Source organism: Lissotriton vulgaris, chromosome 5 (genome assembly GCF_964263255.1).
Source record: "Lissotriton vulgaris chromosome 5, aLisVul1.2, whole genome shotgun sequence".
Lineage (NCBI taxonomy): Eukaryota > Metazoa > Chordata > Amphibia > Caudata > Salamandridae > Lissotriton > Lissotriton vulgaris.
Genome location: NC_141693.1, coordinates 1,579,198,501 through 1,579,342,679, shown reverse-complemented (window position 1 = coordinate 1,579,342,679; position 144,179 = coordinate 1,579,198,501).

Below are 144,179 nucleotides of genomic sequence, written 5' to 3'. Positions count from 1 at the left end.
AACGGGACAGCTTCTGACTGTCCCTAAACATCTACCTGGACTTTTCTGGGGTGAGGCCATACTTACTGACAAGGGTGTCCTTGTTGAGGGGATACCTTATCCTTTCCTCCTTCCCTGCCTTTGCTAGATATGTGTCTCCAGAGACTAGCCCCCTAATCCTTATCAAGGGACCGTATTCATCTCCAGAGCAACCTCATAGGATTCAAACCACTTGTCAATGTCATCTCTCACAACAAAGTTAGATCCTTTGGAATGTGCACCATCTTGTCTTCATATGGTACTGAGGGCATGCTGTCACCAATATTGCTAAACTCAGCTTGCCTAGCTCTCATGTCCAGCTCCCTGAGACATAGCTCATGGGCCATTCTCGTCTCATCAATGGCTAGTCTCTTTTTCTCCAAAGCACTCTCTGCTTCCATGGCCAGTTTCTTTTCCTCCATGTTAATCCTGGCTATCTGCAGCCTAAACTCCTACTCATTCTTCCTGTCCTCAAGCTCCTCTGGGTACTGTCTTTGGGAAGATATACTGCTCTGTGCTCTGGCAGGGAGCTCCAATGCAGGCAACAAGTTATCCAGATTCAGCTGAATCCTGCATTTTAGGATTGGTATCCAGATCCTCTCCCTGACTTTCCCCAGCATCATCTCCTTCTGTTGTGTTAAGTTACTTATTTGGCTTAACTCTACAAGGGATGCGTTCTTACCCACAGGTAACAAGGATGAACTTGGTTCAATGCACAAGCAATGAATGTGAAAGACCAGTTATTGTAGCCACGCAAACACTATTCAATGTGTAATTGTTATATATGTATTTCTTTTTGTTTCTATCAATCCTATTAAGGGACCAGGGGCACTGTGGAAACCGCAACAAACCTTATTTCATTTTTCACTGTATGATACTTTACTAAGAACAATGAACACTTTAAAGTTCAAATTATTTATTACTACAGGAATAACATGTTTCTTAGTACATCTAAAACGACTACACGTAATATTATAAAAACAGTAGTTGGACATGTTATAAATAACAACAACAAGATGAACATTTCCAGCATTGTTAAAATGGCATTTAAATTGTTATCTAGATTCTAACACCCTAATGCTTCTATGCGCTATACTATGAGAAATAAATTAATAAATATAACAGATTGGAATTTCTGACTTTAGTTTAGGAATGCCTAAGGAGAGGTATGCATTTCAGACCTCTGCTTATGGACACATAAGCTAAATGGACATCAATTCAGACGTGTTCTTTTGGTTACATGTCTGTATGTGCTCTTAGTATAACTTGATATGATGTGGTATATCAGCTTAGATGTTTTATCTATGTCATTAATTAAAAAACTTGACAATATCACAGAGATAAGGTCTGGTAACATCTGAGTTGAAAGGCAGATATGACAATGATTCTACATTAATCAGGGAAAATGGCGATGTCCATTGTCTAAGTTGAGGAAGAGGGTGACTTCTATGGCATAACATGGAGTCGGGCCTACATAAGATGGAGTTACACCCCAGGGACTTTTCATAACTTCTGTTGCTGTGACCAGTGAGTGGTGGGCCTCTGCCCAGGCCCTCAGCAACGTTTGGAACTCCAACCTTCTAGTATTGCTCTTGGCTGGAAGTTCCCTCTCCTTGTAGAACTTCTTGCACTCAGCCAGAGTGTAGGCATCTATGTTGGCAAGCTCAAACTGCTTAATTGCAGGTAGACTGAGAGGGACTTTTGAAAAAGAAAAAGGAACATTCAAGGAAAATTTAAAAGAAACTCCAAACGGTATCAAATAATTTATATGTGATTTTAGTGTAACACAATATCACTGAATGGCACTGCACAAACACGAGCCCAAATCTCACTGCCGAACACCAATGTTGGAAATTGGGTTGTAGGTTTAGGGGTTTGAAGCCCTACTCAAGCAGGAATCACAATCTCTGTCACAGTGACATATAGGCAAATCCCAACCTGTGTTTAACCCTCTGGTAGCATGGCACAAAAGTAGCCAGACCAATTTAGAAAAATAGAGTAAAATGTAATAAATTATTTGACACCAAAATGACAATAATTCAATAGGTATAACCTCAGGTATGTAATTTTAAAGATTTAATTGAAAAATAGTGCCTAGAAGCATAAATCGCCAACTGTGGTTATCTGGTCGCCGGACTAGGACAAATGCACAAGTTCAGGCTGATGCGATGAAACCTGAACTTGTGGATCCTGGCAGCTGAGCGTTACAAGATTCTGCGTTGAGGATGCGTCATGCAACAGTGGTTCTGAGCGTCTACTTGGCTGCGTTGCAAGGTCCTGTGTCATTGACAAGGATGCCGTGGATGGGGCGGACTTGCTATGCTAAATTATGCATCGAAGATGCATCGTGTACTGGCTGGTTCCGAGTAAGTTGCAGGGCTTGCAATGCGGAGTCCTGCATCCTCGACGAGGATGTCATCGACGAGGGGCTTGCTATGCAAAGGCCTGCGTCGAAGATACATTGCGCTGCGGCAATTCCAAGGTGACTGAGTACTGTGATGCAAGGTTCGGTGTCGGGGATAGATCATGCTGCAGCAGGTACTGAAGCTGCTACTCAGAGATGCAATGCACTGAGTCGGTTCTGCTCACAGGACCACAGCTGGGCTGGCAGAGCACCTCCAGGTACCCTTCCAAAGGTCCATGACTGGGGTGGCATCACTTGGGGGACAAGACTCACAGCGGACTGGGTCCAGGTGCTAGTTTCAAGGTGGTTGGTGCCTGTTCTGTCCCTGAGGTCAGCCAAATGGCACGTGTGGTCACTCTGGTGGTCCTGGGATAAAGATGCAGGTTCAGTCCTTCACTCAGGCAGCAGGGCAACAGAGTAGCAGTCCTTCTGGTAGATCAGCACAGCAGTCTTTCTGAGTCTTTCACAGGTCCAGAAGTGTACTTAAGAATAGGGTCATGCCCTTACTCTACTTCCTGGCTATACTATTTCTAGGCAAGATAGACCGGGATTACATGCAGGTGACCTGGCTACCCTCTTACAAGATTCCTTCCTATGTGAAACTTTTGATTTGGGCTCCCTAAAGGTGGCTGAAAGTTTGGGGTTTAGTTTCAAGATTGGCCCCTTCCAGTCCGTCGCAGGTGGTTTAACATACCGCCACCAGGCTCAGGTTCTACCTACCTGGCCTCTCTGGGTGAAACCTCATTTTCTTTTTCACTTCGATATGCAAACTTCACTATTATGGGATATTTTAGGTTCCATCTAGAGTGCACTAATGATCCTGAAGTAGTTAGATTTTTTGATACCCTAAGCATTATTGGGTTGCATGAACTTGTCACAGCTCCCACATATGCTGCAGGTCACGCCCTTGACGATGTCTGCTCAGAGAACTTTAATTTGATAGTTGAAGCTCTCATTCAGCAGATCTGGTATGACCATATGCTAATTCCTTTTAAAACCAGGCTAGAGGAAGGTCAGCCCAGAGTGTCCCCCTCAGTCTTGGGTCCTCCCACCACAATTAGCTGGGGCAGGCTGTTATCTGTTTCCATACTTCCTATATCCTTATCTAATTCTATCCATACTCTGGTGGGAAAAATAGCAGATGACAGTGGGTCCATTAAATAACTGGATTGCCCACGCAGCTACTAAATTAGCACCAGTATTTTTCTTTTTTAAGAGAAAGCTCAAATCTCCGCCTTCAGCTCCATGGTTCAATCAATCAGGCCTTAGCTTAACAACAAATGTGTTGCAAGCAACTAGAATGAAAATGGCAGAAGGCCTATAACCCAGAGGACTTAATTCACTTTGCATTAAAAGCCTATCATAGGCAGATTAAGGCTGCTAAAAAAGCCTAATTGTCCACTCAAATTGCATAAGGTTAAATCGATTAGAAGATGATCTTTACGATTTCTAAATCTTCTATTAAAACGAAGGCACTGGCTAGGGAGATCCCGCCCTCTCAAATGTTAGGTAATCAGATTTACTCATTTATGAAGAGAAAATATGAGCAATTCAAAGAGATTTCACAACTCCTACACCCTTGATAAATCACATGATGACAAATGTTCCCTCGAAGGTAGGGATTGAAACCATGTCAGCTTTTCAGGAAATCATACCAGCCCAGTCTCACCAGGCTATCCTGTCCTGTAAACTGTGATCGCCAAACAACCCCTGCCCCGCCCTATGCTTCTCCATAGGGTCGTCGACAGAGTCAACTCTGTGATTAATTTTGAATACTTCATCAGTCACAGCAGTGGTGCTGGCAGAGTGGAAGCTAGCAGTGGTTAAATCCCTGCAAAAAAAACCTGCAAAAAAGAACCAACAATATTGTCAAATTTGAGCCCCATCTCTTTGCTTCCGGCAATGAGCAAAATGATTAAAAAATTAGTTAATGGCCAATTCATTGAGTTCTTGGAAAACATAAATTCACTTCACCCACGGCAATCGGGTTTTCACCCAAAACACTCCATCGAATCTGCTCTGTTGGAAGTAGCCGACACTCTAAAACGTACTCTGGATGCAGATAATAATGCAGTATTGATTTTGTTAGACTTATCCACTGCAATTGACACCATCTCCCATGACATTCTGCTCCATCGGATCAAGGAATGCTGGATTTCTGGACCTGCATTCTCCTGGATAAAACTGTTTCCTACAGTTCGCAGACAAACGAACGTGCTGAGGTCTTTCTCATCTGTAGTAACAGTAGTAATCTCAGTGTTCCTCAAGGCTCATCAATGAGCCTGGTTTTATTCAACATCTGTATGACCCACCCCCGATCTCTCGGTTTACCTCCTTCGGAATAGATATCACTTCTTATGTGGATGATACAAAGTTGCTCCTATCGCTGGATATAGCATTCTTTGGGTTGGAGCTGAATTTCAAAAACTGTCTCATGGTGGTCATGCAGTGGATGCAAGCTAACCCTCTAAAATGTGATACAGAGAAAAGAGTGATCATGCCGGTTGGCAGGTCCAATCTTTTTGCCCCAGCTAAATGGTACCGGAGTCAGCCCCACCCGTCAATGTGGAGGTCGTCTGAAATCTGGGAGTTAATTTTAATGCCTCCCTGTCTTTCCATCCACAGGCCATTGCAGTTGCTGGCATGTGTTTCAATTTATTAAAATCTCTGAGAAAATGTTTTTTATTTTCTTCCACTGGCAGCCAGAAAGACAGTGGCCTGTGCACTTATAATCTCCAGGCTGGACCTCTGTAACAATCTGCATGCTTGATCCTCTAAACAAAATCTCCAAAACTCCAAGTTGTTCAACATGCGGCTGCCAGACTGGTTTTAAAACTTCCCTGACAATCATCTGCCTCGGCAGTAAGCATGGGCGGAAAATCCGTTTCGCTCGCGGATTTTGCGGATTTTCGGGAAATTCGCAATCCGCGAGATTCGCGAATCTCCTGCAAAATCCGCAAATCCGCGAGCAGCGGATTTTGCTCGCACTGCTCGCACTGTTCGCGTGAGTTCGCGGCTTCCCAGTACAACTTCGCGCCCCGCGAATAAGTGCTAAATTGCAGAAATACGATCTTAGCAAAACTGAAACTACTTACCAGGTTCAAAAGTTCAGGCTCATCATTAGCAGCCATTTCCCGTAGTGCTTCCTGAGGGGCCCCTCCAGAGTTCAGTTGCCAGTTGCAACTATTATGTGACCCTGCTCTGAACCTCAGAATAGTTACACATATGCCACAAAGGTCCTGAATTACAGCTAAGGGAGACAAGCAGGAGCCAGGCTGGAAGTTAAAATCCATTAATCAGCCCCTAATTCATTATTGTCAGTTGGGGCAGGGCAGGTGTTGTAACTAATTTTGCAACAATGAAAGCACTTAGCAAGTGCAAAAGATCACTAATCAGGGCGCACTAAGGAAGCAGGTGCCAGCTAAAAAAATATTCTGTGACACATTAATCAGCCCCAAATTAATTCAGGTCACTTGAGGCAGGGAAGGTGTGCTTTGCTTTGCCGAAAATAATGTACACTGGACAACCAGAGGGTGTGGTGATGAAACAGAGGGTGGCATGGGTGGGCCAGAGGGTGGCATGAGTAGTCAGAGAGTGGCAGTGGTGACAGAGAGTGGCAGTGATGAAGAAGAGTGTCCCAAACAGGCTGGACACGTAGAAACAACAAGTTCGCAAAACTTGCGACCCGACAGGTAAGTTCGCAAATTGCGAAATTGTAAAAACCCTCGCGAACTGGCAGAAACACGGGCGAACACAAAAAAAAAATCCGCAAATTCGCGGGAATTCGCGGATTTTGCGGATTGCGAGTTCGCAAATCCGCAAAATTCGCGAACGCGAGATTCGCAAAATTCGCCCATGCTTACTCGCCAGCTTTGAAACATTTAAACTGGCTGCCAGTTCATAAGAGGATGATGTTCAAAATTCTCCTCTTGACTTTTTGAGCTTACAAAGCCACGGGATCTAAACATCTATTGGCTAGGTTCACTCATTATACCACGAATAGAACCCTGATAACTTTGCATGCAAACTTGCTTAAGCCGGTCCCCTTCAGACTTAGAACTAGAGGGGATAAATCCTTTATATCACTAGGCACCAAGGCCTGGAACCAACTTCTAAGTCCTTTAAGATTTATTGACGCTGAAGCAACTTTCAGAAAGCAATTAAAGATGTGGATCTTTGCAGCCCCCAATACACCATGTTGTTCTCTTTTCTTCTGAGGCAGTCACCTCCAAGGGTTTGATCTTACACATCTTGAGTAGCGTGTCCGTATAGAATCAAGATACTCCTTTTGGAGTGGTAGTGCACTCCACAAGTACTCAACTCAACTCAACTGCTACCTGCTCCCAATTGAACGTTATCACTTATCAAATCTAATAAGTTAACCCAGTATTATCCTATGCGACAGGTAGGCCTCACAGTAGTGAAAAATTTATTGAGATGTTTTTCACTAACAGGGCATGTAAAACTTAAAAGTACGTGTTCAACTTTTTAACACCATGGCTGCTAAGGCTTTTCCCCCCCTGTGCTGATTTATTGAGTTTCCCATTGTTCATGACGAGCTCAGCTCGTCATGAGTGTACGAGAGGTGTACCTCATGACGAGCTGAGCTCATCATGAGCGTCGAAGGTGTTAAATACACTGCCCTCTGGTCTGTTTAGGGGTGACTAATATGTAATAAAAAGGAAGGTTTGGGCCTAAAGAGAGGTTTATCTTGCCAGGTCGAAATAGTTGTTTACAAGTGCACACACAGGCTGCAGTGGCAGGCCTGAGACATTTATAAAGTGCTACTTCAGTGGGTAGCACAATGAGTGTTGTAGGCCCACTATCAGCATTTTGTTTGCAGGGCCTGGGTACATGTAGTATCACTGTACTGTACTAGGGACTTACACATAAATCATATGTGCCATTGCGATAGCCAATATTACCATGTTTAAAGGAGAGAGCACAAGCACTTTGGAACTAGTTAGCAGCGGTAAAGTGTGCAGAGTCCTAAAGCCATCAAATACAAAGTCAGCCCAAACAGAAGGCTGGAAGGCAAAAGGTTGGGGGGAAACCACACCAAGGATGTTAGGTCCAACATGTGTCCCCACCGTGTGAAAGCAGGGAGAACTATCCACCCTCACTGGAGTTCTCATTACTAATTTAAAAGAATCTGGAGATACCATCAGCATTGGCATGGTCAGGTCCATGGTGATGCTTCACCATAAATTCAATTCTCTGTAGGGAGATGGACCACCTCAACAGTTTGAGATTCTCACCCCTAACCTTTATTAGTCTGGGGGTCTGTGGTCTGTCTGAACCCAAAAGTGAGCTCCAAACAGGTATGGACTCAAAGTTTTCAGTTTTGCACTCCACCTCTGTTCCCTGGGAAGTGGCCTCTTACTAATGAAGGCTACTGGTTGATGTAGATTCTCTTTGTTTAGATGTGAGAGCATAGCCCCTACGGCATGCTCTGAGGCATCTGTGCGGGCATTGAACTCCTGTCAGGTTCAATACCACCTATTATTTCCTTGGGGAACAATGGATAAATAAGATGGGCATTATGTGTTTTGTATTTATATAGCGCCTTCTACCCAGAGGTCTCGTAGCGCTGTATTCATACCACTGTGGAACCCTTCCTGGCTTTCCTGTGAGATGTCCACCCTAAAGGGGAAGACAGGCATCCAAGCGCTGCTGGGCCCGTTGTGGAGATTAAGCAAGCTATTGCCCAGAGTCACAGAGTGTGACCCATGATTAGACTAGGCACCGAGGCGAGAATTATCAGGACCGGGGGGATTGAGTCCAAGTGCCGCCGAGGCGGGAATTCAACCCTGGTTCTGGGCCAGACCTCTGCATCATGGTCTGCCGCTCTAACCATTGAGCCACGCTTCTGGTATTGGTTATGGTTATGGTCTTGATTAAGTTCTTTGCCTAAGCATTTATCGCTCCAAATATCAACTCCATAAATTGACTTTTTCAGGTAGTCGCTGCTCCTCTTATTTCCCCATGTTGGTTTGGATGACTATTAGACAGACCCTCCTACATTTCACGATTTCGCGAATTACGAATAAATCGCGAAATCGGCTGGAAAGCGCGACGGGCGCGATATTTACCGAACTGCCCGTGATAAAACTTTCCCGGTAGGCATGAAAAAATGAGGCCATTTTATTGGCTGTGTGCCCATACGTCACCCTGTGAAACGGCGCTTTACAGCCGTATTAGCTGCCTGCTTCCTCGATTATTTGCAATAGTTATGAAAGAGGATCGAGAAAAGCAAAGTATCGCTTGGCTCGACTGGAAATAATGTCGAAAATTAGGAATCCAGCCCCGGGACGGGAGGGGCGCGCAGATAAGGAAAAGGACAGTCTTTTTCTTCTTGTGCACAGAATACACTGACTGTGTCTTCTCTGCTGCTTCAACTGCCCTCCCCCTGTCTTTCTTCTTCCATTTTCTTCCCTCTTTGTCTAGCAGCTTCTCTCTTACTGAAAACCCTGACTTCAGAAACAGTTCTCCCCTCTCTTTTCTTCGTTCGTTGATTTGTTCCCTTGTGAAATGGATCCAAAAAAGAAAAACATTGTAATTGACGTCTGTTTGTGATATTTTACAATTCCAAAGCAGTGCTTGAAATGGATAAATAGAAGTGCAGGTACTCTGTAACAGAGTACCTTCTTGTTTCTGAGAAGTAATGTCTCTCTCTCAATATAAACTTCGAACTGGACAGTACCGGCCCAATGAAAGCAATGTTCCAAAGTGTAGCTGTGGGATTAAAAGGCTCAAAACATGAAAGATAACTAAATAAAGCCAAACAGAGTGATAGCAAAGTGGGCAGATTGAATTTATTCATACCCAAACACATTTGCACCACTCTACAGAATTTGCCAGTGAAGCTCTACTTTTGTTTACTTGTCTTTCTTTGAATAGCGTTGTTTCCCCAAGGGCGGGGAAGTAGTGCACCAGTGCTGGAGGTACTGCATCTCGGTGTTCAGGGAATTGGTCTTTTTACTATACAGCTTACATTCTGTAAGGATATAAGCAATGGACATTGAAATGGGTCCATTCCGTGCCCTGTAGTCATGTCCTTAACTTTTCAGGCAAAAGCACTCACTGATTTCTGGATAGGAGTGTAAAAGCGTTAAAGTAACCACGTTTTTCCTGCTTACCTTTCACATGCTTTACTTAATTTTGTATTCCCTATGAGTATTTACTTTTTCCAGGATGATGTTACTTTTTTTTGTAGGCAGCATATTGCTCTTGTCTAGTGCGTAATTTAAATTGAGCCCCATCCAGGTGTTTATAGCGGGGCACAATTGGGTCATGGTTGAGGAAGTGCGAGTTTCTCTCAGTGGGCGGTATGTTGTTAAGTGGGTGAGAGGATGTGACACCATGGTCAGAGCTACTGATTTTTGAACTGGGGAACCTGGTCCTGAAGAATGATTATTGCGAGATGTCTGCCCTGTCAGCACTACCCATAAAAGGGAGTCGGTGCACGCAACACAAGAGGAGGCTGTACCTCTGCACCCAGGGAGCGATGGGGGTCTGTGTGACTGCACCCAGGAAGCAAATGGGGGCTGTGTGACTGCATCCATGGAGCAAAGGGGAGCTGTGCGATTGCACCCAGGGAGCGGTGAAAGTGGTGCCCCCGCAGGGGTGCACTCATGGGCGCTAGAAAATCCCAGGGAGAAATACACCCCCTCCCACAAGGTTAGTAGATTGGAGCTGTGCTTCTGTAGAGCTGCAGAAACTTTAAACATGCCTATTTCAAAGAGGAATACTATGCTAAAACAGGTTCCATTGATTTAGGGCTGAAAAGGAATGACTACGAGTAAAATAAATTGCCGCAATAATGCCGCTAAATGTACATTTTTGTGCCGCTAAATTTGCATTTTTGTGCCGCAAAATTTGCACTTTTATGCTGCTATATCCTGGCGGGTCTGATGAGCCTTGCTTTTACCTCACAGTGGACAAATTAACTGATTGGTTCTCTATGCTGTCTTTGAAGGAGTCTGCGAATAAGCCTTCTGCATATGTCCACAAAAAATGACTTTCGTTAAAGAGATTGCATTTTGTTAATCTCTTTACCTCTTTGTGCATTTGGCTTTCTCTGTTTAAGCCCCTATTTTTTCTTAACTTTCTGGGAGAACCCTTTACTCTATTTGACTTCCCGAGTACGGCTGTAGTAGTTAAGTTTGAGTTCAGTATGCCTTACTCTCTTATTAACCAACTCCTTCTGCAGATACAGGACTTTTATCTTTATACGTGAGCTCCTTTCACACCCACAAACCACACTAGGAATCACCACAAGGGACTACTTCTACTGGAACCTGAGTTCATTGCCTCGCAGCTTGGACTGTAATCCACAGACCCCGGCCTGAGCACTCTGTGGACCGGCATTAGGGAAGTGTTTGATGTTTCTCCAGTTTGAGCTGAAACCATTGTCTCCATCACCGGTCTCAGGCCTGTCGTTTCAGGCTTGGAGAGATACATTGTTGTAGACCATATTCCAAAACAGCTGAGGGTGTCACAGCCTATTGCTGTCCCGCCAATGCAAAGCTTCGACGTTCTCGTGACAGGGAGCGCCATTTTTGAACAAGGGGCATGTCAAGCTACTGAAGCAAGGAAGCTAGAGGAGGTGAGATTTTATTATGAAGTTTGACTGTGGTTCGGTGATCTGAGGTGATCTTATTTAGTTGGACTGAGAGCTTGTCATAAAGTTGCAATCCCCTTACACAATCGTTGCTGATCTAGACTGGGCTCATGTGAGAAGATGGCACCATATTTTGGGAAACCACATCTCTTTGGCTCAATGGCAGAGACCTTGATCCGATATACCCTCCTTGAGTAAGAGAAAGCAGAACAGGAAGCTGATGTGTAAACTTATTATGATAAGGCATTTACCTGAATGAGGTTAAAATTAATGAATGGAACACCAGATGGCCTATGTTGGAGGGAGTGTGAGCAGAAAGGAGATATAATTCATGCCTGAGATTAGCAATCTTTTGGAAAGAGATTCCTAGCCATATTAAGTGGGTGGTTGGTTATCTATTGTGGCCATACCCAGCAAGCATCATACTCAGTGGCGTAGCTAGGCCTTATGACCGCGGCAGTCGAATTTAAGAGCGGGGGAGGGGTGCTGAATGTAAGAGTGGGGGAGGGGTGCTGGCGGATACTGAGAAAGCAGGTAAAGGCGGGGGAGGCCGCCGCCCCCAAATCTTGAGCCTGACAGACAACTCAATCCCCCCTTGCTATGCCATTGATCATACTTGTCCTCAAATAAACTGAAATTATGAATTTTCCTAAAGCAGACTAGAGATTAATAACTAATATGATTTTAGAAGTGAAACAGCTACTGGAATTAAAATGCAAATCAACACCAATTTCAACAATGCACACATTGGCTGACAAGCTCTCAATGCGGCTGGCCATGGAAAAAACTGAAATAGAACCTCAAGGAAAAGGGTAATAAACATGATAATTTGTGGAACTCTCTGGTAGAATACCTGACGGGCAATGGCTTAGTGCACATTTGCCCTAAAGGGGTGAGATCTCTTGAGACTAGACGTTACAATTCTATTATCACACAAGCCACTCACTTGAAACTTCAGGACTTCAGCTGAGGCGATATCTGTCTTTCCACTCCCCGCTAGGTCAACTCTCAACCCTATGGGTCTACCACCGAGGGTTGGCAGATGTCCCAGAAGGGAAAGGGGTTAGGGTTTCAGAGAGAAAGTGAGATGATTGTAGCTCTCTGGATTGGTGTGTGGACTTCACCTCGACTGTTTCTTTTTATTGGGGTGCATCTCCTTCGGACCTCTCACTTTCTTTTCTAATTGCCAGAGGGGATTTGTCAGAAGTTTTGTGCGAATGGGTAAATACAGAGAAAGATTAAATGAGCATCAGTCATTCAGTGCTCTTAAATATTTCTTCCAAATAGCCTATTTTCCCATTAGGTTTAACGCACATATGCAAGTACGGGTTACACGCCTTCTTAACATATGGCCTTCAAGATTGGCTCTCTCTGTATGCAAAGACTTGTTCTTGATGGTAAGTCTTGTCCAATTGCGAGCTGGGCTTCTTGATTTTCTCTCAGGAAGCCTGGAATACTTCAAAAATAAAAGCTTCTTCAAGTACTCGGAAATTCTCAGAATTATTTCAGTCAGTTTGTAAAGAGTTATACAGATAGCCAAACTTATAAAACTTTTCAAGGGGATCCTTCAATCAATCAGGAGTTTGTTAAAGCGCGACTACTCACCCGTAAGGGTCTCAAGGCGCTAGGGGTGGGGGGGGTGCAGGTTCCTTCAATGCAAGGGGGAGCTTTCAATGCAAGTTTCTTAATTATACTCCTCTGGAAATAAATGTCTCTTGTTGCAAGTAAGCTAGTAGCATTGATGGTCCGCTGGTGTTGGTGCACAAACCTTGTTTGTCAATTCTTTGCCTTTAAGGATGCGCTGCATTTTCCTTGGAAGACATGTCTTTCAATGATATGTCTTGCAGGAATTCTCGATGTCCAGGATGAAGATCGTTGTTGAAAGAAGGGGGTCTTGAGCTGTGCGACGGAGAACTCTATCAGGTAAGTTCTAGAAGCGATGACAACCACCAGAAGAGCTGGGTAATGAGCGGGTGGATGTGCGAGATGATGACTCCTTATAAGAAGAAAGCCATGCCGGGCCTCATGGCTTAGGTGTGGTATTTATTGCAGAGCCAAAATGGCCACAGTCATGTGACTTGGCAAAATCTTGCATATTAGCGCGAGACTTCACTCACAGGTGAGTCGTTGGACTGGGAATCTGCCATTATTTCACCTGTTTTGATGGGCCGTGTGCCTCCGTGGAATTTCTCTGTGTCAAAGTTCTGCTGTGGCGCAGCATTCTTCGTGACTCAGCCAGAGTGGCAGTTGCTGCTGACTGGGGAGAAAGGGACCCTGTGAAGGGACGCTGAGACTTCTATTTGCTTCCGGTGAATAAACCACCTTACGCCGTTTCCCTGCCTACTTGTGATTAAGTTACAACATATTTCCGGTGATGAGCTTCAGTCAGCATTGCACATAGAGCAAAGTGGTTTGCCTACGCGTGTCATGGCTGTGCATGTAATGGTGGACGCAGCTGTTTGAACAGGAACAGACTTCTGTTGTATCCTATTGTTAATGGTCCTTGTCGTGGACCGTAGTTATCTGCTGATGAAATGTGCCCTATGTCATGCATTCCATTTTGGAATGCCAGTGTTCCTACTTATATGACGTCACCCCTGCCCCGGCGTTCTTCTCCCCTATCCTCTGTCCCCGCACCTGCTCTGTCCTTCCTGTCCCTGGTGGGCCTTTCCATACTATATAGTAAATAAACTATTATAACCTTCCTCCGTGGTCCGCTCCTACTTCACAACAATGGCGACGAGGGTCTAACGGAGGAGAGGCTCACGGGACTTTCAGTGCTGCGCGCATTGCCAGAAGCAAGAGAAGCAGCTGGACGTGCTGACCAGAAAACAAAGGTAGTCAACACGCAAGAGAAAAGAAGACTGACGTAAGTGAATCTGAGCGTAATTGGCGGCTTTTGAAACTGACTAGGGCTCGGCGAAATTGACGAGCGCGTGAAGCATCTTGGGAGTGCTCCAGCGTCACGCCGGTTGAGAAAGCCCATTGGTGCAAGGGGAATGACGTCATCGGGCGGCCATCTTAGAGAAACCCCGAAGGAATCCTGTCAGTTTCCCTGACTGAACGGGAATTAACTAACAAAATGATAAAAGGATAGCGATGTGCAGCGGAAGCCAGTACATGCACAAATAAGTTGAATGAAATAAAAAACAAAACGAATTACAGCTGAGTAAAAGGAATAAATCGGAAAAAGTATACGTGAATGGAGAGGGGAGGAAAACAAAAATAAAAATAAACGGAGCTAAAGCATTTTGAAGGAAAAGGCAATCTACTACTGATATTGAAAATAAAAACGTCATGGTATACAATTAACAATAGAGGAATAAAAATAAAAAGGGAGACATTTCTACTATAAGAAAAGTACTCCCTGACAAATCAACTAAAGAGTAAGGTGAACATGGCCCAGAGCAATAACATCTGTGTACCGCCACTATTCTTAGAGGAACCTGGGAGACCCACGATGAAATGGAAAAAATGGTTAAGGGCTTTTGAGAACTATATTGTGTCCATAGACGGAAAGAAATATGATGCAGAAAGGAAGTTAGCTCTCTTGTTCGGATTATTAGGTAAAACAGGTCAAGAAGTGTTCAATAGTTTGCCTGAGTACGAGAACCCACCAGGGGTATTTATGCCACTTAATGAATATGATGAAGCTATAAAGAGACTTGAGAAACAGTATGATGAGGAGAGCAACATAATGGTGGGAAGTCACAAGTTCGCGCTCAGGAAGCAAGAAGAGGGTGAAACTCTAGAAGAATACAAAGGATGTCTAGGAGTGCTAGCAAAAGAATGCGAGTTTAATGAAATGACGGATGTCTACATAAGAGATCAAATAGTATTTTATTGTCACTCAAAGAAGGTTCAAGAGAGATTGTTGACGTGCAGGAACCCCACGCTACAGGAGGTAACAGACATAGCAAAAGCCATTGAAAGATCATTGGTCACCACGAAGGTACTGTCAACCAGTAATAGTCATACCAGCGTGTGTTACATACAGGATAAAAAGAGAAGTGAGCATAAAGGACAAGAGAAAAGCTGGGGAGATAAGAGAACAGGAGGAAGGAATTTAAGTTGCTTCAGATGTGGTTTGCACGAACATCTTGCAGATCATAAGTCATGCCCAGCAATCAGCAAAAAATGTGCTAAATGCAAAAGATTTGGCCACTTTACGACCTTGTGTAAAACCAGGCTAAGAACAACTGAAAATGTGGTGGTGAATACAGTAGGAGACTTTAACGAGGAAATGTGTGAAAAAATAGTTCTGTATGTGGATATGGAAGGAGGAAGGATCAAAGGACCCATTGGCGAAGCAAAAATTGGAGACATTGAATTACAATTTTGTGCGGACTCTGGGTCGCCCATAACAATCATATCGGATCTGATGTTTGAGGAGAAATGGCCAGGAATATCGTTGAACGAAACAGACGTGAACCCCAAGGCTTTCGGGGAAAAAGACATCGAAATGAAGGGTTATTTCAATGACTCGGTCACATTCAGAGGAAGGACAATCCACACGAAGATTTAGGTGGCAGTAAAGGGCAAGATCTTAATAGGATGGAAAGACTTGGCAAAGCTGGGCGTGATACTCCAACCAGGTGCAAAGGAACCTATTATCCTAAGAGAAGAGCTAGTGAACAATATATACATGGTGGAAAGCCCAGGAACAGTTGAAGATGTAGTGGAAAAGTACGGCGAGGTTTTTAAAGACTCTATAGGCTGTGTGCGTGGTTTACACACGAAATTAAGTTGAAAGAGGGAGCAGAGCCAATCAAGCACAAGGTGAGAGCAATACCATTGTCCGTAAGAAGTGAACTAAAAGAAGTATTGGTCAAGCTATGCGATGAAGGCGTAATAGAGGAGGCGGATGCATCCAAATGGGTTTCGGCAATAGTAGTTTCGAAGAAAAGGAAGACGGGCGACATAAGGCTATGTGTGGACTTAAGGTCATTGAATAAAAACATACTAGTAACTGCCACCCTCTCCCATTGATACAGGACTTCTTACAATCAGTGGCAGGATCGAAATTCTTCACCCTTATCGACCTAAAAGCAGCGTACCACCAGGTCACGTTAGAAGAAGAATCCAAAAGCCTTACTACGTTCATAACGCCCTTCGGCGCATACAGATACATAAGATTACCCTTTGGGCTGGCATCCTCCTCAGGGGTGTTCCAGAAACTGATGGATATACTGTTTGGCGAAATCAAAGGAGTGAAAGCGTTCCAGGATGACATCCTGATTCACACTGAAACAGAGCAAGAACACCTACATGTGCTGAGCAGAGTACTAAACATTCTGAGGAAAAGAGGAATGACGGGGTCAAAAGAAAAATGTAAATTCATGAGACGGAAGATAGAATATTTAGGTCATGTACTTTCGTCAGAAGGAATCACCCCAAAAGACGACCTAGTCAAAGCGAGGCACCGGAACCAAAAGACAAGGAAACCCTGAAGTCCTTCCTGGGACTCAGCGAGTACTACACTAAATTTGTGAAGGGATACGCAGATAAAGTGGAACCACTGAGGAAGGTGTTAAGAAAGAACACGAGTTATGTTTGGATGCCGGAGCAGGAGCAAGCTTTCAATAAAATAAAGGAAGATATAGCAAAGGCATCAGCTCTGAAAGCGTACGATCCCAAGCTGGAGAAAGTAATCACAGTCGATGCCAGCGCCAAAGGCATAGGGGCAGTGTTTTGCCAGACGAAGGAAGGCAAAGAAAACACCATCACATTCATTTAAAGGAGACTAAACGACACAGAGAGGCACTATAGCACGATCGAGCGTGAGGCACTAGCATGCGTGTGGGCAGTGCAGAAACTGAAGAACTATCTGTGGGGAAAGAAGCTCGAAATTGTTACTGACCACAAGCCGCTAGTACACATGATGGATGGAGAAGGTCGAGGAAGTGGGAATGCAAGCTCCAGACTCATAAGGCTTTTATCTAAGCTCCAGGAATACACATTTGGAATAAAGCACATCAAAGGGGGCCTAAACAGCAGAGCAGACTGCCTGTCACGAATGCCTCTGGAAAACCATGAGTGTGAGTCCTTGGATGATGTAGAATGTGTAGTGGCCTGGGTTGATGCATTGGAAGATGAATATGGGTCCATAACTGAAGGTGAATGGAAAGAAGGAATGGAGAAAGACTGGATAATAAGCAAAGTAATGCAGTATGTGCAGTCCAAATGGCCTCCGATAAGGAATTTAAGAAACAAATTCAAAAGCTACCGGCAGATCAGTGAGGAACTAACTGTAGAAAACGGCATACTAAGAAGATGCGAACAGTTCATTCCCCCGGCGGCACTGAGGCAGAAAATAATAAAACTGGCCCACAAAGGACACCCAGGAAGTAATGCTACCAAAAACATCATCAAAAAACACTACTGGTGGCCAGGAATACATCAGGAGGTGAACAACTTCATCGACGAATGTGAGTCATGTCTCAAGGCAGACAGACACTGGAAGATAAGGAGAGGAGAACTGCAGAGGGTGGAGATACCGAGTGGACCGTGGCAAATAATTGCAGTGGATTTTGCCGGCCCGTTCCTAAGATTGCCAGAAAACAACAGGTACATTATAGTGGTAACGGACTACTACTCCAAATGGGTGCATTTCAAGTTCGCACACTCAATCATGACTGGAAAAGTGATCAAGTTCTTTAAGAAGATATTCGCTGTTGAGGGACAACCCAAAATCATAGTCTCCGACAACGGAACCCAACTAATATCTGCACAAATGGTGGAGTTTCTGAGGAAGGCGGGCATAAAACAACAAAAGACGCCGCTGTATAGCCCAAAGAGTAACGGCCAAGTTGAGAGAGTGAATACGTTTATCAAAGAAGGGATCCAATTGGCCCTCGCATCTCAACTAAATGTAAAGGACAGTATACGAGAAAAAATAAACACATATAACAACACCCCGAATGAAACAACCAAATTCACTCCGTTTTACCTTATGAGAGGGAGAGAGTGTAGGGACGTGCTAACGCCAAAATGTAATGATTGGTACAGGAGTGGGGGCGAAACCAAACAGATAAAAGACAATGAACTGCATGTCAGAGAGAGAATCGTATTCAAACAGGAAAAGACCAAGAAGCACGCTGACCAAGTCAATAAAGCCATGGTGAAGGAAATAGAACGCGGAGACTGGGTTATGGCAAAGAAACCCGGCTTGGTGACCAAAGGAGAATCAACCTACAGTGGTCCCGTGCAAGTACAAGAATCTACCAAAGGGGCAGTGTACCTAGGAAAAAAAGGCTGGCGAAGCAAAGACGATGTGGTCAAGTTAAAACATGGACAAGAGAAGATCATTCTCAATGGGAAAAGAGCGGAAGAGGAAGATGCTGATGATAGCATCCTAGAATGGGATGAGGTGTCCGGTAGCCCGTACTCCAGGATGGAAGAAGAATTGGGCAACCTGTCCAATGTCGGGAGTATGGCTGAAAGCAGCACCTTTGACAAGAATCACCACGAAGAAGAACCAGACATTGCCCCCGTCAGGGTCCCAACACCGGGGGGGGACAGGTGTAAAAACTAGAAGTGGAAGGCAAATCAGAATGCCAAAACGTTATGAAGATTTCATTCAAGACTGATTGTGCGTTGAAGGGTAATGGAGGGAGATGTTGTATCCTATTGTTAATGGTCCTTGTTGTGGACCGTAGTTATCTGTTGATGTAATGTGCCCTACGTCATGCATTCCATTTTGGAATGCCAGTGTTCCTACTTATGTGACGTCACCCCTGCCCCGGCGTTCTTCTCCCCTATCCTCTGTCCCTGCACCTGCTCTGTCCTTCCTGTCCCTGGTGGGCCTTTCCATACTATATAGTAAATAAACTAATATAACCTTCCTCCGTGGTCCGCTCCTACTTCACAACAACTTTATGGAGGCTCTTGTATAATCTACAGTGCTGCGTAGTGGTGCGGTGAGGCATCAAGGCTAATGTGGCAGAACTTCGGGGTAAGGTGGCGTCATACCTAACCCCAAGACATACATTGGTTGTCAAAAATGTACCGGATCCGGATCCTGTCATTGAGAGGTCAACTCTGTGTTGACGCCTGTGGATGAAGGAAGAGTTGCAGTAATATGCGCACCTGTCCTGTGATTCCGGAGCAGAGTGGTAGTTGACGATTTTGCTAACATTGTCCTGTCAGGCAGAATCACCGCCTGTGAGGGAAGGCGGTGTGGATGCAATGTATGCATTTGTCCTCGGAGTCCAAAGGAACACGGTGAGACACGATTGTGTGGGAGGAGCACCTTGTCTTAAAGGTGCCAGTTAATTTTTGTGTTAAAGGAACCGGGAATACTTTTTTGTGAGGCTGTAAGGCGAAGCGACTTGTTGAGTTAAATGGAAAGTTTATTTCTTGAGTACTCTCTCCCTGCAGGCTTCCTTGGGAATTGACATGAATATTTTATTTTATTTTTAATGTTCTAAAAAGCAAAGCAGCCAAACTTGGTCTGGTGGCAAGTACGCCTATTTTTATTTACCTCCTGTTTGTTCTTTCACCATCCCGGTTGATTTTCACATTCTCATTGTGAATATGGATGTGACAGCGTTGGATGTGACAGCTGTTTCTTCTCCACTAACTCACTCAACCAGGCAGCCCTTCTATTGAGTGGGATGAGTGGATTGACATTTTTGACAATTACTTAGTGGCGTTGGATGCTCAAGATTTCAGTTCTAACAGGAAAATGGTGATTTTACTTACTAATTTAGCTAAGGAAGGTCAGAACATTTTCAAGTACCTTCCTGTTGCCACAGATGATTGTGGTCAACCCTTTGAAGATGTCTATCATAAAGCCAAAAAAAAGGTTGGAGAAGAGGTTTGCGAAGGAGACTAATGTGGAGATGAGAAGGTTTAAATTCTACACTCAGCCAAAAAGAGTTGGGGAATCTATTGACAAATTTGTTACCAGACTACGATAACTCTCCCTGAAATGTAGATGTGGGCCTCTGACCGAAGAAATGATAGGTGATGAGCTGATCGTCCAATACAGAAGCAGAAAAATGCAAGAACGGTTGTGGGCTGCCAAAGATCCTACTCTGAAGGATGCCATTGACATTGCAAAGATAGTGGAAGAGTTTGAGTTCTGTATGAAGATGGATGGTAGAGACCCGAGGTTGAGCAATACTGGTAGAGCAGAAACCTCCGTAGTGGAGAGAAGTGACGGGGCAGTGGCTGTGTCCACCAAATCAAGTGTTAAAGGGGGAAGAGGTTTTTCTGGCAGCAGGTATTATCTGAACAAATTTGGAAGTAAGATGTGTGGCAAGTGTGGAAGCACCTATCACGCATCTGATTAAAAAAACTGCTGAGCAATTGGTAAAGAGTGTAGGAAGTGTGGCTATAAAGGGCACTTCGCAAGGATGTGTAGGGAAGTCAACAAGGGAAAAGTGGCATGTTGTCCGATGAGACACCTTGTGATGTGTACATGATTCGGCCTGACAGGATCCTTTGTGTCTAACCTACTCAAGGGGAGGTAGTCGACAATGAGGATGTGCTAGTGCCTGGTGGGTCGAATTTAGATGATCAGTGGAGAAGCAGGCCCAAGGCAGAATTTTTCATAGAGAACAAGAAAGTTGACCTCAAGGTAGATTCCAGGACATTGTACACTACGGTACAGAAGAGGATTTATCAGCAAGAATGGCTCAACGTGAGGTTGATGCCCAAGGATATAAACCCAGGTGGATATCAAGGAGAACAGATAGACATTCTGGGTTTCACACTGACAGATATTTCTTTTAAGAAAAGGTCAGTTAACAGCAAAGTTTACGTTGCTGAATCAGGACCCCCAATCTTAGGTTGGTACCACCAGTATGACCTTCATATTGAAACTGACCCCTATGGTGTTGAACAAGTGATGGTGATGGATGACTTCACTGTAGAAGACATTTTAGAGTGAGCTAAGGAGGTGTTCAGGGAGGAGCTCGGAAATTTGGGTGTTATGTTCCCCAAAAAAACTCAGGTCAGGTGCTGTGCCTGTTCAGCATAAGCTTAGGAACGTTCCCATTATGGTGAGGGGAGAAGTCAAGAAAATGTTGGATGACATGTTATCTAATGGGGTAATGGAACCTGGGGAAAGTTCTGCTTAGGTTTCTCCTGTTGTCATCACTGAGAAGGCGGATGGAAATTCGTGTTTCGGTGTTGACTTAAGGAGCTTAATCAGAACATCATTCCTGATACCTTTCCTTTGCCTAACATCAACGAGTTGATTTTATTATTGCAAGGGGGAAAATGTTTCTCAAAATTGGATCTTCATCATCCTTATCACCAAATACATTTAAAACGAATCCTCCAAACACCTAACAGTCTTTATCACTATGGAGGGTACTTTCCAATTTACCAGGATGCCTTTTCAGTTATCCTAGGTTGCTAGCGTTTTTCAGAGGATGGTGTCTGAGGTGTTTTAAGGTCTAAAAAATATCATCTTCTTTCAGAATGATGGCACTTCAGAAAGAACTGTGGCATTCGCTTCACGCACTTTGACAGCAATTTAACGTCATTATTCTTTAATTGAGAAAGAGACCTTAGCAGCCACCTGGGGTTTGGAATATTTTAGAGAATATTCTTCTCTGCACTGATCACAAGCCTTTATTAAAAATGTTGTTACCAGGTGGGGCAGGTAAAGGGTCAGCCAGACTAGCTCGCCTTGCACCCAGGATGCAGGAGTACATCTTTCAGGTTGAATTCATTCTGGTTGGTGTGATGTTCAAGCAGAATGTTTATCATTGTCATTGAAGTGGAAAAAAGTGGATAAGATTGGGGTGACCAAGAGTATGAGGGAAGGAGCCACTGCCAGTGTGGAAGATGTGGTTCAGTGGAGCAGTGGTGTGGTCAGCAAAGAAGAGTGGATGGATGCCATGCTGCAAGATAAGGTTTTGAAATATGTTTTTAACCTCATAATCAAAGGTGGGCGAAGGGGGAGCACTTTACTACACAATGTGAGACCTTTTAATGTTGTTATAGAGGAATTATCCAGGGTTGCAGACCAAATTGTTATGCAGGGTGATAAGATTGTTCCTCCATTTGGCATTCGTAAGAGGTTGTTTGACATTGCCCATGAAGGACACCTGGAGCAGGCCATAACAAAAAACAGATTAAAAAGCAAAGTTTGGTGGCTAGGAGTGGATGGTGACGTGGTTGAATGGTTGTAAGGTGCAGTGAATGCAGTGAATGCGAGAAGAGGTTGAAGGTTCGGCCACAGTCTGTCCCGAGTTCCATCCATGATCCTGGAGTGGTATGGCATAGTGTGTGCCTTGATTTTATTGTACCGATGCCTGGGGTTCATCTTAACATGAGATTTGGCATGGTTTTCATTGATGTTCACTCTAGATAGTTGATCGTGCACATCCTTCCTGAAATTACCACCAGGGTCACTATAAATGTATTGCGCAGTATATTTAAAGAAGATGGTTATCCTACTGTGCTGATAACTGAGAATGACACACAGTTACCTTCCGGTGAGATGCGTGAGGTTTTATGGAAGTTGTGGTTTTAAACATTCTCTCACTGCACTTTATAATCGTCAATCAAACGTTATCGTGGCAACAGCAAACCACATGGTTAAGGGAGAGATAGGTCACCCTCTTGCCAATAACTTGGCTGTTGACAAAACCTTGAACAAGTTAGAGTGGGCGTACCACAGAAAACACTACCACTGGTGTGGTTCCTTTTGGTGCCATGCGGGGAAAGAAACCTTCTGCTAGGTTAGTGCCCTCTTGGGTGAGAGAGTTGTTAGAAGGGAAGGGAGTGTGTGTAGACTGTGAGTGTTCACCCACTCCTGTACTCCTGCACTCACTCCTGTTCCTGCACAGAGGAAGTCCTCCACCAACATTCAGGAAGGAGACTGGGTCAAAGTCAAAGTCAGATCGGGTCATTGGCTTAAAGGTCTGAAAAAGTTCTGAGGTCCTTTCCAAGTTAAGGAGGTTCACAAGTGGCATGTTGTGCTGGCCAATGTGGAAAAGTGTAATTTACGCAGAGTGGCTAAGTACTGCTCGAGAGACAAACCACCTAGGTCGAATGGTGAAAGACATGCTTGTTCAGGTTATATGTTGGTACATAATCACCAGTTGTTGAACAGTTCTTGTGCGTGTTCAGGGATGCGAGCAACTGGTCCTATTGGTGATAACTTGGGTGATCATCAGAGTCTCAGTGATGGGACTCAGATCTACACCATTCTCAGGTTACACAACGGTATCTCAGACCCTTACGGGTGGGGGCCTCCTCACAATTGAAGGATTTCGTGGTTGGGTAGTTCCCCCTTAATTGTTCATAGTATTTCTTTTCAGGACTTAGTGCTAGCAACTTATGTTGTGCTTCATTTTCTCTGTGGAACGCAGTGTTTTTTTGCAACTTGTATGTTTTACCATGTTTAGTGCTATTGGCTTCCGCCTCACCTTTGTACTCCCTTTTAATGTCATATGTATCTTATCTTCCTGTGTGCATTTGCTTCTACTGTTTAATTCTTCACATGTTCTTACAGTTTATTATTGTTCGGTTCTACCTGTGTGTAGAAGAAAGGGTGGTATGTTATAATTTCACTTGTGTTGATGTGCCGCGTGCCTCCGTGGAATTTCTCTGTGTGAAAGTTCTACTGTGGCGCAGCCTTCCTCGCGACTCAAGCGTTGCAGTTACTGCTGGCTGAAGAGAAAGGAACGCTGCGACTTCTATGTGCTTCATGTAAATAAACCAATTTATGGCGTTTCCCTGCCTACTTGTGATTACAATAGACTCAGGCACCTGGAATGCAATGTTAAAATTCAGCCCATAAAATCAATTACCTAAAAGACATAAGATGTTGTGATAATGTAACTACAGTAAAAAGATCACTTGACATTTGGTTTTGTTTGCTTACCTACCTTGAGAGAGGGATCAAAGCGCGAGGGTAAGGGACATATAGGTTTTTGTCATTTAGAGCTAAGTATGTTTCTCTGATAATATAAAATTAAGCAGATTGTGAAAGTGTACTGTGACTTGAAAAAAAAATACATTTTCATTGGAAATAAAGTTGAAAATGCTCCTACATGGTATTTTTTACAAATTTCAATGGTTCTATACGATCTTGTTATGAAGTGAAAGCTTCGATGATTCTATAAGATCTTGTTTTACAGTGAATGCTTCAATGATTCTATAAGACCTTGTTTTACAGTGAATGCTTCAATGATTCTATAAGGTCTTGTTATGAAGTTGGGCAATACCTCAATGTTTCCACGAAAGCTTTTATAAATTTGCTGTGAACTTCAGTGATTAATGTTTTGTTAAAATGATTGGCTGGCATTCAGTGATCCTAAGAGATCTGCTGAAGAATTTAGAGGCATATTATCAAGCAGGGGCGATACATTATCGCCGCTTTAGCGGCAGCAAACTGAAGTTAAAGCTGCGATAATGGGCTTGATAATATGCCCTCGAGAATTCCAATAGAAGCCAGGTTCTGGTGTGAACCTGGGCTTCTATTGGAATTTTCCACTGCATATTATCAAGCCCATTATCGCCGCTTTAGCTTCAGTTTGCTGCCGCTAAAGCAGCGATCATTTTAACGCCGTTTCTTGATAATATACCCCTCAGTGTGCACTTCTGTGAGCTCTTTTAAAATGAGGATGCTGCTTTCATTTCTGAGGGTCATTTAAGAAAGCTGCAGATCGTGTTGTGAGTTGAGAGTGCACACCAACGATTCCGGAAGAACTTGTGATAAAGATGGGCTAAGGATCTGGGGTTTTGTGAGGTAATTTGTAAAAGGTATAAAAGAGGAATGCACTTCAGTGATGGACAGTTTTCTTCTTAAAGTTGCAGTGCTCTTTGTGATCTCAGGAGTGAGCTCCTGGAATTACACAAGATCCTTTATAAAGATGGAGTGAGGTTCAAAGATTCAGTTCTTCCTTCTGAAGTTTTGGCGAGGTGATTTCATAAACTTGGAAGGATTATCGTGTTCTAGGGAAGCTTTCTAAAGTGCGCCTCTGTGATCTAATGTGATCTTGCAATACATTTTGTATTGTTTCGTGCTGTCTGTGTTCCTGTTGGTTTCTCCCGTCTCTCTCCCCTTTGCCCTTCCCTCCTTTACGTTCCCATCTCCCTGGCTGTCTCCTTTCACTGGCCTCTCTCTCCTCCTCCCTGCCGGGCTCTCCTCCTCATCAGCGCAGATCCTCTCCCTCAGCACCAGGCTCTGGAGAGAGCTGGCCCCGGGCTGAGATATGGTCAGACCAGCTCCTGACCCTGTGTCAGCGCTGATGAATTACACGGGCTGTGCATGAATATTTCATGCCGTCTAAGAGATTGTTACAGCAAATCACAGATAAAGGAAACATCAGACAGCACGTACCCGCAAGCACACTTCAAGTGCACTTCGATCCCGGCCGTAGCAGCCAGATACCACTGCAGCACGTCACTCTCACGCCAGTCTGCAAGCAATGCTGCTGTATCAGATTAGCACCGCAGCTCCCACATGCACCTCAATCCTTACCCGTAGCCGCCAACCACCGCAGAAGCAGCACGTCACTCTCACGCCACTCTGCAAGCAATGCTGCTGTATCAGATTAGCACCGCAGCTCCTTCGATGTACCTCAATCCTTACCCGTAGCAGCCAACCAACGCAGAAGCAGCACGTCACTCTCACGCTTGTCTGCACCTCACGGCAGCCTGCAAGGAATGCGGGTGTATCAGATTAGTGCCGCTACTCATTCAATGTAAAGAGTGCTTTAAGTGGGCCAGGTCTCACCGGTGCTGGACACAGGCAGGTTTTTGAAGGGGGGTCTCTATTGGGCTCTGTTTTGTGCCCTGGCACAGGCAGGCAGTTTTTTTATGGACTGCAGTGACAGCAGGCACATCGATGTGTGCGTGCTCACACTGCTCACTTCTCACTTGTGGAGAAGTTACAGCATGATGTAATGCCAGGTGTGCCTTGTAGGGGAAGAGAAATCCTTTAAAGAGAATCATTTTCTCTCTGAATTTCCCTTCTGTTTTTGAAACTCAGGAACAGCAACATTGCCGTGGAGTCACCAGGGCTTTAATTGGAAACTTTTTCAATATTATATACACGCCATAGTTGCTATTTATTTATCTTATGCAACTAACAACCATTGACAAAGCCAATAGTCCTGACTTGGTGTAGGTATGATGGGGCATATTATCAAGCACGGCGTTAATATTATCGCCGCTTTAGCAGCAGAAAACTGCCGCTAAAGCGGCGATAATGGGCTTGATAATATGCTGTAGAGAATTCCAATAGAAGCCCATATTGACACCAGAACATGGGCTTCTATTGGAATTATCAAGGGCATATTATCAAGCCTATTATCGCCGCTTTGGCAGCAGTTTTCTGCCGCTAAAGCAGCGATAATTTTAACGCCGTTTCTTGATAATATGCCCAGATGTTACTTGTTGTATCATACATCTGGATGCAATGACAAAAACAGCAAAATACAAGACGGGCAGAACACTATGCTAAGCACAGATTTTTAGCTCAAAGTGTTTTTAAGCCACGACCTTAATTACATTGACCACACCCCTTTGAGAGAACCCCCATTATTTTATCCCACTTAAAGCCCTGAATGTACCTCAAACCCGAAACATAGCAGGCAAGCACCACTGTAGCAGCACGTCACTCTCACTCTGGTCTGCAACTGCAAGCAATGCTGCTGTATCAGATTAGCACCACTGCTCTTTCAATGTACCTCAATTCCAAGCCATAGCAACCACTGCTGCGCCGACACTGTGATAGCCACACAACTCTGCGTATGCTACTCACTGCTTGTCTGCAAGCATAACAGCAGTATCTGCCGCTTTTTTAATGTACATCAACCCTTTTTCTCAGCAGTCACTACTGAGCAGACACTGACACTTCTATTGCTCCTCTGCTTACAGTACCCACGTCTGCCTGGATGCAAACTTGCTGCTTCAAGATCAGCACCCATAGCTTTTCCTGTTTACCCAGGGTTTTAAGCGGGATGAAAAAACTCGAGGGTCTCTCAAAGCGGCAGGGCCAGTGTAATTAAGGGCGTGACTAAAAAACACGTAAGCTAAAAATCTAGGCTTAGCATAGTGTACCCCCGTACTTGTATTTTACTGTTTCTGTCATTACATCCAGATATATGATACAACAAGTAACATCATGCCTACGACAAGCCAGGACTGTTGGCTTTGTCAATGGTTGTTAGTTGCATAAGATAAATAAGCAGCAACTATGGCTTGTATATAATATTGAAAAAGCTTCCACTTAAGTTCCTGGTGACATCACGACAATGTTGCTGCTCCTGAGTTTCAAAAAGAGAAGGGAAATCCAGAGAGAAAATGCATAACCTCATGCTGTAACTTCTCCTCTAGTGAGAAGTGAGCAGTGTGAGCACGCGCACATGATGAGCCTGCTGTCACTACAGTCTGGAAAAAAAGAACAGCCTGTGCCTGGGCACAAAACAGAGTCCGATGGAGACCCGTTTCGAGCCCCCCTTTAAAAAACTGCCGGTGCTCAGCACTGGTGAAACCCGGCCCACTTAAAGCCCTGAGTGTACCGCAATCCATACCCGCAGTAGACACTGCGGTATTAAGGTGACCAGATTTTCCGAATGAAAAACCAGGACATGCACAGACATAGAAATGTTCCTATTAAGTCTCAGGCCTTCTTATATACAAATATATATAACATTACATTATATATATATATATATATATTTGTGTTCTTTTAAAGAAATGTATTTTCACATTACATCTCCTCCCTTTCTGCGAAGCGCTCCAGGGTCAGGCTGCTGGTGGGCCTGGCCGTGCCCTATGGCCTCTGCTACCCTGATTCACACCTCATTAAATCCTGCTGTGCTGCTTAAATGAGGGGAAGCAGCACAGCAGGAGCATTTAAAGAAGTGAACTTCTGTCTCCTTTCTAAGAGGGCAGGTTGAAATGTTAGCCTGCATAACACTGTGATTACTGTACAGGTTCACCCGATCAGCCCTTAAAACCCAGGACATTTCTTTAAATGACCCAGGCACAACCCAACAACCGGGACATTTCTTCAATTTGGAGAAAAGTGTCGGGACATCGGGACTCTTCTCCAAAAAATGTGACCGTATGGGGAAATCCAGGACGTCTGTTCACCCTATGCTGTATGGACACAACGACCCTTGTGGAAGCAAAGCCTACATAGACTGCTGCTCATTGCTCTGCCAATGTACCTCAGTCCTTACCAGCCGCAGACACTGATATGCCCACACTGCAGCACTGGCAGCAGTGGAGTCCTGACCTGCATAGTACTTACCTGCGCCACCTGAGGGCTGCTGGTCCCAGCACAGCTCTGACAGCGCGCCTCATTCCCGATCCTTACTGGCCTGGGACCTAACACAGAGCGGTGGTCTTCATCGCCCTTCATATTCCAGGGCTGGGATTCATACACAACCCTGCCCCTATATGTCAGATCCGCCCTGCTGCTGGATGTATGCAACATCCTGCCATTTCAACGAGAACACTTACAGCTCTCTCGGAGCAGCTCCTACCATGACTTTTATCATCCTCTTCTGTTCCACTACAGGAACCCACACAACTCAGGCGTTTCAGAATTGGGCCTATACCCGTCTCTGTTGGCGTGGTGCAGCAGGTGCACCACAGGTGCAAACAGGAGCTAGTAGGCCTATTTACTTCCTCGCACTAGGCCCCATGAGACAATGGTTATGACACTGCTGCCAATGCACTTCAATTCTAGTCCTTCAATTCCCAAACTAGGCTCTGGCACAATGCACATGGTGCACTTCCAACTGGCCCACAGCACCCTCTACTGTTCACATATGAGGTCAACATTGCTCTTCTGGCGCACCACAGTCTTGTAGGCTCCTGCTGGCCACAGGTGTATTACTTGGCCCGGCGCTCAGCTCTACCAATGCACCCCAATCCTGAGCTGCAACCACCCCTTGTATTCCATCACTGAGTTCAACTCACAGCTCTGCCAATGCACAGTGTTATTCCGTACGTCAGTGCTAGCAATGGAAAAGATTTACCCCGGCAACTCATACAAAGGGTGTGGCAGTAAGGGGGGGCGGAGTCAAGAGATGGGGGATGAGGAAGGGGCACAACGAGGAGCGGAGGCAATGACTTTTTTTATATCAAACTCTGCCCCCAAAGAATTTTTATTCAAAAACTACAGGGGCAGTCCAATAACCCTGAACCAGGGACAGACAATCGATACACCCAACAGAAGGTTCAGGAAAAAAAGTCACATGAATTGTGCAACTTTACCTATACAGTTAAAAAAGGAAAAGAGGGAAAGAGGAAAGAGAGAAAAGAAGCCTATAGGATCATAAATTCAAAGAAGATTTTTTTGTTCGAATTTCAAAAGACATTATAGTTTATTACATATTTTGAAAATACATTTTCTTTGCAAATACATTTTCTTTGCTTATATGTCACTTGGTGCTAATTTCTAGCCTTTTCCTTTGAAGAAGCCTACATCAATGTGTGTCATCATTCAATAATTATTTTAATATTTTTGTTGTACAGCTGTGTAACGATCAAGCGAACTCAAGTCCTGATGATGACTGTACAGTAATACAGAGGTCGAAATGCCGTCAACGCTTTTCGTGGCCATAATTTTTGAAGGGCACATTATTTTTGTTTGTGCTGTTTCTTTATATATGTAATGTCCTTTTGTTAAGCCACTGGTTTGGTTTATGATATGTTTGTTTTTTTGTATACCAACATTCTGTCTTGAGCGTAATTTTTCTTTTTAACTTTTCAAAATATGTAATAAACTATAATGTCTTTTGAAATTCGAACAACAAATCTTCTTTGAATTTATGATCCTATAAGCTTCTTTTCTCTCTTTCCTCTTTCCCTTTCCTTTTTTAACTGTATAGGTAAAGTTGCACAATTCATGTGACTTTTCTTCCTGAACCCAAAGAATGTTTAACAAGTTAAAATATGATAGTAAGGCTGTTATATTTTTTAATTGGTGACTAACAGACTGTGGTTTTAAGATAGTTTAGGTAACGCATTGCTTTACGTGGACTGAAAAAGATGGGAGGTTCCTATTGGAGCTCAGATCTAAGAAGAGGAACTAAGGGGTCCATTAGGTTGGCGGGCGGACTAACGTCTGCCCGCCACCCTAGCGGTGCTGGGACCGGCCTCCAGTGGTGCGTCGGTCCCGCACCGGCAATTAAGATGCAACTGCCACAACATTGCAACATTGTGGTGGGCGTTGCTGTGAGCAGCACCCGCCACAATGTAGTAAATGCATGTTGTGCATTGGCATGCACAACGTGACAGGCACCGCGCGGTGCCTGCCACCTTGTGTATGCCAATGTTGGGGGGTACCATAGGTACCCCCCCAAGGGCATCCCCCCAATCTCCCTCCCCCCGGTGGCCCACAAAGTAAACACTGCATACCTTTACATAGCGGAGTCTCCGCCATGGAAAGGCATTAAATCACCAACATCATAATATGGATGGCGGTGCCTGCAAGGCACCACCACCATATTGCAGGCCTTTTCCGCCCGGTAGGCAATCGTGATGATTGCCTATCGGCGTAAAAGTGGTGGACGGTCTTTCCATCTGCCGCGGTATCCCCGCCATGCTAATGTGGGGTTGTTAAAAGGCTGTCTGGCATGGTGTTTTGCTGTGCGGATCGCGGTGTTTTGGTGGGTGGATCCGCCCACCATGATAATGGGCCCCTAAATGTTGCGGTCTCTCTAACAAAGGCCATGTCCTTACATATGTAGCCTAGAATAACAAAAGCCCTCTCCTCCCGCCCTTCTACTGGCCCTCCTCCTCCTCACCCTCCTTCTCCTTCTCCTCCCCTGTCCTTCTCTTGGTTCTGTCCTTCTCTACATTCTCCTGCTCTTAGTCCTCCTCCTCTTAGTCCCCTTAGTTCTATTAGCATCCCTGCTGGTACCCCGCCTCATTCATGTCCTCTCCAGTTCCTGACCCTGTCTTAGTCCTCCTTGCCTTCCCCATACTGATCATCTGCATGCTCCTGGTCATCCTTAATGCTGTTCTATAAATTCAGGTCCTCTTCTTCAAGCTTCTAGTCCTGTTCCTTCATGTCCCCTTACCCCGGGTACAGGTGCTTTCCTCCTTCTCCAGGTCCAGGACACCCCCTCCCCCCCTTCCTCTTGGTCTGCCTCTTGTCACCACCTCCTTCCTGGCCCCCTCCTCTTTGTTCTGAAGAAGTCCTTTTTGTCCTCGTCCTTTATTCATGATCCTCTATGCCCTGGTCATCCTGGTCTTGGTCCATCTAGTCTACTTCATCCTAGTAATTCTGGTCTTCGTCCTCGTTAACATCCTGGTTCAGCTTCAGGTTCAGTTGGATATCCTGTTCACTAATGACTGGTCCCAGAAATCATGATGCGCTGCCTCTCAATCAGTTCCTCTGCTACTCCTAGTTTTCTCAGCTCTGGCATTCCTAATCTGGATTCTCCTGGTTCAACATCTATTTCTCCTCCTAGTCCTCTTAATCCCTTAACCTTGGGGGTAATTCCCCTCCTGTGCGGGGGAAGGGGGGCCGCACGCGGCGCGTCGGTGCTCATGACAAGCCCAGCTCATCATGAGGCACAGTGCAGCTGTGCTCATGCCGAGCGGGGCTCCTCATGACTCCACCTACTCCTATAGAACGTCCGCACAGGTGTGGAAGTCACCGTGCAGGGGAGTGGCGCGGCCTTTATGACGAACCCAGCTCGTCATGAGTTCTTGTGAGGAGGAAATCGAGTTTTCGGTAGCTGACGGGCAGGTGAACTCTCTGACTATGATGAAGAGTTCCTTGGTTTGGTTGGCACTGTTCTTGATCCGGTGAGTCGGGCCTCCTTTTTTTAGGCTTTTAGCTTGTGGTGGTAGTCATTGAGGGCTAATTTGTGGGTGGCTCGTTGATGTTGTTCCTGCTTGTGTGCTATTTTTTTCTTTTTTCCAGTTGTTTCCACCTACACTTTGACGTGCTGAGTTCTGGGGTGTACCAGCTGGCTCGTTTGGTGGGTCTGTGCATTTCGGATGGTTTCGTGGGGACGACTTGGTTGGCGGTGCTGGTGAGCCAAGCGTTGAAGTTCTCTATTGTCTGGTGCAGGTTGGTGGTGATGGGCTGTGTGGGGCTGAGGGTGGTACCCCATTGTTGCTGATTGACTTTGGCCCAACAGCAGTAGGGGGCACTGTGGTGGTTGGGCGCAGTACGGAGAAGTCCAGTGAGGAAGAAGTGTGCGATGTAGTGGTCCAACCAGGTGAGTTCCGAGGTGTGGTTGTATCAGATTCTGTTGCTGACATACAAATCGTGTCCAGCATGTGTCCTGCTTTGCATGTGGGATCGGTGACCACCTGCTTGAGGCCGATGTTGTAGAATCTTTCTATGAGGTGGGTCGAGTTGGTGTCAGTGGAGTTCCAAGTGGAACTCCTGGAGGTCCAAGTACTGTTTGTGATCCTGGTTTTACTGTGGTTTGCACTACTTCTCCTCTGAGGTCAGCTAGGTCCTCCCCCTAACCTTATTTACTATGATTTTTGTGTCCTCCTTCTTTTAGTGATTTCTGGATTTTATACCACAGTGGGGGATGTGGAGGGCAAATAATATTACCCACAAGGAACCCTTACGAAAACAACTTTCCTACAGGACATGCTCCTTGCATACCTGGGTACTGAGTCACCTATTGTAAAGCTAATTGTGCATCCAGCAAGTTTCAGGGTATGAAAGTGGTTTGTTAACTCTGCTGTTCTTTTTTAACTTGCTCAAGAGATATGTGCAGTCTCTGGTGGCAGGTCCGAAGCATCATAAAATAGCATAGATGATTGATGTGCCTGCTTCAGAGGATCGGATGTAAGTGTAGGTCAAATATTTGTGTTTTATGTAAACTAGATAAGTGGTTTAGTGAATTTGTTACATAGATCCTTGTTTACCTCTACCTCAATTAGGCTCTTTGGAATACACAGTTTGGTCTGGAGGGCTGGGGGAATTTATGCAGCCATTTTAGGCTCTTTGGCACCATTTTGAGTAAGGTGACTCAGCAGCCGGCCATTTTTTTTTTTATTGAATATCTTTATTCGGCAACTTGATCACCATAAAAGAATACATATAAAATACATTTCCAATACACAATAAAATATTAAAATACAGTAAAAGAATAAGGTGCAACACAATCACCAATTTGCTACCAGCAGATATGGCATCAGACCGTTGGGCCCCCCGACTGCAGTTTCAGTAAGCGGGATCGCGTCATCCATGCACTTCCCAAGAACTTTGCTACCCCACAAATCATAAAGGAAGATGATGAGTCCGTGGAGAGTACACGAAGAGCCTGTCTATGGCACCTCAACCCCAGTTCCCTGCAGACAGGTTTCAGCCAAAATTTCCGCGCCCCTTTATAAGCTGGGCGGGCAAAAAATAGATGGGCCACAGACTCTGTTGGTGCTACACAGCCAGGGCATGAACGCAGGAGGGCACCAGAGTTTGACCACCTCACCATAAAGTCATGCACCGGAAGCGTCCCATATCGCAGTTTTAGGTATAGTGCGCGATCAAAGGGTTTAGTTATCAGGTCGAGGAAGGGCTCCAATTTCCTCACACATTTAAATAACAAAAATTGGTCCGTGAGTGAGCCCCCATCCGTGGCCCTCAACACATTACTCTGAACCCAGTCCCAGTATAACTTTTTGATCACATCCTTTGGTGGCAGCGATTGTGACTCCCAAGCATCTCTTAGCCCTAACTTAAGAACCAAGTCTTTCAATTTATTCAACCATCCAATTTTTTTCCCATGTCCAGTAAAAGAAGATCGTCCAGCCCCTCAGCATATTTTACAAGCTCTTCCGTTCTTCTTAAACGGGTCCAAAAGAGCAACGGGCGTAGCCTTACCAAGTCCTTAAATGCTCTTCTGCCCAGATCTAATCTCAGGGGAATTAGTGGGATGGAAGCAGGAAGAGCCACCACCTTCCATAGAAAATTATTTTCCGCTGTCGATAGATCTGATACATTTTCGAACCCCCAAAGTTCAGAGCCATATAATGCAGCTGGGAGAATCTGACCCTCGTATATGGCCATGGCCGGGGAGACAGGTTTACTACATGATTCACGGACTTCCCTCAGAATCACCCCCGATACTCTTTGATGACTGAGTAACATTTTGGCCAAGTGATCCTTCCAGGTCATTCGGCTGTTTATCCGGACACCAAGGTAGTCAAAAGACTCAACCAGCTCCAAAGGGACACCATTAAGCAGGAAATTATTTTTGAATATTTTAGAGGGGGAGAGTGCCATCAATTTAGTTTTTGAGGTATTGATGGTTAAGCCTCGGGCGGTACAGAAGGAGCTAAACCGGTTCAAGAGTTTTTGTAGACCCACTGGGGATTTGGAGATTAATATGGTGTCATCGGCGAAGAGTAAAGTGGGGATTCTTTCCCCCGTCACAGATGGGGCATCCGTCTCCTCCCCCTTCAGATGGTCCACCACTCCATTCACGAATAGGGAGAAGAGGGTCGGAGCCATAACACATCCCTGACGTACTCCTCTCCGCACAGGGATCCTCTCTGTCAATTGTCCCTGGGGTCCCCATCTAACCTTCGCGTAATTCCCCTCGTGGAGCTTTACGATAAGGTTCAGGAGACCACTTGGGAAACCCATCTCTCCTAGAATCTCCCATAATTTTGCCCGGGGGACCTGGTCAAAAGCTGTCTTGAGATCTATGAAGGCCATATATAAAAAGCCTTTCTTGATGGTAACTGCCTTCCAATAGATAACAAAAAAACGAAAGACCTGGTCCATCGTGCCTACCTTTCTTCTGAACCCCGCCTGTAGGTGAGAGAGAATACTGGCCTCCTCCATCCAATCTCCTACTCTTGAGATGATGACCCTGCCGACCACTTTCTGAATTATGTCTATCAGACAATAGGTCTGTAGTTTGCAGGGTCGTCTCTTACCCCCTTCTTAAACACGGTTACTACCTCTGCCCCTTTCCAGGAGTCTGGCACCTGGTGACCCCTGGTGATCAAATTCATTATAGTAGCGATTAATTTAGCCCAAGCCTGCGGCTCCGCTATCAACAGGTCTCCAGGAATCCCGTCCTGTCCAGCTGCTTTCTTTGGGGTTAGGTGCCTGATCGCCATCACTACTTCCATGGTCGTAAATGGAGGATCGTCCACCCCAGAGAAAACTCCATCTCTCAAACTATCTGCCCCAGGGCTAGTTGTTTCCTCATTACCTCCATAAAGGGATGAGAAAGGATCAAACCATTGCTGGCTGGTTATATGTGCAGCCAATGGTTGCGATTTCCTCTGCCTAGTTCTATTGATCAGGTCCCAGAAAAGGTTCGGGTTCCTACTACTTACAGCATTGGATAAGTCCTGCCAATGCAGTTCCTCCCACTCCCGCTTGGCCAATAATAATACATTTAGGTATTCCTTCCTGGCCGCTCTAACCAGCAAAGGATCCCCAGAAATCAGGGCTTTTGTCAGATTTTTCCTTTTGCCCTTACACAGGACTGTATACCAAGGTTTATTAGAAGAGGGGGGATTGACAGTATCCCTATTGCTTTTCCCTTTCGAGATGAAAAATTTGCCAACATGATCAATTGTAGCTTTATAGGCTGAGTCAAGGGAGGGGTATGGGACCCTGCTGGTCTGATTTTCACCCACCCAATCTTCCAGATCAGAAGACAAGCCCTCAACCAATAATTTTATCGCCCCTAAATCTTCCTCCTTGAGTTTAGCCTTATCCCATTTTAATCTACGGTTGTTATTATAGGGGATAATCTCTTTAGATGTTTTTAAGGTGACATTCATCCTCCTATCTTTAAGGGTGCCCCAATAAAACTTGCAGCACAAGGGATTGTGATCGCTATCCTGGCTTGGGAGGACTTCCATGTCAATAAGCTCTGCCCAAAAATTAATATCCATTAGGATATAGTCAATTCGGGATGGCCCAGTAAGCCTATTAAAGGTCAATGCCCCTGCCTGGTCGGATATAGTCCTGCCATTGAGGGCTCTTAACTTGTGAACCCTGGTCAATGTATTGATTTGAATAGCCCTAGCCGACCACCTCCTAATGGGGGGCAAGGATAAACTTGGGATGGACCATTTTGAATCCTCCTCTTCAATGCCCAAGGGGTCATCTCCGAGGAGGGGTTCAAACGTGCAATTAAAATCACCCCCCACAATAATTTTTGCTGTTGAAGGGCAATTAGCTACGGCGGAGTCCAGGGCTGTTAAAGTCAGAGAGGTAGAGTCCCCAGGTGTCCCTCTAGCATAGACATTGAAAATGTCAAGCCTACTACCCTCTAACTTTCCTCTGGAGGAGAGATGGAGTATATCATTACACTCCAAATTGTGGCGTGTGACCACCCAATCCAGTTCTACTTTCATCCAGACCATGAGACCACCCGCTGGTCTACCCTTTCCCTTACTTACTGCTGACAGAAAATGGGTTGTATACCCTGATTTGTGTAATGGTGATAGGCTCCAAGTTTCCTGAAATAGGCAAACATCGAACCCCTCAATGAACGTATGCCACTCTGGAATGTCTAACTTCCTTTTTAGCCCCGCAATGTTCCAAGAAAGGAAATTTATTACCCGCCGTCCATTAGGCACTATGGTGGACCCCCCCCCCCATTCGCACCCTCCTTATCCACCCTGGTCTTACATCTCCCCCCCTCCTGTGCCGGGTGAATAGGTGTTACGAGGCAACCAACCATGCTAGTCATAGGCCCGTCAAAGGAAGGAACCTCTGTAATGTTATTAATACTAACAGTTTGAGCTGGAAAAGAACTACCTTCCCCTATACCTATGCTACCACATGGTCTTGTTGGGGCCCCCCCACCCAGAAGTTCACTTGCCTCCCCCCCCAGGCGCTGAACTTCAATCGCAATCTTCCAGCCCAGAAAGCTGGGAAAACCGATTGTAAGTGTCCAGTGGGGTAAAAGGCCTCAAATGATTCATCCTGGTGCCATGGTTCATCGTATGTCTATAAGGGACAGTAGACCAGGCAGAGATCTGTTCAGGTACCAAGGAAAAGTGTTGCCCAAAATGGGTATAATTGTTATTGTAGGGCAAAGTAAGGGGTGGTCTATAAGAATGAGGTTTATTTGGATATCTAAATGGGGTGTCCTCTGGCCTAGGATAGAAGTATGTTAGGGCCCGAGGAATGATGCAAGTTCCCCCGTTTCCTGGTGGCCAATTTAGGATATAATCAACGGCCCGAGGGTCTCTAAAATTGACCACCACTAGATCCCCCTCCATATTTTTAGTTCTACTCCCCAGCCAGTTAATCCGTCTAACATGGACTATATCTCCATCTATGTTGGGCGCTATCGGCCTATACGTCCTTAACCAATGAATAATTTTATTCTTAAGGTCAACATATCCCTCCTTCTTATTTTCTGCTAGCTGAGGGACCCTGTTATGACCACCACAAAGGGCACTGCTTCAGGGGGAATCTCCACTTGTGGCACCTTTTTGCGTGGTATTCTATTATTACTAGTTTCCCCTTGTACATCCTGGTTGTTGCTTGCCGGGACCTTAGGAATAGATTTATTTGAGGCACCACCCGATTCAACTACTGGTGTCTTTACATGTTTAGGAGGCAGTGGGTTTTCGGAGGGAAGGTCAGCTCTACCCTGGGGCTGAATAGTTTGCTTGGCCGACTGAGCTGGTGCAGGTGGGTTCTTTTGGACAGAGGTAGGGGGGGGCCTTATCGGGGGTGTAGGATGCACCACCCCACTCCCCTGGGTTTTTGACAGAGTGGCCATACTAGTTATAGCTGCTTCCAATATGGTAAGTCTGATTTCCACCTTTTTGATAGACTCATTGATTGGTACAAGGAGAGATCTCAACAAAAACTCCAAGTTTCCTATCAATGTGGGGGGAGGTAAAGTATCAGCTGCTGTATCTCTAACATTACTGTCAGAAGCCACCACCTGCATGGCTACTTCAGGTAAAGTACAAATCAATGATGGTACTACTGCTGGTGTAGAATCCTGAACCTCTGCTGGGGTAATCTCAATTGAAATGGGGGTTTTTGCCCTTTTACCAAACTCAGTATGCGGGGTTTTTGCTTTACCTGGGGCCTACCTAAGTTTTCTCCTTTTTTTACTAGGTGGTGGGCGATGAATCTGAGCCGCGGGTACAGGCTTAAGTTTCTGTTTCCTATGTTTAGGTGTGGCCCTAATGCGACTGGGACTAGGGGTAGGAGAAACTATTGTGATATTATCCACAGGCAGACAAGGTGTGGATACAAAATCACGGAACAATAGTGGGACGCCTTCTAGACTAGCATTGTCCTCACTCAAGTCTACTGAACCTCCTTCCCGGGTCATAACAAGCAAGGAGCTATCCGTGAGGGGTCTATGCTTCATGCTCTCAACAGAGCGACGGCGCTCTGCCCTACGCTCTGCTAGAATAGAGTCCTTTTCGCCCTCACTCTTCTTCTGAAAATAGTTCTCCAATGACCCATTGCGTAATCTACCTTTTTTTCCAGGGGTATCCTCCTCCGTCGTCATATCCGACGAAGCAGGTCAGGGGCCACTGGGCAGCAGATGTTAGGGAGGTGGCCCAGCCCGGCCTCCTCTGGCCTACGAGGGCCTTAGAGGGCCCGCCCTTGTCCCGGGCTTCTCCCGGCGAGCTCCCGCGCGCTCCCGCTCAGCGGTATTCACACGTTATTTTATGGCTGTTATGGTGATGGACGGGTTGTCGGGGGCGGGGCGGGGAGGGAGAGCAGCCCAGGTGGAACGGGCGGGGTTACTGGGACTCCTGGGAAATGTAGTCCCAGCCCTCTTGCTCGCAGCCCTCAGCCCCTGTTTTACCCCAGCAGCAGCTAACAGCCCACAAAGGAGAGCGCCCCTCTGCGAAGCGGGACCCGCGCAGCGGGTTCCGCGAGGCGTTGGTGGAGATGCAAGGAGATACAAGGAGTCCACGGGCAATCCAAACAGCAAGGCAGGTTTGTCAAGGTGTCCCACGAAGTGCAGGGCAGGCCGGTATTTGATCACCCGGTCGTTGGGGGCGGGGCGGGGAGGGAGAGCAGCCCAGGTGGAACGGGCGGGGTTACTGGGACTCCTGGGAAATGTAGTCCCAGCCCTCTTGCTCGCAGCCCTCAGCCCCTGTTTTACCCCAGCAGCAGCTAACAGCCCACAAAGGAGAGCGCCCCTCTGCGAAGCGGGACCCGCGCAGCGGGTTCCGCGAGGCGTTGGTAGTGATGCAAGGAGATGCAAGGAGTCCACGGGCAATCCAAACAGCAAGGCAGGTTTGTCAAGGTGTCCCACAAAGTGCAGGGCAGGCCGGTATTTGATCACCCGGTCGTTGGGGGCGGGGCGGGGAGGGAGAGCAGCCCAGGTGGAATGGGTGGGGTTACTGGGACTCCTGGGAAATGTAGTCCCAGCCCTCTTGCTCGCAGCCCTCAGCCCCTGTTTTACCCCAGCAGCAGCTAACAGCCCACAAAGGAGAGCGCCCCTCTGCGAAGCGGGACCCGCGCAGCGGGTTCCGCGAGGCGTTGGTGGAGATGCAAGAAGATACTAGGAGTCCACGGGCAATCCAAACATCAAGGCAGGTTTGTCAAGGTGGCCGGCCATTTAGGGAGAAGAAGTTTTTCTCCCACCCTTCCTCCCTCCCTTAATTTATTGGGGGATTGTCAGTAAGGATCCTCATGGTTAGGGCAATTTTGTTGAGCAGAGGTGCATTTGGTTGGGAAATTTGTATTTTGGTTGTTGCTTGAAGCAGGTGCAAGGCGTTTTGGTAGCTAGTTTTGATATGGTTACAGGTTACGTTTACGGTTGTGAACAAGTTACACCGAGAAGAAGCAATCAATGACAAGTTAAGACAGGCGATACTTAGATAAGCATATGTTTATAGAAGTAGGTAAGAGGTTTTAGGGGTTAAAGTTCAACCGTTAATGACCAAGTAGGGGTTTTAAACAGTTGCAAGTAAAGCATATAAAGGGGGAACCTTAGGGGTGGGGAGGAGGTAAGTAGGTGAACAAATGTATAGTGAAGTGTAGTTTTGTAAGGCAAAGGCCAAGGGTAACATTGTGAGGTGCACCTGTCTTCAATAAAGTGGCCTTTTTCACACAGAAAGAGGGAGTTTGTGGTCTGTGTTCTGCGCTCCTTTTGGCTGCATTAACAGTGAGCTTGTCCTACTCGCCCCTGATGGGCCAGACATTAGGGTCCCACTCTGATGGGCTGGAGTCCAAGTACTCACTGCCAGGAGCACCGTGCACAAAGGACACCAACTGTCCCTTAAGGGAGGCATCCTTGTCCCCTGCAGTAGGTGTGTTCAGGTGCCACTGTGTCCTTGTGCAGGACTCCATCAGGATGGTTTGTTGGGCCAGGCTCAGTTCCAGCTCCAGTTCCAGAATAGCTTCTGAGCCCGGAGTCCAGTTGTATCCCACTCTGTTGCAGCACTGCCCTACACCCCTGCTTCTTCAGTACTCATCCCTACCGAGAACTCTGCCAGTTGTCTTCTGGCATGCCTCTTTGGACCGCTGTTATTCCAGTACTGGGCAATGCTTTGTCAGTTACAGTAACAAGAGCCAAGCACTACCCTGCTCTTTCAGTACTGAGGACCACTGCACAGCTCACCAAAAGCATTGCAGGCCTGGCCTGCTCTCCAGTACTGGGCTCCCCCAAAGCACCTCCAACCTGAACTGCATTGTCTTCGCTATTCCGGTGCTGGACCACTTGCAGCACTGCCAAACCATCTCAACTCTGACTTGTATCTACCTCGATATTTTAGCTCTGGATCAACCTACAGCTCTTCTAACACTAGTCGACCTCACCCTCGCAATCCACCTATGCAGATTTGTTGATGCATTTCTATCATGCAGAATCCCAAATGTAGCAGTGATTGAGGTTCCTGCAGAAGCCCATTCTTGCCCTCCTGCACTATATATCAACGCTGCCCCCTTCATTCTGCTCGACAGCACCCCAACCTGGGCCTTTAGCACCCACTTCTTCTCCAGCAACACCTTGTTCTGGCCCTGAAGCTCTTCAAAACTTCCCTGCAGCATAGGCGCTGGAAGAAGGGGATGGAGGGGGCTGCAGCACCCCTAAAATAACCATGCTGGAGCTCTGAAGGCGAATCAACAATGAAGAAGCTTTTACATGTATTCTTGTCATAGAGGTCAAATGTCAGGCTCTGTCTTCTGACAAATTGCTGCTTATTCTTCTAATATGGAGAATGGTGTTAATTTATTTTTCTTTGCCTGTAAAGGGAGAGGATTTTGTAATGTGAACTTTGTGACAATCTATCTGAGTGTGGAAGGAAAAACTGTAGAATGTAAAAAATTATTATGAAACACAACAAAACTTGAACTGCACATATATTAAAAAAAATATCAGCAGTTAGGAAGACACAAATGAAACACTTTCTTTTGTATTTATAAAATGTGATGGAAACAAATATTTGAAAAGGATCAAAACAATCAATACACCTGGGGATGCAGAAAAGCAATATTCAGAAAAACCTGATTTCCACACATTATCATTTGGCGCTGTATAATGTTCACTTTAAAATTGCACGCCTGTGCGAATTTAGTGGCCATTTGAATGGATTAATATGTCTGTAAATGGCAGTACACCACAACACCATGCTTTTGTAATATATTTGGAACAATGTGCCCCAAAATGCACCACTGGTACATGTCACACGCTTCCCACTATCTTGCTGAATGAGCCTGGGTCATGTGCTACGCTGGTTCTATTTGCAATGCTTGGATTTACACTGATAGCAGCACACCCACTCTGAAAAGTGTTCCTGCACCACTGCTGCTGCACCCCGGTGCTGACCTCCTGTACTATGTTCCAGCACTGCAGCCATTCATTTCTGCCCTGTGCACCCCAACCAGGCTCTTCAGGTGTTAAATCCTTCCCTGTAGTTCCCCATTCTGGCCCTACATCTCTTCATTCCTGCAGCACCCCATTCCAGCTCTGCAGTACTCCACGCTCTCCTGCAGGTTTGCATGTATGCACACTTTTGTCCCTGAAACGCTCCATTTCAACCACGTGGCACCCCATTCCATAACTCATGGGCTACACTCCTGCCCTGCAGCATCTCATTGCAGACACTCTGCACTCCATTCCTGCCTTGACGTATCTCTTTCCAACCCTTCTGTACTACTTTTCAGCAGGTCTCAGAGTGACAGCTGTAGGACTTTATGATACTGATGTAGAATAAAACCAAAATTAGAGGGGTGTCCGAACTCTCATATTCACTTTCTCATCCTCCGATACATTCCTCTTAGTGCACTTAAGTGTGTGCTCCAGAGATCTGTCTGTATCATTGTAGAAAAGAATTCATCACATTCCTTGAAGTCCAAATAAAGATAAGGAAACAGGTACTGTGCGGAGCTGTTTATTATGCGTCTCTCTTCAGTCAGGTACAAAGCAAGAATGGTGGTAACTGCCACCCTACCATGCCTATATCTCCCGACATCCGTTCAAACATACACAACTCACGCGGCAATCAAACATACACAACTCATGCATGTTTGCCTTAACTGTACATGTTCTGTGAGCGATGAAAGCTTGCACTAGCCTCCTCTGTTGGATCTGTTATGTTGGGAATGGAAGATTACACTTGCTCCGGTCTGTGAGAGTGGGAAGCTTGCTTTGCTGCTGCCATGCTGTACCTGTCGCGCAATAAACAGACCATGCAGTCTGTTGAGCGTAAAAGGCCATTTATTAGAACAGGCTGCGTAATCTTACATAACAGTAAACATCAACAGATAATTAACATCAAACCCCCAACTCACACTTCACTTCTCATACACTTCACCCGCTCCACCTCATCACAAACCCCTACCTGCCCCATACCGTACCTCATTCATATCAACCAATCACCTGTCCTCCTGCCCAATCCTTGTGTCCTTCCAGTCATGCCTCTGTCCGCCATTCAAACTCCCCCCCCAAGGGATGGGTGTGCCCACTCTTGACCCCCTGTCCCTTCAAAGTAGCGCCTAGCGCAGCTCTGGCCTAAACTGGCACACCATAAGCCAACCCAAACCGCACCCCAAACTGCAGGGCGGGTGGGAGGCCTTTTGCAACCCTCCCGATGGTGCCAGGATAGGAAGAGGAAGTTCCCTCCCTCCCCTGCACCTTATACCCACCCCCTAGCTCCTCCATTTCCCCTGCCTGCACTATCATGCGCGAATGACCCCAGGGGAAGACTAGTCTGCAACTGTGCTTCCCCCGGGGCCCGGCATCACGCAATAAACAGACCACGCAGTGTGTTGAGCGTAAAAGGCCATTTATTAGACCAGGCTGCGTAATCTTACATAACAGTAAACATCAACAGATAATTAACATCAAACCCCCAACTCACACTTCACATCTCATGCACTTCACCCGCTCCACCTCATCACAAACCCCCACCTTCCCCATACCGTACCTCATTCATATCAACCAATCACCTGTCCTCCTGCCCGATCCTTGTGTCCCTACAGTCATGCCTCTGTCTGCCATTCAAACTCTCCCCCCCAAGGGATGGGTGTGCAAGCTCTTGACCCCCCTGTCCCTTCAAAGTACCGCCAACCAGGGAACCCCCTGTAGAGCGGTTCCCTGCCCCACCCCCCAACCCTAGGTTCTGCCGTCCCCACACTCCTGTCACACCGTCAGCACTCACTCCCTGCAACACCATACAGCCTCATTCCACAACTTGCTCACCACATCTCTCATTTCCATCATGTAATATGCATTTCCCAGACGTGACAGGTGCACTCCGTCGTCTCTAAAAACTAAAGGCTCCTCCAGTCGTAGTCCACTGTGCGAGATCACTTTGATGTCCGTATCCCCGCAAAAAAGTCTCATTGCCCTGTTGAATTTCCTTCGTACTTTCTCAATTGCCCCATGCTTCATCGCCCCCTTCCACACTTTCCTGGGGACCAGCTCCGTCCAGGCAATGCAGGTCCCTGCAAGCGTAGCCTTCAATACCTCCAGATCCCTCTGCATCAGCTGTAAAAGCGCCAAACCTGACAGCTGTACCAAGTCATTTTCTCCAAGATGGATAATCAACAAATCCGGGCAACCTTTTTGCGGGACCATCTTCGCGAGCCAGGGCAGTAGTGCCCCCCATCGCATGCCTCCTTTACCCCACCATTGTACCTCGTGCAAATGTCCTTTCAGTCCCAGGTTACAGCCGTACACCTGTTGTTCAGCATATTTAGACGCTCAGTGCACGAAGGAGTGCCCCACGATCCAGGTCACCGTATTAGTCCCCGGTCCACCCACGCAACCTATGAAGAGAAATATGTTAGCACAGAAAACAAACCCCACGTCCCATCCACTGACTACCTAGGCCGTCTCACTTTCTCACATAACGCTCACAACAACGTGACTTCCAACGTCCAATCCGCCTTATCCTGTCCCAGGACCACTCCAACCGGGCCGCAGCTGTCGCGGCCCCAATACGAAAGGAGTGTGTCCCAAAGCCAGATGCATCCAAACCCAGATGACTCATAGCCTTGCGCAACACCGCCAACAACTGGCCAGCCGTCATTCGCGCCCCCGATGCATGACAGCAAATCTCACCCGCCGGCAACCTCACTCTTCCCAGGAAGGTCCGCCACTCAGCTGCCGGGCAAACTGCACCATCATTCGTCTCATTTAACCACACCCATTTGCCCCTTCCCAACTGATCAGTCTTCGAGCACCGCAACCAAATACTCAGGCTCCCCCCATCCACCCGAATCTCTTCAAACAACCTGCCAGCCAACTTCCTTGTACCCAGCAATTCAGACACCCGAAACGCACCAAAAAGCATCCACACCATGCACAAGCTAAAAAGTCCTGCTTCCAAAAGATAGTAGCAACATTCCGGCAACACCCCAACCAGCCGGACCAACAGTTCAAACGTGACCGCCTCCCGCAGTCTACCCCCCCCCCCCCCATCTCTACATTCCCTCCCCCAACCCGGAGCATCCTGCTCACAGTCACATCCTTGGTCGGATCAAATCCCAGAAACAAAGAACAGTAAAAGGAGATCCATGCCAATTTACCAGAAATCGTAGCCGCAGACAACCCCTTATCAATGCATCACAGCACAAAACTCTTCACTCCCTGCTCCACCACAGAACTGTCACCCATACCAGCCTCCTGACTCCAACTCATGAATTCCCCAAATTCTGACCATGCCAGTCGATACGTTCTCCTTGTGGTCTCTGCTACTGAACGTTCAACAAGGCCAATCATCTCACTCCCCCAAGGCCCAGATGCCATCCGGCAGCTCGGTCTTGCACATGTCCGCTCCCCATGCCAGGTGTCGGAACCGCTGCCACTGCAAACGAGACAAAGTATCCGCATTGTCATTATTCGCCCCAGGGACATGCTTCGCCCGAAACACCACATTCAGCTGCAGACAAGCCAACATGAATCTCCGCAACAGCCACAGCACTCTCAGGTCCCTAGCTCTCTGACGATTCACCAGCTCCACCACCGTCATGTTGTCAATGTGGAAGAGCACTGACCTGTTCCGAAATTCCTCCCCCCATACCTCCAGCGCCACCAGTAAAGGGAAGAATTCCAAGAAAGCAATGCTCCTCCCCTGTTTGATTACAACAAGGGGTGGTGAGGGACAGAGTCTCTGAATTAAGCAGAAAGCTCTCACCCAGTCAAGAGATCAGGGCTAGATCCAACACCGTTTTTTAGCTCACTGCACCATCCCAGTTTCAGAACCTGGCTGTATGCAAATTAGTCTGTTCCTGTCCCAGTGCATGATGGGAACAGGGCAAACCAAACTACAAAAGCCAATTCTTACACTGGGAAGGAAACAAGCTCCCGGGGACCGGTTTCTGGCATTACAGCCGTCTTCGGCCCGGTTTGCTTGAATCCTGATGGTGCAATGAGCAAGGGTCTCACATCTGAGAATACCCTTCCACGCTTAGGGTGGACAAAAATATTTACACTCAGACATGAGTCCCTTTCTCACTGCTCCATCAGGATTCAAGCAAGCCGGGCCGAAGACGGCTGAAATGCCAGAAACCGGTCCCCGGTAGCTTGTCTCCTTTCTGGTAAAGAATTGGCTTGGTAGTTTAGTCTTCATTCATGCACCCACGCAACCTATGAAGAGAAATATGTTAGCACAGAAAACAAACCCCACGTCCCATCCACTGACTACCTAGGCCGTCTCACTTTCTCACATAACGCTCACAACAACGTGACTTCCAACGTCCAATCCGCCTTATCCTGTCCCAGGACCACTCCAACCGGGCCGCAGCTGTCGCGGCCCCAATACGAAAGGAGTGTGTCCCAAAGCCAGATGCATCCAAACCCAGATGACTCATAGCCTTGCGCAACACCGCCAACAACTGGCCAGCCGTCATTCGCGCCCCCGATGCATGACAGCAAATCTCACCCGCCGGCAACCTCACTCTTCCCAGGAAGGTCCGCCACTCAGCTGCCGGGCAAACTGCACCATCATTCGTCTCATTTAACCACACCCATTTGCCCCTTCCCAACTGATCAGTCTTCGAGCACCGCAACCAAATACTCAGGCTCCCCCCATCCACCCGAATCTCTTCAAACAACCTGCCAGCCAACTTCCTTGTACCCAGCAATTCAGACACCCGAAACGCACCAAAAAGCATCCACACCATGCACAAGCTAAAAAGTCCTGCTTCCAAAAGATAGTAGCAACATTCCGGCAACACCCCAACCAGCCGGACCAACAGTTCAAACGTGACCGCCTCCCGCAGTCTACCCCCCCACCCCCCCATCTCTACATTCCCTCCCCCAACCCCGGAGCATCCTGCTCACAGTCACATCCTTGGTCGGATCAAATCCCAGAAACAAAGAACAGTAAAAGGAGATCCATGCCAATTTACCAGAAATCGTAGCCGCAGACAACCCCTTATCAATGCATCACAGCACAAAACTCTTCACTCCCTGCTCCACCACAGAACTGTCACCCATACCAGCCTCCTGACTCCAACTCATGAATTCCCCAAATTCTGACCATGCCAGTCGATACGTTCTCCTTGTGGTCTCTGCTACTGAACGTTCAACAAGGCCAATCATCTCACTCCCCCAAGGCCCAGATGCCATCCGGCAGCTCGGTCTTGCACATGTCCGCTCCCCATGCCAGGTGTCGGAACCGCTGCCACTGCAAACGAGACAAAGTATCCGCATTGTCATTATTCGCCCCAGGGACATGCTTCGCCCGAAACACCACATTCAGCTGCAGACAAGCCAACATGAATCTCCGCAACAGCCACAGCACTCTCAGGTCCCTAGCTCTCTGACGATTCACCAGCTCCACCACCGTCATGTTGTCAATGTGGAAGAGCACTGACCTGTTCCGAAATTCCTCCCCCCATACCTCCAGCGCCACCAGTAAAGGGAAGAATTCCAAGAAAGCAATGCTCCTCCCCTGTTTGATTACAACAAGGGGTGGTGAGGGACAGAGTCTCTGAATTAAGCAGAAAGCTCTCACCCAGTCAAGAGATCAGGGGTAGATCCAACACCGTTTTTTAGCTCACTGCACCATCCCAGTTTCAGAACCTGGCTGTATGCAAATTAGTCTGTTCCTGTCCCAGTGCATGATGGGAACAGGGCAAACCAAACTACAAAAGCCAATTCTTACACTGGGAAGGAAACAAGCTCCCGGGGACCGGTTTCTGGCATTACAGCCGTCTTCGGCCCGGTTTGCTTGAATCCTGATGGTGCAATGAGCAAGGGTCTCACATCTGAGAATACCCTTCCACGCTTAGGGTGGACAAAAATAATTACAACAAGGGGTGGTGAGGGACAGAGTCTCTGAATTAAGCAGAAAGCTCTCACCCAGTCAAGAGATCAGGGCTAGATCCAACACCGTTTTTTAGCTCACTGCACCATCCCAGTTTCAGAACCTGGCTGTATGCAAATTAGTCTGTTCCTGTCCCAGTGCATGATGGGAACAGGGCAAACCAAACTACAAAAGCCAATTCTTACACTGGGAAGGAAACAAGCTCCCGGGGACCGGTTTCTGGCATTACAGCCGTCTTCGGCCCGGTTTGCTTGAATCCTGATGGTGCAATGAGCAAGGGTCTCACATCTGAGAATACCCTTCCACGCTTAGGGTGGACAAAAATATTTACACTCAGACATGAGTCCCTTTTTTCACTGCTCCATCAGGATTCAAGCAAGCCGGGCCGAAGACGGCTGAAATGCCAGAAACCGGTCCCCGGTAGCTTGTCTCCTTTCTGGTAAAGAATTGGCTTGGTAGTTTAGTCTGCCCTGTTCCCATGATGCACTGGGCCAGGGACAGACTGATTTGCATATAGCCAGGTTCTGAGCTGGGATGGGGCAGTGAGATAAATAACGGTGATGGATCAAGCCCTGATCTTTGGACTGGGTAAGAGTGGTCTGCTCAATTCAGACACTCTGTTCATCACCACCCCCTTTTGTAAATCGATTTTGGCCACTATAGGTGTGGCAGGGTATACTCAGACATGAGTCCCTTTCTCACTGCTCCATCAGGATTCAAGCAAGCCGGGCCGAAGAGGCTGAAATGCCAGAAACCGGTCCCCGGTAGCTTGTCTCCTTTCTGGTAAAGAATTGGCTTGGTAGTTTAGTCTGCCCTGTTCCCATGATGCACTGGGCCAGGGACAGACTGATTTGCATATAGCCAGGTTCTGAGCTGGGATGGGGCAGTGAGATAAATAACGGTGATGGATCAAGCCCTGATCTTTGGACTGGGTAAGAGTGGTCTGCTCAATTCAGACACTCTGTTCATCACCACCCCCTTTTGTAAACCTCCCCTGTTTGAGCCAGTGAGCAGGCCAGCTCTCAGCGCACCACCTTCCGTCCCAGAACACACCAAACCCCGCTGACCCGGCTGCATCAGAGAAAATTTGGCATTGCCAGACCGCCCTCTCCTCATCAAATTCCAGGGACACACCATTGAAATCGTTCAGGAATGCAATCCAGGTCCTCAAATCCACCCGCACCCCCATGGAAATCCTGACTCTGTGGTGTAGGAGTACCGCCCCCGACATGGCCATGCCGAGCCGCCTACAGAACGTCCGCCCTGCTCTCACCACTCTACACGCAAAATTCAGGAAGCCCAAGAGTTTCTGCACCGCTCTCAACGGGATTCGCTTTTCTTCAATCGACCACCTCAAGCGTGCCAGAATTTCTGCCACCTTAGCCGCAGGAAGGCGTGCCAGCCATTGTACCGAGTCCAGCTCAACCCCCAGAAATGTCAGGCAACAGCTGGGACCAGCTGTCTTCTCCGGCGCCAGAGGCACACCAAAATGGAAGGCCATTTTCTGGAATCGCGACAGGGCCCTGCTGCAATCCCCGGAATTCGCCCTCCCCAGGAAGAGGAAATCATCCAAGTAGTGGGTGACCTCTCAGCACCCACTGACTCTTATCATTGCCCACTGCAGGAAAGTGCTAAAGAGCTCAAACAGTGCACAAGAGATGGCGCACCCCATGGGCAAAACCTTGTCCATGTAGATGGCCCCCCCAAACTGCATTCCCAAGAGCGAGAAATCCGCCGGATGAATGGGCAGCAGAGGAAAGGCTGACTTGATGTCGCATTTTGCCAATTCAGCCCCCGACCCACACACCCTCACCAAACGGATCGCATTGCCCACCGAAGCATGGAGCACCCTAGAATCCTCCTCCGCAATGAAATCGTTCACTGACTGGCCCTCCGGCCACGAGAGATGGTGTATCATCCGAAACTCTCCCTCCTTCTTCGGCACCACCCCCAATGGAGAAATGATAAGATCTTCAAAAGGCCAATCAGTAAACGGGCCAGCTACCCTTCCTTCCTCAACCTCCTTCTTGAACTTGGAAGACACCACACTGGGCATCTCCTTAGCTGATCTCAAATTGTCTGCCCACCGATGCACCCTGGGGCCTTGATAGCCTACCCTAAAGCCCTTTGTGGAACCCCAGAAAAGCTGCGATGCCGCCTCCTGGTCTGGGTAGCACGAGAGCCACGGGGCCATCGCCTCCACCCTAACCGGTGTAGGCACCCTTCTGTCCAGGGTGGCCCCGACCTTTGGCGTTCCTCCATTGTTCTGAGGGAGTGGCAAGTGTGAGGCACTGGGTGAGAGCATGTTTCCCGCCGCATTTCGAGCATTCATGCTTAAACTTACAGGGGAATCAGGAGCAGTACCCCCTGTTGTAGCTCCAACAAGCCCCCGTTGAATATCCCCCTGACTTGTTCGGCTGACCTGAGACGATGGTGTTGGGCACCGCACTTTCCCCCGCCCCACCCTGGGCGGGACGCAGCTGAAAGGACCGATACACTACCGGCAGACCGCTGGCTGTGTGCGTAGATGCAGTGGAGTGAGTGGACGCCATCCACTGTACCCAGAGTTCCTGGTCTACTTTCCCCCAACTCTTCTTCGGATTTGCACTAACCCGTGCCCTGAACTCCTCGTCATAACTCAACCAGGCAAATCCCCCAAACTGCATCTGAGCCTTGCGAATGATGTCCATGTATTTAAAAAACGCAATTGCCAGATCCAGATACTTCTCACAGTATACACTGGCGTAAATCAAGAACGCAGAAGTCCAGTTCTCCATTGTCACTGGCACCCTGGGACGCCTAGTCAGCTCCCACTCTTCCTCCTTCGAGCCCTCCTTGGCCTGTACTTCCCTATGAATGTCTGACATAATATCGACAGACAGAATATCGAAATGCAAAAATATCGGAGCAAAAATATTGTTTTTTTAAATGTATTAATAATAATGTAAAAATAATTTTAAAATCCATATAATTTTACAAATATTAAATAAAAATATTCAAACAAAATTCAAACTAATACATATACATTTAAAATAAATAAAACACTTAATAATTTAATGTAAGTTTAATTTTTTCATGTAATTTATTTGATTTAATGTAATATTTTTTTGTTTTTACCCTGTACGCCTGTACCCCAAAAACCCAAAACTGACCCTGAACCCTAAAAATATCCCTGTACCCCAAAAACCCAAAACTGACCCTGAAACCTAAAAATACCCCTTTACCCAAAAACTGAAAACTGACCCTTATCCCTAAAAATACCCCTTTACCCAAAAACTGAAAACTGACCCTGAACCCTAAAAATACCCCTTTACCCAAAAACTGAAAACTGACCCTAAACCCTAAAAATACCCCTTTACCCAAAAACTGAAAACTGACCCTGAACCCTAAAAATACCCCTTTACCCATGAACTGAAAACTGACCCAGAACCCTAAAAATACCCCTTTACCCAAAAACTGAAAACTGACCCAGAACCCTAAAAATACCCCTTTACCCAAAAACTGAAAACTGACCCTGAACCCTAAAAATACCCCTTTACCCAAAAACTGAAACTGACCCTGAACCCCAAAAATACCCCTTTACCCATGAACTGAAAACTGACCCTGAACCCTAAAAATACCCCTTTACCCAAAAACTGAAAACTGACCCAGAACCCTAAAAATACCCCTTTACCCAAAAACTGAAAACTGACCCTGAACCCTAAAAATACTCCTTTACCCAAAATTAATTAATATTATTTAATTACCAATTAATTATTAATTAACAATAACAATAAAGTAAATATATTAGCACATTTGCTGTAATTAATTTAATTTAATAATTAATATTATTTTTCCCAATTAATTATTTAAGAATAACAATAAATTATATATTAAAAAATTACTATAATTAATGTAATTAAATAATTAATATTAATTAATTACCAACTAATTAATAATTATAATTATGTACAAAATTATATTAATTAATTAACTAATTAATAGAAATTAATTACCAATTAATTATTAATTAAAATATGTACAAACATATATCAATTAATTAATTATTATTAAATTACTTCCCACCCTATTCCCCTATAAACCCATAACCCGCTACAGAACATATTTCTCAATTAATCAATTAATTAAAAATAATTAAAAATTATTTCTCAATTAATTAATTAATAATTCCTACTAATTAATAATTAATTTAACATAATTAAATTACTTCCCACCCTATTCCCCTATAAACCCACAACCCGCTACAGTAGTAAAAGACAATATTTAATTAAATTACATTAAAAATAAATAATAAAACATAATAAATACAATATAATATACACTAAATTTATTTAAAAATTGATATTAGTAACATCGAAGTTATTTATTTCGATATTATTGACATCGATATTTACAACTTCGATATTACTGATATCATACTAATATCGATATTAAGACTGTCGATATTACTTACCTTCGATATTTTGTCCCATCGATATTTAAACTTCGATATTTTTGTATATCGATATTTAAAAATCGATATTTTGTCTGTGTACCCTTCCCTATGTAGCAACTTGAACACATCCACAAACTCGTGCCTCCAAATCCGCGCCCTGAGCTTCTCCGAAAGATGCGAACCCAAAGGCATCGCCAGACCCATATAGGGGAGTTTCTTCGGCACCTTCAACCCTTTCTCCTCCTTACCTTCCCCTTTGTCCGTCTGTACCCCCGTGGTCACCGACTTACAACCCACCTTCTCACCCTCCTCAGGTGGACTGCCCGTTGGCTCCTTCAACTCCCGGACAGAACCATCCCCCACACCCACTGACCTGCACGTCCTCTTCCTACCCCCTCGTGGACCGTCATCCCAAGCAGCCCACCAAGCACCCACACCTGTGACTTCCGCAATCCGCTCTCTGGGCCGTCCTCTGGGCGTCGCCACCGGGACCGCCACCACCTTGGCTTTGCTCTTCACCGCCGACGGGGCCGGCAAGACACCAAGTGTGCCGTTGTCCGCTGTGCCGCCTGCGTCATCTACGTCATCCCGCACCTCCCCGTCTTCCAGCTCCTCACTCTCGTCACCATAATCCAAGTCAAGCACCGGTTCCACTTCCACATGCGCACTCACCACCTCTTTCACTGCCCTCTTCACACCTTTCTGCACACCCACAGACGCACGCGTTCCAGACTCCACACGCGCCGCCGGAGCACGAGCCCTCGGAGGAGGGACAGCTGCCGCAGACTGCCCTGCTGCTTCAGTCCTGCGTTTTGGGGCCGTCTTGCACCCCGCCAGGCACCCCCGGGCTCTGCCGACCGCCGCCGACTTGGTTTCCTTCCCGCCCCTCAGGTCGCTCCAGCCTGAGCGGGCCCCAGCACCATCGGGCCCCAAAGCCCTCTTGGCTGTCCCTACGCCTGCCATCACTCTCATGGGGGGCCCTTCCACCACTTTCCTGGCCCTTACACGCCTTTGCGCCTCCTCTAGCTCAGCTTCCCGCTCCTCTTCAGAGGTGGGAGTAGGCGGCCCCTCTACCCGGTCCTCCACACTGCCCCTACTCTAGCCATGGTCTGCTCCGCCCACCTGACCTCACGGATCTGCTCCAGGATCTGCTGCTCCCTGGCCCTGTCCTCCCAAGACATGGAGCCCCAGATCTGCGGGCGGGGCGGGCAATAGCCAAGAAAATCAGCCCCGGGGGGGAAGAAACCCCCTTGAACAGTCCCCGGGACCCACCCCCGGCACCAGCACCGAGGGGGACAGGCACAGCTAACCCACCTAAACCTGTTGACCCCCCGGCCGCCTCCCGCCCCGACGGGGCAGGGGTGGGTGCCCTGGAGCTGGTGGACAAATCAATGAGTGCATCGTCCCATTGCCCCAGTTCCTCAGCCGCAGCCCCTTCTCCCAAGTCTTGCTCAGTGGGGGTGTCCTCCACCTACTTACCTTCCCCGGGGTCCACTGCCTCCCCACTAGCTCCCAAAGCGAACAGTGGGTTAACTGCAGGGCGGTCACCTTGCTCCACCCCGTCCTCCTCGCCCTCCGATTCCTGATCCTGCCGCAGTTGCTGCCCGGGGGTGCCGCGCCCTTCGCTACTGCCCCAGAGGCCCCTGGCAGGAAATGGAGCGGAGGGAAGACTCGCGGGGGCAGGCTCTTCACCTTCCCGCCCCTCGCCGAGTCTCTGGGCGCTGCGCCCCCCCCTCCGCTCCGTCGCCCATCCATGTGTGCCTGGCTCGTCGTCCTGGCACGCAACCACCGCTGCCTTGACCCCGGGCGAGGCCGCTCGTGTGCCCCTCGTGGCCCCCACCCACGCTTGCCCCAACACACCTGGTTGTAGCAGGTCCTCCCTGCCCGCGCGGGCCAGCAACAGCAAGGCCGCCCGGACCTCCTCAGACCAGACGCCCGACATGCCGCCAAACCGCACGCTTCTAGTGTATCCGAACCCGGCTACCATTGAACAGCCCCCGACGCCACAGACTAATACGACTCGCTAACTACACTCAGACTAACGCTATCACTACACTGAGCTCCCTATTGCAACCCTCCCGATGGTGCCAGGATAGGAAGAGGAAGTTCCCTTCCTCCCCTGCACCTTATACCCACCCCCTAGCTCCTCCCCTTCCCCTGCCTGTCCTATCATGTGCGAATGACCCCGGGGGAAGACTAGTCTGCGACTGTGCTTCCCCCGGGGACGGCATTCTGTGAGGCTGCAAAGCTTTCACTGTTGTGGCCCAATCTGTTATTTCTTTGTTCTGTGAAGGACTGTTTCTTCCCACAGTGTATCTATTCCATGAAGAAGCACTGCCACCCCTGCTGTTGTTCCATCTTATGAAAGCACAAAGGACATATTAAATGCACTTGCATTTCTGGCCCTGTGAAGCAGGGACTGTTTCGTACTATTTTATTCTGAAACATTAAACGGAAAAGAGAACTAGTCTGTTTTTTAATCTCCCTGTTTTTAATCTTGTGATATGGAGACACCAGTAAAAACATTTTAGCTCACCCATGCACAATTTTAATGTAAGTCTGATAGTTAAAGAGAGAACATGGATGCTGACACTAGCAACATAGCCTCATGCAATCTAGGAATCCATAACTAGGAGAGTCTACAAGAAGTGTTCACAATCCTGTATGAGTACATAAATACATGGAAATCCATAAGAGGTTTGGCTGTTGGTTCCAGGAGTGTTGCACTTCTTGCATACTTACGTCTGGTCTGTTTACAGAGAAAGTACAACTGTCTTGTCCCCCTCTCATCCCCTCTACAGTATTTAGCCACCTGTTTTGTACTTGACCTGTTTGTGTGAGAGAATCGGGTGATATTCCATTTGCTACTCCCTACTGCCACCTGTGGTTTACTTGTTCTTCTTATGAGTGGAGGTTGTGCTGCTGTGGTCAATGTTATACCTCTGACACGAAGAGTCGGAATACAATTTTCTAATACAGAAAAAAAAACAATTTGCATTGCCAATTCTTTTTATAGCATGATGTAAATGAAAGAGTGAACCCTCACAAAATATACGTGCAGAGTTTACTTTTTTATTTTACAGAGTTTTATATAGTGCAAACTTGACCTCAATCGGGTATCAGAGCGCTTTACATAGCACCAGGTGCATTACGTGAGGACACATTTATCTTTATTAGGCATGGGGAGATTAAGTAATTTGCCCAGAATCATAGGATGTTCAGCATCATTGCCGAGATTTGAACCCAGTTCCCCAGATTCAAGGTCGACCGCCCTAGCCGTTAAGCCAACTCCTCTCCCCTGTTGGTTTTACATTTAAAAACAAACAGTTTTTGAAAGGACTAGATGACTTTAATTTTTTTTTAAATATAGTTGACAAGTGGCTCTGAGTCACGTACAACATGTTTATCTAATTATGGCATTTTAGCCAGATGCACTTTCCATTTCTTTTAAGCCCATAATGAAAGCGTTGTACCACTACACAACACATTGTTGGCTGAAAAGCGAGAAGTGGCTAATGGTATCATACATAATAATACGACCTGAAAGACTCGTGAAATTCAATGTAATAATGTAGGTCTCGACTTTCTGCCTTTTTTTTCTCAAACAGAATCAAGGAGTAAAGAACCCAGTGGATGAGAGGGCAGAGATTGTCTTTCAAATGCAAATACAAGCATGCTACTGCTAATGGACTAAAATTAGCATTCCTTGAAAAAAGAACGTTATTATTCTGAAGAGCCACCACGAAACACAGTGCTTCCACCCTCTAAATTAACCCATTCTTGGACTAAAGGCTCGTGTTATTTAGGCAGGCGCCTGCAACACCATGAGGCTAAGCTCATGGTTCAAAAGTTCAGCTTTGTAGAAAGGGCGGCGTAAATACAAGTAGAACAGAGGAATAATGCCCGGCGCGTTTAGGGCTTTTTCTAGGTGAAAAGAATACCCGCAATCGAAGCAGCGGACGCTGCGAGCAAGTTTGAACTGCTGAACCCAGCAATACGGGGTAAGCATCCCTAATCGGTGTTAGTTAGTGAGTGAGTTGGCTGAATTGATGACGAGCTTGCATTAAACGGGACATTTATTTAACTCGCAGGCGTTGAGTACACTTTAACGTCTGCATGTGGAATAAACAGAAAGGCAGCAGCCAATTAACTTCATACGGCGAGTGATACAATTTACAGGAACAACATTGCACTACACGGTAAGCCTCTTTTACGGATTGAGAAGTAGAACGGATTAGTTGTATGGGTATATTTACGTTTATATCTGAGTGTCACCTACTCCCCTTTTCCAGTGATTTCTATGTGTGACGTATGGATTGTGGCATATATGGATCCCAACCATGTTCTGGAGAACTGAAGGTAGGGAAGCTACGTGAGGGATGTAGATTAGACCTATGGTCAAAGGTCTTGCTTAAGTGCAGTTAGTCTAAAACATGTTGTTTTGTTGTTTGTTTTTTGTAGAAAGTGGTTGGTCCTGAAGAGAACCCTTAAACAGTCGGGGTTCGAAACGCGTCGACCGACCTGGTCCCTGGTCACCCAGAAGTTAACATTATATATATAGGAAAATAATTTCCTTGAGAAAAGACTTGATTCATTTAAATTCTTTGATTCGTGTTGCTTCAATTGTTCAAATATGCATTTGAATGTGGCAAAGGGACCTTTTGTTTGTAGGATGGATGCTTGTGTGAATGTGATATGAATGTGAAATTGGCCAAGTGTATGGAATACATATTGATAAAAAGTTTTGTAAATATTTCATAGTGTGTTTAGATTTTGTCTCATTGTAGTGTTCGTGTTTGTTTTGTATTGAAATGCACAACAAATTATGCTGTCTTTTGAAAAAAATAGTTTGATTAAAGCAGTATTTCATGCTTTTTTCATGAAACTATTTAACAAATAAAGGAGTAGTCAGTCTCAGCATTGGCAATTGCTCTGTTCTACTCCCTCCTTCAAAGCGCCGTATACCCCGAGCCGTGGCCCCCGCTGCGGGCTGCCGACCCGGCGCGCAGCCTTCAATCAGCCTAAATTCCAAACACAGCATTACCTGCAGGGGTCCCGAGGCTGTAATCTCCCCCCCCCCCACTCGGCACTAGGAGTCGGAGCGCGGGGGGTGAGGGACCCGAGTGCGAGGCTGCCAGCGGAGGAGTGAGCCATGGTGCCCGCCGGCCTACATACATCATTGGCCTGAGCAGACTGAGGCCCCTGCACGAGCCAGAACCGCGACCTCGCAAGGGGCCCTCCTTTGAGTTTGACGCCCAGTGAGGAGAGGCAACAACCTGTAGATGGAGCCATCACCAGAGCCACACAAGCACTCCGGGGGCTCCCAGCCAACGCGACCATGCCCACAAATGATAACAAACACCCAGCAGACAGACATTGAACACCTACCCACCACCTTAGTCGCTTCCAGGACAGAGACACTATTCTCAGAGCAGCCAGAGAGAAAGGTCTACTTCAAGTAGAAGATAAGCGCATTATGCTATTCCCAGACTACTCACGCGCCGTCCAACAATAGAGAGCCACCTTCCTAGCAGTCAAGCGAACCCTACGACAAAAAAATATACAATACTCTCTTCTTTTTTCAGCCCGCTTGAAAATCCTCCAGAATGGACCTGCTCATTTTTTCACCAACCCTGCAGAGGCAAGCGATTGGGTAGACCAGCGGCTATCCGGTCCGGACGCCCACAAGAACATGCAGAGCCATCGGCCCACGAACCACCACAGGCATCAACAGAAGAAAATCACCCTCACACAACTAAGCTCACACTCGGAATCCTTCACACACCGCTCCCTCGATCTGGAGCAAATTATAGCGGAGCGCAGGAGAGCACTGCAGGCGGCAGCAGCAGGAAGACTGATCGAGAACAACTCGGATGTGGAAAGAGCTCCTCACATTTTCACCTCAGACGATGAAGCGAGTGATACACACATATCTCACGATGGCTCAGGCACACCACCAATAGTTACTCCACAAACGGCTATGGTAGGAAGGATGGACAATGCAATAGTGGGGTGCCTTAGCTGATGTCAACCCCCGAACCCAGAACACAATCGTGGAGGCATGGGATGGTGAACCCAATACCTAGAAGCGACCCATCAAGGCTTACTGTACAGCGATGCAACACCTGATCGGAGATACGAGAGACCAATTCCTAGGCAACATGATCTGGTCAGCATCCAGCGGGCAGCCAGGGCACCAAAGACGCCCGCAGTCGAGAAACCACCCCCCACCAAGAATGATTTAAAGACAGTACATGAAGTACAGTTTGGACATACCATCCTCGGCGCTATGTCCCCTAAGTTGGGAAGTTTCCCGGACATCCAAGTTTTACCATCCCTTATTTCGAGTTCTCCCTACGCCCCCTGCAGAGCAATCTAGTGGAATCACATGTCACCAATGGGCTGTGGACGGAAGGAGGGGAAGGGCACAGGAGGGAGGTGACAGGGTGATGCACAGGAGCGGATGGCCCATACCTACTGCATATCATGGCCCATAAGGTTCCTAACACAGATATAAACATCATCACTATGAATGTCAGAGGCATGCACACGGCTACCAAGCGATATGCCATTTACGCATATATAAAATGGCAACAGGCACAGATAGCACTCATACAGGCGACACATCTGTCAGCACAGGAAGTAGGCCGGCTACAGAAGAAATGGCGGGGTATCGTTTGTGCCACTACATACACAGCATTTGTCAGAGGCACTCTAATCTGGATCAGGCCAGGGATCCCGTTTAAAGAGCAGTCACGAATCACAGATAAAGAAGGGCGGTAAGCCCTGTTAGAGGGTATACTGGAGGGCCAAACTATCCTACTGGGAAGTATATACGCCCCTAACATGGACCAAAATCAATGCTGGAAGCTTCTCCCGGGAGTGCTCACACAGCACAACTCAGTCCCCTGGCTCCTAGGCGGTGACTAGAACTGTGTGCTGTACATCCAGCTTGATACATCCCATCCCCCACCAACACACTCCCCAGCACACAAACAGATAGCCCAATACCAAGCGTGGGTACAACATTGGAACCTAGTGGACCAGTGGTGGAAGCAAAACCCAGGCATTAAACTCGATTCCTTCCACTCTGTCCCACACGACTTACGTGTCCGCCTCAATAGATTCCTCTGCTCCACAACCGTGCCTCCATGTGTGCATATGCTCACACTCAGGTGGAGACCCCCGCACCCCTTTTCCCCACATGGAAACTACCGCGTGACTGTCTCACCGATCAGGTGTTTCGACAAGGACACAGAGACTATATCCAGGAACATTTTGCACTCAACTCGGGCACAGCAGGGTCTAGACTAATGGAATGGGATGCATTTAAAGTAGCGGCCAGGGGGCACTACATACAACAAATAGTGAGAGTCCAAAAAGACACTCGAAATAATACTTCAAAATGCTGAAGTGGCACTGGTGACACTAACAAAGCAAGCTGACACTGCTGAAGCTGCCACCGATCAAATAGCTTTACAAAAGGGGGTGGTGATGAACAGAGTGTCTGAATTGAGCAGACCACTCTTACCCAGTCCAAAGATCAGGGCTTGATCCATCACCGTTGTTTATCTCACTGCCCCATCCCAGATCAGAACCTGGCTATATGCAAATCAGTCTGTCCCTGGCCCAGTGCATCATGGGAACAGGGCAGACTAAACTACCAAGCCAATTCTTTACCAGAAAGGAGACAAGCTACCGGGGACCGGTTTCTGGCATTTCAGCCGTCTTCGGCCCGGCTTGCTTGAATCCTGATGGAGCAGTGAGAAAGGGACTCATGTCTGAGTTTACCCTGCCACACCTATAGTGGCCAAAATCGATTTACAAAAGGGGGTGGTGATGAACAGAGTGTCTGAATTGAGCAGACCACTCTTACCCAGTCCAAAGATCAGGGCTTGATCCATCACCGTTGTTTATCTCACTGCCCCATCCCAGCTCAGAACCTGGCTATATGCAAATCAGTCTGTCCCTGGCCCAGTGCATCATGGGAACAGGGCAGACTAAACTACCAAGCCAATTCTTTACCAGAAAGGAGACAAGCTACCGGGGACCGGTTTCTGGCATTTCAGCCGTCTTCGGCCCGGCTTGCTTGAATCCTGATGGAGCAGTGAGAAAGGGACTCATGTCTGAGTATACCCTGCCACACCTATAGTGGCCAAAATCGATTTACAAAAGGGGGTGGTGATGAACAGAGTGTCTGAATTGAGCAGACCACTCTTACCCAGTCCAAAGATCAGGGCTTGATCCATCACCGTTGTTTATCTCACTGCCCCATCCCAGCTCAGAACCTGGCTATATGCAAATCAGTCTGTCCCTGGCCCAGTGCATCATGGGAACAGCGCAGACTAAACTACCAAGCCAATTCTTTACCAGAAAGGAGACAAGCTACCGGGGACCGGTTTCTGGCATTTCAGCCGTCTTCGGCCCGGCTTGCTTGAATCCTGATGGAGCAGTGAGAAAGGGACTCATGTCTGAGTATACCCTGCCACACCTATAGTGGCCAAAATCGATTTACAAAAGGGGGTGGTGATGAACAGAGTGTCTGAATTGAGCAGACCACTCTTACCCAGTCCAAAGATCAGGGCTTGATCCATCACCGTTGTTTATCTCACTGCCCCATCCCAGCTCAGAACCTGGCTATATGCAAATCAGTCTGTCCCTGGCCCAGTGCATCATGGGAACAGGGCAGACTAAACTACCAAGCCAATTCTTTACCAGAAAGGAGACAAGCTACCGGGGACCGGTTTCTGGCATTTCAGCCGTCTTCGGCCCGGCTTGCTTGAATCCTAATGGAGCAGTGAGAAAGGGACTCATGTCTGAGTATACCCTGCCACACCTATAGTGGCCAAAATCGATTTACAAAAGGGGGTGGTGATGAACAGAGTGTCTGAATTGAGCAGACCACTCTTACCCAGTCCAAAGATCAGGGCTTGATCCATCACCGTTGTTTATCTCACTGCCCCATCCCAGCTCAGAACCTGGCTATATGCAAATCAGTCTGTCCCTGGCCCAGTGCATCATGGGAACAGGGCAGACTAAACTACCAAGCCAATTCTTTACCAGAAAGGAGACAAGCTACCGGGGACCGGTTTCTGGCATTTCAGCCGTCTTCGGCCCGGCTTGCTTGAATCCTGATGGAGCAGTGAGAAAGGGACTCATGTCTGAGTATACCCTGCCACACCTATAGTGGCCAAAATCGATTTACAAAAGGGGGTGGTGATGAACAGAGTGTCTGAATTGAGCAGACCACTCTTACCCAGTCCAAAGATCAGGGCTTGATCCATCACCGTTGTTTATCTCACTGCCCCATCCCAGCTCAGAACCTGGCTATATGCAAATCAGTCTGTCCCTGGCCCAGTGCATCATGGGAACAGGGCAGACTAAACTACCAAGCCAATTCTTTACCAGAAAGGAGACAAGCTACCGGGGACCGGTTTCTGGCATTTCAGCCGTCTTCGGCCCGGCTTGCTTGAATCCTGATGGAGCAGTGAGAAAGGGACTCATGTCTGAGTATACCCTGCCACACCTATAGTGGCCAAAATCGATTTACAAAAGGGGGTGGTGATGAACAGAGTGTCTGAATTGAGCAGACCACTCTTACCCAGTCCAAAGATCAGGGCTTGATCCATCACCGTTGTTTATCTCACTGCCCCATCCCAGCTCAGAACCTGGCTATATGCAAATCAGTCTGTCCCTGGCCCAGTGCATCATGGGAACAGGGCAGACTAAACTACCAAGCCAATTCTTTACCAGAAAGGAGACAAGCTACCGGGGACCGGTTTCTGGCATTTCAGCCATCTTCGGCCCGGCTTGCTTGAATCCTGATGGAGCAGTGAGAAAGGGACAGGAACAGACTAATTTGCATACAGCCAGGTTCTGAAACTGGGATGGTGCAGTGAGCTAAAAAACGGTGTTGGATCTAGCCCTGATCTCTTGACTGGGTGAGAGCTTTCTGCTTAATTCAGAGACTCTGTCCCTCACCACCCCTTGTTGTAAATATTTTTGTCCACCCTAAGCGTGGAAGGGTATTCTCAGATGTGAGACCCTTGCTCATTGCACCATCAGGATTCAAGCAAACCGGGCCGAAGACGGCTGTAATGCCAGAAACCGGTCCCCGGGAGCTTGTTTCCTTCCCAGTGTAAGAATTGGCTTTTGTAGTTTGGTTTGCCCTGTTCCCATCATGCACTGGGACAGGAACAGACTAATTTGCATACAGCCAGGTTCTGAAACTGGGATGGTGCAGTGAGCTAAAAAACGGTGTTGGATCTAGCCCTGATCTCTTGACTGGGTGAGAGCTTTCTGCTTAATTCAGAGACTCTGTCCCTCACCACCCCTTGTTGTAAATATTTTTGTCCACCCTAAGCGTGGAAGGGTATTCTCAGATGTGAGACCCTTGCTCATTGCACCATCAGGATTCAAGCAAACCGGGCCGAAGACGGCTGTAATGCCAGAAACCGGTCCCCGGGAGCTTGTTTCCTTCCCAGTGTAAGAATTGGCTTTTGTAGTTCGGTTTGCCCTGTTCCCATCATGCACTGGGACAGGAACAGACTAATTTGCATACAGCCAGGTTCTGAAACTGGGATGGTGCAGTGAGCTAAAAAACGGTGTTGGATCTAGCCCTGATCTCTTGACTTGGTGAGAGCTTTCTGCTTAATTCAGAGACTCTGTCCCTCACCACCCCTTGTCAAATAGCAGCGGCTAAAACCACCTATGCAGCGGCACTAAATGACCTACGCAAATATAGCTTCCGAGCCTACGCCACCAGAACACACAGAGAGGGCAACAGGGGGGGCACACTATTAGCGTGGCTACCCAAACAAGAAGTTGAAACAAAACCAATCACGGAACTAATAGACCATACAGGAACCCTCAGACATTCACAAATAGAGATCCTACACATTTTCCGAGATTATTACTCGGACATTTACCGAGCCCCAGCGCAGACAAATCACTGGGTAATCACGCAATTCCTCAGCCCGCTGCAAATTCCCCACATACAACGAGCTGCCAGAAAAGAATTGGAAATGAAAATTAAAGCCCCAGAGATCACTCACGCCATCAGACAGCTAGAACGGAATAAGACCCAGGTAATTGACGGCTTCCGGCTCGAGTACTACAGTACGTTCTCTATGCACCTCGTCCCCAGGGTGGTAATCATGTTTGAAGAGGCACTAGTCAGGAAAGAACTCCCAGGTTCACTCCTGGAATCCGTCATAGTGACATTTCTCAAGCCCCATAGAGATCCCACCCTCCCAGCTTCATGCAGACCAATAACGCTACTGACTACAGACTGTAAACTGTTGGGAAAGATTCTGGCGGACCGATACACCCAAATTCTAGCACTGCTGGTTTCCATATCCAAGACAGGGCGAAAACACACTTCCTGAATGCAGCCTGCCTGATACTGGATCTCGAAAAAGCGTTCGACACCTTGCTATGGTCGCATTTGTTCACGGTTCTTCACAGAGTTCGGGTGAGGCCTATTCTGATGAAATACACAAAACTACTCTACAAGGGCCTAACATCTCGAGTGCGGATATGTAAATACATCTCCACTCCCTTCCAGGTAGAAAGGGGGACAAGGCAGTTGTGCCCTCTGTCCCACCTCTTGTTCGCCGACAGTAGAGCCCCTTGCAATAAGACTGCGGCAAGAGGGACATACATGGGGTATAACGATAGCAGACACAATGCACTGCATATCACTCTATGCAGACAATCTCTTCATATATGTCGAGACATTGCGAGCGACTTCTCTCCTATCTGGTAGGCGCTAAACGACTTCGCGACAGCGTCAGGCCTCAAGGTCAACTGGGCCAAGTCCACGATATTCCCCTTGAGCCCACATCTGGCCCCACATGACATATCGGTGGGCGCCCACACACTCACTTGGAGTGCAGCTGCACTTAGATACCTAGGGGTACAATTGTTCCACTCTCCTGCGGATTTGAACGATGGGAATCACGGCAAGGTATTAGCAGGATTGCGGGCGACAGTACATTTTTGGAAGACATTAAAACCCGCCCCCATTGGTCGTGTAGCAATCGCAAAATGATAATGTTTCCGAGGCTCTTATATCATTTCACCAACCTCCCAGTGATACCGTCATGCTCATTTTTCAAAGAACTAGACACGCTCCGAACCACCCTGATCTGGGGAGGGGGAAGAAGTAGGGTAGCCCTGGCCACGCTTTACCTGCCCACAACCCAGGGAGGGCTTGGTGCTCCATCTTTCGAGGCGTACTTTCTATCGGAGCAGCTCCAGTGGCTGTCCTACTGGTCAGAGGAATACTAAATAGGGGAAAGAATCACGGAACGAGGGCGGATTCCCCTTCCTGCAATACGTAGGCTACGATTACCAGGTACTAAACCCCTCCGCACACGCCCTTTGCAGGTAACCGTTGCTCGCACATGTGTGCTGAAGATACATCGCATGTCCAAAGGGAAACCCCCGTACTCTCCGCTACTTCCGCTGATAGGCTTCCCCCGTAATGACGGTTATTATACCACCCGGGCTCTCCAGGTCTGGACTGACCACTCTATTACGGAAATAGAGTACCTTTTCAAAGACGGACAACTAATGACATATGCTCAATTGACGGACCTCTATGACCTCCCTCGAGGACATTTCCTACTGCACCGACAGCTAATAGACAGCAGCCGCCCGTTCTGGGATCCACAGGCGGGTGAGCACACCATAATACATACACCGGTAATACACACCATAATACATATAGGAGTGGATAGGCACTTGGTTACCTGGCTATACAAAGCAGTCCGAGGGCTCATTCTCCGTCCACTGGACGCATTGCGACAAACATGGGTCGGGTATTCAACGATAAAGAGTGGGAAAAAGCCTTAGAATACCCCAAGAAAGTTTCCAGAAATGCATGCTTCAGGAACATTCAATTCAATATATTCCATAGAGCATACCTCACCCCACAAGGTCTCCACCGCTTCTATCCTGACACACACTTCGCCTGCCCACGATGTCAGGCCCCCGAAGCTGACTTTTAACACATGTTTTGGGATTGCCCAATTGTCCATCAATACTGGAACCGAGTACACCACACACTCCAAGAGATCACAAATAATCTGACCCTGTCCTCGTGGGAAGCCAGTGCCCTCGGTATGTTCCGCAAATGGAAAACCGAGACAGTACAGTGCTGATTCTTTTCACTAGCTATTCTCCTAGCTAAGATAGGGATAGCCATGCACTGGCACGCCCTGGGAGGACCCCCCGAGGCTGCCTGGATAGGGCTCAATGAAGAAATGGGTTGCAGCAGAGGAGGAGGTGCTGCGGGACGAAGAGGTAAGAGGCATACAAAAACATCCATTATTCCTAGAATGGGCACAACTGATGCACCAATTTGCCCACGAGACAACGCAGCCACCCTCCTTGCCAACCTCCCAGTCACAGTCCCCATTAGAATCCCCCCAGAGGCATGTGGAAGGTAACACACAATTAGCCGCCAACACCTAGGATGGTCACCGCAATGGCACTGCCCCACCTCCCCCCAAGAGATACATAGAGCACACATTCTGAGCTTTCCCCCCAGACTGTCCTACTGAACTCCATAGAACACACCTAGAATAGACCACTTTCTCCATGGAATCTCCGCAGTACGATCCTCCAGTTCCTCCCCCCTTGGTTTAAAAGTTCTTCCCCACATCGGAGGTTCAGATTCCGATGCACAGTTAAGAAGAGCGCACACATCTAATGCCAAGTGAGGGGCACTATAAGGAGATGCAGAGGCTTCACACTAAGTCCTTTGACTCACTCTGAAATACTTACCCCACAACCCAAATACTCCCTAACAATACATCAGAAGGTAGGCATGGGATATTTCCACAGTCGACGGCTGTGGAAAATGTGCAAAGTGAATATATGTAAGAGTTCATTTCCTTCCCTTAATGTTGTATCGTCCCATTGCTCTTTACGTAGACACTTGCCGTGGATTAATGTACTTTCATGTTAAAATGATTTCCGCTCACTGGCATACTTCATGTAATGTAATAGAAAATTTCAATAAAAACATCTAAAAAAAAATAACAAATAAAGTGGGCTGTTGGTCATGATAGCTTTGTAGTAGGTGCAGCTGGTTTTGAAGATGGGGAAGGCTGTCAAGGGGAGCCAATGGTAGAGGTGATGTGATCCTATTTCTTCAGTTCTAGATGAGTCGTGCTTTGACATGTATGATGCCACTGAGGAGTGCCACTATGATGTCTGGTAGCCATGGAATAGGCTGCAAGAGTATGAGGCCTTGAACAGCAGTTCTGAAGTCGCTTTCTGGAGAAATGGTTTTGAAGAACCGGGTTTTAGAACCCAGCGGCGCCAGGGAAAACGCCTGATGTCTTCAAGTTCCCCTGCCTTGGCAAACAGAGACACGGGACACTTCTTGATGACGTCAAAGACCAAATTTATTGGCTGCAACCAGGAACAGAGGTCTACGAAGCACAACACGGGTGGTTCACTAGAGACTGCACAAATTCATAGAGCGGAGCACCGTCTTTTATGCTAAAAATCACATTCCTGCTAGCATCGATTACATACAAACTGATCAATCGTAGGGTGACATTTCAAACATATCGCATGACGACAATTCCACTTTCCATTGTCCAGCTCACCAGAAATGACAAGGCAAAATCCAACATTCCTGCTCGATCAGGCTGGACGGACCCATCATAAAAGACCTCAACCCAAATCAGTAATTAAGCCATAAAGGAAGGAACAGAAGCAGATGAGAAGCAAGATAGAAGGGTGTGTGCATGTACAATAAACTCAGCAATGTCCTGCTCTTTGATCTCTATCTGACCTGCTGCTTAACAAGGAACTGGCTCAACGAGGTCAGCCTCGGGCAAGGGAGTCAGTTCATTCAGGTCAGTCAGGAGTCAGCTAAGGTGTACGTGTCCCAAAGACTCATTCGGCCGTTGTCATCGGCCTATGTGAGGGCAACCACACAAAATGGCAGCCGTACACAAAATGGAACCCAAAGGTTCGAACGAAATCCATGAATACGTAGTGTTCCCATTGATCGATTATTACGAAAACACTCGCACATACCGCACTTGTGATTTGAGGTCCTCTGACACCAAAATCATCTATATCCGATGATTTTCATCGAACGGGTTCAGAACCACAGAACCACAGAACCACAGACCCTCCTTTTGCCCTTACATAGGCAACAAACCCAAACCCATGTCAGTCTGAATCCAGGTCTATATTCATCAGATCATCAAGATGTTGCTGTAGCATCATCCTAGTACTTAGCAACTCTCTCTGGACAGGTCTCCTCGCACACAAAGTAGCACAAAGGCCACATATAGCAGGAGCACACTGTACGCAAAGACAGAACAGGAAAAGGATAGCTAAGATCATCCCAATGACCATCAGAATCTTCCATCCCCACGTGGATAACAATCCCCATAACCATCCCATCAACGACCAATCTCCTTCGTCTATATGTACCGACTCGGAGATCTTATGTAGTCTGGAAATGGCCTGGAAAACTGTTGGAGCGTTGTCTGGAATGAAAACGCAGCAGCTCGATTGAATTAATTTACACACCCCACCTCTATCTGCAAGTATGACATCTAGCGCAACTCTGTTCTGAAGAGTCATAAGGCGATCCGACTGGAGCTCAGCAGTCAAGTTACTAAGGGCACCGGCAGTTCCGACTATGGTGGACTCAACCACTCTCGTCAATTGTCGAATGTTCCTGCTATTAGCCATAGGTCCCCAGAACGGCAGAAAACCTTTAAAGAAATCTCCCAATTCTTGTCCTGCGGTATCTTCCTTACTGAAGACACCTCTAGCAACTCTCGTCTTATGGTAATCTGCCGCAGCTGTAAATGTGGGAGGCAACAGGAACGAAACAAAACACATGCCCGAAAAGTCAGGGGGCAACCATGTATACGCTTTATCGTAACAGATGAAATAGGTACCCTTAGCTGCTAAGAACGCTGGGGAAGTCTGAGACACAAATACATAAGTCTCAGTGCAGACACTCTTCCCTAACTGCGCTCTCGGATTGTTGCCATTACCTTGCAGACAATAATGACCCTGATGGGGCACTATCCAAATCTGAGGGGATTTCTTCGCTCGCTGGTTAACACTCAGACTAACTCCGTATCCAGTAACGTTCCAACCAATATATGCTTGTGTCTCATCTCTCGGGATAGTCTCATAGGAACTAATTCCCCTAATCATATCAACAGAGCACTAGTCTTTGGACTATTTTTCACGGAACGTTGGGGATAGACTCCATGAGCATAAATGAACATTGTTCTGTATGTCCAAATAGAACCATTGTAGCAAAAAGGCAAAACCAAATACGGAATACCTTTATCGGTTGTATGGGGCATGAGGCCACAAACCCAGCAATTAGTCGTGTTCATTACTAGCTGGTGTTGATGCAGGAGTTGAACAAAGGAATTGTTAGCAAATTCCAATCTTCTAACAGTTTCATGGTCGGGCAGAGGGTGAAAAGAATGTGAAGAAACAGTAGGAGGAGGCATAGGTTGTGTAGTGGGCATGAACGTCACTTGAAAAGAAAATGTCACATATCCAATTAAAAACATCCTTAAGCTAAACAATATAAGCAAACACAATATTAAAAAACGTTTTCTGCTCATTATTTTACAAATTTTGCTCTTAAAACTTATTCTTTCAACAGGTCTCTCCATCTCGAAAAACTCCATCCTCTCTAATTGCTGTAGGGTATTCTGTGCTAAGGAACGCGTCTGTCAGTCCAGGGCAACTCCCTTAGACCAACCAGAACCGTTGACCTAACGTCTTCGGCTTGCACTCCAAAGACTTGACACCGCGACCCTACAGCTGAACCCGGATGGCGGTTCGAAAAACAAAAATCAAAATAGTTCCTCGGAGGAGAGCTAACCTTAAAAAATCAGTAAAAGAAAGAATTTCACTTTTTTATTTGTCCAGCGACTCTCGGTCGCAAATGATAACGCTCTTTGCCAGGCAATGTCTGTTCACGGAATAATAACTCAGGTTCAACAGTGTTCAAACGATTCAATGGAGGCACAGCTTCTTGAAGAAGATCGTCACTTTCTTGCTCAGTGTTCGTTCCAATCAAACGTGCATCGCTAAAAGGCAGAAAACGAGGCACGGTCTCAGTTTCAGAATCAGGAAGTCCTTTCTGGACCCACCGGTCGTACGGCAGAGGCAAAGGGACCCTCTTACAATGTACGCTGTGGATCCAGGTCTTTTTACCGCGCACTCGTACTGCGGAACGTGTGGACAACAAAACTAGGTAGGGTCCGTTCCAGCGGGGCTGATCGTTCTTGGTCCGCTGGAAGTTCTTCACCAGGACCCAGGTGCCAGGTTCGATGGCGTGTCATGGATCTTCAGAAGCTTGTGGCAGTGTATCATAAACCTGTTGATGCAAAACACGCAATTTAGCCGTCAATTCGTACAGGTAGTCAAGCAACACAGGCTGTTCTATTTCACTAAACTTTGTCAGCCGCGGCACTCCCCAAATGTTTGCCGGACGACCAAAATCTTCCTCGTACGGACTCAGACCCATTCGTGAATGCACAGTCATTCTAGTGGACAAAAGAGCTATTGACAAGGCATCTGGCCACTGTAAACCAGAGCTAGCTTGAATTTTGGCTAATTTCAGTTTAAGAGTGCCATTATAGCACTCAACTAGACCAGCTGATTGGGGTGATTTGCAGCGTGGAACTTCTGCCTAATGCCTAACCCATCACATACTTGACCCACAAATTCACTCCCATTGTCACTCCAAATCATTCTCGGCAAAACAAACCTAGGGAATAATTCTTTAATAAGGGCTTTCGCTGTGGACAAGGCAGTGTTATCTTTCAAAGGGTAGGCTTCCACCCATCTAGAAAAAGAGCAAACAACCACTAACACATATTTCAGGTTGTTGCACCTCTCCATGTGGATGAAATCTAGCTGCAAAGCCTCGAATGGATACGTTGGAGGAGCAAAATGACCAGCTGGAGTTGGAATTCCCTTACCAGGATTGTACATCAAACACACCATACAGTTCTTAACCAGATTCTCTGCACACTTAGGAATATCAGCATTCTGCCATACTGGAGCTAACAACTTGCAAATCCCTTTCACTCTGATATGAGCCATTCCATGAGCCATCGTAACCATTGGAAGTACATACGCATCGGGTAACAACCATCTCTGATGCTCTGACAATTCAATCCAACAACCATTCGAATCCAATTTACCCTTGCTCTCTCTCTCCATTCATTCAACTCTTTCTCTGTAACTTCAGCTTGGATGGATTTCACACTCTCAATCGTATCTTCACACATACTTCTATCCGGAACCCATCTTGCCGGACCCGCAACATACATTCGACTCATCACATTTCTCGCAGTTTCTTTCGCAACTTCATCTGCAAACGCATTACCACGACCAACATCATCCGTAACTTTCTTATGCGCACTGCATTTCACAATCGCAACTAGCAACGGCAAAGTAAGAGATTCAAGAAGTTCATTCACCAACTGACCATGCTGAATCTTAGGCCCACATGCATCAAGCATTTTTGGAGTCGCAAACGGTGCGATTCCTTAAAATCGTCCGTTTGCGATTCCAAAAATGCTTTTTTGGATGCATCAAGCAATTTTAGAAATCGCAACATTTTTGCGATTTCTAAAATTGCGATTGCTTTTAAGAAATCGCAAATTTGCGATTTCTTAAAAGCAATGCATGATTACTTTTAAAATTGCGAAATCGCAATTAGGGGGTCAAATTTACCGAGTGGTTGAACCACTCGGTAAATTTGCAAAAAGTGTTTAAAACGCTGAAAATGCATTTTTTTCAACATTCATGTTACGGACACACATGTCCTTAGGACATGTGTGTGTGAAACATGATGCGAAAAATACATTTCAGGGGTGCAGGGGGGGGTCCTTTGGACCCCCCCCTGCACCCATGAAATGCATTAACAAATTGCGATTTTCAAAGTGAAAATCGCAATTTGCTAATGCCTTCCCATTGCTTCCTATGGGCCTTTTGGCCCATAGGAACCAATGGGAATAGCGAATTCGCAAATTGTATTTTGGTAATTTATGCGATTCGGTAAAAATCGCGATTTTTACCGAATCGCATAAATTTACCTAAAATAATCATGCATCCCGTTTTGCGAATTCTAAAATGCGAATCGCTATTTTTCGCACTTTAGAACTCGTAAAATCCCGGGATGATGCATGTGGGCCTTAGTTCCATGCGAAGTCAGGAATCCACGCTCTTTCCACAAACGTCCAAAACTATGAGCAACACCGAACGCATACTGGCTATCGGTATACACAGTCACTCGCTTTCCTTTCAACAACACACACGCTCTTGTCAATGCAATCAACTCCGCTGCTTGCGCTGAATTATGTGGGATACGTGCAGCTTCAACAATCGTGTGCAAAGTCGTAACAGCATATGACGCAGTCGTATCACCATTCGGAAGCTTAAAGCATGAACATCAACCCATAAGGTACCATCACACTCTGGAAGAGGAGTATCTCTAAGGTCTATCCTACCTTTCGTTTCTTCCTCTGTCCTAAGGAAGCAATCATGTTGTTCAGTAACATCTGTCTCAACTGAAATCGGCAACAACGTAGCTGGATTCAACGTGTTGCATCTCTTTATATGCACGTGACTCGCTAACAGTGTCAATTCGTAACCTGACAACCAAGCACTAGTTAAGTGCTGTGTCTTGGTACGATTCAACGAGGTATCCACTGAATGTGGAACCATCACAATCAGTGTATTGTCCATCACTAGACCAGCAGACTGTCGAATCGAAACAGCAGCTGCTGCTGTAGCTCTCAAACAACTCGGCAATGCCCTAGCTACCGGATCCAAAGTCGACGAAAAGTAAGCACATGGAGGCTGCTTATCGCCAAACTGTTGAGTCAAAACCGACAATGCACATCCCTCTCTCTCGTGGACATACAATGTAAAAGGCTTACTGTAGTCGGGAGTACCCAACACAGGAGCCGAACACAACGCATCGCGCAATTCTAAAAAGCTCTTCTGACATTCGTCAGTCCAAGGAATAGGATTTGGAGTATCCTTAACAGTAAGAGCTATCAAAGGCTTCGCGAGCAACGAAAAATTAGGGATCCACTGTCTACAGTACGACGTAATACCTAAGAAAGCACGTACTTCTCTCTGTGTCGTAGGCACACTCATTTTCGCAATCGCTTGAATCAGACAAATGACGTAACAACGACAAAGTAGCCTCTCTACAAATCTCTTCATTGTCAGCAGCAACTAACAAATCGTCAACGTACTGAGTAAGAGCAGCACCATCAGGTAAAACAAACAGATCAAGTTGCATTTTCAAAGCTTGACTATAGATCGATGGACTCTCACAGTAGCCTTGGGGAGCGCGCTTAAACCGGAAGCTTCGTCCTCCTAAAGAGAAGCCAAAGATATCTCTACTCTCCACGGCAATCGGGATGCTAAAGAAAGCATTCTTCAAGTCAATCACCGAAAACCACGTGGCTTTAGCCGGGATCAAAGTCAGTAAAGCGGTGATATCAGGCACAACAGGAAATTGTGGAACTACAATCTTATTCACCTCACGGAGATCGATCACAAACCTATATACAGGAGATGTGAAGAATCAGTTCTTTTCAGAATAGGCAAAACAGGACTATTGCACACATTACCTCTTGTTTCCTCAATCACACCTTTCTTGATTAGATCATAGATGATCGCCAAAAGTGCTCTTTCACCATCACCTGAAATTCGATATTGCGGAATACGTGGCAATCTAGCATTCGCTTTCAACGTCACAACATATGGCGGAATCTCTAGGAGACCCACATCATTAGGACCAGTAGCCCAAAGAGAATCAGGGAGAGAAGACAATTCAGGTGGAAGTCAATCTTTAGACAAGTACATCGGAGAGATCACCCTCTTACCTAATGTAAGGTGTGCACCTGAAGGAGAACAATGTAGCGTCGCATACAATCTCTTCAACAAATCCAATCCTAACAAGTTCTCACCACAACCAGTCGTCAGAATGAGGGGTCCTTCAAATCCACTAGGTCCAACAGAAATAGACAATGGACTAGAAATCGGATTCGTAACCGGGGCGCCAGTAAAACCTACTGAAACATTCGTTAAGCCAGACAAAGGTGCGCCAGGGAGTTTAGAGTGCATAATAGAACTCTTCGCAGCACCAGTATTCAACAGAAAAGGCTCTGACACACCCGATGTAATCACTTCAACATAAGGTCCACTCTGATCTACTGGAACTGAAACAACTACCTCTCTTTGTCTATGGCTGTCCTAGCAATCATTACCGTCCACATTCTCACCTTCGACGTAGTAATCGTCCGCATAGTACTGTGCCGTCCTACCAGACGCACCATTCTGCTGATCAAAGCTATTCATAGAGTTCTGTGGAGGCAAGGGACGCGCATACTGAGGAAACACACCACGTCCTCTACCTCTAGGAGCTTGCTGAACACCTCGACCTCTCACATCAGAAGCACCATTCGCGCGCTGTAACAGACCCCGGACAACTACTCTTGAAATGACCCTCTTCTTTGCAATACGCACATTGATTAAGGCCTACGAGAAAACGCTGTTGAGAAGACTCGAACCTTTGCGAGTTTCTCTGATATTGCTGAGGTTGCTGATAATCGCGCTGATTATTACGGGGCGGATAAGCTTGCTGTAGAAGAACTTTAGTCTTCATTTCCTTAGTCTTCTTATCCGCTTTCTCTATCTCATCTTTATTTCTATTCTCATAGTACTGGGCAGTAGCCAAAATCTGTGCTGACGTAGAAACAGCCCAAGCACTCTCAGAATCCTTCAACTTATTACACAATTCGGGAAGAAAATTATGCACAAACTTGTCAACGAACAACCGTTGACCACCTTCTGTACTCATGTCTTGACCACTGTGGTCGATAAACGTCTCTTCGAACCTAGTGAAAAAGTCGGACACATTCTCGTCTTTCTTCTGCTTGCATGCAGACAACTTGTCCCAATTAACACGCATAGCAGGCATCAAATTTTTCATATAATTAATAATCCTACCAGGGAGATCAGCAATCACATCCTCAGGTTTAGCACCACCTACTTGTCTATTATCTGCAGCTCTAAGATTATTCCATGTATCACCTAATTCCTGTGCATGATCCGTGTGATGAATCAATCCCCATATAGGCTGTGGAACAACATTCCCAAACAACATGTCTATATCGGCTAGATTCATAATACATGAATCCGCAGTCTGAGACAATTCCTTATAGTACCCAGCTGTATTTTTACGTGGATCGGGCAAAGTCTGCTTAAGGGCTAAAACTTCAGCACGCTTCCACGGAACATGTACCCAGACTCGCTGAAAGTGTGGCGGAATCGCTGGATTAGCAGCTGCATCACCAGGCCTCCAAACTGGAGGAACCTCTCGCATCGGATATTGTCGCGCCTTTCTCCTAACTGAAGAATCAGGCTCGAACAATCGCTGAGAAGGAGATTCATTCCTAAACGACAACAACGTCGCAACTGCTTTCTCAACGTCAAGACCCACAAGAGTCCCTTTCGGAAACTCCGCTCGTATACGGAACAACTCAGACGGAGCTTGTCCCAAATCACCATTTTCCCATTCTTCACGAAGGAAAGAACACATCATATCGAAAACATATCTCTGTTTCGGTGCTTCCCATTGTCGGAAAACATCCATAACACACTCGAGATCATAGTACGAAGGATACGTAATCCATTTACGCGCTAAGTGATCTAACACTGTCCGTTCATCAGGACCAGGCAATTGGCTACGCAAATGCTTACGCTCTGCAACAGGAGACATACCCAATTAACCAAAAAGAGGAGAAAAGAAACTAGCACCAGTATTGGTCATTCTCTGTCGAACAGAAGGGTGAAGTTGACAAAAGAATGTGGAAAAAGGTAGGGCCGAAGTTGATCAAAAACCTTTTTCAGAGTTGCCCGGCGCTAACCTTTTCTAATACCACTCAAGTTTATCAAACAAATTGGCAGGTGCTGGAGACTGGAAGGCAGGAAACAGAAGTTTTATTGCGACGGAGCAGAACACGTCAACTCAGACAACAGGGTATCTTCTCGAGGTGCTCTAGCAGCATCCCTGAGGCCTGGCCTCTTATACACAGGTTTATGGTCTTTATTACAGTTTATTGCATGTGGCACATTCTTGCAAACACTTTGAAGTACGGAAAGGCATCCTCGGAATCCCCGCTTCAAGCCCGTTCACACACACATTTACAGTAGAAGTCCCCACCCTGGTCACAACAGGTGACGATTGTTGCGCAGCTGGGCATTCCGCCGATTCCCGGAATGCATGTGGTCGATCGGATATCATGGGGTGGGGGCTTTGATCAGCTCGTGGGTCCTTTGATGGGGGAAGCTTCCTACTGTATGGGGCAATAAACAGCATCCGCAGGGCCAGGTGGCGGCCTGGGAACGAGCAGGACAATCGGGCACAGAGGAAAAGGGGGGTTTTATCAAAGGACACGGGATCATGAAAGGAATGGAGGGAGGTGTTGAGTTGGGAACAGGATGGGGTTCCGAGGCAGGGTTGCGCTGAAGAGGGGTTTATGGCCCAAGCATGTGAGAGCTGGGGCTGTCAGCGCGCGAATGATGCCTGCGAGGTCAGGAGAGAGAGAGAGAGACGCGCTGGCTATTCGGCGGTGGGCAGAGAGGCCATGGCATTCAATATGGCTGCCGCTTACGCGCACGAATGGGCCTAAAAAGGGACAAGATGGCGCCGATAATGTTGACGCTGCAAACTAGATTTTAACAGTCCTCCCTTTTCAACATATCTAGCCAGCTTGTCTAATCGATGTCTATCTTCATCAGATTCCCAACCTCAACATCATACAATGCTCTCATGCGTTCTTTTTCAAAGTCCACAGTCTTAGGGCCGATACAATTTGCACATAGTGAACACAGAGGCGGCAGGCATTGGATTCCTAAGCAGAACCCACATATTACAAATACAGGAATCAGGATAATCGTAAACAATCTCCACCCCCAGTTCTTAACAGTACTCCAGAACCATCGGCCAAGCGACCAGTCTTCTTGCTCCTGGTGAACTTCTGAGGAGAGTCTGTGGAGATGTTCGATGGCTTTGTACACTGAGGGTGAATGTCCGGTATATATGTACAGCAGCTGGACCCAATGATGCGGCACGCTCCACCACGATCCGCTATAACCACATCTAGAGCAAGGCGGTTCTGGAGAGCCACCAGGCGGACCGCTTGAAGCTCGGCTGTATTGTTTGCAAGGATGCCAGCTGTGATGTTCATCGTTGTCTCGACTGCCTGGGTCAAATGTCGGATGGCACGGCTGTTTGCCATCGGGCCCCAGAGTGGAACAAGTCCCTTCATTGCATCGAGGAACTGTGCTCCGGTGGAGTCGGCTTGCTCTATGTCCTTGGCTCGTTTCTGTCTATGGTGATTCGCTGGAGCCACATAGGTCGGAGGAAGGATGAAGGAGATAATCAGATGCCCCCCCAGCCTTTGGGGAGCCAAGTGTAGGCCTTTGTGCCACAAACAAAGTACATGTTCGGAGAGGAGACAAAAGAGGGTGGATCAGTGGAGTCCAAAGTTCTGGTGATGCGGCAAGCGCTGCGGCCCACCAGCTGTGTTCCAAGCCCTTCGATGCACATAAGGCCTGTGACGTTGATGACGGATAGGGCCACAGTCAGGGTGGCAGCTGTTCGTTTCCGGAGGTAGGAGAAGGTGGGTCTGGTCGGATTGTTAAACACCTGCATTTCAATTCGTTCTTTGACAGGGATGTCCATGTGGATAGAGTCGTTGGAGGTCTGTGGGCAGAAGTGTGTAGCAGCTTTCTTCGTTTTGTTCTGCCAGACCTCATGAAAGAAATGTGTCACAGTTTTGCTGGAGGTGGCATTATCCCTATAGCTCTCTTGCAAGAGAATCAGCCAAGCAAGGCAGGAGCCGTGAATTGAGAAGGGTGAAGGGATGAAGGGTATTGAATGTCCAGTGGCATGGGGTAGCAACCCACAGATCCAGCAGTTGGTGGCGTTGGTAGCGAGATTGTGTTGGTGCAGCAGATGAACGAAGGAGTTGTTCCAAAACTCCTTTCGCCTTTCTCTGAGTTGGGGTGAAAGAGAAATCAGATAATGTTCCTTCATGGTGGTAGGCTGTGCAGTGGTCAGGAATGTCTCATGAGCGGGTGCGCTTTCTTCCACAATTCAGAGGGTGGTCATAAGGAGGAGGCAAAAGAGGAGGGCAATAAAAAGTGCAATGGTCTTTGAACTGTGGATCTTGTCAGTCTTTGGATTTCTGTAGCGGATCTTCGGATGTCCGGTTGCTTCCATCATCTTCTTATCGGGTGCTTCCATCATCTTCTTATCGGGCGCTTCCATCATCTTCTTATCGGGCGCTTCCATCATCTTCAAGGGAGCTTGGTAGCGGGCAGAACCAAAAACTTTGTCTGGCTTTCTCTCCTGACAGCCTTTGTAGTGTTAGGCCACCGATCTGAGAATGATGACTTAGTCAATGGTCTGCTTAGCCGAAACTCCCTCCTTTCGTCGCAGGTTATACCCTTCTCTGGACGGCACAGTAGGATCGGGGAATTTTGCTACTTCAAGTGCCTCTGTATCAGGATAGCAGTTCAGTGATGGTCGGTCTTTGTTCAGGAGCTCTTCCTGGGTGGTCACGTCTTCGGTCGTTGTCAGGGCCGAGGAGATCTTCTTGCAATGGTGTGCATGCACCCAATTGCGCTTTCCTTCCACTCGAAGAGCTGTTCGGGTGGTTAGCAGGACTTGCCAGGGGCCAGTCCACCGGGGTTCCAGACTCTTGGCACGCTCGAAATTTCGGATTAAGATGTAATCCCCGGGTTGCAGGCTGTGTCCGGGACCCCTGGAAGCGTCAGAGATGGCATGCAGCACCTGTTGGTGAATAACAGACAGTCTTTCAGTCAATTTATACAAGTAAACGGACATTAGGACGTCCGGGACGTCATGAATGGAAGTCGGTTTTGGTGCAGACCAGCCGCTCATGGGTCGGCCGAAAACGACCTCGTAAGGTGTCAAGTGCTGTTTGGTGGGGATGGAACGCATCGATAGCAATGCCAGTGGGAGAGCGTCTGGCCACTTCAGTCCTGTGGAAGCCACTATCTTAGCCAGTTTTAGTTTCAGAGTGGCGTTGTGTCATTCAACGAGTCCAGCAGATTGGGGGTGGAAGACTGCGTGGAACTTCTGTTTTACACCCAACCCCCTCAAGATGAGTTGGATAACTTCGGCTACGAAGTGGGGGCCATTGTCGCTCCATAAAATTCGACAAAGGCCGTAACGAGGGAAGAATTCCTTTAGTAGTATCTTTGCGGTGGCCATGGCAGTGTTGTCACGGGTTGGATAGGCTTCCACCCACTTGCTAAATGCGCACACCACAACAAGTACGTACTTCAGGCCTTGGCATCTTTCTAGCTGGATGTAGTCCATCTGCAGGACTTCAAACGGGTGATTGGGAACCCCAAACCCTCCCCGGGGTACTAAAGTTCCTTTCCCAGGGTTATGTTGCAAACATATCAAGCATTGTTGGACCAGACGTTTGGCGGAGTCTGTGATTTTGTCGTTGTGCCACACTCTGGAGACAAGTTCGATCATGGGGGCTGATCCTATGTGTACAGGGGAGTGTGCCATAGTCAGTATGGGAATCAGGCATGAGTCAGGTAGCAACCATTTGTTTGTGTCTTTTGTTCGCCAGCAGCCTTCATCGTCTTTCAGTCCCACCCGTGCCTGTTCAGTCAATTCGTGTTGCGAGCTGGCCATTTGGATTTCCCTAATAGTTTCCCTAGCGTCTGTCCATTTTTCGGCTTGTGACCTGGTCACGTACATGCGTGTTGTCGTCCTATTCTCAGCTGTGGTTCGGGCAGTCATGTCGGCTAGTGCATTCCCCTGTCCAATGATGTCCGTCACCCTTTTGTGTGCTTGGCATTTTATTACTGCGAGTTGCTTGGGAAGAAGAACTGATTCAGTTAGGACGGAGACTAGATCTCCGTGCAAGATGGGGGGTGCCATGCGAGGTCAAATCCCCTCTCCTTCCAAAGGAGCCCAAAATGGTGAACCACCCCGAAGGCATACTGGCTGTCGGTGTAAATGTTTGCTGTGGTTCCTGCTTCCCAGGATACATGCTCGTGTGAGGGCCATTAGTTCTGCTGCCTGTGCAGATCTTTGTGTGATGCGGGCTGTCTCTACTACAGTTCGGGCTGTGGTGACCGCATAAGCAGCTGAGGTGGTGCCATCGGGGAGTTTGATGCAAGAGCCGTCCACCCACAGCTCTCCGTCAGGGTCAGGAAAAGCTGTGTCTCTGAGATCAACCCTACTCCTGGTCTGTTCGTCCGTGAGGGTCACACAGTCATGTACAGGGGGCACATTGGGATCGTTCTCTGGTAGGGGCAACAAAGTTGCCGGGTTCAGTGTGGTGCATCTTTTCAAGGTGATGTGGGGTGCAAGCAGAGTCAATTCGTATCCAGTCAGTCGTGCACCCGTCAGGTGTTGCGTCTTAGTCTGGTTCAGGAGGGTGTCAACCGCATGGGGTACTAACACTGGGAGGGAATTCGAGAGCACAATCCCCTCACTCTGTCGAATAGAGATAGCAGCGGCAGCTACAGCTCGAAGGCAGGCAGGCAATGCTCTGGCTACTGGGTCAAGAGTGGCAGAGAAGTAAGCGCATGGTCGTTGCTTTGGGCCAATGGACTGGGTCAAGACAGACAAAGCACATCCCTCCCTTTCGTGAGTGTAGAGGGAGAAGGGCTTCGTGTAATCGGGGGTTCCTAGGACAGGGGCTGAACAAAGGGCATCTCGTAGTTCTATGAAGGAGGATTGGCATTCAGGGGTCCAAGGGAGTGGGAAGGGGACATCTTTAGCTAGTAGGGAAAGCAGCGGTTTCACGATGAGGGTGAAATTCGGTAACCACTGTCGGCAGAAGGAAGTGAGGCCTAGTAGGGAGCGGACTTGTTTCTGAGTCTTAGGGACGGGGGTCTCTAGAATGGTTTGAATTCGATCGGGAGTAAGTTTCCTTCCGTCTTTGGACAAGAGGTGGCCTAAGTAAGTGACCTGGGGTTGGCAGAATTGCAGCTTCTTTTTGGAGACCTTGTGCCATTTTCCGCAAGGAAGTGCAGGAGTTGGATGGTGGCTGTGACTGCAAGTGGAGTGGTATCGGCCGCCAAAAGGATGTCATCGACGTATTGTATCAATACCACTCCATCGGGTAACTGGACTTCGTCCAGTTGTCTCTTGAGGGCCTGACTGTAGATGCTGGGGCTTTCTGTGTAGCCTTGGGGTGCTCGACAGAATCTATATGAGCGAGCTTTTAGGGTGAAGCCAAAGAGGTATCGGCTGTCTGGATGGATGGGGATAGAGAAGAAAGCATTTTTTAGGTCAATGACAGTGAAGGTGGTGGCAGTAGAAGGAATCAAAGTCCGAATAGTGGTGATGTCCGAGACCACGGGGTACTGAGGTACAACTACTTTGTTGACCTCTCGAAGGTCGATGATGAAGCAGTACGCTTTCTCATCTCCTTCTCCTTGTTTCTTTATGATGGGTAAGATAGGGCTGTTGCAAACATTGCTAACCACTTCCTCTACCACTCCTGCGTCTATCAGGGACTGAATAATCTTCACCAATGCCTTCTCGCCCTCGGGCGATATCCGATATTGTGGAAGTTTCTGGAGTATTGCGTCCTGTCGAACAGTGATGTGCACTGGGTCAATCATCATGCGTCCTACGTCCATCTGTCTTGGCCCACAGATACGGAGGCAGAGCGTCAAGTAGGGACGAGTCGGTGTCAATGATGGAAAACATGCGTCGGGAAGGACAGTGTCTGAGTAGAACCGGGTTGTCATACAGGAAGACTCGAACTCCGTCTTGTGAACATCTAATGATGGCTCGGAAATGTTTTAGCAATTTAAGTCCCATAATGGCGTCAGGCGTATTGGAGGAAAGCAAAAACGTTGTGTCAGTGGTGTTGTTCTCTAGGTCAAAGGGGATCGGTGTGGACAAAGGGTTAGTGGAGGGCGTTCCATCGAAACCTATCGATGTTACAAGCGAGCCAGACAAGGGTGCCCTTGGAATCAGTCATTTAGATAACGCACTACGTGTCGCGCCAGTGTCTACCAGAAATGGAGACTTTGTACCTAGGACCTTAGCGGTGACATAAGGACCTTGCTGGTCAACATAGAGCTCGACTTGATCCCTCCCTTGCCCTAGGCAGTCCTTTTTTTTTTTTTTTTTTTAATTTTATTTTTTTATTAAAGTATTTTGCAGTTATATACAAGGCACGGCATCATTAATACAAACAAAAGATTGAAGGAGAAGAAGTATATACAAATAGTTCATAGATCAAAATAAAAGACAATCACTAAATCATCAGCAGGCGAGGGTGATATTACCAAAAAAAGACAAATTAGAGCACAAATTAGAGCACAAGAATAGCATAAATTGGGGCAAAGTATACTTTCATATTGTATAACATCGATATTATAATTGCACCGAGTTAATATTCCTTATCTGTAGGCAAACCAACATTTCACACTATTATTCCTCCTTCCATCGTGTTATAGGATCCCATTTTATATTACCTAACTTCCTTCCCCTTTTTCCCTTCCTTGCATATATCTCTTTCTCCATTTTATGCGTTATTAGTAACTTAGCCAGCCATTTGTGGAAGGTAGGTGGTACAGGATCTATCCATGCAGAGGCTATACATAATCTCATAATAGACATAGCAACAAACAAAAATTCTCTCCCACAAAAAGGACGTACATCCTCAACATTAACTCCTAATAGAATAGTTCCTGGGGTTAATACAATTTCGCTTTCTAGAATTTTACTTATAAAACATTCGATTTCTTTTTTAAATAAATCTAAACGGGGGCATAAAGCAAATACATGTTCCAAATCAGCATCCGAGCTTCCACACCTATAGCATGTAATACCCACTAAACCTCCCCATTGTGCTATTTTAGCCGGTGTATAATACAAGTGGTAAAGTGTTTTGTAGTGTTGAGCCTGTAATGGTGCTGAACATAGTAATGAATTCCCCATTTCTAGGGAGATACCAAAACTTTCAGAGCTGATTTTAAGATTATCCTTCCATTTTTCGCTCCACTTTTGGTGATCATCTTGTTTTACTTTAATCAGTTCAGCATACAATCTTTTGATTGTGCAATCCTGCCCCCTTTGAATAATTTCCATGATAGCATTACGCCTAAATCCCAGAGCGCCGCCTTTTTTTCCCAGGAGGAAACTCCTAATCTGGAGGAATTTAAAAAATTGCCTGGTTTCTAGGTTATATCTGTCTTGTAGATCTTTAAATTGGAGAACACACTGTTCCCCCCTAATATCTCCAATGGTTCTGATTCCCCTGTTTTCCCACTCTGCCATTATAGGTCCCGAGAAGATATCTTGTGGGAGGGTTGGATTGTGTAACAGTCTTGTATAAGAATTAAATTTTCCTAGGCCAATTTTTTTAGCAAAACTTTTCCAAATTTCGAATGCTGCTATTATTATCTTAAACTTTGTCCTCTTATAATAACTAGCCTCTGTAAATTTCAGGAGAACATCCTTCACTTCCATTCCCAAAGTTAGACCATATATTGCTAATGATCCAAATTTACTCCACTCCTCTGCTCCGCGGCACTGTTCACCTCCCATTAAGCCAGTCATATTCTGTAGAGCCGCCGCCCAGTAGTAAGATTTTAAATCTGGGACTCCCCAGCCTCCCCTTTCTCTCGGCAATGTCATATATCTAAGAGCCCTTCTCGTTTTCCCTTTTGCCCAAAGGAATCTATTTAGGATACTCTCCAGTTTTTTAAATATTTTGTTATCAAAAAATAGCGGTATTGCCCTAAATAAATATAAAAATTTTGGGAGGATAATCATTTTTACTATATTAGACCTTCCCACTATTGACAGGTGTAAATTATCCCATCTATCCAGGTCTTTCTCCACTTTCTTGATTAAAGGGGAAATATTCCTTTCCACCAAGTTATCCAAATCTGACGTTATGATAACCCCTAGATATGTACCTTCTTGTATCACTCGGTTGTCTAAGCATGGGGTATACGAATTTTTTATTATCTGTGTTTTTGATGTATTTAATTTGTATCCCGATATACTTCCAAATTTCAGCGCCTCGAGTTCAAGGTGTTCTATAGCTTCAGATGGATTTGGAGAGATAACAGCAATGTCATCTGCCTAGGCTAAGATTTTACACTGCCCAATAAGTGTTGTAACCGGAGTTATCATCGCTGATGCCTCTATTCTGCGTATAAGCGGGTCCATATATATAGCGAACAATAAAGGTGAGCAAGGGCACCCCTGTCTAGTGCCTCTTTTTATATGGAATTGTCCTGTGTTTCCACTATTCACTCGTAGTGTCGCTACTGGTTCGAAGTAGAGAGTTTGTAAAGCTTTAATAAAGCCTTGTTTAATTCCTGTTCTAGCTAGAGCATACCAAAGGTAGCTCCAGGAGACCCGATCGAATGCTTTTTCTGCATCGAGTAACATCACTGCAATCGGGTCCCCTGTGACTGACGAAACATCAAATAAAGTTATTGCTTTCCGTATATGGTGGGTGGTTCCTCTCCCTGGTATAAAACCGTGTTGGCAGCTGCTGACAATTTTATCTATAACTTTTGCCAGCCTTGATGCCAATGCTTTAGAGAAGACTTTTACGTCTGCATTAAGTAGAGTTATAGGCCTATACGAGCCTGGTTCTTCCGGTTTTTTACCTTTTTTTAATATTACGACCACCTCTGCACCCCCCCATGATTTAGGCGATGTTATGCCCAGCTGTGCCCCTTGCATCACCTTTATTATTTCTTCTCTCAAACAATCCCAAAATACTTTGTAAAATTCTATGGGTATCTGATCAGGGCCTGCTGCTTTGCCAGAAGGTAGGTTCCATATTGCCTCCTTTATTTCTTCTAACTGCAGCTCTCCCTCTAACCCATCTGCTTCCTCTTCCTCTATTGGGTCTATAGGGATCTCCTGGAGATACTCCATAATTTCTTCCTTATCTTTTAGAGGATCACGACCCTGTAACTCGTCGTCGTATAACTTCTCATAAAATATCCTAAAGACTTCTCTTATTTTAATCGAGTCTGAATGAACCATGCCCGCGGCGTCCCTAATTTCCCTCACTATACCTGCAGATTCTTGTTGCCTTGTTCTAGTAGCCAGTATCCTACCTACTGACTCACTCAACTCATAACACTTCTCTCTTTTAGTGTTATAAATTTTCGCTGCTTTGCTGGCAATTTCACCCTCTGCCTCACCTTTGGCTTTTACTAACTCTACCCAAGCTTTTTCCATATCCCGCCCCAACACCACATTATTTTCTAGATTTTCTTCTGCCATCAAAACCTTCGAAGCTAATTCTGAATTCCTCAACTGAATTTGTTTCCTTTTATAAGAGTTATAACTCATTGTTTCACCTCGTATTCCAGCTTTAAAAGTGTCCCAAACCACTCCCATTTCTGCTGTATCTTTATTAAAGGAAAAAAAATCAATGATCCATTTATTCATGTATTCTATATACTTCTCATCTTTCAGTAGCTCTCTTTCAAAAGTCCAGTTCGTATGCTGTCTAGTACTTGTTTTTGTTATTATAGTAAGTACTAGAGGGTTATGGTCGCTTAGGATCCGTGGCAGCCTTTCAATCTTCGAATTAGAAATACTAGTACTTGAAATAAAAAAATAATCTAATCTTGCACATGTTTGGTGCGGAGCAGAGTAATATGTATACCCTTTATTATCCAATATCTTTTTCCCCCATACATCTGAGAGAGCATTGTTTAACACCAGGCTGTGTAGTGCCTGAAATACTTTTTTTTTCCTACCGCTATACTTTCCAAAAGAACCCAGTCCTAATCCGTCTGCTCCATTAATGTTAAAATCGCCTCCCAATATAATTTTTGGTGCCCAGGTTGCTAATTCAACATCTAAAAATTGAAATATATCAGGGTCGTCCTCTGTTGAACCATATACATTTACCAATGTTTTCCACTCTCCATCAATAAAACACTCAACCATAGCCCATCTTCCCCATTTGTCTTGTGCTTTCTTTCTGGTTAGAATATTATTATTCCTAGCTAGGATAGCTACCCCTCTTTTTTTGACCCCTTGGCTTGAGTGAACTAATACCTTGAATCCTAACTGCGACAGAACATAAGCTTGTGACGTCATTATATGAGTTTCCTGAATATATGCAAAATCCAGATTCATTTGTTTCAGCATTAATGCTATTTTCGCTCTTTTTTGGGGATCATTTAGCCCACAAACGTTCCAAGTTACAATTCTAATCCCCATTATCCTCTTTCTCACGTCTCCTTTCCCTCCTACCCTCTCTGCTGTACATTATCTGTTTAGTGATCCAAAATTTCATTATCTCTAGCTTAGCGTTGCTTATTGCATTATTTCCTTTACTTTTTCTCAACCCCGCCTGTTCCCTATGACCAGAGAGTGTTTTTTTTAAGCTCCTTCTCTCTATTTTTTTTCCTGCGTGCCCTGTTCCCCATGTGGTTCCCACCCCGCACCCCCTTCTCTTTCCCCTCCCTCCCCACCCTTTCCCTTACTGGCAAATAGGTCAATCCTGACCTATGTGTGACAGCCGTGCCCTCCCAGGGGAGTCTCGCCCGGCCACCCCCCATGCTACAACATTTTCAAAATATAATCACATTGTCTCAAAAAAGAACAAGAAAGGCTCAGTTATCTCTTAGTGATAGAAGCTACTTGTTTTATATTCTCTGTACGATCCGATTGTCCGTTTCGGTCCCTATGTCTTCTCTCTTCTCGAAGATAGGTCAAGTATTCTTGGGCGACAATTTCTGAAAAGAAAATTCTGAACTGTCCATTAAGGCCCACCTTCAAGCGAGACGGAAACAGCAAGTAGACTTCACAGCCTAAGTTCTGGAATGGTACTATAAGTTGCCGCATCCGCCATCTTCTCTCAACTGTTGTGTGACAAAAGTCTGGACGGGCAAAGAAAGTAATATCTTTATATGTGCGTTTCTTCGTAGGATTAGCTTTCATTATCACTTCCTCCCTTAGCAAGTAGTTTCCTACATACACAAGAATTGCCCTCGATCTTGCGCCCGCATTGCCTTTTTTCTGTACAAGGGGGAAACGATGCGCTCGTTGCACTTCCTTATCCCAATCCCATGCGTCCATTTCTGGGAACGCACCTTTCAGCAGTTCTACGACAAAGGCTCTTGTATCTCCCCCTTCTTTGCCTTCTTCCACTCCTAAGAGTCTTATATTATTTCTCCTCTGGCGATTTTCAAAATCTTCCAGTTTCCATATTATGTCAGATTCAGTTTTTCCCTGGGTCTGCCTGAATTCCTGTATCTCTGCCATTTCATCCTCCATTTTGCCAGTTCTCTGTTCTACCTCTGCCAGTCTACCTGTTACTTCAGAGTACATATCCTGTAAGTTGTGGAGAGATTTCTGTATTTTTTTGTTAGCCCGCTTGGCTCTTTGACTTTCCTGCCGTGCTTCTCCTTGAATTTGTTTCATTGTGGCAAGTAAAATGTCAAATCTGTCCTTGTGCGGGTCAGTTTCGGCCCCCTCAAGTGTATTGGGTATTTCTTTTTGCGGCATCATTCCCTTCTTGCTCCTGCTCTTACTCTTACTCTTGTTATTATTATTACTTACTAGGGTTCTTCCTCGAGATTTACCCTTAACCTTATGGGTTTTACCTTTAGTTTTAGGTTTTAGATCATTTTTTACCTTCATCTTTTTTGAGCATAAAAGATCAGCCTCCGTCTCTTGGGGATCACTCATTGAAGAATCTTCCAGCTCTGCAGAAGAAGTGGGTAATGATTCTGACCCCTCTCCCTCCTCATCCTCACCCTCCTCCTCCTCCTCCTCCAACAGCTCACTATAGTCACTATAGTCACTATCCTCGCTGTCCTCGCTGTTCAGTGGGCTTTTAAACAGAGATACAGTTTTTATTTCGCTCTTACTTCTGTCCTTATTCTTTTTCTTGGGAATTGCTCCTTGATTAGCTAATAACGCTTTCTTAACCCCAGACTCTGCGACTGCTACTGCCACTTGTGGGTTAATTATGTCAACACCATTTGGTCCTACTTTGACCCTAATAGTAGACTCAGGGACATCACATTCTTCTGCACCTTTTGCAACTTCTGCAACTTCGGGCACCAGTATAGACTCTTTTATAGAATCTTCTAATTTTTTGCTCAAGTCATAAGCCATAGCATCCATTTTGTTGGATATATCACTGACTTCGAATGCGTCATTTTCATTATTACTATCATGAGCCATAGCCATAACATCTATTTTGTTGGATATAACACTGACTTCGATTGCATCATTTTCATTGTTATTATCTCTTTCTGTTTCAGTTCTTTTGCTGGCCCTGTATACGCTGTCTAAACCGTCTGCACCCCCAGTACCTGGCATTACACTGCTCTCGGTGTCTCCAGATCCAGCGCCGCCTCCTTCCTTGTGAGGGATCGCCTCCACTTCTTTTTCCTCTGCAATTTTGGCCCCACCCCCACAAGGCTCTCCGCCCCCACCAGGCTCTCCGCCTACTAAGGCTTCCTGGATCAGACGCTCTGTAACCTCCGTCAGAGCAGGATGGTCGCGCATGTCCTCCGCCTCAGTGGGCGCCGCTCCATGCACCCGAGCTCCTTCCTTTTCCTCGTACGCCGTGACCTTTGCAGCCTCTGCTTGCTCGTCCGATGATATCACCGCTCCATGCGTTGCAGCCACCGAGGGCGCCTCAGTTAATCCAATCGTCACTCCGCCTTCAGACATTTGCTGGGACAGTGGGCCCCCGCCTGCCCCTGCGCCATCGCCATCTGTTATATCAGAGCCGCATCCTTGCCCCCTCTGCTCCAAGTCCGCTCCTGCACCTGTCCCGATATCCGATGCAGTAGGCTCCATCTCAGCACTCTCTAGACCGTTTGATGTCAATGCTGTTGTTGCCGATAATGAAGATGGAAAGGGCGATGACCCCTTTACCTGGAATGACTCGAAAATCAGAGGCTGCCGCAGTATTGCTTCCGTCGCAGTATCCAAGACAGGTAAGTCCTTGCGTCGCACCTCTCTCCTCTTCAGACTAGCCAAGAGCCGCTCCTCTTCCCGTTTTTTAGCTGCCTCTCTCCGTGTCTGTGCCCTTTGCTGTGCCTTTGTTTGCTGCTTCGCTGTTGGTGTTTCAGGTTCACTAAATACTTCCAACTCTTCTTGTTTCTGCTTCTGGGTAGTCCTCAGCACCTTGGGGGCCATGACACGTTTAACAACCCTCCAAATCTCTTGGCACGATGTTAGCCTCTCCTTGACGTCTGAGAGCGCATTAGATAATGCTCTGGACAGTGCTGCCTGCCATCTGCCTCTTGGTGCACTTAATATGCTCGATTTGTTTAGCCAGCACCACTCTATTTTCCAGCTATACCGTGTGAATGTCTCTACCTCCTCCGCCGCAGCCAGCCAAACAATTGTATATTCCATACGTATTTCCACGGAGACCATCCAGAAAATCCTCCATCCAGAAAGTCCTCCAGCCTCCAACCCCTCGTAGATCAGTTACTAAGGTTTTTTAGACCAAACTGAGCCATGCCAATACGGGTTGAACACGAGATAACTGTAATTGCAGGAGAGTGGCCGAGTGCAGCTACCCCCTACGGACTGTCGGCAGCCATCTTGCCACCAATCCGGCAGCCATCTTGCCACCAAGGCAGTCCTATGCGAAGTCACCGGCATCGTCGCAGTCAGACTGCTGGTACTGGTTCTGTCGAGGACGGTCAAATGTATTCGGTCTGCTTGGTCTGTCATTATTCGTATCATTCGTGGACCCCCGTTGCTGTCCTCTATTTCTCGGTCCACCCGCTAAGTCTTTGGGGTCCCTATTCCTGTTCATCTCCAACAGAACCGGACACTGGGATTTCCAATGGCCGAATCCCTTGCAGAATGCACACTGGTCCTCGCTAATGTCTCTACGTCCAACATGGGGTGTCGAATTACGGTCTTTAGGGGGTGCGTTCCTAGGGGCATTTGTCTGGTAGTTCCCTTTGTATTGATCTCGTCCTATAGTCACCCCTTGCAACTGTGCAATCATCACCCTCTCTTTTAAGTCTTTCTTCTTTTTCTCTGTCGCTCTATCGTTTTCATTTTTCTGATGCTCGTAATATTGGGCCATCTGGAGGATAGCCGCAGGTTTGGAGGCTGCCCAACTACTCTCGCTGGCCTGCAGTTTCTGAGAGACCTCCTGCGACAGACCCTTTACATAATTCTGGACAAACAGATGGTGTCCGGTTGCAGTGGTCATGTCCTGGCCGCTGTAATCGGAGAACACCGTTTCAAACCGGGAGAAGTATTCCGATACGTCTTCCTGGGGTTTCTGACGACAGGCCGTTACTATCGACCAGTCCACTTTCTTTTCTGGGATCAGGGTTTTCAGTTTCTGCACAATTTTGTCTGGGAGTTCTAAAATAGATTTCAAAGACTTCTGTCCAGGTTCTCGTTGCCTATCTATGCCATCGAGTTGTGACCAGGTATGTCCAAACCGCTCAAGGTGGTCGACTTTCCGGATTTGCTTCCACACGTCAGCTGGCAGACATAACCCCAAAAACAAATCGATGTCGGCTAGGGTCATAATCGTTGAACCTAAGGCGGTACCTAGTTCGGTATAGAAGGCAGTGGGGTTTTTACGTAAATCGGGCAGAGATTTCTGGAACGTCAGAATATCTTGCCGATCCCATGGCTGGTAGACCCAGTTGTACACTACCCTCCCTCTTGCATCTTGGTGGTTGACGTCATCGTGTGTTCCTAGGCCTCGTGGGGGAACCCAGTAGGGGGCAGCCTCTCTTATTGGCATCATGGTGCTGGCTTGTTCAGTTTGTGGTGCGGTCGCTACAGGTGTCGTAGGTTTAGCTTCCGATTCTTGTTCAGTGAGATGGCGGAAAACCTCAAGCGTACGCATAAGGAGGTCCGTCACGTCACACTCGCCCTCATCCCCGATATCGACCTTTCTATACAGAGTCGTTAGGCTCTCAGGACCTTTGTCTCGATATCGGTCCTCATACGCATTGAGGGCATGATAACATAATCGTACGGCAAAGTGCCGTCTGTGGCTCCCAGCATATGAGTTGAACATATCCGTGATGTGTTCTTCACTCTCTTTTCTCTCTACTAGTGTCCTTACTATCTTGTCAATCCCTGCTCGCTCATCTTTGCTCAACCTGTTCGTTCTTGCGGAATCTGTCTTTCGGGCCTCAGGGTCATCTAACATTGTTGCTTGTGCTGTGTCTAGTACAAGGGGTTCGGCCGGCACGGAGGCCATAGGGACCGAAGCTCTGATACTACTTTCGCTGGTGCTTGGGGGCGACGGGTGCTGTGCTAAAGGTTGGGAAGGGGCATATGGAGGGGGCATGTAGATGATCGGAGGACCTAACAAAAGATCATCGTTGGCTCGCTGTTTCGAGGGTAATTCAGGGTAGAGCGTAGAGGGTGTTCTAACCGGACACTGGTTTGATGTCTCTGACTCTTGCTTCTGTCTAGCCTCCTCTCTCTCCTTAATCTCCTCTTCTAATTTCCTAGCAGCTAGGTGGGCTGCTTTCCGTAGCTCTTTCTCTAACCTAATTTCATTTCTCTTTTTACGTTGTTCTGTTTCTTTGCGCCACATGCCGAGACTATCAAGCATAGTGGGCGTTGTCTTATTGTTGCCAAGGGCTGTTTCTAGCGCGCTTATTTTATCTTCATCGAAGGATCCTATCAGTGGCCACTGACTTTTCTGATTCTTCTTTGTATATTTATGCCACAGCTTGCTATAGGCTATGGCGATCACTCCATGCTTCATGAACAAGTCCTTATTAGGGGTGCCTTCCAGTGGAGCCGGATGGTTCATCTCTAATAAGTGGTCCGGGCTGAACCAACTACCAATCAGTGGGGAGAAGATAGGCATGACGGATTACAACGGGGACAAAAGTCTGCACTACCTATCTTATCACTGCTTGCAAAGACTAGACAGAATATTTCTATTCTTCGTTATTTGCAAGCAGAGAATACCTCAAAAGAACCAATATCGAACAGTCAATGTTCGGTCAATCAAACAATCAATGGGGAGAATAAATAGGCACGACGGGTTACAAAGGGGACAAAAGTCTGCGTTACCTACTCTTTCACTACCTGCAAAGAGAGAACCTGTTCTTCTCCGTTTGCAGACAGAGAATCTCCAGAAAGAACCAATCCGCGAACAACAATGTTCGGGCAAACAATCAATCAGTGGGGGAGAAAGGTAGGCACGACGGGTTACAACGGGGACAAAAGTCTGCGTTACCTACCCTTCACTACCTGCAAAGGAAGAGAGAATCTATTCTTCTCCGTTTGCAGACAGCGAATCTCCAAAGAGAACCAACAATTCGAAGAGTAATACTAGTATTTTCCAAACAATCAAACAATCATTTCGCAATTTGTCGTGTTACACAACCTTACCCGGACCTCATGGACAGTTTCTTGTCTTCCGAATCCAGCGCCCGATCGTCCTCTATTCTTCGTGACTGTCGCGGCACTCCTGATGGTTCCCAGTCAGGACCGTAGATCACTCGAGAGAGAGGTCTGTTCAGAACCAGTGAAGTTCGGATGATCGGCTGTCAGACAAGGGTCTATCGGACAGGAGCTTTCCCGATCGTTGCAGTCGTTCACTCTGTCGTCAGGACCTCTCCCACTGGATCCACGAGTCACTGATGGGCCCCAAGTTTGGGACGCCAATTGCGGAAAAAGGTAGGGCCGAAGTTGATCAAAAACCTTTTTCAGAGTTGCCCGGCGCTAACCGCCTCTAATACCACTCAAGTTTATCAAACAAAGAGGCAGGTGCTGGAGACTGGAAGGCAGGAAACAGAATTTTTATTCCGACGGAGCAGAACACGTCAACTCAGACAACAGGGTATCTTCTCGAGGTGCTCTAGCAGCGTCCCTGAGGCCTGGCCTCTTATACACAGGTTTATGGTCTTTATTACAGTTTATTGCAGGTGGCACATTCTTGCAAACACTTTGAAGTACGGAAAGGCATCCTCGGAATCCCCGCTTCAAGCCCGTACCCACACACATTTACAGTAGAAGTCCCCACCCCGGTCACAACAGGTGACGATTGTCGCGCAGCTGGGCATTCCGCCGATTCCCGGAATGCATGTGGTCGATCGGATCTCATGGGGTGGGGGCTTTGATCAGCTCGTGGGTCCTTTGATGGGGGAAGCTTCCTACTGTATGGGGGCAATAAACAGCATCCGTAGGGCCAGGTGGCGGCCTGGGAACGAGAAGGACAATCGGGCACAGAGGAAAAGGGGGGTTTTATCAAAGGACAAGGGATCATGAAAGGAATGGAGGGAGGTGTTGAGTTGGGAACAGGATGGGGTTCCGAGGCAGGGTTGCGCTGAAGAGGGGTTTATGGCCCAAGCATGTGAGAGCGGGGGCTGTCAGCGCGCGGGGGATGCATGCGAGGTCAGGAGAGAGAGAGAGAGAGACGCGCTGGCTATTCGGCGGTGGGCAGAGAGGCCATGGCATTCAATATGGCTGCCGCTTACGTGCACGAATGGGCCTAAAAAGGGACAAGATGGCGCTGATAATGTTGACGCTGCAAACTAGATTTTAACAAGAACAGGAGACAAAGCAGACTGAGAAGAACCCAAAGTAGGAATAGTAACAGGAGGAGTAAACAATACAGGCGTAGGAGTAGCAGACGAAGGAGGTAGCAAAGTTGGCGACCCTTGAGAAAGCTGCACCAAAGGAATAGGAGCCAACGGAAAAGGAGCTGGCAGTTGAGGAATCACAGGTGGCACAACGACCGGAGGTTGCACAACTACAACTGGCAGAGGTGCTGTAGCACTCTGCACATAAGAGGGTGGCGAACTCAATAGGTGCGACATTAAAGGATCTTTCACAAGATCTTTCTTTTCTTCTTGCTGTTGAGGCGGCAAAGCTGGATAGCACTTGTCTACCGCTAATTTACGTTGCCTCAGCAACTGTTCGCTTTCTTGTTCTTCTTCGTTATCCCTAAACTGTATAGCAGCTTGCACCATTGACATACCTCGTTCTCTTTTGTTTCGCTTCGCTAACTTAATTTCTTTCGGTTTGGCTTCCTTTCGCCATAAGCAGAAAGAGTCAAACATCGCCAGCCGGGCTTTCTTCTTGAACAATTTAACTTCAAGATTGTCTAAAACCTCAGTTTCAAGCTACCGTAACAGGGCCACTGTAGGACACCGTCTTTCCTGGTATATTTGGTCCATACTTCATTATACGCGATGGGGCCCACTCCATGTTTTACGTAGAGCTCATAGGTCGGAGTTCCAATGGGAGGAACCGGACACGAATCCTCCAATTGGGAATCCCTAGTACAACCACAACCAAATATCTTTCTAAGTCTGCTAAGACCAGGCATCTTCGCTCACTAGTCTAGCTTCAAACTTCACGGGAATATCAAAACGATAGTCTTGTGAATACACAAGTCCCTCGGCTTTGGGGCCTGCAGGTACCAAATCAAAGAATCCAGATGGGATACCAAAACAAAACTAAGGACTGGGAGACGCTCCACTCATACTAAACTGAAAAGTCGATGGCGTCACCAGAAGACCCGTCTATCGTCTCGCTCTACAAATCGTCTAATGACTCCAAGACAGGGCGACAGTCAGGGCAGCAGTCCTTCGTAGCCATCGGAAAGCGGGGATCCTCGCAGCAAAGACTTTCGGACCACGGCAGGCCTTCCTCCAGAATTTTCACACGAAGCTCCTCACGATCTTCAGGCTTGGACCGGTACCGCTGAAGTCGCCCCACATTGGGCGCCAACTGAAGAACCGGGTTTTAGAACCCAGCGGCGCCAGGGAAAACGCCTGATGTCTTCGAGTTCCCCTGCCTTGGCAAACAAAGACACGGGACACTTCTTGATGACGTCAAAGACCAAATTTATTGGCTGCAACCAGGAACATAGGTCTACGAAGCACAACACGGGTGGTTCGCTAGAGACTGCAAAAATTCATAGAGCGGAGCATCGTCTTTTATGCTAAAAATCACATTCCTGGCTAGCATCGATTACATACAAACTGACCAATCGTAGGCTGACATTTCAAACATATCGCATGACGACAATCCCACTTTCCGTTGTCCAGCCCACCAGAAATGACAACCATTAATTATAATGGGGTTACCCAGTGACCCTCAGAACCTGGGTATTACGTAGTATGCAAAAAGTGGTTCTGTCGGATTGTATACAATTTCTTTTGATTCAACAGTTACTTATGTCATAGGTTTACTCATATGCATGTTTTCATGAAAAAACATTGAAAGGAAAACGTAAAAAGCACACACCAAACGATATTTTTCTGGTTCACAAAGTTGTAATTATTCAATCACTTTGCAGAACACTTGTTTTCTTTTAGTATTTTAAAAGACGGTTGTCCATATACAATGAGAACGTGAAATAAATAAGTGCAGCAGTGAATAATTGTGATCTGTGACTTGTGGTGACTATTATGGTGATACAGTTTCGTGACAATTTAGATACACTGGTCCAACAATAACTTTAATTCACTCAAACAGTATTGCAAATCATATTTTTTCTGTTGAGACGTAGTGAGGACCAATTGGTGGATTAGCGTCGACGTTTCGACCCAGCGGTATGGTGCCAGTTTATTTGCAACCGTATCGGGTCTTCATCAGGACAAGAGGGGGACAACCTGAAAGCAGGAGGTGTCTTTATTCTTAACCTCTATGTGACGATTGTTCTTCTATTAGATCTTGGTATCTCTGGAAATGAATTTATCACCGTCCGGTGACGAATTCGGGTTTGAAGTGCCACAGCCGCGATCACTTGAGGAGTATGACAGCAAACGTCTGTATCTCTCTCCCGCTCTCGAGCCATTGACTCGAGAGCGGGAGAGAGATACAGACGTTTGCTGTCATACTCCTCAAGTGATCGCGGCTGCGGCACTTCAAACCCGAATTCGTCACCGGACGGTGATAAATTCATTTCCAGAGATACCAAGATCTAATAGAAGAACAATCGTCACATAGAGGTTAAGAATAAAGACACCTCCTGCTTTCAGGTTGTCCCCCTCTTGTCCTGATGAAGACCCGATACGGTTGCAAATAAACTGGCACCATACCGCTGGGTCGAAACGTCGACGCTAATCCACCAATTGGTCCTCACTACGTCTCAACAGAAAAAATATGATTTGCAATACTGTTTGAGTGAATTAAAGTTATTGTTGGACCAGTGTATCTAAATTGTCACGAAACTGTATCACCATAATAGTCACCACAAGTCACAGATCACAATTATTCACTGCTGCACTTATTCATTTCACGTTCTCATTGTATATGGACAACCGTCTTTTAAAATACTAAAAGAAAACAAGTGTTCTGCAAAGTGATTGAATAATTACAATTTTATGAACCAGAAAAATATCGTTTGGTGTGTGCTTTTTACGTTTTCCTTTCAATGTTTTTTCATGAAAACATGCATATGAGTAAACCTATGACATAAGTAACTGCTGAATCAAAAGAAATTGTATACAATCCGACAGAACCACTTTTTGCATACCACCAGAAATGACAAGGCAAAATCCAACATTCCTGCTCGATCAGGCCGGACGGACCCATCATAAAAGACCTCAACCCAAATCAGTAATTAAGCCCTAAAGGAAGGAACAGAAGCAGATGACAAGCAAGATAGAAGGGTGTGTGCATGTACCATAAACTCAGCAATGTCCTGCTCTTTGATCTCTATCTGACCAGCTGCTTAACAAGGAACTGGCTCAACGAGGTCAGCCTCGGGCAAGGGAGTCAGTTCATTCAGGTCACTCAGGAGTCAGCTAAGGTGTACGTGTCCCAAAGACTCATTCGGCCGTTGTCATCGGCCTATGTGAGGGCAACCACACAAAATGGCTGCCTTACACAAAAGGGAACCCCAAGGTTCGAACGAAATCCATGAATACGTAGTGTTCCCATTGATCGATTATTACGAAAACACTCGCACATACCGCACTCGTGATTTGCAGTCCGCTGACACCAAAATCGTCTATATCCGACGATTTTCATCGAACGGGTTCAGAACCACAGAACCACAGAACCACAGTTTAACTTTCTTTAGCAGAGAAAACTGATACCATGTCCTCTTTGTTTTGGCAATGAGTTGGCCAATGTGTGCCCTATCTCTTCCCAGTGACACCTCACATTCTTGATTAAAGCTCACAGAGCACTGGTAAATTAATGATAAAAGAAGTGTGAGTAACAGACGAAGGGGTTATGTTACATTTATCTTAATGCAGCGAGGCTAGTAATAACATCTGGTGAGCAGTGCCTTCACCCTGGCAGTAACACTGACTGACTGCTCTGTCCTCCCAATGTAATGCTCATGAGTGGAATGTGTAGTGCCTGCCACCAGCCAGTGTTAGAACAGATTGGCAATCAGCCTGATTTCGGTTCTGGTAGATAGTCTTCAGCTCCAACTTGGATCTGGGCTGGCCACAGTGAATATTGCAAACTATGTCCTGGTGCAGTGTGGGACTGGATGATGGGCAGAGGACTCCTCCTTGGTGATTGGCTAAACCTTGACTAAGACATCTTCCCTATACAGGTCAACAGTGATGACCCAGTTAAATGCAAAGATGCAAATTAAAGTTTTACCTCTGACATTTAAAAAACAATTCAGGGTTTTTAAGGATGGTAAATATTCTAAATACGAGTTTATGCATTACCTTCTTCAGCATTGCTCACATATCTACGAAACTGTATCTTATCCAAGGTTTAAACAACAACCAGGAATAGATCATTTACATATATACAATAAATCCTGAGGCTCAACCCCCTCCCGCATATATTGTGTGGTATTGGAATACATTAAAAGGATTCATGCACATTTAGTTCCTTTTGCCATTCGGAATTGCAGCCTGCATGAGGCAAGAATTACCTTTTTTGCAATCCCCTGGACACTGCCCCTTGGATGACAAAATTTTGCCTCACCAGCATGGAAATCGTGCCACACACAATACGTTTTTGAAGATGTATTGAGGCACTTTATTTTATCACCATTAATTTATTTGTCATACTTTTCAGTACCAAACAAAAGAAATGTATTTCAGGAGAGCATATAAGGACATCTTGAATTCTACAGCAAAACATTATTTTATGGATTTGTACTGTTATGTCTCCATTTTGGTAGCTTTGTTCAAACTCTTTGGAACAGCCTGATACTAGACCAATATGCTACAGACTGTAGTGAAAAAAACAGCGCTCTGTTAAAGAGAGACATCTGGTTGCTAAAATAATTTAATAGATCCCTTGTTTCTTTCTGCATTACCAGAACTAGCCACACAGTCTTCATTCACAGCTGCCACAATTGAACTATTGCATGTATTAGCTCCATACCCGATGACTGCAGACTGCGACTCAAGTGAGCTCTGCCAGTCTGGAGATCATGTGATTCGAGACACTGCCCTTGAAACGTTTGGTATGTTTGGACCGATTCCCAGAATGAACTTAAGACTTAATCCTAAATTTACTACTATTTTGGCATTCACAGAATGAATTTACTACTTTTGGTATTCACAGAAGTTAGGATTTTGTCTTAAGAACTTAAGACAGACTTAAGACAGACTTAAGAAGACGGACTTAAGACCGACTTAAGACAGACTTAAGACAGACTTAAGACAAAATCCTAACTTAAGTCTGTCTTAAGTTTGTCTTAAGACAAAATCCTAACTTCTGTGGATACCAAAAGTAGTAAATTCATTCTGTGAATACCAAAAGTAGTAAGTGCATTCTGTGAATGCCAAAAGTCGTAAGTGCATTCTGTGAATACCAAAATAATAGTAAGTTTAGGATTGAGTCTTAATTTCATTCTGTGAATCGGGCCCTACATCATTGGGTGTCTTCTATGGACGTTGGCCCAGTAGCATCTTTTCAACCGATGACATTGATTGACTATTTTTTCAACACAAAACCCCTGTCAATTTTTGTTGTCCTGGTGATCGCCATTAGCTTTCCCACCCTGGTTGAAACGTTGTTGTAGTAGAGAATAACGTGGACCAGTGGCTGGTAGAACAACGGTTTATTCATCAAGAAATACCCCAGTCACCAAGAACCATGGCTCTCCTCGTCCTTTACACTCCCCTCAAAGTCCACTCTGATTTAATCCTTCAAGAGTGTTTTATTCAGTAGCTGTGAAGCTACTTACCACAGTCAACTTATTTTCAGTGGCAGTATAAATATTTGCCCATTTATTGTTCCCTTTTTTTACAGAACAGAAAACGTATCTTGCATTTAGATATCTTGGGCCTCATTTATGAGAAGAGATGCATCGCTGCGTGAAAGCAGCAATGCTTCACTTCTCAGTGCGCCCTCGTTTCGACATGATTGATGCGTCATATTTACGTATGACACATCATGTCGCAAGGAGTTACAGATACATCAGTATTTCTGACGTATCTGTATGGCGCAAAAGTGACGCATTGCTGGAGTGTCTCACAAAAGCGCACAGCTCCAGCAATGTATCTTTTCGCATGGGGCAAGCCCCAGGTGAAAGGGCTTGCGTCCGTCTTATGCCTGCTGTGAGGCAGGCGTAAGATTTTGACGCATTTGCATCCTAGAAGTGGCGCCGTGAAATCTGGTAGATTTCACTGCGTCACTTCTAAGACCCTTTCTTGCGTGGGAACACCCCCCTGCATACATTATACCTGGCACAGGTATAATGTAGCGCAGTGGTGTAGAAAGTGACGCATCTACCTAGATGCGTCATTTTGTAAATATGGCGCAACAAGGCACATTTTTTTACACTGCTGGTGCGTCACAAAAAGTGACGCACCAGTAGTGCAAAAGTGACGCAAGGGCTCATAAATAAGCCCCCTTGTTTTTATCACTTGCACATAGTTCTGATCATCATCCACCTCATTTATGTCTGTATATATTCCACACGAGCACCTTATAGGCACTGCATCATTTTTCACAAAGTAATCTCATGTACATACAAATATTCTAAAGCATTTGTGAGCGTATCCAAAGGAATATAATAGGAATTACATCTAAATATTGCATCAAAAATATTGTGTGCCTATATTAGTTTAGTCAAACTATCATGAATACAGAAATATCAAAGGATCATATATTGTTTTTTGAAAAAAAATTGAAGTTTAAAATATAGATTAGTATATTTTTATTATGTTATTGTAATATTGTTATTGTATCATGCATTGTTTTATATTTTTTATATATTATATTATTGTGAAATATATTTTATATTATTTTTATAGAATGATTCCTGTATATTTGTTTTCAGGTTGTTGTATTAAGTGGGGGTTGGGTGAATGTTTTCTTAAATTACATAATAATTGGTTTTAATTGATTCATTGATTAGGTCTGGCATTAGCCAAGCCCTTTGGATTTTACTAAGATGTGTATAATATGATTACATTTAGGGCCTTTAGCCACCTCTCTGCATCAATTAGTCTGTTGTGTGTCATTCAAATTTTGCTTTCGCCCTGTACAGCATGGGGTCATTCAATTTAAGCCATTGGCTTAACTTGCTTTGCGAGACTGCATTTTGCTCTCACACAAAGAGCACATCCGCACAAAACTTAGTTTCTCTTTAATGCCAGTGTTGCTTTTATTTATTTATTAATTTTTATTTATTTTATTTAAGAGTTTTATATAGTGCTGGCCGGACCCGGGGGTGTTGGAGCGCTTCACAGCAATTTTTGGCAGGAGTCATAAAATTGAGCCTGATTATCTTGTTATACAAATTGGTTCGGAGGATCAAGTGTGTCATGCAGTATTGAGGTAGTACGCAAGTCCTGAGATCACCTCAATTGGTGCACGTCGTCTTGGGCAGGAACCATAGCAGTTTTTTGCAAGAGTCATATGGTAGAGCAGTTTTAAACATATAGGTTCGGAGGTCCAAGTGAGCAGTGCAGTTTTGAGGTAGTACGTGAGTCTTGAGGTAACCTCAGTTAGTGCACGCTTGTCTTGTGTTGAACCACAACAGTTTTTCGCAAGAGTCATGTAGTAGAGCAGTGATTATACATAAAGGTTCGGAGGTCCAAGTGTGCTGGTTGTATTGAGGTAGTACGTGAGTCCTGAGATAACCTTGATTGGTGCACTTTGACTTGGGATAAACCCATTTGGGGGGAGGGACAGGAGGTGGTCAGAGAGCATGTTGGAGGTAGGACATTGTGATACAGCGTCAGGGGGTAGCGGCGATGTAGGGATTAGCGTTGCGGTGACAGCTATCTCTTCGGGAAGGAGCGGTTGAGAAAAAGGGCTTTTAGTATTTTTTTTAATTCTGTCCAGGACAGGATAGTTCTGATGTATGCTCAGATTGAGTTCCAGATTTTGGCTGCGTTTCCGTCGAAAGATCGTGCTGCATTTTTTTTTTGCGTGTTTTCATTGGGATGAGAAGTAGGGTATTTGAGCTTCTGAGGTTTCTGGTCTGACCTGCCCTCTTGAGTTTAGCGCCCAGGTAGTCGGGTTTTCCTGTGTGTAGGGCTTTGTGCGTGAGGCAGGCAGTTCTGAAGTTGGCATGCAGTTCGATAGGTAGCCAATTTAGTTCTCCGAGTGCTGGTGAGATGTGATCGTATTTCTTAATTCCAGGGACCCTTCTGGCAGCTGTGTTGAGTGTTGTTTTGGGGGGACCTAGGTGGGATTTCTTTGTACCAGTGAGGTTTGCATTCCCATAGTCAAGTCTGGATAGTACCAGTGATTGGGTGGCTTGTTTGAGATCATTGGTATGGATAAATGGTTTAATTTTGTTGAGTAGCTTCAGATTGAGGAAGGCACTCTTTGCAGGGTTTTTGATGTCTTTGGCCATGTCGAGTTTTGGGCCTAGGGTGATTCCTAGTGATTTTACAGAGTTTGCCAGAGTGAGATTCCCGTTGAGAGCATCCATCACTTTTAGCCATTGTGCAATTTGAGAGTTCTCTTTTTTGTTGGAGATGAGGAGGATTTCAGTTTTGTCTTGATTGAATTTTAGGTGATTTAGAGACAGCCATTGCCGGATTTCTTTTAGAGTGTCATTTAGTCTATGGATGTCATCTAAGGAGGAGGTTTCTAGATAGATCTGGGTGTCATCCGCATATAGGTGGAAAGGGATGTTTGCATTTTTAACAATGGTGGTGAAGGGTTCCATGTATATGTTGAACAGTTTTGGTGAAAGCACTGAGCCTTGGGGATGCCTCTGCTGACGGGGTGTAGGCCAGAGGTAAAGTTTTTGATTTTTATCCTTTGTGAGCGGCTGTGTAAGAAGGAGGGGAACCAGCGTAGGACTACCTCATCGGCACTAACCCTTCCTTGTAGAGCCTTGATGAGTAGTTGGTGATCTACTGTGTCAAAAGCTGTCGATAGGTCCAGGAAAAAGAGTAGGCAACATTGGTCGGTGTCGAGTGTTTTGTGGATGTCGTCTGTGATGTTGAGGATCGTGGTATCGGTGCTATAGCCTTTTCTGAACCCCGATTGGTGGGGGTCCAGAAGGTTGATTTTGTCCATGTGCTGAGTCAGTTGTAAGGTGCATTTTTCAAGGATTTTGGATAGGAGGGGGAGATTGGAGACAGGTCTGACGTTATTTAAGTCCTTGGAGTACAGGCCTGGTATTTTTTGTAGTGGCATGACTTGTCCAACTTTAAGGCTTTCAGGTATGATGCCGTTTTCCAGGGAGCTGTTTATGATTCTGCACCAGAAAGGGGCTATGGAGAGTTTCAGATGTTTGTTTGGTCAGTTGGGTGGGTATAGGGTCAAGGACGTGGGAGGCGGGTTTGAAAGTAGAGATCAGCTTGAGGATCTCGCTTTTGAGATGGGGTCGAAGGACTTCCATGATTTCATGGGGTGCTTGCACTAGCTGTCTTTAATCACTGGGGGCACGCTTTTGGAGGCAGGGCTGGCTTTGATGTCTAGGGAAAGCTCAATCTTGGTGATTTTTTCTTTGAAGAAGACGGTGAAGTTTTCACACAGTTCTTTAGAGGCCTGCATTGAGGATTCGAGCGGATTGGAGGTTTGCTGTTTGATGATTTTAAACTGTTTGCGTTGTCCAGGGCGGAGCAGAAGAAGGTGGATTCCTTGCCGCTGATGTGTTTTTTGTACTTCCTTCAGGCTGTTTTGAGTTGTTCGAGTAAGCGTGCAGAGGGGTTGCTCCTCCATAGTCTTTCTGCAGCTCTAAGTTGTCTCCTTTCACTATTAATGTCCGTGTTGAATCAGGATCTAGAAGGGATGCTCCTGTTTTTTTTTAGTTTCAGTGGGGCTACTTGGTCTAGAATGGATGTCAAGGTTGTGTTGTAATGGGCAGTGAGTTCAGTGGTGGATAGATCATCCGCTGAGAAGGTGAGAAGAGAGTTAACCCTTTCTTCAAGGTCAGTCATGTTGATCTGAGTGAGGTTTCTGGTCCATTTGGGAGGATCTTGAGTGGGGGTTAGGAGGTGTCTGACCAATCCATGGGCATGATGTGGTTTATTGTGATTGCATCGCGTTTGGCGATAATGACATCTAGGATTGCTCCTTTGTTATGAGTTTCCTCTATGCAGTGTTGAGTAAGGTTGTTGTTGTGTAGCAGCTCGTTCAAGTTCTGGATTTGCAGGTTGTTTTCTTCATTCCAGTGTAGGTTGATGTCGCCCAGAATTAAATTGTTTGCATCTCGGTAGGGAGCTGTGGGCAATTAGGTCGGACAGGTGTTCAGTGAATGTGGTATTGTTGCCTGGGGTGGTGGTAGATAAGGTGACAGTTTAGCGTTTTGTTGTTGCTAGTGTTAATGTTGACGGTTAGGCATTCAAAGGTGTTGTAGTTAAAGGAGTCTGTTTCCGTCACAGAAATAGTATTTTTGTGGATGATTGCTATGCCTCCTCCTCTTTGGTCTTTTCTATCTTTGTTGGTGATTGTAAATCCTGGGGGGACAAGAGTGTCCAGAAGAGGTAGGCAGGAATCAGTTAGCCAGGTTTCAGTGATGAATGCTATGTCTATGTCATGAGTGAGGATGGATTCCGCCCGCTCTGTGGCATGCTTGGTGGCTGATCTACAGTTTATGAGCATGCAATTGGTGGGAGTTGTCTCTGTTTTGGGTTTGTTCGCGCTGGCGGCAGTGGGTATGATAGTGCGAGTTGCAGGGGGGATGGGGGCTTTCGAAAGGGCCTGTTCTCTGCCTAATCCAGTGATCACCTAGATTTTGGATTGGGTGACAGTAATGGGGCTGTCAAACCAGCGGGTGAGGTCTGCCGCTTCACTCTCAGACATTACATCTCTGGGTCGTTTGGTTCTCTGTGTCTGTTTGGAGGGGGGTAATTATCCATCTTTGGTGGTGGGCCTTTGAGGGCCTTTGTTGAGTATAGGGGGGAAGGCGTGGATACGCGGAGGTTTATAGAGCACGTCGAGGTTGGTGAGGATTTCGCTATCTGGGTTTCAAGCAGGGTGAATCGCTGCTCAGTCTCTAAGTCGGTGTGGGTATTCTGGGTGGCTATGTTAGACTTGGGGGGATGGTCTTACATTGTTAGGTTGCTTTTTAGTAGGTGCGTTAACCGTGTGGGTTCTGGGCGGGGCCATGAGTGCAGGGTGGTGGGGGTTGTGTTGGGGTGTCAGAGTTTAGTTGCATGCAGGTTTGGGGAAGTGACTGGGAGTCGGAGATTGTGTGTTGAAGTAGTTTGAGGTGGGTTGTGGTTGCTTTATAGTAGGTGCATTGACCGTGTGGGCTCCGGGCGGGGCCATGAGTGCAGGGTGGTGGGGGTCTTGTTGGAGTGTCGGTGTTGTGCTGCATGCTGCATGCGGGTTTGGGGAAGTGGTTGGGAGTCAGAGATTGCATGTTGAAGTCGTTCGAGGAGGGTTATGGGAGATGGAGGACAGGTGGAGGGTGGGGTTGAGTGCCAGGGGGTGGAAGTTGTGTGGTCTTGTTCTCTCTAGTAGTGGTGAGGGTGAGATCACGTGTCGGAGGGAGCGGTGTAGTTATTAAGGAGCACCAGGGTGGTGGGTGAGTTCTGGTGGCCGGTCCGGTTCTTCTGAGGGAGAAGTAGGGGTGGGAAGGGGAGGAGGCAAGAGAGGGGGCAGTCAGGAGAGATGGGTAGAGGGCACCGAAGGATTCAAGATTGTCATTATTGGCTTGTATCAGGACTGTGCCGTTGGAGTAGATGGTCACAGTGGTGTTACCAGTACTTCTAGTACACTTAGGAAATTATAGTGTCAGTTTGCAGCTTTGATACAAAACAACAATGGGAGAGGTAGGGAGAGTTAAGGAGGCTCTCTCAGTCCCCGGTTGAATGCAAATAAACAAAAAGAGAGAGGCCAAATCAGTCTCAGAATTGCCACTAAGTTGGAGCGAGATAGATAGGGATCACACACTCACTTTGGGTGAATAGGAAGGCCCTCACACACCGACCTAGTCAGTGTCATGCTTCATCATTGGGCCCCACCAAAGAGGCCGAGTGCCTCTTTGGTGTGCTGCGACGCCAGAAAGACTGCGGAGCTGGTTGTGTGAAGAGGGGCGTGTTGTGAGGGTAAGTGAAATTAAAAAGTGTCTAAAAGGGTATCAGGAAAAAAATTTTAATAGGTGATCCCTAAGACACGTATAACAGGTATTATGTGTATGAATTTAATTGCCAAGGTTTAGGAATGGTAAAATTCAGAGAAATACAATAAATCAGTCAGTCAACATGTTTCTGCCATATGGGAGGTTTAAATTTACCAAGGCATTCATCAGGACTATACCCCGGCGGTATGGACTCTCTAATCGTCCACCCTAACCTGGGGGCGTGAAAGTGAAAATTATAAAAGGTGAAAAAAGTGCTTGAAAAAATAGGAGAGCGAATAGCTCAATACCAAAATCCTCCAAAATCAGGAGAGTATCAGCACTTTAAAGTTTGGCGCTACTTGCACCATGGGTCTTGGGAGGGGGGTTGGAGCGTGCCTGGCACATCACCCTCAACGCTCTCAGCCCACTTGGAACCTAGGATCAGCCTCAGAACCGGACCCCGACGATCAGCTTTGTGCTGTGTAGGTTGTTTTGGAGGTGTTTAGCTGCGATCTGAGGATGGAGTTCCATATTGCGGGCCTTTCGTGTGGAAAATGAGGTCCATTTTTAACTGTCCTTTGCAGGAGCAGTGGTAAATATCCACGAATAGTGATTCGGGATGTTGTCTGAAGATTTGTTTCACTCTGGCGGAGAGGTTAGTCAGGAAACTGAGCGAGAAGGAGTTCGGGCCATGCGGTTTTAAGTGCTCCGCAGGGAAGGTGTTGGTATGGACTGACGTGGCGGAAGGCATTATGTCTAGGCAGGGTGAGCTCCCTTTAGGAGAGGTGGAAAAGTGCTTTTTAGAGCCGTCCTTAAGCAGGGTCCATGTTATAATTAATTATGCTAGTAATAGAGAGCAGAATCGGGGGTGCTGGTGGATTGAGGAGAGGGCGGTGGAGAGTGAATGGGATCTCCACTGTGAGCAAAAGGTTGGGTTTTCACTAGTGCAGGAGTTGGATGTTGGAAGTTATGTGCCTCGTGTGGCCAACTTAGGGTAGGGCACATTGGGGAGGGGAACTGCTAGCCCTGCGGGTGCCCGTGCTTACGTAATGGGGATGATGAGGCCGGAGGAGTCAAGGCGAAGCAAGATTCTAGAGGGGAGGAGACTGTTCTGAAGATTACTGACTCCCCGGAGTGGTTTGAAGTGAGTTATGATCCCTGGTGCCCCTTTTAAGGTCAGGCATGTTTGAGTGGCATTGTGTTTGGCACCGGAGAGCCATAGCAATCAGGGGAGTGGTTAGTCTCAGCGAGAAAGGGGGGGTCATGCTGCATCCGGCTAGGCTTTCTCCATGAGTGACTTTTGTAGGCTGATTTGAGTGGTAGGGTTAGTATGTGAGCATTATAGGGTGCTGTTTTGTGGCCAGGTCGGCCATCTTATATTCTGGCTCAAGTGCGTTGTGGGGATTGATTGCTAGGTCAGAATTTCCTCGGCAAGGTGGTTGCGCTAGTTACAGTGCAGATCTGGTATTCCAGAGAAAGGTGGTGGTTTGGTAATCCATCCTGTCTCTATATTTTCGAGCTTGAGATGCCTTGCGATGGCTTACGATCTCGGTGCACTAGCTTTGGGAGGTAGGAGCTGAGGAGGGGTGGCACTGCATTGCATTCAATGTCCCTTTGTCAGGAAGAGTGCAATATTCAGTGAGCAGTAGCTGTGGGAAGCGCTGTTTGCGGATGACAAAAGGGTTTAGAGCCTGATGTGATAGCAGGACGGTTCTGATTGCCGTACCATCTTTATCAGATCCCAGCTTCTGACAATGCTATGTAAATCCCTATTGGAGTATTTTGTTTTTCTCAATGCTGCTATTTCACTGCCTACCAGACTGTGTCCATTTGAAAATGTTTTATATTAAGTTATCCTCTTTTTACTTTATTCTTTCTATACTTCTTTCTTTCTTTCCTTTTGTTCTTTCCTCCTTTCTTTACTTCCTTCTTTCTTTATTCCCTCCATTATTTCCTTGTTTCTCTTTCCTTCTTTCTTTTTCTCTCTTTCCTTGCCTAATTCATTCTTACCTTTGTACATTCATTTTTCTTCTTTCCTTCTGTGTTTCTATCTTTCCCTGCTTCTCTCTTTATTCTTCCTTTTTACATTCCTTCTTTATTGCCTTCTTTCTTTTTTCTTCCCTTCTCCCTCTATCTTTGCTTGTTTGTTTGCTTATTTCTTACTTTCTTTGTTTGCTTATTTCTTTCTTAAAGTCAAGAGGTTTTCTGCCACTGCCAGACTTTTTAAGTAGTTCACTTTAGTGCCCGGGAGTACAATGGTAATGTGTGTTTTTATGAGCCTCAAAAACTTTTCTGCCTGTAGCAAATGTTTTCTTTCAGATTTATGAGGGCCCAGCATATTCCCAAACAATAAAGATTTGTAAAAACCATAACAAAACAAGAATTGCCAGAAGGCTAGCCTATTGGTGTTGCCAGTGCTTGTGCTAGTTTTTCAAATTTGGTATCTATTTGTTTGCATATGTAATACAGTGTTAATATTAATTGGTTATTCAATTTGTAATGTTGGGTTGTATGAATACCTGGGGGATAGGGTGGGTGTTGCTTTATAAATATAATTATATTTAAATAAATGCTTGTTGATTAATCATAACAGATTTTGTTACTTTTTTATGTTTGTATAGTTTGGGGAAGTTGAGTCATACTGTTTATAAATATGATTTATTTTTTGCATTTAAATTATACAATTCCGATGTATACCTGTTAATTGTTTTACATATTGTATTGGTTTTTACTTTATTTTTTAGATATTTTTCATTTTTCATTTTTTATTTATGTTTATGAAATACGTATGAATGTGTACACAACAAAAATGTCTTAATGGAGGAGGAATCCCAAAATAATTCTTCAAATGCAGGTTCTTTGAATACCAAAAGTTATTATTCAGATACATAAATAGTATGATTAATCATGTTTTTGTCAGAACATAGTACATACAATTTGTTGAGAGCATAATTCATTCACAGCCTAATCCAATACACCAACATCGATTATAGATAAACTTTGCATCCAAATTATTCCATCAACATTTAGAAATGCCTACAACTGGTTTCTCATTAGGTACAATTCACGGGTGAAAATATTCAGTAGTAGAGACTTCAACTCTGATGATAGTGGGCAGTTATCATCGGGTGCACCTTTGCGCTACACAGATTATCACTATAACTTCACCAATTAAATTGTTTATTTAATTTTTCATATGTATTCATTTTATTTAAGTGCACTGTATCTGAATTCCCCAAACTGTACACTTACACCAGTGTTTGTTAGAATGGCATTTGAATACTAAATTAGAATCCCTACTTCCTAACCCCAGGCTCAATGTATGCACTTTCCCTAATGTTTGTTAGAGTGGAGTTTGAATTGTATATGTGACAACGTGATTTTTCTCCAATGTTTGTTAGACTGGAGTTGATGTAGTAAATCCACCTTTCACTGTCGGACCGCTGACCCACAAAATTTTCCATTCTACATTGGACCTTGGACCTATTCCTGACACAACAATTTCCGGCCTCACCCTAATATTTGTAAGTAGACCCATAACCCCTACACTTTGGCCTCCAGGATAGCATGACCACTAAGGAATCTAGTAAAGTTATTGTAGGAAGCTGGTTCTCTATATGGTGTACTACAAAGAAGTGCTCTGTGCAGAGAGTGTAGAGAATCCCCAAATGGTACACAGAGGTAAAAGCAGATAACGCTAATGCTCTTTTTGTGGTAGTATGGGTGTGCAGTAAGGCTTATCAGATGGTAGTGCTAAGAAGTGGCGGCTCCTCCATTATGGCAGAGGAGTGCTGCCCTACCTGCTGTGAGTGCAGCAGGCACTCACATTAATATAATGGTAATAAATATCATTTTATTAATGTGCACCAGGATTGCGCTGTTACAGTGCGATGGCAGGGGACGGGGCAGATCAGTGCGATTGAACTAGTAATGCAGCCCACTGCCGGTGTGCAGGTCAGATTGGCCGGCTCCCTACAGCCGACCAATCTGATCTGCACACTTCAGAACCTGCAATGTCAGGGCTGAGAAACAGCTGACGGCTTGCAGGCATAGGCCCCCCGCCTCAAAATGAGTGCTGGATTAGCCTGCTCCAGCCAATTCTGGATTGGCTGGTTTAGAGTTGCACTGTGCTGTGGTCACATGGGAGCAGCAAATCCACAAACCGGACTTTGCTGGATTGGTGCCTGTAGTTTGCAGGGGAGTGATACCTTCACTTCAAGGAGAGGTCCTCAGTGATTTCTTGAAGGCTGGAGGTGTTAGGGGCTTTGTGGAGTCCTTTCAGGGTTCCGGACGACACAGCAGTACCAATTGTTGTGTCCTTCTTGTAGCTGGCATGGTTTGGCGCCTTCTCATTCTGCAGCCTGGCTTCTGTTCTTGTGTAGCAGGTCCTTCTTTCTCCTGTCTTCTCTGGTCCTATGAATTTGAGGTTCAGGTCTCAGGGAGCCACCAAAATACTGAATTTAGGGGCATTACAAGGGGAGACAAGTAATAGCCAATGGGCTACTTAACTTACCTTACCTGTGGAGGAGTGTGGCTCAATGGTTAGAGTGGCAGACCCTGATGCAGAGTTCTGGCCAGAGACGAGGGTTCGATTCCCGCCTCGGCGGGGTCTCTGGCTCAATTTTCTCGGACCTGTTAATTCTCGCCTTGGTGCCTATTCTAATCACGGGCCCCATGCTGCAACTCTGGGCAATAGCTTGCTTAGCCTCCACACCGGCCCCAACAGCACTAAGGATGCCTGGCTTCACCCTGGGGGTGCCCAGGAGTGGACACTTCACAGGGAAAGCCAGGAGGGGTTCCACAGGGGTATGAGTATCAGTGCCAGGAAGCCGAATAGGCGACACCGTCTGGTGACAGTGCGCTCTATAAGTACCTTGACATTTACATTTACATTTATATGGTGTCTTCATCAGCTAGTGAACACTTCCTGTGAGAAGAGGCACTACCCTAGCCCTGATTGGAGGTTTTCTCACCATCTTAAGATGGTGGAATTTCAGGAGAGGGGTTCATCTCACCTGCCCCACCCTAGGGATGGTGCAGGCTTTGGGGGGACCTTCCTCATCTAACTAACTTTACTGCCTTTCCTTCAGCCAAAAGTGTAGCAGGAAAGGGCGCATTACCTCTCCCCACTATCTGGAGGTTCCTAGGTTTAATTTCAAACTCAGCATTGCCTTTAAAGTTTTCCACCTGGAAAGGCCATCCTGTCCTGGAGGAGGTGTGAAATACCCCTGCCCAGAGCCGGTATTGTTTCTTGCCTCTGAGAGCACTAGCTCTCACGCCATATGGTAAAAAACATGTCTGGTTGTGGCAGGCTTGTGAAAACTGGCCCTACTGGTGTTTGGTTAGGTTTCGGGGGCCCTCTTAAAGGGTCTCCTGTGGGAATTTATTAATACATCCAAAACTGGCATGAGTTAGGATTTATTAAGACAAGATGTTTAGTATCAAACATCTTAGAAATCAGTAAAGCAATCATGGAGATAGGAAACTTGTGTTGACAAGTATCCAGCCTATGCACTCTTTATGACTTCCCTGCTCACTTGCAACATCAAAGAATGGACAGGACATTGTAGGGGCATATTTGCTCGTGCTGATATGCACACACATAGGATATAGTGCACCACGCCTTAGGTCTAACGGCCTGCAGTAGGGGTGACTTACCTTATGAGGTGTACTGGTCGCATGGCACACAGGGCTGTGTGCCATGTTGACTCTTCGGATTTACCTGCATCAAGACAAGAGTCCATACTCTTAGTGAGGGGCACTTGGGTGGCAAAACCAGTGCTTCAGCCCCCGAGGACTCTCTTCAGTACCTATGCCCTAGCTCTAAGGGGTCCCATTTACTAGTGATTTACAGGGAAGCTGAAGTTGTGCCAATCGTGGTACAGTATTTTGGGAAAGATATCTGGAACTGGGCACCTGGTTAGCAGATACCCAGTGCACTTAAAGTTTGGAATCACATCAGGCAAAAAGTGGGGGCTAATCATGCAAAATGAGGTACTTTCCTACAGGTATATAAATATACATTTGTGGGGCACCACAATTATAATTTCATAGCGGTCCGCCACCAGTTCCATTACCTATTTCATAATTCTACCAGCCAGAACCATCCTCACATCAATATCCTAGATGCATAATATCGCTGAAATATGATGTCGTAACATTTTGTATTTATCTAACTTGTTTTTGCATTTTGTTAAATTTACCACCTTGGATGTTCATGAAGGCGCCTACGCTACCATATTTTTCACAAACGCCAGTTACCATTTTAGAATTTGTGCATGCAGAGTGTTTTTCTCACTAATTTGCCACTAGTACACCCTGCGCACTTGCTATTTCTATCACATCTCATAAATATTTATGATAACTCAAACTGACTTATTGTCATGATGCTTCATTTCCTTTTTGCCTCATCGCTCTATTATTTTGTTTCCCTAACTTTCAATATGTATTTGGTAAAAGTGTACAGCCTTGAAAAAGTCCCAGCCTGCAAACCAAGGGACAAGACATATGTTGGGTGTTGCTGTGGATACATTCTGAATAGAAACAAAGAAAACAACACAAATAAAAGACTAAAAAAGAAAAGCAAAATACTAAGAAATTAGATCAACTATTTGCTTTATTTACTTTTTTTTACCTTCTTTGATAAATCACTGATACTCTTATGATATACAAATGTAGTGACATTTACTGAAGTTTTCTTTTACTAATATGATTTTGGTAGGTTTAATGCCTACTGATACACAGGTATTGTCAAACATACATTACATTCAAGCCTTGTCCAGGAGGTACAGGCCCCAGGAGGTATCCCTTTATTCTCACAGAGACTTCGTTCTGAGATAGGATGCCAAGGAATGTATGATTTAAATATGGTTATCACCCATGTATTTGCCCACCTTTCAAGGCCATTTACATTTGTTTCATTGAACTCTTCAGTAATCGGTGTCTTCTGGGTAAGTCAATTTTGCCTCTTGTGACTGGTAACTAGGAATAGTTGTAGTGACCCCAGACTAAGGCTGAGTTGTTTGTGAAGTTTATATGAAGGTTCTCCATATTATCATTGTCGCTGGGTCATGAATGTGGCACAGAACCATTAGATTTAGAAGGGTTTGATACTTGTCTTCCACAATGCCCAACTGACCCCTAGTAGTTCTTTGTGTCGCTACTCAGAATCTGATGTAATGTTTAAGAAAACAGGGTTTCCTGAAGAGCATCTAAGATTCAACAAATCCACTGCAGAGAGGCAAATCAAGACTTCTACCTGGTAATGCAAGGGTAAGGTTCTATTTGTGACAACATTCCATGGATCTCAGCACAGTGTTGCAGATTCCTTCACTTTTTGCTAGGAGCCATGAAGAAGATTCACTAGAAATCATAACAGGAATGCATTCATCTCTACCAAAATTTTCTGAATGACTCCTGTACAAATTTCAGGATGTGCATGAAGTGTGTTACGTGTACTGAATTGGTGTATACACAGGCGTAGTTCGTGTCATGTAAAAGAGGCGAGTGGGGGGTCAGGGGTGGTTGGGGGGTGGGGTATTGGAAAGGGGGACAAATGTAAAAAATATAAAAAAATACCTGCTGCCCTCCACCATCGTGTCGTGCTCTTCTACTCCTCTCCTCTTCCGAAGGCACAGGCTCCCAGCCTGTCCTGCGGCCAATTCTGAAGCTGACCTCATGCATGAGAGCAGCTTCTGGATTGGCCTGAGCGCCATTAATTTGCACTCCAGGACAGACTGGGAGTCTGCGCCTGCTCCCTCCAACCCAGCTGTGTTGCTGAATTAGTCTGAAAAGGCCGGACAAACTGTCATGTGCAGTGATGGGAGTGCACATACCACTCCCCTTGTTGCCTGTAGTCAATACGGACCCGCCCCAAGGAAAATAAAACGGGTTGTAAACCTGCTTTATTATCGTTTAATTTTTCATGTTTTGGAGGGTGTCAGCGGCGGGGGGTGGGGGGGAGGGCGACGCTCCTCCACCATAGCAGAGGAGCTGCCCCTGTGTATAAATTTTTTAATGCAGTGGTATATGACTTGTGCATGTATTTGTCATTGTCCACGCTAAATAATTAAATCTAAAAGCCATTATTGCAATCCGTTACAACCTTCACAATTGCTTGCACTGCATTCATATGATTGCCACGTGGAAGAAAAACGTTTTCTCTGAAGGGGGGGTGTGGATTTGTTGGCCAAAATTATGCGATGAAATGACTACTAATGAAACCTTCACCTCACAATGTCCCTCCTATCAGCCCTATGGAAAATGAGGCTAATCTTACTATCTTGCGGTTGCTTCTTCAGGTGGTCCATGGCCTCCATAATCCCATTTTCCTGCACGTGTAGACTTCCTTGTGATTGCTCTGCTGTTTTGTACTCTATGTGAAGAAATCTGTGCAACACTTTGCTTATTATCGCTGAGTGGATTGCTTAGCGCTGCGCACACATTGACCATGTTGTTTATTATTTCGTTTTCCTTCAGACTCAGTCTAAAATGGCCAACTTTAGGGACAATGCCTTTGTTCAGTTGTGTGTCCTACTGGAGGTCAAAGGGAGCAGTGCTAGGACCTTGCCCCAGATTCAGCAACCACACTTTACTCGGTGCAACTTCAAAATTTTAGGATTGATAAAGGGAAATTTAAACGTGTTTTGGCTCAAGAAATGAATATTTGTACCAATAAATGCCCTGTAGAATGTCTAATATGTCTATGTTTGTAATTATACTAAACCCGATATAAATAGTGCACAATTTAATCTGAATATTTTTGGCATCTATTAATAAGTATTTATTACCTTTGAACCAAAACCAGCTTATCAACCCCTAATCAGGAACATTGAGTAAATGCCTCCAAGGATTCAAATCTACAGTGAGAACAAAACTCAGAGAGTTATTTAGACTGATTGTAATTCATGACCTGCAGCTTAAATAAAAATAAATAAGATTCTCTGGAACCGAATCATTAACCCAGTGAGCTATCTACCATAACTAGGAAATCTGTGACCTACATGAGAATGTTCTAAGCAGGACATTAACCCAGTTGATTTATTTTATGAGTAATATATTCTGCAAGGTAGATCTGTGCAGAAGGTGCCATAACCCCTTAGTTATCTTTAAACGCAATTTACGTATGGCCATTTAAGATAGACAGCCTAGTTTTACTTTCACTTTTTCCACAGTTTCAATTTCTTTGGGGCTAAAGATCGTAAAAAAACAACACATGGGCAGAGGGTCGCTGAACAGCTTCTCAAGACAACACGTCTTTACTCTGCCCCTTTTCTAATGCAACACCTCCTTCCCCCAGTTTGTGGGTTCCCAGAGTACATTTATTCTAGCACTGAAACTAGCTGTGAAATTCTACTTACTTTATTTATTTGTTTGTTTATTTATGGCGTGTATTCTATAGACCAGTGATACTCAAGTTAATGCCCGGGGACAACATGCAGCTCCCAACAGAACTTCTGCACTAGACTGCTGTATACTTGATCGAGCAGTAACATTCAGAAAGATGCCAAATAAAGGGAAACTAACAGAAGTGAAAGAGAAGCAGCACATAAGGTGTCCTGCATCACTTAACTTTGGGGAAGCATTCTTTTTTTAAGACTTTTTGCAACAAACATGTAAAAATATGATAAAGCCTCTTCAAAATTCAACAAAGTGCATTTCATTACCATGCAGATGCATTTCACCTTGGTACATCAGATTGCATCAGTGCATTCAGAAGTATTTCTAAAACTGATAGTTTATAAGAAAAGAATGTAAAAATATTCGTGCCTCTGCCCACCCTGACAACAATGCCAATAGTGAACTAAGAGGCAAATCAGTTGTCATGTAGAACCTTCTGGGTGGTTAACATTATAGTTCATTAAATCAAACAGCAGAGAGATAATGTTTACAGCGCCTATACTGAACGCATGTATTTCAAGGTGCTCATGTATGCCATAATGAAGAAAAAGGAGGCAACATGAAATTAGACATTTGTCTAAGATCACACAATTTGGCCAAGTAGGCCAAATCTCAGGTTTTCTGGTTTCACATTGTGCAAGTCTATTTCATTCCAATTCACTAATCCAGTTACCTCTTTTTTATACTTCAATCTCTCATGCTTGCGATAGTACACACACACAAAGCCCCACTACCACCATGCTGGCATGATTGCAGCCCTCGAGCACACCACAGATCACACTATGCAGCCCCTGGGAAAAAGCTCTAGTACACATGCTATAGAACAACAAGTAGCCAGTCACATCAAGAATCACAAGCACATCCAACAAAAAAGATATTTTAAAACTTTCCAGACAAAACTATTGCAGAAGATGGAGCCGATTCCAGAGTCTGGGGTGAAGAACTGAAGTTCTTCTGTCACCGGGAGCTTTACATTAGAAAGGGGTCCTCTCAAAAAGAGAGGTCACCTGAGCAGAGGGACCATCTAAAATAGTACCAGGTAAACTTCTGGGCCAGACATTATAGTGCTGGCGCAAGTAGACCCTTAAAGACCATGGAGATGATTTTTTTCTCACATGTGAGACTCTGTTTCTTTGTGCAGGTTAAAAAAAAAAAGCCAAATGACTGTATTTTGAACGTTTTGGAGAAGGATAAACAGGATTTCAGGAAGGCTCAAGATAAAGTACTTGCAGTGTATTAGAGGAAGTGCCTAATTTGTTAGGAGGTGTTAAAGTGTGGTTATTAGTGGTTATGACGTAATTAAAAATAGAGTGAGTTTCTATGCAGGGAAATAAAGACGTACAATCCAGAGTTCTGTGTGTGACGTATTCATTTGTATGCTCCCAGGCTGGGGAGGACGCTGCAATACTCCCATAGGAAAGCTTTAAATTAATGAGGGCGCCACAGCAACAACATGCCAGTCGTTGCTAAGCTGTACATGTAGCCTGTTTTAGTAGCTCAGTTGGCAGTGTGAGGTCGTTCCCTGGAGAACGGTACTCTGTGTCTAATGCTGTGGGATAGCGACACATTGCCATCTGTAAGGCCCTCGGCTCTTTGTTCGTTGCATTAGAGTGGGGTATTGATGTGCCTTTTGTGATCTGTTAGAGGTTGGCATTTGTTGTTGGAAAGTCACTCATTACCATCTGTATAGCCAGAGGCAGTGTACTGTTTGCATAAGGGTGTTGTGTTGGTCCATCTAGTGTGTATGTCTTTATTTGGCAGCTTTGGGTGTTGATATATGGTAAGTGCCTTCATGTGCTTAGTGCAAGGGAAGCCTACTTTGTTGGTTTGAATAAAGGCAGCTGAAAAGCTGCCAAAATATGTCAGAATGTACAAATATATTTTAAACAATCAAAACATAGCCCTGATATGTGACATGGAATTTATACCCATAGATAAAATAGGATTTTAGGTTGTGAAAGAATTGTTTCAAAGTCAAGGTTAGTGTGCAGTTAAAACCCTTAACTGTTGTGTCTTTTTCACCACAGTGCTGACCCCTTTTTTTTGCTATTTGGGGTAGTTAGCACAATGGCAGACATAACTATTTTCAACATAAAGTATCCCCGCCAATTTTGAATCCAATTCTCCCAAAATCCTGGATGTCGTGAAGGACCTGGAGGGGACCAAGAAATAGCTAACAAATTGACTGTTCTTCCTAAAAACTAAATCAAAAAAAGTTTTTTGTACTAAAGTCACCGTCTTCCCAGCTTTCAGGAAAATAAAGAGCTGAATAAAAAAAACTATTTGTTACCACAGTTTTGGAATTTTTCAAGCAGGTTTCCCATGTTTTCAAATGTTTGTGCTTTCAAACTACTTCCAGTTGGTTATCTCAGAAAGCTACACAAGTAGAAAAATTCTGAATTCATTCCTTGTTAATCCTTAGGGGCCCTGGGGGCAAACTAGACCACCAGGTACCTCCAGTAAGCACCAGGGAGCTGCGTTGCAGAGTGCTGTAAAAAGGGGCATGGCCTCTGAACACCTCAATCAATCAATCAATCAATCAATGAAATTTGTAAAGCGCGCTACTCACCCGCTAGGGTCTCAAGGCACTGGGAGGGGGGGGGGGGGAGTCTCTACTGCTCGAACAGCCAGGTCTTGAGTTGTTTCCTGAAGGAAAGGTGGTCCTAGGTCAGCCGTAGGCGGGTGAAGAGGGAGTTCCATGTCTTGGCCGTCTGGTAGGAGAAGGATCTTCCTCCGGTGGTGGCTTTGCGAATTCGTGGGACGGAGGCGAGGGCAAGGCTGGCGGATCGGAGCTGGCGGGTGGGTGTGTAGAATGTGAGGCGGCTGTTGAGGTATTTGGGGCCCATGTCGTGGAGAACCTTGTGTGCGTGGGTGAGGAGTCTGAACGTGATCCTCTTGCTGATGGGGAGCCCATGCAGGTCTTTCAGATGGGCAGAGATGTGGCTGTGACGGGGGATGTCCAGGATGAGTCGTGCCGAGGCGTTCTGTATGCGCTGGAGTCTTTTTTGGAGTTTGGTTGTGGTTCCAGCGTAGAGGGTGTTCCCGTGGTCCAGACGGCTGGTGACGAGGGCCTGAGTGGCCGTCTTCCTGGTTTCGGTGGGGATCCACCGGAAGATCTTTCGGAGCATGCGCAGGTATTGAAGCAGGATGATGAGACGGCGTTGGCTTGCTTGGTCATCGTGAGGGAGGAGTCCAGGATGAAGCCCAGGTTGCGTGCGTGGTCTGTTGGCTTGGGGGCGGTGCCCAGGGCCGGAGGCCACCAGGAGTTGTCCCAGGCGGAGGGGGATGGTCCCAGGATGAGGACTTCCGTCTTGTCTGAGTTCAGTTTCAGACGGCTGAGCTTCATCCATCCGCAACGTCTTTCATTCCTTCCTGGAGGCTGGTTCTGGCAGTGGCGGGGTCATTGGTGAGGGAGAGGATCAGCTGGGTGTCGTCATCGTAGGAGATGATGTTGAGGTTGTGTTGGCGTGCCATGGCTGCGAGGGGGCTCATGTAGACGTTGAAGAGGATGGGGCTGAGCGAGGATCCTTGCGGAACGCCGCAGATGACTTCGATGGCCATGGAGCGGAACGGGAGGACGCGGACTCTCTGGGTTCTCTCTGCAACACAGCCCCCTGGCGCATACAGGAGATACTTGGTGGGCTAGCAGGCCCCCAGGGACCCACAGGATTGAGGAGTAATAAAATCTCTAACTTAAAACGCGCCACAGGGCGTGTTTGCAGACATGTCACCTCTGGCCACGCCCCCTTCCTTCACCACTGTGCAAACGCGCCCTGTGGCACATTTTAAGTTGGGGAATTAATTATCTTTTATTACTGAGGGTCCCTGAGAGCCAAATAGCGCAACAGGTATCTCCAGTATGCGCCAGGCAGCTGCGTTGCAGATAGGTGTTCAGAGGCCACGCCCTTTTTACACCTCTCTGCAACACAGCTCTGTGGCACTTATTGGAGGTACCTAGTGGGCTAGTTTGACCCTGTAGACCCTCAGAATTCAAGGGGACTTAATCTCCCAACTTAGAACGGCCACAGGGCGCGTTTACACAGTGGTGAAGGGAGGGGACGGGGGCTGAGGTGATGTGTGCAAACACGCCCTGTGGTGCGTTTTAAGTTGGGGAAAAAATTCCTCTTCAATCCTGGGGGCCAACTAGCCCACCAGGTGCTTCCAGTAGGCGCCACTGCGCTGCGTTGCAGAGAGGTGGTCTAGGCCGTGCCCCTTTTTACATCTCTCTGCTACGCAACTCTGTGGCGCTTACTGGATGTACCTGGTGGGCTAGTTGGACTCTAGAGACCCTCAGGATAGAAGGGGAACTATTTCCCCAACTTAAAACATGCCACAGGGCGTGTTTGCACACGTCACCTCAGGCCCCGTCCCCTCCCTTCACCACCGTGTAAACGCGCCCTGTGTCTATATGTGTCTATGTCTATATGATTAAATAATCACAGACATTCGATTTATTACCTAAGAACCTTCCAATAGAAATATAATAAAAGACTACAATAATAAAACGTGTGACAGAGAAATAAAAAACACAGCGGAATAACAAGCCAACAGAATAATTCTGATGTTTGGGTTCACGGTGAGGACTGATCATGGGCCATTAAAGGAAGTGCTCAAGCAAAAGAGGAGGTTGACAACATCCCAAGTAGGATTGCAAAATGGGTGATAGCTTTGGAGGCATAAGATTTTGAAGTGGTATATGTATCAGCAAAGATTATCATGGATGCAGATCAACTGTCTAGAATGGTTAATAATGGCACAGAGGATGGTGTAGAAACAGATGAGGAGGAAGAGAAGGTAAGTAGGATTGGTGATGGAGCACTTGACATGGGGTAATGGAAGTCGGAAGTAAACAGTGCTGGTACTTTACCAGAGGTGGCAACACAGAGGAGAAATAGTTGGCCATCCAAAATACATTTTATATGATAAGTGCAAATCGTATTGGAATGTGAAGGAAGAATTATCAGTCAGATTAGGTATTGTATATAGAGGCAATCACTTGATTCCCCTTTGAGTCCTTGTGTGAAAGATTAGTGAAAATGGCACATGTAAGACATAAAGGTATTTCAAAAACAAAAGAGAGGCTACAAAGGGGTTATTAGTGACTGGGACAGACAGGTTGCGAGATAAGTTGTATAATGTTCAGAATGCGGTCAAAGCGACAAGGTTTTCAAAACTAGAGAGCAGCCTATGCTTGTTAGGAGCTCACCGGAGAAGGCATAGGATGAAATTGCAATGGATATAGTAAGACCCACACTAGTTCGGTACATGGGAGATGTATTTTGGTGTTAGTTGACATGTCTTTTAGATGGACAGAGGTGGAGGTAGTGAATGAAATTAATACCAGAAATGTGATCGAATTTTTATCAGGGATATTTTCAGAGAAGGTTTTCTGGGGTCTATATTCACACATAATGGTATCCAATGTATTTCTCAGTAAAGGCCTCTGTTCTCCGTTCTAGAACGAATGAAGCATTAAGCATAAAAGTTGTGTTTCACATCATAACTTGTTCTGGATTGTTCAGATCCAAAATGATTCCCAAACTCCATTGTTCCAACTACCCAAAAAGATATGAGCCATCGTTGGCCACATACACAGTACCTTTGGCACAATTCCCTTTGAAACTCAAAGAAGCATCAAACTCCCCCAGGACTTCAAGGGGTTTGCCTCCATAAACCACAGGCTGCACACGTGAGCTTCTCAATTTGATGCTGGAACATTTCTACCACTCCCTAAGTCCAATTAATGTGAAAAAGGAACCAAACACCATCAAAGTAATGGGTACTCTAGTTTCAGTAATTGGACTATAAGGCCTATTAACGGTCTAAGACTATACCAGAGAAACATTCACACACTCCCGTTCCTTGGAAGTCAGCCCAAGTTCTACAGAGACATTGTCCACATACAGAACTACATTGCAATCCTTAGAATAGAATTGTACAGCACTTTCCATACTATGCTCCGAAACAGTATTAACCCTCTCGTCCAATGTAATACTGGAGCTAGATCTACAAACTTTGGCAAAATGCCCTTTTTTTTACACTTTACCGTTTTATCCACAGCTGGGCACTTTTGAGCATTGCCCAAATGATTTTGCTGCCACACCTGTAACACTCCATTTCCTTCGGTTTGTTCACTTCCTTTCTCCCTTTCGATGTATCATTATTACATAGACATGCACACCAGATTTCAACTGCATTTGCTCCATGAAAACAGTGGTAGACTTGATGCTGCTTGCAGTTTCAATAGCCCTGTCAAAAGATAAATTCTCGGCTGTTAACAATTTTTTCTGAACTTTCTTACTATTGGTCCTATCCACAATTTGATCCCTTACCATCTCCTTCATAAAAGATTTATAATCACACAAACATGCAAGAACTCTCAAAGCAGTTACATAGGATGGAATGGATTCCTCTGGTAGTTGATTTTGCATACATAACTAATGCAGCTCCATAATAACATTTTTGTCTGCAGAATCTGAGCATCTAGCATTTTAATAGCAGAGGCAAATTCATACACAGCATCCCCTTCCACCAAGACACGTGACACTGTTAAGTGCCTCAAAATATTCCTCCCTTCAGGACCGAATGCGCAATAACGCATATATTTGATTCAGTATAAAAACCTTCCTTACAATTGCCTCCAAATACCCTCGGAAACCCTCTCTTCGTTGTTCCCATTCAATTTAAAGACAGCCAGTGGTCACTAAAAAGGCAGCAGGTGGTACCACGCTTTGTTGCCTGCTGAAAATACACAACATACCCCACTACCAGGGTCGGATTGGCAAGGTAGGCAATCGGCCATTGCCCGAGGAGCCTGTGGCAAAGGCCAGCTGATGGGCTGTTTCATTTTCAATTGCAAATAAAACCCCAACATTTGCCTGGGCCCCCTTGGCCTCTGATGCACAACCCGAAAAGCTACTGAAGGCCTAGAGCAGAGGTCAGACCGCAGTATGACCAAGTACAGTCCTTTGATGGCTTACTGTTGTGCACAGTAGGACAATGGACCAAACTGAGCAGTCACAGCATGTGGTGGGTCTCCTCCCATCCAGAGTCACTGATCGGGACAATGAGGCCTCGGTGAGCAGAAAAGCAGTTTTTGAACATCACAGCTAGCGCTAATGTTACGTGGGGGTGGAGTGAAAGGGGGTTGTGCAAGGAGTCCCGTTACAATTGGGGGCCTCTGCCTTTTTCTCCAGAAGCAGACAGGAGAGCCTTGGGTGTCTGCTGCCACCTTCTAAACTGCAAGAGGACTACCGTTTTCCATTTAGAGAAAAAAAAAACGCTAACAACAAAATTGAGCAGAAAAAAAACTTTTGGGACAACTCATAACAATTGTTTTTTGACAACATTACTGTGAAAAACATTCTTCCTGGGACAAAAGGACAAGGGGGAGGCAAAATAGACATGCAGGGGAGTAAAAAAATGGAATGAGCAAGGGACGCATTGTGGAAACAAAAGGAAAAGTTAGATGTGGAGAAGAATGACAAAAGAGGGGAAGAGAAAAGTAAATTCAGAGAGGAAAATATCCCCACTGATACTAACTAACCAACATTTTAGGAAATGCATAAGAGTGGGACACTTTTTCGCTTGGTGCCTGGGCCTAATTTTGATCCCAATTCGACCCTGCCCACTACTACCTGTTCAAAGTTTGGGGTAATAGCACAAGTGCTAGAAATTCTGACAGTCACAATTTGCTAAATGACATGCTCCCACATTAACTGAATAATGAAAGGTATGTGAATCACTGCACCAAGCAGGAAAACCAGAAGAACTTGTAATAGGTATGCAAGTCACCATGAACACCTACAACTCGCTAACGATCCAGGCTCTCCTACCAAGGAGTGAGAACCACCACCTGAGAAAACAGGGTGTAACTGTAAAATTGAGCGTGAAAATCGTCACAGCCTTAAAAGGCCGTTTACATCTAAACTGACTCTAAAGGTGTGCAAATCACCAAACCGTACAAATGTGATGATGTCTAGGACTGGGAATAAGACAAGAAGACTGCTCATTCAATCTTCCTAAGATGGCGGCCACATTGACGAGATGAAATCTAGTAGCACAGAACTACACATAGCTCCATTGTCCTAAGATGATAGCCATATTGGTACAATGATATCTTTCAGGCAGAGAACTGCACAGAAGATAGCGCTGACTCACTGCGATGATGAGATGACACTCCACAGTGCCACCATGTCATCAAGAGATAGCACCAGCTGTAACTCCTAAATGTCACCATATATCACCCCTGAAGGCATAAGCACAGTTAGAGCCCAGTACAAAAGACCTCGAGGAGCACTGTACATCTTATAGATGAAGTTCCACAGAGTCACAGCTTATGCTGCCGAAGGTCACTCCACTGGTCGCTGATGCAGAAAAGATCACAAAGAAAAAAGAACATGGTCGAAGGTACAAAGACCCAGCTCTGAAAAGATGTGCTATGGACTCCAGTTAAGTTTTTTTGTGGAGATTTATTTGAAGACCATTACAATGCAACCGAAAGAGCAGAGGAGATTTAAACAACTGGCATATCATTTTCAAAAGTCAACATTCGATACCCTTCCCAGGACACCTCCCAACAATCTAGAACCAAGAAGCAAAAACTATTTGTCTTGAATTCACTTTGCTGCTTTGTCCTTTCTTCGTATGCTAGGACTGTCAGATAAGATTGACGTTGAAGATGAGATCATCTAGACTCCACAGTTGCTCTCTTAGTTTATCAATAACACAGTCTACTAAGGAACTACTAGATTTACAAGATGAAGCTAGCTAAAACAGTAACACAATCTTTTGCTGATTCGTATTTCATTTGCACGTTTCAAAGATGATGGACACTTTAGGTAAATAATGATGGTCTTATTTTCTAAAAAAAAAAAGCTTCATATTCATTCATCCCATTTGATTCTTCTTCAGACAAGTTTCACAAATTATCAGACATTTCTCGCCCTTCCGAACAAAGACAAATTATTATTATTATTATATTCATAAAAACGTTTTCTTTCCCACACTCAATCCTGGACCACACACTCTGGCATCAAGAAAATACATTTTTCTCACTTTATATGTGGTACATCGGGGACGTTTAAAAATGGTGACAGAGAAATGCTCTGTAAAATACAAAATAATACGTTTGTGTCAATAACTTTAAGAGTTTTAAACAAAAGATGTCTATATTACTTAAATAATCACTGACATTCGATTTAATATAGAAGTACCTTCAAATAAAGAAAATAAAAATAAAAAATAAGCCAACAAAAATAATTATGCTGATGTTTGGTGTAAAAGGTTCATGGTAAGAACTGACCATGAGCCATTAAAGGAGGTGCTCAAGCAAAAAAATATGGACATTTCAAGTGGGATTGTAAAATGGGCAATAGCTTTTCAAGAATATGACTTTGAAGTGGCATATTTGCAAGGAAGATTTAATATGGCTGCAGATCGTCTGTCTAGACTGGTTAATATTGACACAGAGGATGATGTAGAGGCAGATGAGGAGAAAGAGAAGGTAAGTAGGATTGGTGATGGAGCACTTGACATGGGGTAATGGAAGTCGGAAGTGAACAGTGAAGGTACTTTACAGAAGGTGATAACACCGATAAGAAGTAGTTGCCCATCGCAAAAAAAAGTTTTATGATGAGTGGAAAGGGTAATGGGATGTGTAGGAAGAATTACCCGTCACATTGTGTATTGTTTATAAAGGTACTTTACTGATTCCCCTCTGAGTCCATATGTGGAGATTAGTGAAATTGGCAATTGTATGAACCAAGGGTATTTCAAGAACAAAAGAAGATATGTTACGAATAGATTATTGGTGGTCGGGAATTGACAAACAGGTTGAGAGGGAAGTTAGAGAATGTGTAGAATGCTGGCAAAGTGACAAGGTTTTCAGAACAAGAGAGCAGCCTACGATTGTTAAGAGCTTACTGGAGAAGGCATGGACTGAAAATGCCATGGACACAGACATAGTAGGGCCCACTGGGTGGTAGGTACAAGGGAGATATATTTTGGTGTTGGTGGACATGTTTTTGATGGCCAGAGGTGAAGGTAGGGAATGAAATTAATACCAGAAGTGTGATATAATTTTTATCTGGCATATTTCCCAGATAGGGTTTTCTGCGGTCTATACTCACACATAATGGTATCTAATTTATTTCTAAGGAAATGTCTCAGTTCTCAGTTCTAGAAGAAAAGAGGCATTAGGCTTAAAAGATGTGCTTTAAACCATCCCGAAATTAATGGAATGGTGGAAAGACTTAATAGAATTCTCAAAAAAAGCAATTCAAGTAGCAGGTTCACTCTGACACGCTAGACTTGAACTACGTGCTGTGGGTCAATCAAAGCTTACATTCTTCAATTAGGTAATCTGAGTGACCCACTATCCACTTCACAATCACCATCACTGCCATGTTCTATCTCATCTGGGCTTGGCATGCGGTAGCACTAAAGTACTGTTACTATAATTTACCAACAATATATTCTTTGACTTCACATATATGTTCAATTTAAGGCAAACGATTTTTGAATTGACATGGCTGCCACCTGAGTGATTCACCACTTGACCAATCTAAGATATGAGTACAGTCATACACCTGTGTGTTCACCAAAGGTACCCTCACTAATGAATTGTATATAAATGAACAACTCTCATGTATTTTATACAATGTTCTTACAGCCTTGAGAAAACCTCAAGCCTGCATGTGGCTGTCCGGAGCTCTTCAAAGAGATGTCTGAATAAAAGAACAAGCTGGTCTAAGGACTACATACAAAGAGAAAGAGTGTTCATTTCATGTTTGATATGTATCATTATGATTAGTAAGTACAGAGTACCTTAAATGAATGAAGGGTGATAAGAACACTATGATAGCTCACTTCACTCCGGGCTTGAGCACCTGGACGGAAACTGCTGTTCAATCTGACCCATGTCCTAACAAATGCCAATGTAGGGATTCAAGTCACATTAGGTGAGCTAATTTGTTCTTGCTGCTCCAGAGTATGACCCCTTAAAGTCAGTAATACTTTCCAGAAGTGTCAGCCTCTCAAGGTGCTGCATTCTTATCATGAGATCACTAATATTCCTACCTCCCCCCGTTTATCCTCCTGGGGACAAGTGACTGCCGAAGAGGTAGAAAGCACGCTTAATATCATCAAAAGCGGATCTCCCAGGGACCCCGCCCCGCTATGTATCCTCAAGGAAGTAGCACCCACCATCGTACCCCCCCTTACCCATCTTATCAACGCCTCATTGCAACAGGGAGTCGTCCCCTCCAGTTGGAAGGCGGCAGTCGTCAAGGCGCTATTAAAAAAACCATCTCTGGACCCTGTGGACCTGGCCAACTACAGGCCAATTTCCCTTCTCCCTGGAACTAGCAAGATTGCCGAAAAGCTTGTGAATAGGAAACTCTCACAATTTCTGGAAACTAATAATCGGCTCAAAAGCTCGCAGACAGGATTCCGCCCAGGGCAGGGCACCGACATCGCCCTCCTTGTGGCTGTGGAGGAGGCCAGAGCACTTCTAGACACAGGAGGATCAGTGGCAGTGATCCTCTTCGACCTCAGTGCGGCCTTCGACACCGTCAACCACCAGCTCCTTATCCAGGGGCTCAGGGGTGTCGGTGTGGAAGGAACCGCACTGTCTTGGCTCTCGTCCTTTCTGGGCAAACGCTCCTTTCAGATCTGGGAGAATGACACCCGCTCCTCCGAAACACCCCTCCAATGTGGCGTGCCTCAGGGCTCTTCCCTGAGCCCCACATTATTCAATATCTACATGTCCCCATTGGAGGAGGTTGTCAACCCGTTCGGAGGGAGTATCGTCAGCTATGCTGATGACACACAATTAGTGGTGTCCTTATCTCACCCAAGTCAACAACCTGCGGACCTATACAACTGTCTGACGCAGATACAAGGATGGATGAACAGCTCATCTTTGAAACTTAACGGTTCAAAGACAGACATTCTCCTCCTTGGTCAGAAGGGGCTCTCCCTCTCACAGAACATCTGGCCACCCTGTCTGGGCGCGCCTCCAGACCCGAAACCCGTGGTTAAAAGCCTGGGTGTGTGGCTCGAAACCGATCTGTCATTTACCACACAAGCAAAAAAAGTAGCCGGGACGTGCTTTGGGCTCCTCAAGTCGATGAGAAAGATCTTGCCCCTACTTCCTCCCACCTCTCAAAAACTGTTAATCCAAGGCCTGATACTATCTAGGCTCGATTACAGTAATTCCATCTACTTAGGCGCTCCTGAGGCAACCTTGAACAAGCTACAAAGGATCCAAAACGCCGCCGCCCGGATCCTCACCAATACTCCTGCCAGAGCTTCGGCCAAACCCGCCTTGAAGCTTCTCCATTGGCTCCCAGTGAGAGAGCGAGTGAAGTTCAAAGCCCTGTGCTTGGCCCACAGACTGCTTCAAAACAAAGGCCCCCCTATCTTAGGAAAATTCATCAGACCATATAAAGCCCCAAGATCCCTCCGATCCGATCAGGAATATCCCATTATCATCCCCAGAATCAAGAAGGCACGCACAGGTGGAAGGCGCTTCTCGGTCCACACCGCACGCCTTTGGAACGCGCTACCCCACGACCTGAGAACAGAACCAAACTACCTACGATTCAGGAAGCGGTTGAAAACCCATCTCTTCCATTAATTTCTGACCTCCCCCCCCTTGACCCCACTGACCCACAGGTGTAGGGATCTTAGCGCTGGGATACTCACGGGTGACTACGCGCTTTATACATTTTTTTATTAATAATAATAATAATAATAATGTTGGGTCTAATCCCGAGGCTCCTCAGTACAGCTGTGATGATCTATAACTCTGGTTGTTCCACATTATCCCCAAGAGTACTACAATGTTTCTATAAACATGACGTGGACTGCATACAAGTCCCCTCCTTGACCCTCGCTGTAACTCTGCCTGGGTTATGGGAACTCAAGGGGGCTGTACACAGTGCTCTCCTGTGACAGAAAGTGCGGAAGAAATCTCAGTAAATACCATGCCTTGATCGTGCTTAATCGAGTTTCCCCCAGGTCCTTACCAGTAATCTTCTTTACTTCAAGTCCAAGTTCGATTCCAAGTTCAAGGTTTCCGTGACACAGTCATTACCTGTAAGATTTCATCAAGAACCTGTTCCCTGGCTGAGTTGAAAATCCTCCCAACATAACTGCTGCTAACCAGCCACCAGTAGATAAGGAAGGAACGCTGACATCGCTTCCTATCCATTCCATAAGCTTTTAAAATAGAAACCTATAAAAAATATATCATCAGTCCCACTCCCAGGGGGTGAGCGTGGAACAAATAGGACTATATGGGAGAAAACTTGGACGCGGAGTAATGAAGATATCCAGTAAATGATCAGGGCATTACCTCCATGTCCGTCTTCCCTGATCTAGTCCTTACCTGCAAGACAATACCAAAGCAGTTTGGGATTGATTATAAAACGCCATAGCAGAATCCCACACCAACACATGATGAAGACCAAAGGATATTTAATATAAGATAACATATCCTATTGAAAAATCAGATTATGGGTCTGACTTAGCGGATAACATATGATCTCCAAAAAAAAGTAGAAAATACTTCACCCAACTTAACTCAATAATGTGAAAGGGACGCATGTGGAGATTTCCATGTGGCTGCAAAGATTATGTCTTATAATAAAGCTACTCTAAAAGAAGCCCACAAGGCTGACAATCCTCTGGTGGATCTACCTTCAATGACTGAAGGAAAAGGAGTCTGAGTCAATTCATACCACATGATGATGGTGGACTTAATCTACCTGAAGAGAGTCGATGTTGAGGGATGAGAAGCCCTATTGCTGTTCTGTTCAAATATGCAGAAAGAGCTCTATGCAAGTCCACAGGATGTAGTAGCTCCTCCTCAGCTGAGGAGAGCTCAGGATAAAATACTGGTAATACAATATCCTGAGAACAGTGAAATGAAAATGGAACCTTCGGTAAAAAAGATTGACTAGAGTGACCTTATCTGGAAAAAACAAATGAAAGGGGAAACTGAAAGCAACGCACCCACTTCCCCAACCCGTTGTCCTCAACAGACCACCACCAGAAAAACTACTTTTAGTGTCAATAAGTTGAGGTCAACTGATTCCAGTGGATCAAATGGAGGAAACATTTGGATCCGAAGAACCAGGTGTAAATCCCTTTGTAGAAATGGAGAATCAGCAGAAAAATGATGGAGAAAAAAGCTCTGCAAGAGGTGTGAGACTAAAGGGGCAGTCCCTGCTTTTACTTCCCCTCTTAAAAAAATTAAATTGCAGCCCATTTAGCAATAAAGGTGGAGACTACTGATCGCAAGTTAAAACCATCCTGTGAAAAATTCAAAATTCTTACTGGATCACAAAGAGTAGCTTGTAATCCCTTGGATAGACACTATTTCTCAAAATTCTTCCAATGGTGACTGTATGACTTTCTAGTGGAAGGACGACATGCCTTTTGGGTAGCATATGCTACTTATGAAGAGCAATCCTTTGCTAACAATAGCAAATGTTCATCTGCCAATCCCCCTTATTCAACAGACATAGCGATTCCTGAGACAAATGTGGCTTGCTCAAGGGAGATGGCTGTAGACAAAATATCCATGGAGAAACCACAGCCATCTGTTTCAACAATGGAAACAATGGCATCCACAACAACCCGAAAACTACTAAGAGGACATGGGCGTGATCCTACCACATTTTTTGCAGTACCCGAGGAATCAGTTGAATCAGAGGAGAGCAATAGAGAAGACCCAGAGGCCATCTCACTGAGAATGGTTTTATCGCTCATATTTCCTTGGACTGGAATAGAGAGAAAATTGAAGGAAAAGAGGATTCACCCTGGTTGCAAAGAGGTCCACCCAAGGAAGGTCGAACAAATATCCTGAAATACAGTGTGATAAAGACAGAGGGAGATTGAAGAGGGAAACCTTTTGCTCAGCTGGCCAGCAGGCCCATTCTCCATCTGTGGCATGTGCTACTATGGATTGTGGTAGCATGCACCAACAAAGAATGTAGAATGGTGTCGAGGGAAGGATCTGGGGTAGTCTTTTGGTGACTGGACCTTGATGTGTGAGAAGCATCGCTCTTTCTAATCCAGTACTTCTTCCAATTAACCTTCTTGGACCTTAATATTATATGTGGAGCCTGCTATCCCTACATTAGGAATGAGCGGGAAGCAGCCTAGTATCGGAGAGCGGCACATGAACTTACTTTTGATTGAAGATCTGCTATTTTCACATGAGGGCTACCAGCAAAGTGCAAGGTGCAGTTGGGCCATGTCGTGCTGTTTGAAGAAATTGAGTACGGCTGTACAGTGACTCTGAATTCAATGTGAATAAAATTTGGGCAGCAGGTCATCTTAGTGCGTCCCTGGTGGCGTCATTAAATGTCATGATGTCTACTGCCATGTTAAATTGGGCCATAAGGCGATGACGGCATTATGTATTGCTCTCAACCTTGGCGGCTATTTAAAGTTGTGCTGACAGAAATGGAGCAGCGGTGATTTGCACACCTTTATCTAATGACAAATTGTCAGCAGTCATGGGCAAATAGAGTGGATTCATACACCTCCAAATGAATAGCGCTCAATTTTAATGGTGATCCGCACACCAATTAACGAGTTTATCGAGTGGATTAACAGAGTAACTAGCGTCAGTAACCATTGGGTAATTATAAAATGCAGCGGATCAACAGTGATTCGCACACCTTTAATCAAATAACAGTCTAATAGTATTTACATGTCGCATTTACTGTGATATGCACTAGCTAACTGTGTTGCGTACTTATTCTAAGTGGCTGTCCGCATGAATTTTCCTACTTTGACCATACATGCGTATTAACCTTTATTATTTAATCCACTGTGAATTGCAAATCTCCTTTTGCAAGTATCAGCTTTGTTAACCACACTACTAGGTGGCTAATATTTGTAAGTGATCATTGTCTCAATTTACACCCTACCAATTTTTTAGGCTAAACCAAGGGAGGCACCAATACAGTGGGAGTTATGGGTGGACTTACTTGAGACTTATGAGGAAGTTCTTGAGAAAGAAATCTGTTCTCCAGAAATATAAGTATCTTTATTAAAACATAGACTGGGAGCAATTGGTGTCAGAGAGTTTAACAATTTACCACAAATAGATAATCTTGATGATGCAGATGTATAACAAATTGAGAAGAAACAATTGCAAGAGTGGTACGGTAAGAAGATAAATGTAGTATTAGAAGGGTTCACATTTTATTCTAGAGCTCAGCATGATGATTAATCTATTGACCAATTTGAGGCTGTGCGCAGAGTATTAGAAGTTACTTGTAAGTTTGAGCATATGAACCATGATCAGGTGTTAAGAGATGAATTATTGATGAAGACTATATCAAGAAAGATACAAGCAAACTGTGGTCATGTGGTAAAGTGAACCTTAAAGCTGCCCTGGATGTGGTTAAAAGCATAGAAGATCTGAGAAATGTACAGAAGGGTTCTAGTAATAATAATGTGCAATCTGTTAATGCTATTATAACATTGAAAGAAAGTGGTGGTGTAACCTATCTCAATGTGCACCGGTCATTGTGCCTAATTTCCAGGGATGTACGGAATTTGCAACTCTTTGTGTTTGAGACCTAGTGGGCCCGATTCACAGAGCTAACTTAAGACAAAATACTAAACTTACTACCATTTTGGTATTCACAGAAGGCACTTACTCATTTTGGTATTCACAGAAGGCACTTACTCATTTCGGTATTTATAAAAGTTAGGAGTCCTAACTTTAGGACTCCTAAATGCCTTCTTTGAATACCAAAAGTCTCAAAGTTAGGATTTTTCTCAATTTAGGAGTAGTAAAGTTAAAGTCCTAACTTTATGTCTCCTAAACTGAGGAAAATCCTAACTTTAAGACTTTCGGTATTCACTTCCATGTTGTATGTAAGTACAGTAGAAGATTTATTCATGTGAAAAAGTTACAGTATTGAATAGAAGATGTCATTCACATGGACCTTTTACACTATTGTATTCTATTTGACAGCTTGCATTTTAGAAGAATATTTCTTTTAATGTTTGATTTCAAGTGTTTAGAAGAACTAATTTATTTTGGGTAGGCATTGTTTGTTGTTAATAAAAAATGGGAACATGTTGGCATGTGTTACTAAGGAATGTTGTAGAATGCGCCAACATAGAATGTAGAATGGTGTTGAGGGAGCGATCTGGGGAAGTCAGTTGGTGACTGGACCTTGAAGTGTGAGAAGCGCTGCTCTTTCTGTTTCAGTACTTCTTCTAATAAACCTTCTTGGACCCCTATAATATATGTGGCCTTGCTATCTCAACATCATATCCAGAAGATAAAATGCCTTCAGAGAAAGGAAATTGGACTCTGCCCAAGTACTCCTTGGAAAGAAGATACAGAGAACGGATCATTTCCCCCGATGTTGACATAGGCCATCACAACCTGATTGACCAGCTGAATGCACACTGACTGATGCCTGTTTAGAGGAAGAAAATACCTCAGACCCTCTGAGTTTCTGGCCTCACATTGAGCCCCATTTATCTGGTATGGCAACTAGGAATCCTGAAATTATCATAATCTTTACCCATAGGGCACATTATGGGACTGGAATTGGAATGTTACTGGCAAACTCAAGCCCAGCAGTTTGAAAAGTAGGATGATGTAGCCAAAATTCAGTAACAACTTAGTAGCCGCTATTTAGCCAACACGTCAGGCTTTTCCTATGGTTAAATCAGAAGCAGTCACAGCAATACATAAAAAAGTCATTCTATTTACTTCTACCTATAGCTCTAGGGATCCTCAAGACATCCTGAATAGACCAAATATAATAAAACTTATGAATTCACATCCAGATGTTCGAGAAATAAACTCTCACGGTTTCTATAGGGTTGACTTTATTTCTAGGTCTCAGGAAGAGGATAGACTATGATAATATGGTGGTCTGATCCATCTTTGGCATAGATGATACTGTCGCATATGACTATCCTGGAATGCTGGGGCAACCATGGTAGCTGAAGGGGTTCCAGAACATCTTTCATTACAAACCCTTTACCTCAGCCCAGGAATTCCTAATTTAGCCCTAGACAACTTCTTAGATCATATTAACATACCTACAGTGTCCAGGGGTCTACAGTAAAGTCCTTAACACTTATCAATTCTGACAGAAGAACACCACAATGTCTAGGCACCACAATAATAAAGAAAAATATTCAATACATTTTTGGATTCCCATCACTCACCACCTTGGTGACATGCTTCATCATCTGGGTCTCCTCTTGAAGTCATACTAGTGACTCTAAGGGCTACAACCCTATCACAGTGATATGGGAGCTCAAGGACTTTTTTCTGTAGACCCCTGGACACTGTAGGTATGTTAATATGGTTGAATCGGGGCAAGGTATCCAGGTTGGTCTCTAAATACAGCCTCTGACCCCTTTTACATGGTTTGTGTTTTCACTTTTTAGATCAGCCAGGGGCCCCATCAGCCTCCTCTGCAGTTCACCATTCCAGATAATTTCAGTGAAAATCTAAGAATATCTGTCTGTACTGTTGAGGTGGTGGATCAACACACACTGTGTCCACTTGATGCACTAGGCCCGAACACGTATTCTGACAGATCTCATTTGTTAGTGCCTACTGCTTTTGCACCCAGCATTCAAGATCCCAAACGACCCTAATTCAGAATCTCCAACCTGAATCACAGAGAGCACAGGAGTTAAGGCCCACTCTCAGGGTGAGAGGGCAGGACCTCATACTTAACTGGAACATCGCAGGGCTAAGGCCAAAAATTGAAGATCAGGATTTACCTACATTCATTCAAACAAAGGGCATTTTCTGTTTCCTGGAAACTTTGTCAAACAGTGAGGTGGATTTTGATGGAAATGCAACTTTCTAAACAAATGCCCCTGCATGCAAGGTGCTGACGAGACCCTACTGTACTTTATGTTTCTATGCTCCTTTTCTTTGCCAGCAAGGAAGAGATCTCTCTGCTCTTTTTTCATACAGCATGATATTAGACATTTTACACCGCCATGCACTTATGCCTAAGAGTCGATGAGAACTTGATGTTTAACCAAGTGGCCCCATACATTTATGCAGCATGCAGAGTCCCGCGGCCACAATCTAAACTGCTTAACTATCAGCAATTCATTGGAGTTACATTACTTTTTAATTGCATCCATTTTTAAGCTGAAGAGGTACTTGAACTAATCTGAAATGTCTTGCAAAAACTACTTTAGTAGGGTCCACTGGCAGCACTTTGATCGCACTGACTTTGGTTACAGAATGTTCTTATGTTTTCTAGTTCTTTATGGCATTCATTCTAAATTTCTAATGATACCGACTTGCTCTAGTGTTATCATTTTGCTTATGTATCCAGTTTATGCCTTTGTCTACTACTGGCAATTATAGAGTGGAGTGCACTCCATTTCATCCATGTATTCAATGTCAACATTGAATATATGGATGAAATGGAGTGCACTCCACTCTATAATTGTGATGTACTTTGACAGCCCAAACCTGGAATAGCACTCATGGATTCAAAAGTTAAGATGGATGAAAATCAAGGTCACATGTGAAACCTACACTCCTCACTATGGGGAGCAAAATTGAACTGCTCTAAAACAGCAACAAACTTGAAAGACGATTTGAAGTTACAAACATAAGAGAGACGTTATATCATATAGTTATTCAGTGGATGCATTTTAACCTTGAAAGTCCTGTTTAATAGGTGTACTTTTTAATTCACTAAAACTCAGAATGTAATCTTTTTAATAAGCGCTGATTTATACATTGTAAGGGTGGGCGGAGCAATCTATTTCATGCTGAGGGACTGTTCAATCGAAGGAGGGGATAGATTAAGGTTTCACATATAGGTTTTTTCAACATACAGGAGCCGTACTGGTGGTTTATGGGCCCTGTAGTAAGGTGTCAAAATCCAGGTAATAATAAGGGGCGGGTCTCAAAACGCGTTGTACTTAAAATGGAGGCAAATGTGAAAGAGCCGTTAACCGGCTCGAGGAATGAGAACGAGGTTCACGAAAATCTTCACAGGTACTAGAGGGATTTTTATTTAATGTGGAATGAGAGGCAATGGACAGGTTTTGTTATTTAAGTTAGTGGGGAGACAGTCTCGTAGATGTTTTTTAACGTGGGATTGTAAAGTATAACAGAAATGGAGGAGAGTTGATGTAGAATAGTTCAGCGTTGGGAGGCACTAGAGGGAAAGCGCTGATTAAGTTTTTTTTTAACAAAGTACATAATGAATAATGACATTGCAATGATATGACATGCGTTTTAAAACATGAAGTCTAAAATGTTGTTGTCTGAATTTGTAGTGTACCCCTGACGAAGATTGATGAAAGCAACCAAAATGCATTGGGATTATGATACTACTGAGAATCAACTATGTATGTTTCCTGCCGTAAAAATAAGGCTCGGATTGGCATACTTACCGCATCAGAATTAAATACATAATGGTTTGTCATGTGGCGGATAAAAGGAATAAAAAATAAAGAACTGGAATAAATAGATAAAAACTAAAGAAATTAGATCAATTTTTGGAATCTTTTGTGCGATAACGCCTTTCAGCAGTGTTTCCGGTATGGGAGCGAGATTACGTTCCCTAATCCATTGTCATTTGTGTACTACTGGGACACCTTTGATTACCTAAGAAGAGTAGTGGTCGAGGGCATTCACACACGTTGTTTCCATTAACAGACTAATGTATGTGGGCCCTTACAAGGGCCCTTTGCGACTACTTGATGCAAGAGTTGGATACACCTTGTCAAGTGTGTTTGACTAATGCCTTGGACAAGCATTCTGAACTCTCTTATGTTGTTATATTATGTTTAAAATTGCATATCAATTATTTGTTAGTTGAATTGAGCACTTTGTTACTTGCATCTGACAGCTTTTTAGCCATCCAGGACGAGTTCGTAACATGTCTAAACTGCTCTACTGCCGTTGTTTTTATACCGGTGTATGTTCATTGCCCATATTCACTTCCATTGCATTAATGCAATGGAATGAGAATTTTCATACTTGTAAATTGTATGGCTTATGTTAATAAGCTGACACAATAAATGAAGGAGAGAGGATGTCACCTAACAGCTAGATTGGTCGACCTCGGAGCTGGGGAACCGGGTTCGAGCCTCGGCAGGGACAGTCTACAGACTATGATTCAGACAAATCACTTAATCTCCCCCTAACAAAAAGGAATGTATCCATCTGTAAAGCAACTGGTGCACTTGTAAAGCACTTGGTGGAGTATGCGCTATATAAACACGCCCCCCCTAAAAAAACTTGACTTGCCTCACAAGATCCACCTTGACTGCAGCCAGCTCCCTCCAGTTGGACGAACAATGAGACTACTGAAATGTCCATTTCCCCTGGGCCGTGAAGAACCACGGAATTGCACCCCACCCCTTCTTGCTTGCATTGGTAGATATCACCACTGTAGTGGACTGTCTCAACTGGTATCCCTTGTGAAGACCCACTGGACTGACCCACCACTGAAGATCGGATTCTATCTGTGGAGTGACTGGAATTAGAGCCTTCCAGTCCTCTGAAAGTGGATTCCAATGAGACAAGACATGATGTACCAATGAATGCAAATGAAGACGGCCCCAGGGTACAATGGCTTGAGCTGAAGCCATTACTAGATGACGCTGTAACCGCAGTCTCGCTGAGGCTTGATGTTGATGCAAATGTCCCTCAGTGGGATGCCAATTTTCAGATTCTGTCTGGAGAAACAAAGCCTTTTGTGTAAAAAAAAAACCCTGGCTCCCATGAAATGAAGCGTGTGATTTGGGAGGAGCTGAGACGTCTCAAAATCGGGCATCAAACCATAATCCTGAAGAAGAGTGCACATCTCCTTTACATTGCTCGGCTGCCTTAGAAATAGAAGTAGAACTGATTAACCAGTTATGACGATAAGGAAGTAGATGGATGCCTCAATAATTCAAAATACCCACCAATGGAGCCAAGAGTTTTGTAAAAATTCCTGTGACTGAGGGTAATCCAAACAAAAGAACCTCAAATTGATAATGCTGCAGGCCCACTGCAAATCTCAGACTTGAGGTTTGCTGGAAAGATAGGAAGATGGAGGTATGCATCCAGAATACGCAGTTACATCAGGTAATCTCCATGTTTCAGAAGAAAAACTATTCTGCAATGTGGTCACTGTGAAAGTGCGATGCTCAAGGAATTTGTTGAGACACCTGAGGTCCAACACTGGATGATATTTGCCTAAAGGTTTCTGTACCAAAACAACAATTAGGTAATACGCTTAGCCCCTTTTATTAGATTGCACCAGACAAATGGCATTTTTGAGAACAGTTTGTAGATATTCTCTTTGAGGGCTTTTCTGTTTCCTCAGGTCCATTAGGAGCGGGTTGGCTGAAAATGTGCAGAAGAAAGCTCTCTGAAATCCAGGTGATACACTTCCGTCACCTGACTGATGCCTATGACCCATTCCTCAAAGGGACGAAATCCCCTTCAGTCAATGGCGTAACGAAAGTTGAGGGGGCCCACGCAAATTAAATGGAGGAGGGCCCCTGGAGCTTGAGGGCCCACCCAGCACCAAGGGGGCTGCGGGGCTTATCTTATGCCACTGTGAAGATGCCAGAAATGCCTCTTATTTTAGTTATGGAGCTATCTCATTAGAAAAACAACAGACCTACAACTTCGGGCCTTAAGACATCCACTTTAACACCAGCTAAAAAACAGAACAAATTAATTTTGCACTGACATAGCAACAATAATTAGCCCATAGTAAGCTTATTCTATTTTGGCCAGAGCACAAAAATAGAAAAACGTTCTCATGTGCCCCAGCGGTGAGGCCTGTGGGACTGGCAGGTTTTTGTGCCCAGGGATGTCTGTGGGACTGGCAGGGTTCTGTGCCCGGGGAGGTCTGTGGGACTAACGGGTTTCTTTGCCTGAGGAGGTCTGTGGGTCTGGCAGGTTTCTCTGCCTGGGGAGGTCTGTAGGACTGGCAGGTTTCTCTGCCTGGGGAGGTCTGTGGGGCTGGCAGGATTCTGTGCCTGGGGAGGTCAATGGAACTGGCAGGTTTCTATGCTTGGGGAGGTCTGTAGGGCTGGCAGACTTCAGTGCCCGGGGAGGTCTGTGGGGCTGGCAGGTTTCTGTGGTTGGGGAGGTCTGTGGGACTGGCAGGTTTATGTGCCCGGGGAGGTCTGTGGGACTGGAAGGTTTCTGTGCCTGGCGAGGTCTGTGGGACTGGCAGGTTTCTGTGCTTGGGGAGGAATGTGGGACTGGCAGGTTTCTGTGCCCGGGGAGGTCAGTGGGACTGGCAGGTTTCTGTGCCTGGGGAGGTCTGTGGGCCTGGCAAGTTTCTGTGCCTGGGGAGGTCAGTGGGACTGGCAGGTTTCTGTACTCTGGGAGGTCTGTGGGGCTAACAGGTTTCTGTGCCTGGGGAGGTCTGTGGGACTGACTGGTTTCTTTGCCTGGGGTGGTCTGTGGGGCTGGCAGGTTTCTCTGCCTGGGGAGGTCTGTGGGACTGACAAGTTTTTCTGCCTGGGAAGATCTGTGGGGCTAGCAGGTTTCTGTGCTTGGTGAGGTCTGTGGGGCTAGCAGGTTTTCTGTGCCCAGGGAGGTCTTTGGGACTGGCAGGTTTCTGTGGCCTGGGACGTCTGTGAGGCTAACAGGTTTCTGCGCCTGTGGAGGTCTGTGGGTCTAGCAGGTTTCTCTGCCTGGGGAGGTCTGTGGGACTGGCAAGATTCTGTGCTTGGAGAGGTCTGTGGAGATGGCAGATTCTGTGCCTGTGGAGGTCTGTGGGACTGGCAGGTTTCTGTGCTTGGGGAGGTCTGTGGGGCTGGCAGTTTTCTGTACCCTGAAAGGTCTGTGGGGCTAGCAGGTTTCTGTGCCCGGAGAGGTCTGTGGGGCTGGCAGGTTTTTGTGCCTGGGGAGGTCTGTGGGGCTGGCTGGTTTCTCTGCCTGGGGAGGTCTGTGAGGCTGGCAGGTATCTGTGCCCAGAGAGGTCTGTAGGACTGGCAGGTTTCTCTGCCTGGAGAGGTCTGTGGGGCTGGCAGGTTTCTGGGCAGGATGCTGGGTGATCTTGTCACACCCACAGGGTAAAGGATTTGGAGACATTTATGGACCAGAAACATTGATCCTTTTATTGCTACTGAGTGGAGTGCAATGGCTTCAGGGCGGAAAAGTGCACGGAGCGCCCCACAGTTCAAAGGTCGCAAGTGAGGTAGGTTGCGCTGGTGTTAAAAAAAAAGTCCAGAAAGAGAAGAGAGTTACACGCGCTGGTGCCTGTTTCCACGGAAGTCATGTGCAACCTCTGGTAGAACATGCTTTGTAATGTAGAAAGGCTGTAAATGTTATTTTTTTCCTTTCACATCAATGGGGTAGGATTGGTGGCTCTTAGCGACAGCAGTAAACAGAGGGAAAGTACATGGTATGCAGTGCCATGAGAATTATGCTGCAGGTACACCATTATGCAGCAGGAAAAGGCAAATTATGTGGTCTAATGCCGCACATTTTGTGATACTTATACTTAATTTTTTGTAATTTTTACACCTCTTAAGACTGTTCTGGCAAACGTTTTACCGCAGTCTCAGTTTAACAACACAACAGCAGAGAGTAACTGAAAGGTGGAGTCTCAATTTTAGTGAAGGGCATTCGACTGTGCAGCAATGAATGTTGCTGTATTTTAGTAGCTTTTATCTGTCTCAGCTAGAAACCATTTTTTTCTGCAAGCTGCAATTTATGTAGCACCGCTGCCACCACAGCCCCAATCCTCACCCTTTCTGCCCGAACCCTCCCCCACTCCACCCACTCACACCCTGATGTCCAGTTCAGCTGGACCCGCCCCTTCAGAACTGACATTACTCGGCATCTAGAAATCAACGACAAAAGAAATCGGGTCAGTTTTGGGGGGAAGTAGGTACCACTTTGCCTTGATAAAGTCGGACGAAACTGGGAAACTTCTCCCAAAGGTACAGACGAAGGTGTATATTCATAGGTGAAGGGTAGATTTTCTTGCACCCACAAACTTCAATGACGATTTTTGTGTTTTCTGTAACATCCGCAAATCGACATAAATCGCAGGTGAAAACTGATGACATGCACTTTTAATCTTTAATGTGTAGCATAACCCCCCCTCTTTTCCAAACAACCTTCAATTACCAAAGGCGCCTTTCTTTTACTAAATGACTTCACTCTAAACTGGATACTTTAGGCACACAAGTGGTCATCGCAATGAATTCTGGGTAGGGTGCACTTGTCTGCGGGGGGTGGGATAGACTGGGGGAACAAACAGACTTACCTGCGCGGGCTGCAGAACACAGGGCAAGAAAGGCTAGCCCGAGAAATAATTAAATTATGGCTGGCACTTGCCGTCGCATGTTACCTCTCAATTGTCTTCACTCTGGCCTCTGGGATGCCTCCTTGCTTCACCAGTCAGCAATGCGCATGACAATTGGTCACCAGCCCCACCCTATGGGTGAAGAGTAAGACCGTGCAAACGCGGCGTTGGAGACATATGCACGCTGCGCAGTGTGCCCCATTACCATTTTTTTACTTTTTACCATTTAATTTATGAAGAAAAGTCTAGAGCGAGTGTAAGTTATATAACCTACCTATATTAATTAATTGCCTATCCCAGACGGTCACTGGTGTGTAGTGCTTGCTGGCACCGCTGAGGGGACCCCTGGAGCGCAGGGGGCCCCCACAACAGGGGGGCTGCAGGGGCCTGTGTTACGCCCCTGGGGCCTGTGTTACACCCCTGCTTATAATTCCACGCCACAAAATTCAACTATAATAAATTTAATTTAACCCTACAACATTCCATACCACATAATTATAATCCTAAAAATACACATATTTCCACTTCACTCCATACCACATAATTCCACATCACAGAATAACATTCCACACAACTTAATACCACTCCCAACCACATAATTACACTTCACACAACTCAACTACACATAATTCAACTTCAACCTATATAATTACACTTCACACCACATATTTACACTCAACTCTAAAACACATAATTACCCTCCACAAAATACAGCTCTGCAATATGTTGCATAATTCCCCTCCGCATAATTATACACCACGCCACATAATTCCACACGGCACACAATTCCACAATTCATCCCCACGCCATTTATCACACAGCATAATAACACTCCACATATACCAAACAGCTCCACATAATTAACCTCCACATAATTATGCTCTACTCCATACTGCATACATGCACTTCACATAAATCCAGTCTATGCTACGTAGCAACACTCCACATAGCTACACTTTACACCATGCCTCATAATACCACTCAACATAATTTCACTCAACACCGCAACTTCCACGTCACACAATACAACTCTACACATTTCCACTCCACACCAGATAATTCACAACAAACTACATAATTCAGACTAACACCACAAATACACCACACACCACATACATCCAATCTACACCACAAAATTACACATCATGCTACAATATTTAACAGCACACCACATAAGTAAACTCTACTACATACCACTCCACAACACAAAGTACTATTCCAGATAATACCAATCCAAGACACACAATCCTACTCCACTCAATACCACATAATTACACTGCACACCATGCCACTTTATTTCAATACACAGATCCAATCAACACAACACAATTCCACAACTAACAATTTCTATCCAAACCATATATGTCCACTTGACACCACACACATTCCCTCCACTCTAAACAGAAAACACGTAGTTAAAATGCATAGGTAAAATGCATTGTCCTTTACAACATCAATACCTCTTACTCTCACCTTCAAATGTGTCCCAGCAGATCCTGTTTCTGGAGCTACAAACTTTTAGGACAAGTCAGCTCTGTGCTGCCTCAGAGGAGCAGAGCCCTGGGTAGAATGCTGTCTCTGGGGCCCCCACCCCATCCTTTATTCTGTCAGCTCTCCTCTGTGCTGCCTCCTGTGCTGTCTCTGGGGCCCCCACCCCCATTCTTTCTCCTGTCAGCTCTCCTCTGCGCTACCTCCTGCGCTGTCTCTGGGGCCTCCACAGCCATCCTTCTAATGTCAGCTCTCCTCTGCAATGCCTCTTGCGCTGTCTCTGGGGCACCCACCCCCATCCTTGTCCTCTCCCATGTCAGAGGCTGTGCCCTGTGGGGAATGCTGTCTCTTGGGCCCCCACTCCCATCCTTTCCCCTGTCAGCTCTCCTCTGTGCTGCCTCCTGATGTCTCCTCTGGGGCCCCCACCCCCATCCTTGTCCTCTCACATCCCAGAGGCAGAGCCCTGTGGGGAATGCTGTCTCTGATGGCCCCCACTCCCACCCTTGTCAGGGTCCTGAGCAGTGCTCTGTGCTGCCTCCTGCTCTCTGGGGCCCCCACCCCCATCCTCTTTCCTTGTGGCTTTGACTGTAGTGAAACAATGTAACTTGTTACATTGTTTCTCTCCAGTCCCAGGGAAAGCTGTTTTGCAAACAAAACTTCTTCCCTTATAGAAGGCCTTAACTGGAGCTATTTTTTTTTTTTTTATTTCAGCAGTCTTTTAAGCTATATTTTTTTTATTTTCAGCAGTCTTTTAATCATGCCCTCCAATTGCTAACCAGAAAAGTTTACAGCCATCAAATGGCAAGTTGATCAAAACTGATTTCTGAGAGGAATCAGCTTTCCAGGCCTGAATGCACAGGTGACAAGAAGCCCAAACCGCTGCCACTGAGGCAGTGGCGTAGCTAGAGTTTTTGCAGGAGGACGGTCCCTGGGTTTGCCACCCAGTAACGGTTGGTGCAGATAAAAGCAGCATGGAGAAGTCGACAGACGGCGATGAGGGAAAATAATGTTTTTATAAAGAAAACCATTTACCTTGCGCTAGCTGAAATTGCTCGCCTCGTGTAAAGTTCTGCCGCCCCCAAAAAAGTGCAGCCCGGAGCAGACCACCCCCTCACCCCCCCCAGCTGCGCTGATTCACTGAGCCTGTAGATGAAGCACAAAGATTATCAAAGGACAAATCCGATACAATATGCACCTGTGGCTCCATGACACTCGGAAGAGATGTACAATCTGCGTGCTTCATGCATTTACACTGAGTGCAAAGTTTGAGGCTGCATGTGACTTTTTTTTTACCGCACTCTGCACCTTCTTGTGGACAGGATCTGGTGGAGATGCATCCTCTGCAATGAGGTTACCTTGTGAGGAAGGACCCGCCATGAGGTTATCCACTTCCACCACAGCTGAAAATTACTCAGAAAATTTATTCAACGCTCAATCATTTATGGATTGAGGCCAATAACTAATTGATGGGGTGCCTGAAACTCCCTATGTCTGACCGGTTTCTAAGCAACCAAAACTCTAGTGAGAGTACCAACGAGCGTGCCATGCTGGAATGGTCTGCCAGAAAGAATAATGCTGGATCTGCTAAGAGATGATCTCTAGAAAAAGGTTCACCTTATAATCCATTATGAAAAAAGGGGAAAAACCAGTGAGATGTTAGCCTGCGACAACCTTGACCTAAAGGACTGGTAAAGCAAATCCAGGTCGAGCGCTCAATGTCGCGTCTGACTCGCCTGCTACAGCAAGGCGTGAGGGACAAAATGCATAAAGGAGAGCTGCTAAAACAAGCCCTCATCAGCATAAAAGCAACAAAGAATACACATTGAATATGCAACAGTAATACATCCCTGGATCAGCTAGGGCCACAGGATGCAGAAAGCAAATTACAGTTAGTGATGTCAGCAGCTTGTATCTCCGGGCTGCTGGGTGGCAGGATTTTCAAGTCAACTAGGGAACAAATTCTGCAAGGCGGGGGTGAAATCTCGCAGGTAAGGATTGGGGAAGATAGGCAAGGAGGCAATGAAGCTCTCTGTCCAGAGCGTTTCTTTGTGGAAGGAAGTCTGCATCATGTGCAGGGGCGCAATGCTAGCCCCCTGGGCCTCCTGTGGTGCCTGGGACCCCCATCCTTTGAGGGAGCCCCCCACCCTTTGGGTGGTGCAGTTGAGCCCAGGGCCAATGGTTATTTGTGAGACATGTAAGACTCAGGGGGCCCTCATCACATTCTGCTGGGGGAGGGAGGGTGTGGTTGTTTTGCTTTACTCCAATGGCAAAGTTAGTCTGTCAGACAGCAATGCATACCACATGTAGACACTTGAACCCCGGGTTGCTGCGGCTGACTTGGTTTTCTCAACTGCGACAATATTTGTGTCTGTTTTTATTCCTATAGTATTTGAAAACCTGCCATAATCAGCAAGAAGGTGTTATATAAACTCCTAAATAAATAAACAGGCTGCATCGATACCAGTCAGCTGCTGTCAGAGAAATCTCAAGGAAAGAAGCCTGTGTTCCAAACACGACTTAATAAGCTATGTTTTGCATTTTATTTCGCATCATTGTTCTAACCCAACACAGTGTGATACTCATTTTAAAAACGTCAGAATTGTGAAAGCTGGAGTCAGATCTGCTAAGATTCGAGCGCGTGACTAAAGGTAGCCTTCAGATCTTAGCAGAAAATCCGGAACCAGCTGATGTACTGTGTCTGAATATATGACCAGAAAATTAGGATCTGATACTTTCCATCGGTACCTAAGGATGGTGGAGGCCTTCAGAAGGTGATATGCCCTAGACTGGTCAGCTAGAGGATGAAGGCTGCAGCTCAGCTCCCATTTCTGCAAATGCTGAGTGTCTAAAGAATGCTAGACTGGTACTAGTAGGCGCTATGCAAAAAGTGAACATCTGCATAACCCTTCCTCGGTGCTCCTCGTCCCAGTCCTTAAATTTTGAGGTGGCATGCCATCAAGTCAGCCCTTTTTGCAAGTTTTTTTAAGATCAAATATAGGAATTAGTTACTTTGTTATGATTGTTATTGCTACTTGCGTGACCTCGCAGCAGGAGGCGGTGTTGTGAGAATGCTGCATCCCTACTATGCACGCTTACCGCTCATGTGTTGATCTGACGTAGGGAGAGACGATTAGCATTCGCGGCTGCGGCTTGTGGACGCTGGCTCAGAAGAGGCGGCCCCAACTTTGGGGAGTGCGCGAGAGCACAGGCGACTTTCCGCAGGAAGACAGCACAAGTCCTTTTAGCTAGAATTTTCATCTCACGAGATGAGAATCCATTTGCTAAGACAAATATATCCACTGATTAGGTGTGGTTTGTTTGAATAACCTTAATGGAGCCTGCAAAACACTCT